Source organism: Diadema antillarum, unplaced genomic scaffold (assembly GCF_040938485.1).
Source record: "Diadema antillarum isolate AM-2024a unplaced genomic scaffold, OU_Dant_1.0 scf00000071, whole genome shotgun sequence".
Taxonomy (NCBI): Eukaryota; Metazoa; Echinodermata; class Echinoidea; order Diadematoida; family Diadematidae; genus Diadema; species Diadema antillarum.
The window spans coordinates 13,959,945-14,097,500 of record NW_027270960.1 but is presented as its reverse complement, the minus strand read 5'-3'; the positions used below and the strand labels follow the sequence as shown (position 1 = coordinate 14,097,500).

The window sequence follows — 137,556 nt, the reverse complement described above, 5'->3', positions numbered from 1 at the left end:
GTGTATATCTATATTATGTATGACCTATGACCCTCCCAAGTGAGCCGACATCTCTAAAGAATGTATAGTGCCATCAAGTTTTTAGAAAATGAATGGAGAAAGGAGCACTCCTCATTGTTCCCATTCCCAGTGCTGGTGTGGGAAGGACAGGAACCTTCATCACGTTGGACGCCATGCTGGGTCAAGCCGAGGAGGAAGGCGTGGTCGACGTCTACAACTTTGTCAAAAACATGAGAGAGCAGAGGATAAAGATGGTCCAAGTAGCCGTGAGTTGCGCACCCTATCCCCCCCCCCCCTAGAAAAAAAAACGCCGTTTATACTGGTAATGTATTTGTTTTATTGTGAAATGATCTACATCCCAGTAACGCGCTTGGTGAGATAAATTACAATTGTCTTACATAATCGAAAATACGTCCGGTTTTGTCTCCATGCTGAAAGCAACGCTTTTCCGAGCCCTGTAAGATTGCTATAATTGCAACAGAAAGAAGTGATTTTCGATTTCCACGTTGTTATTTCCAGGAGCAATACGAGTTCATCTTCGAGACTTTGATGGAGACGTTCACTTGTGGCGACACCAGTATCACACAAGATGACTTTCACCACGACATCGTCTACCCTTCCCTCAGCCTTCGCAGCCCGGACACGGGAGCGTCGGTCTTACAAGAGCAGTTTGCTGTGAGTAGAACAACGTGTCATTATCCCTTGAACTTAAATATTCCGAACAACTCTCATAGATCACGTGACGAGTTCAAAAAAAGTCTTAAAACAAACAACAACCAAGCAAGAAACATACACAAAGAAGCACACACAATCTCTACAATGAAAAACTGAACATTTGTATTTCAGGATGATACATGTTTTTTTGCTCTGAGGATATAACCTTGCAAGAACAGTGACAGCAAAATATCGGTAATGAGTGCATGCTTCTGTAGGATGTCAGACTTCATAAACTACCGTTTTTACTGTTTTTTTAGATCGTCGATAAAAGCAAAAAGAATGACTAAATGTGAACCAAGATAATAACGGAACCCGAAACACCAAGGGAACCTAAAATAGTCGATTTCAACGAGCTTGGAAGGATATTGTGTGTTCAGCCAGTTATTGGATCAGAGTTCAGATAAACACAAATTCCGTCGCTTGCGTATCTATTACACGGAAATTCCGTGTAATATACCTTGCAGTAATTTCTTGCATATTCTTTTTGGGGGGCAGAAATAACTTTCGTTTCGTTTGTGATTGGCTGTTTTGATCTTGACAGCACCTTGACACTCTCACTGTGAAGCCAAAGGACAGCGATCGTCGGGCAGCAAAGGATCCTGCTAATGTCAGCAAGAACAGATACCAAGACAAGATCCCGAGTAAGTCACAAGTGTTGAAGAAAAAAAAAAGAAGTCTAACAACGGGCACAGAGAATATTCGTTGACTACATTCTACAATAACAATGTCACCACACTACTTGCGTATAGGCCTAATGAAGATTGATGACATGCTGTCGTACATGTATGTATTTCACCCTTACGCTCGCGATACTTGTAACTATCAAAAGTTTGATTCAACGTTACCCGGAAGAGTTGCAATCGCCGCTCTCTGCAGTGGCTAGCTGATCCAGGGGAAGAGCACCGGACGCCCTCCCCCTGTTCATTTTTTTTTAAACCAAAGAACTAAAAAGAAAAAAATAGGGACGGGTACCCCCCCCCCCCTTTTTTTTTACCGAATTCCTGGATCCGCCCCTGCTTTGTGGTTAAAGGGATGGTACAGTATTGGTGGAGATGAGAATTTGGCTATTAACTTTTTGCAAGATACCAAGAAAACACTTATGATATAGTACAGAGCATACCATTTTAAGAGGAATTCAAAGTTTATTTAATGAAAATCGGGTTTGGAATGACTGAAACATCCAAAAACAAAGTAAAACAAAGCGATCGTAAGAAAGTGTGGGTCACACACTTTATTAGAATCGCTCTTTTTTGGATATCTCAGCCATTTCAAAACCAATTTTCATCAAATAAATGTTGAATTCCTCATAGAATTACATGCTCTTTCATATTTCATAAGAGGTTTCTCATTATCTCACCAAAAAATGTTAGAAACCTGAAATAAGGTCTGAACCAAAACTGTACGATCCCTTTAACTAGTAATGCAGTATTTCCCTCATCATCGTTCATGACACCTTCTCGCACAGACAAAACTGTCTAAGACATAATTGGTCTGATTCTATAAGTCGTAATTGGTTAAATACTTGCCGCCGCCGGGGGACATTTTAAAGGTGTTGCTATATATCGCAAACGTCCGTCAGGCCAAATAGAAAAAAAAAACAACTATCTTTTGTAATATTTGAAATAAATCTATCAAACCAGCGATGGTGACGTACATTAAATGGAATTACTAGTAGACTCTGTGGAGAAAAAAAAAGAGCAACGATCGCCAATTTTCATCTATAGCTGTACGTTGTGAATAAGGGAGTTCACGGTTGTGATTTGCGCATGTGCATGAGAATATCTGTGTAATTGCCACTGACTTTAAAATGTAAAGAATTCTCGAGCAACTATGAAAATCTGAATTATGTCAGTACAATGTATGTGTTTCAGACTAAATTGGAATGTACAGGTGTAAGTCATTCATCAACACTGTTTAGCACAATCTCTCCATGCACTTTCTCAACATTGATTTAATACAAGATGACATGCTTCAAGAAGGAATTCTTGATCACAACACAAATGTCCATGTTATTTCAAAGTCTGTTGTGTAGGGGTCAAATGAGACATGCATTAACCATGAACTCCCTTATTTTGCTATAAAGGAGCCAGAGCTCCCTCTTTCGGGTAAACCTACATACATATACTTACAATTCCCGAAGTGACATGTGACCTTTTTTTTCTTTCTCAATTCAACCTGATGCTTCAGCGGACAAGTCGAGACCATATCTTAGTACTGAAGTAGAAAATGGAACCAACTACATCAACGCCTCGTTCTTGCCTGTGAGTATGATGATTTTTCAATGACATCTCATCAGAAAGAAATGATTGAAGCTCCGCAACACAACCAGCAGAAATAAGGTCATGGTATTCGTATACATAGTCTGATCTTCTTCAAACCTACCCTCCCTTCCTTTTCCATCTGCTCTTTTCTTCTTTATTTTTCTCCTTTTTATTGCAAAGTACTTATGGTGCATCATAAACATATCATTAACCTAATGATAACGCGTGCTTTAGACCTATAAGGATCTATAAGTACGCCGGATAAAGTTGTTTCTTTGTGTGTCTTATGTCAGTTCCTGCATTGTGAAGTGCGTCTTTGTTTTGTGTACAAACACTTGATGTAAGATTCGATTTCCTGCTCTTAACGTTTTATTGTCCAAAACGTGTCTCCTCTACGCAAAAATGGTTGATAGTGTGCTGAACACGAACATGCAGTTTTCCATGAGAGGCTGTGTTTGAAGATGGAGTTATTGGGCCCTCACTCGCCAGAAAGAGTTTGTTTGTTTGTTTGTTTGTTTTTGAGAAATACAACAAATTTTATGGAGCACGGTCATTAATCACTGTTATTATCATAAATACCACTTTAGTGACAGTTTAAGAAAAAAAAATCTACATCAGACGTTGGATAAGATTACAGTTTGAGTCCTTGCCTTTTCAGAATTCTGTACTACATAAGTGGGTTTTCAGTCGCTCATGATATGCAAGCTTATTTTCTTCCTGAGGAGCAGAAATAAATTGTATTGTGTGATAATCTCTAGTGGATAATTTATTATTATCAAGTTGTTTTTCTTGGTTTCTAGGGATACACGAGAAAAGACGCATTCATCGGGACACAGTCACCACTTCGTCACACAGTAGTGGATTTCTGGAGATTGGTCTACGATTATAACATCACTACCATTGTCATGTTAAATGGACGGCCTTCTGAACACAAGGTATGTTCCTATGGGTTACAGCTCGTTATTCCGAAGGTTTGTTAATCCGAAGCTTCTTTAGTCGGAAGGTTCGTTATTCCGAAGGTTCGTTAATCCGAAAATGTGATGAGGTTTGTTATTCCGAAGGTTCATTAATCCGAGAATGAAATAAGGTTCGTTATTCCGAAGGTTCGGTAATCCGAAAATGAAACAGGCTCGTTATTCCGAAGGTTCGTTATGGACCCTATATCATTTCGGATCAACGAGCCTTCGGAATAACGAACCCTATTTCATTTTCGGATAAACGAGCCTTCGGAATAGCGAACCCTATTTCATTTTCGGATTTAACGAACCTTCGGAATAACGCCACAAAATGTTCGGATTATAGAACCCTTTTTCATTTTCGGATTAACGAACCTCTAGGTTTAGGGATTTTGTGTGTTTCGGATTAACGAACCTTCGGAATAACGAACCTTCGGAATAACGAGCAGCACCCGTTCTTATGATTGTCTGGGCCGCTTATTCAGCATAAACGAACATTATTCTTCCAGCATCGCTGTTCCTTTCCAGGCAATGATGATGAATGTGACGATAAACCTTTTCTATTCTACGTTGTACATACTCCGTCCGCAACTGACACAAATGGACTAACTAAAAGAACAAAGATTTTCATTTCACCAGTCAATTAACAATAAAGGGTTTAATAGAGTACACTTCCTTTTCGAATGTTCGTATGGCAAAAACGAAACGAAAAACAAAAAACCTGCCTATCAAATCAGATTACGCTGGTGTAATATTTACTCAGCACTCTGTTTGATGCGAGGTAGATTTCATTTAATCGTTCGTCCTTAGAAAATTAAGAAACTAAAAGGGCTGTAGGCCTGTAAGTTTTCCAAAAAATGTTGCGCATTCTGTCTTCCCACTTGCCAGGTACAAACAATACAGGTAGAAGAAAATACTCAGTAAAACTGAAAAAAAAAACAGTCATTCTTGGACTGCCATGAAGGAACCGCTTATTGCACCTTACTAGAAATCTTATTGCGGAAAACTTTCAAAGGCATCGCTAAGACTCTAGATGTTCTCGTCTTTTCCAGAGTATGGCCCAGTACTGGCCCGATGGGCACCAACACGAGGCGGCTTACGGTCCGTTTGTCGTATCTCTCACGGATGAAGACCTTGGTAGAAACTTGTCCAGCAGGACGTTTAAACTCAGCAACACTTCTTCCCAGGTAAAGCTATGCCTTAACAGTTAGCGTTGCAATTTCCATGATACTTCCCTCACTTAATACCGTGTAGTACTTATCTATTACTTCCCTTCTGAGATAATTCTTGGTGAGAGGAACTTTTTTCCAGCTTAATCTGTATAGTGTAATGATAAATTTGGTTTTCTATCGGAGCTTTATATGTGACTGTGTACGTTCCTCAATAATTGTTTTGCTAGGGAGAATTTCAACAGAGATAGCCAGCAATCCAAGGCAAATTAAGACTCTTTCAGCACGTTCCGATATTCCTTCAAGTGCACTAGAACATATTTTCCTATCAATTACAGACAAATGAATAATTCACTTCTGTAAACCGTGAAATTGTCTGTCTTTAGCCCTTGATAAATATTACTATAAGCCCCTCTTCTGATTCTCCGGTGTAGTGAGCTCTGTAGCGACATAATTGTTAAATATCTTCGTGTTCGGTAATTGGTATCGATATTGCTTTTCAACTCTGGGTGAATATTGAATGTGGGCCACGACGTTTTGTCAATATTTTCAATTCTTCTCTTTTTAAGGAAACCTCCAGATGATTTTCAGACTTTAACATTGAACAAATGTAAATTATCCAACAGTTATACTGAGTTCAGAGTTTCAGAATTTGCAGTGATTGGCGTGAGGAATAGGAATGTTTTCAAAATTTATAACAAAATGAACAAGGATGATGAAATGGCAGCCTCACTATAAGAAGGCATGAGTCTGGGCTCAGGGAAGCAGAACAAAAGAAGAAAGCATGCCTAAATTCTACACTGGTGAACTTGTTAAGCATGTGATATTGTAATGAAATTACATTGCTACATTTCTGAAATATGTGAGGCTCTATGTCATCATCTTTGTTCAGTGAAATTGTTTTGGGTTTTATCAGAGTATTGATTTCTCTGCTAAAGGACCACAATAAATTCCACAAATCTGTACATGGAGCTGCTAAGTCATGTACTACATGATGTGAAATTATGAAAATCGTCTGGACAAAACGACCACAAATATTCACATCCAAATGTTAATGATGTCAATGACGACGATGATGATAGTTATGATGATGGTCACGATGACGACAGTGCATTGATCTGTGCAATGATCACATTCGGAGTTTATAAAAAAAAAATCACCCTTTATACTTGATTGTACTTTAGCAAGACGGCAAGGCAACTGATTATCTTATTATAATCGTTATTAGTGTTATTGTTGATAACATCCACATTCAGATATAATAGATGCACTGTGGGTACACTGACAAGGTACTAGTATACTGACTTCCCAGACAACGAAATCATTGTCTCCCAGCCTTTTGCCAAGGCCCTCTCGCTGTATGGTGGTGAGCGAATGGAGCGAACGAAGTGAGCTCAGCCGAGTTGGACTGCGCGCTGTCGCGCTCGCCTGTTATAGCCATCATACAGCGAGAGGGCCTTGACAAAAGGCTAGTAATTGTCTCTGGTCTTGAAAAACAATCTTCGTCGACAGAAACGAAGACAGAGCTTCAGATAGAAAGCAAAACCTGAGAGAATTAGTGCTATAGTTGTGCATTTAGGACTCCCTGGTGAGTGATCATTTGCATTACTATTGTGTATGAAATAGTCACGTGATCGGACAGTACACCAACTAGAGCTGACCACGTGGCCGCTTGCTGCTGATGTCGCCTCATCTCCAGAGTCTGTCGTGGAGCTCCATCAGAGAGCCATCGGTTTGAACGGCTCCAGGGGCAAGAGTGCGCCAATCTTAGTACACTGCGGGTGACGATCATTCTTTTTTTTTTCCTTTGTTCAAATGTTGTTGAAGCCTCTCTCTTTCTTCTTCTGAACTTCTTCTCTATTTTTCCATCTTCTTCATATATAATTCTTCATACGTAATCATATACTACAGTACATGATATAAATTCTTTGGAAGGGGGATGACTTATTATTTCGAGAGCAATAATGTTATGAAACCAACATCTCTTGTTAAGAAGTAATGATGTGCTGATAACCACCTCGAACGCAAGGAAGATTTGTTTAACCAGTCGGTGTTGAATGTGATACCCGTAACCTGACATTTGATTGTGAATAATCTATTTATATCATTTCCAAATCCGTCTGCTTTCTAAAGTTACTATTTTAAGATTGGAACAGCGCTGTCCATCATTTTGCGATTAAATTTCTCAGTAGATAGCTTCTTATGATTTCCATATTCCGTGGCTATATAAGACTATTTGAAATGAAATGAGGGTAAACATAAAATCACCATTTCGCTGCAATGTATTCAGTGGTCAAAAAATACTATCAGCTACGAATATTCCATCGACACATTGCATCCAGGGACGGTGAAGGAGCAACAGGTACCTTTGTCGCTGCCTCGTCCGTCTTAGACCGACTCGCAGCCGAGAAGGTGATCGACGTCTTCCAGGCCTGTAAGAGACTGAGGGCCGTGAGACAGGGGGCCGTAGCATCGCTGGTAAGCCCTATCCTTCCTTCACGCAAGTCTCAGTCAAATGATGATTTACATGTCATATGAAAACTCGGTCTGTTGTTTGGACTGTGTTTTTACAAGTACACTATAATTGGATGTATTTAATTTATCCCTTCCTGATGTTTTAAATTTTCAATCTTAAATTTCTTCCAACACCTTAAGGAGACACTTAGTAGTTAGTACTGAGGTGAAACGACGGACTTTTTTTGGAAGAGTACTGAGGTTACTTGGATCTTTCACTCCCGCATTCTTGTAGCATTCAATAAAGCATGAATTCTTCGGTTTGTGAACCATAGTAATCTTGGCGAAAATAATCCAACTTTTATAAACGAAGCGACTCAAAAGGCTCCTCACAATCCTTCATGTTTATATATAGATTTCTAGCTATTTTTTTTTTCAATTTCTCTCCTTGTAACTTGGCTTTCCAGGCGCAATACGAGTTCATCTACGCCGTAGTCAAGTCATATCTAGACTCATTCGAAGTGTACGTGAACTGTCGAATTTAGAGCAAGAGAAATACACGTCTGTGGACCTATACCACGTCAGTCAGGTATGATGCCTTCAACCTTGCGACCTCTTTCGCCCGTCATTCGTCGGCTTCCGTAGGCCTAAGTTGCAATTTCGGTTCCAGTGTAGGATCACTGGCTGGTACGCAAGAATTATGGGAAAATAGACTATGTCAGACTGTCGACTATAAGATCTTACCAGTATATCAGTCTATGCGGAAGTTACTGATATATATGCCTGTAGTGAGATGGACTATATTTATGCTTACTGCATGAGAACATGAGTACAACTGTAATAATCTGATCAGATTTTGAATAACAAATTCATTCCGTGATGGCGTTCTTTTATAAGCGGAAGTAGTTGACTGCACAGTATGGAAATAATTTGAGTATAGGCCTACCACTCTTCACGTACAGGAAATGGACCACAGTAATCGTGAGTCTACAGTGAGAATATTATTTCCTATATCAGGCTCAAACTTGAACTTTTGCTCATCTCATTGCGATGCATGCATTATTTGCAAAACTTAACGTTTAAATAGTTTGGGGGAAAAAAGAATCACAGGGATACGTTTCCTTTGATGAGTCCCTGGAAATTTAATTTACATTGCCAGATGTCAAAGGTAATGGCATTTATTTTTTTTCCCCGATTTCCATTGATAATCTTCTCCAATCTGGTTTCCTCCTTGAAATATACAACAAATGTACAAATATACTATCGCAGCGCAGGATGATCCAGTATACATCACTTACGATTACGTAAATTTACGGTCTAGGTGACACGGCTGATTGGTAATGGAGCTTCACAATTGAACGTAGTTTACTTTTGAAAGAAATTGGAAGTAAAACGAGTAAAAATAGAAATTAATCACTTGGAAGGAGTCTCAGTACGGAAAGGGGATAAAAGGTGGATTGTGAGCAAGACATGATAACGGCACACCGAAGTGATTATGACGAAACTGTGAGGATCAAAAGGGAAACCATGCAGGAAAACGAAGTGAGAACGCAGTTTGGTCTTCAATAAAATATTGTTCAAAGTCGCCTTGTAGATTAATCGATAACCTTGCATGATGGATGATATTACTTTAAAAAGCTATTGATGATTCTTAGCAAGTCACTTTCCTATTTGTTGATAACAGTGTTTGAATTACACGTAGTGCTAAAAAATAAATAAATAAAATGCAAAGTGCATATATGGAGGCATTGTCGGACCTCACACCACACTTGCAAAATATGCCAGGACGGAATAACTAGAAACTCATTCCAGCATTGTGAATCAACGTTCTGTTATTCTTGGACGATGGTGCAATTTAATCTGATCGCTTTTCTACGCTACTCCAATAACTTGAAAATTAAATTATGTAATTTTATAACTGCAAACAATGAAAGGCGGGAAAGATATAAAGTTCCCACCATTATGAATCAACTTACTGTCAATCTCTGTCGAAGAAAAACATACTATGATTAATTCAATCTCTTTTCTACGCGATCCCAATCATTTGAAAATTGAATGAGGTAAAATGTATATGGAAAATAGCGCATTCCGTAAAGAGGACGGTCAGAACTCAAATGCTACAAGCTTGAATATCAAAGTTCTACGGCTTTGTTAAAAACCTTACCACGACATTACATCAACTGTACAGGTATACAATTGTACATCATGTATTCAGATAGTTTAGTACATTAAATCTTCCTGAATTTGGTACTAACCTAGTCTGTTGTATCCTAGCGCATAAGGAAATCTCACAAGTTATGTCCTGAACGCAGGTGGATAAGTTGTGCAATTTGATGTGGTCAAAAAATCACCATTCCGCCCATGCGTTGTTTTTCGATCGGGTAAAGTTTGCGGATTTTCTAAAAATATTTATGACCTCTGTGTATTACTTTCTTTGTAACGATACTGCGTAAATGCCATGGAGCGTAGATAAATTGAATCTCGTGACGAAAATACTAATTACTGTATATAGATCAAATGATCATGTAATGTACTGCGCATCGGTGTGATTTAAAGACTCAAATATGAAATTTATGTTCATGCAATGTTATCTATGCATATCTGATGATTATTTTACATAGAGTTCGAGTCAGATATTTTGGTCCTGTATATTATGCATATTTTGATTACTCAGGTATAAACAATTATAGATCATGTAAGTGTATCAGTAATCACGCATGGCATTTGAGTACTTGAATTGTGTCGACGTCAAGCTTCTTAAAAGTATTGAAGTTGTAGAAAGTAGAGGTTCCCCAAGGACAAATCAGTTTAAAAAAGTGACTTACTTACTTAGTTAATATAATCACAATAGTATGGTATGCTTTAATTCAGTAAATAGGACTACATACATGTAGGTACCCGGAGCTCGGCATAAAGATGTGTGCAGTAGAAGAACTACGGATGATTTTCAGAGTGACTTTTATATTTCAACAACTATTTGTATTGGGTACAGAGTTTCAGGATTTATAGTGAATATGACAAGGATCAAGACTGTTTTCAAACTTTATGACAAATCACAATGAACAAGGATGATGACATAGCAGCTTCACCATACCAATGTATGAATGGGGGCCCAAGGAAGCAGAACGAAGAAGAAAGCATGCATAAATTCTACATAGGAGGTGAAGTTGTTGAGCAAGTGGTATTGTAAGTGGAATTACATTGCTACACTTCTGAAATACATTGTATGTAAGCCTCCTTTGTCATCATCCTCGTTCAGCATACGAATTTGTATTGGATTTCCATAAAAGGGCCTATTGGTTTCCCAGATCTAGAACAATAAATTCCACAAATCTCTAAATGGAGCTGTCGATTTATGTAAATGATGTGACATTATGATAATCGTCTGGAATTCATTTTTGATATATTAGAATACCATACTCAAGTCGATTAACAAAAAATAATTTAAAAAAATTACTGGTAACAAGTTGATATTCTACGTTCTTTTAACGAGAGCCTTTACAGCACAGAAGTCTACGTAAACCTTGAGCTTAAACCGTCAAAAGTGCTAGCTTTCTTACATCTTGATTATGTTGTATTATACTCTTGCAATTGTGAGGTGTAACTACTTTGTTCTATATGTTAACATTCGAAATGCGATAAAAAAAAGAAAGAAAGCAGAAATAGAGAGTGCTACACTTTGACATCTTGTGAAGGCTTGGTTCAGTTTTCTTTGTGCTGATACCATGCAGCAGACAACTTCATCACATCTTGGGGGGGGGGGGGAGGGGGGTCCTTGCCAAACATATGCACTAAAACACTCACAAAATACAGGCAACAAGACTTTGACACTTTGGGCATTTTAACCATTTATTGTAAGCTACACATTCAGTACATTCTATACTGAAACACTGCATAGAGTTTGCACCTTCTACAAGGTTCTCTCATATTTCAGAAAATCAAACACACAAGCATTTTCCTCTCTTTGTGTCTTCACTCTTACAACAATACAGCAAAATAAAGTTTATCCATCATTAACATATGAATGAACAATTGTCCATTTCTTTTCTCAGCAGTACCTCATTTCACTGTATTTAATCACTGCTGTTACTTTCACTGTCATCATCGTTGTAACTATTATAACTATCACTGCTGTAACTGCATTAGTTCTCTGTGAGCTATTCTGCAGGTGTGGAAAACAGCACCTAAAAATCAAACTGTTTCTTTATTCTATGTATTTACTTTTTTGACCAAAAATTGACCAAATGTACACTCTCTCTGCTTTCATGAAGATCTACATTCTACATTGAAGAGGTATCATGATTGTTTATGAACATGGGGAAAATATGTACACATTACATCGTAATTGAATAAACCATTCTATTGCATACTATTAGACATAATATTGTAGCAACTCCTTTAGTCTACAGCTATTATTTCATGCACAATAATGTCATAAAGCAGAGCAAAAAAAGGTGTACTTTTTCCACCTGTGTGAAATGTATAAAATCATATCGAATCCCAAAGGTATACAGTTTCACTTAGAATGATTTCGACTGGCTCATAATTTGAGGGGGAAAAATCCTTCACACCTGCGTCAAGTTTGACAAAATGAAATAATAATAATAATAATAATAATACAATACATTTATAAGGCGCTTAATACCGATGTTTCTAAGCGCACAGTTTACCGGAAAATTAATATCTATACCAGAATAATACAAAAATTCCAAAATACAAGTACAAACATACCAAAAAGAAAAAAAAAATAGATACAGAGTATAATTACGATAAATAATGAAAATCAAAACCAGTGTGCACCTCCATTGACCGACCCACAACTGGACTATTCCAAAGAACTATCTACTAAAAAGATAAGTCTTAAGCAAAATCTTAAACTGATTAACGGAAGTGGCTTGATGTATATAGGCGGGTAGAGAATTCCAGAGAGAAGGGGCAATTGTAGAAAAAGCACGATCACCGTATTTTGTGGAAGTACGTGGTCCAGGAGTCAATTGCATTGTAGAGGAGGAACGGAGGGGTCTTGAGGAAGTAATGGAACGTAAAGAAACAAGATCTGTGAGATACCTGGGGGCTTGCCCATTCAGAATTTTGTACGTAAGCAAAAGAACTTTAAAAGATATGCGGTGATGTATGGGAAGCCAGTGGAGAGAACGGAGGATTGGAGTTATGGGCTCGGATTTCCTGGAGAAGGAGACAAGTAATAATATTATGTTGAATTCTTCCCGCCTTTCAGCAACATATTAAAAGTTTAATATTGTACATTAAAAACTGTATCACTGTATAATACTTTACTGAAATGCATAATCTGCAAATTTAAAATCAATATTTTGATCGTGGTAAAGACTGGTTAAATAAGTCAATTGTTCCATCCGACCAATGAAAGCAATAATGTCACTAATGCCATACCAACTTCAAATGGAATTTGGAAATATTTACACATCTTGACTGGCACGCTGGAATGTAAGTGTATGTGTTTGACTTTGCATCATAAAGAAAAAATGGACAATGTATACTGACAAATCTATCTTACACATAGAATTTATGGAGACAAAATTTCCAACACTATATCCCTAGATAAGGGGAATGCATTGAGCATAAGTACTGACATTATAATGCTAGCAAATAGCTATGATCAACTAAAATTCAGTGTACTGTTTAAAAAAAGTAGATACTTGTCTCAATTATTTACATATGCACTACACTGATGTACAGTGTGTTTCAATCTTTCAATCTTTCAATTGACTTCAGAAGTCGAAAGGCCACAACCTAGTACACTTGTGTAAGAATTAAGATCCGAAGAATCATATCAGTTTGTAACTTTAATACACAATAGCAAGAGCTTGCTAATGTTGTAATTCACTCGAATATAGATTTCTTTAATACCTTCTTAAAATGTAAGAACTCAAACATTCGCAGAAAAAAAAAACTGTAAATACTCTTCTATAAAAATATACATTTCTCTTACATTCGCTTATACAATGCTGACACAATAAATATGCACAGCCACTTTGCATACGGCAATAATTTCACATGATACAGTATACAATGTACATAATCGCTGGGGCAACAAGACCTTGTATGTACAAAATGTCAATTGTTTAGGACAGCAAAAAAACATGGCAGCCAAAGTACTATATCAAATGGGATGGCCTTTCCTTTGACATGCCATGGTGGCTTCATTTTTGGGGTAAGACAGTTAGGATTTGGACAGGTCACCTCTTAACCCTAACTAGGCCGGGGTGGGGGGGGGGGGGGGGGCCTCGGAGGCACTCAACTTCACTAGAGCAATTTTCAGCACAACACATTCTAGGACCACTCACAGACTAAGAATCATCAGTTTGGGTCATGCTGCAAAATGCAATTTTATTCACTGCAGCAAACAAATGACCAAAAAAAAAAAAAAAAATGTCACTAGGCTGAAAGACAGATACCATACTCTAAAACTCCAAACTGCATAGATAAGAGTAAAGTAATGACCAGAACATGACTCTGGGCATATTCATAGCTGGCATAGTGTGAAGAGTTGCATCTGTCGGTTAAAAAAGAATAAATCAAATAGTTTGTGTGCCATTCACATGCACTCCATGAGGTAAGTTATTGCAAGGATTTTAAAGATTTAAGATTGGCTGATCTTTGCATCACAGTGCAGACCATGATACCTGTAGTTACATGATTTGGTTTATATATAACTGCACAAAAGAAATATCAATGTTTGTATTGCATTGAAAACACTGATTTTAAAAATGACTATTATTGTGTATGTTAATGGGACATCGGGCCTACGTATTTTGTACATGATTGGGCCAGGCCTATATTGCACAGATGAAAATGTCTAGTTACAATCCACAATAATTAAAGCCGTTTCCATCCACTATCATACAGTGTGCAATGCATAATGAAAGGAATAAGTGTTAGTGTTTGTTATGAAAAAAAATTAAAAAATATATATATATATATATCTGTGACATCTAATCAAAATACAGATTTTCATGAGATGGCAATTTGATGTGACCAGAGTCAAAACCTTGAAACTTACGTAAATCCACAAAATACTGTAAAAGGATAAAAAAGCACACAAGAGCTCAACACTGCACTAAAAATTCTACTAGGTATAGCATGTTGTCACATTAACCCATTGAGGACGAGTGCCGAGTATACTCAGGCAGGTGTTTAGGGAAATGTGTGTTGCAGCAAAAGCAAGCCATCCTCAATGGGTTTATGTTGCAGATTTACCATCCTTGCATAGGTTGCTTTTTCTCCTTTAGCGCCCCTCTCATCATGAGCTGTTTATCTGTAGTTCATATAGATGTCATATGAGTCCAGGTGCAGTCGGACGATGTTGTGTATGAACTCATACTGGTCCTATACACCATCAGGAAAGAGGGTAGAGCAGACAGTTAAAGTACATGTATAAAGTGCACTCCCGTTATAATGAACAAGGTTATAACGAAATTCCGGTTACGACGAAGTAAAAGTTCAAGCCGCAACATTATCCACTCTATGAATTTTTTATTCTTTTTTTGTTCAGTTATAATAAAATTTTGATATAACGAAAGAAAACTGCCTGTCCCGAGGACTTCGTTATAATGGGAGTCCACTGTATTTCACAAAGAGCATGGATGAAAAATCTATTGTGGCACATCAACAGCTGTTTGGTGTAATAAAATAAATCACAGATGAGATTTCAGATGTACAACATGCTGACATACAGTAGACAAGGCAGAACAAAGCAAGAGGATGGAAATTAGACGAAAAAATACAAAAGAAATTAAGCAGACAAGATAACAAAAAAGAAGAAACACAAGTATGACAAGGAGAAAGGGGGGTGGGGGAAGGAGGAAGAATGTAAAGAAAAAAGAGGTGTTAATATTAAACACAATACATTCCTAGATTAACTTACATGTTAACATCTTCAGTCAACAATGTTTTCATGTCATTGTTGTTACCATCTTTTATGCTATCATTAACCAGTAACAAAGCTCATGAATTTGACGTAAATATCAGCAACCATGTTAATGCGTTTTAAATGAATTTAAAGATATGACATTTGTTGCCATGCTGTCTTTAAGATTCTGAAGTGGTGACAGGTGCAAAAACCTTATGGAATCTTCCTACATAGTGTACTGATTTTTTTTTTTTTTTTTGATTTTTTTTTTTTTTTTTTTTTTTTGGGGGGGGGGGGGGGGGTTCAAATGTGTTTTTTTACCAGGTTTTAACACAGAAAATTCACACATCATTTGAATGCACCATTCTAAAGATCACAAAGCTGAGAAAATATATTTGTATCTTCTTATAAAGCCCCGAATTGGGAGACATGGAAAAATTGACAAACTGATCAAATATATTGTTGCTTCAGTTTCCCTATTCATAGCGTTTCTTTGATTTGACATGTTGAGTTCTCTGTAATTGCTTTAATTTGAAGCATTATCATAGCAACATTACTAAGGCACATTATATTTTGAATTTTAACAAGACAAAACAATTGGAGGACAAGACACCCCTTCCACAAAATATTCATAAAATATAGCAGCTCTACATGCTGTATCTGTCTTCTGAAAGAAATAAATTTACTGCATCTCTGATGAAATGCAGGGCATACACTTCTATCTATAACTGGCCACAAAAAAATACATATTCGATAGTAGCAGAGGAGTACTTTTCAGATAATGCAGTACTAAGACCACCAGCATACTGAATCTAACACAGCTCTATCTTTGATGCTCCAAAAAGTGGTGTGAATTTCTGACCACTTTTCGTGGGACAGTTGCTTCATTCATTGCACAAATTTTGCTCCCGCATCAACCAATAGTTGTTGGTAGCATATCTTCATAGACATATATGTTAATCAAATTGCATTTAAAAAAAAAAAAGTACCGTTCCACTCTACAAATAAGAATGCACACCACTTGTGATAAGGCATGTCATCTTCACAACTTGATAGCGCTACCACGAAGACAACCATGTGCTACACATCTAAACGTGAGAACACACCTGTGTAGCCACTGCATGCCTTCGTATCGCCCTCAGTTTCTTGCATGCCTGGAAGACGTCCACCAATTTCTCCTCCTGGAGTCTCTCTAATGCGCCGCAGAGGGCCACAAAAGTACCTGTTGCCCCCTCACCGTCCCTGGAGGTTACGATAACAATAGAGGGCGTTTACTGAGCAAAGTGTCTTTAGAGGTGGTAAGTGCTGCTCCCCAGTGGGGTCCTGCCATCACTGTTTAAAGGGATAGTACAGTTCTGGTTGAGACCTAATTTCAGGTTTCTAACATTTTTTGGTGAGATAATGAGAAACCTCTTTTAAAATATGAAAGAGCATGTAATTCTATGAGGAATTCAAGGTTTATTGATGAAAATTGGTTTTGAAATGGCTGAGATATCCAAAAAAGAGCAATTCTGATAAAGTGTGGGACCCACATTTTATTACGATCGCTTTGTTTCACTTTGTTTTTGGATGTTTCAGCCATTCCAAACCCGATTTTCATCGTATAAAGTTTGAATTCCTATTAAAATGGTGTGCTCTGTACTATATCATAAGTCTTTTCTTGGTATCTCGCAAAAGATTAAAAGCCCAATTTTCATCTCCACCAATACTGTACCATCCCTTTAAGCATTGGTCAGAACTAAACTTTATCTCTCCTGTTTATGAGTCCATAGCCCCGTCCACTATGCCCCAGCACAGAAACACAACGACAGAGTGAAGCTAACACATGGACACTCCCACTTCTGGATTCCTTGTTATGGGAGCAGTTTAATGCCCAGCAACAGCATGCATCATGCAAGTTTCCATATCAGTACAATCCAGTGATGTCCAGTTCGCAAGTATGGACAGCAACTAACCAGCTGTGAATATTTGGACTTTTAGTACAGAAATTGAATCAGTGTAATTTGTAGCCACTGCAACCCTCTCTGCATCATTGGTTCCTGCATGTAAATCACTTTCAATTGCCTAAGCAATATTTGTGCAAACCACTTCTGTGATTGTCATCTAAATCAAACATCTAAAGTGACCTGCAATACTAGCACATGTTCTGTACAAGTAACTAATCAGTAGAAGTCAGAATATACCAGAGCAAATTTACCAGCCGAGAAACACACCAAATATTATAAGACAGTTCATTGTACAATTTGAAGGCTAATGCAGACTCTCTCTTGAAATCTATTTGCAATGGAAGTATTTGAAAAAATATATCGTCGCTGGGGTGACAAGACCTTGTATCTGCAACTTTGATGAAAATGACTTTTTTTGATTAATGGTCAAATAATGGGTTAAGTGATGTCCTGTCGAAATCCCAACTGTCTTACTCCAAAAATGAAGCCACCACCGCACATCAAAGGAGAGGCTCTCCCATTCGCCACAGTGCTTTGGCCGCCATGTTTTTTGGCTCTCCTGAACATTTGACATTTTGTAGATATGAGGTCTTGTCGCCCCAGCAATGATATATATATATCTCGGTCTCCATAACAACCCTGTTGCTATGACATGAATATTCATGTATTCTATGAATTGGGTACATGTCAGAAGGCACAGGCGAGTGTGTATATTTCAACCAATTCAACAAAAGCCATTCATGCAGCATGTACATGTAAATTATCACTTTCTGCTTGGCTGTTTTTAACTGCTCTCTTCTACTTAAAAATGAATCCATGTTCTTGAAAAGTCTGGGGTTCAGCGGTCACGCCAGATCATTGCGAGCTGTGAACTTGGCTTTTATACTGCAAAAGTTTTTTAACTGCAGTATATCTCTTACAGTATCCACTGCTTAACACTATTATTTTCCACTGAACTTCCATTTTAATGAGAACATTTCTGCTCATCTTCCGTGTTCTTGGTTCAACAAAATCGTTGACACCATGCACATCCACCACTCTTTCTTTACAACCAATTTAGTCAGCATGTAGCCAACATATACACTCACATACACAAAACGCAGTCCTGGAAAATCAAAACGTAATCTGCAATCATTTATCTGCAACTGTCATACCATCAATGTGCATATGAATTGCTTTAAATCTAAAATGAAGTCAAAAACACTGCTACATCTCACATAGACATAAAGTATTGACATTGGAACAGACCTAGGGGGGCATTTCATGAAGCGTTTTGGTCAGATATTTTTTCTTACAAAGTGTTACAAGCTACTGAAATCCTTGCATCTGATTGGCTGAGAGCAAATTTGTCTGACAACTTTGTCGGGCAAAATGCTTCAGGAAATGCCCCACCCCACCCCCGTCAGGCAGATTAGCCAAGCCAAATCAATATTGTCACAATTTTACTCAAAAGCACATCAGCTCTGCACAAAGTGTAGGGAGTCAGCAAGGGGCAAGCAGCTTCCAACAACTTACTTGCAGTGGACGAGTACCGGAGAGTCCTTCCCTGTCGAACTGTTGAAGACCACTGCTTGACGCTGGAGCTCTATGATGGACTCTGGGGAGGAGCTGATTTCAGCTGTCATTGGCCAGGTGTTGAGTTGAAGCTGATACACAGTCTGAACACGAGACTAGTCAGGACAAACCATGCATTGGAGAAGAGATGTTTTACGGGATGAATGCCAAAATAAGAGTGGAATTGGACTTGCACACAATCCAACAAACTTTAAGATTTGACTCACTGTCCACTTTATCACTATATCAATCGACTACTACATTCAAGATACAGTACTGAACAAAGATTTAAAGCTTTTTTGAGCTCTGTTTACCACTTGACACAGTCTGCTGGTATGGCTGTGTTGGAATACACATACTAAATATCACATGTCAGTAAGTATGGTACCATGCAGTTGCAAAATTTGGTTTTTCCCTCTCAAGACTATTTTCAAAGCACATCTTAACCCGTTGAGGACGGTTTGATTTTGCTACAACATGTATTTCCCATAGACACCTGCCCGAGTATACTCGGGACTCGTCCTCAACGGGTTAATGTGAAATTCATGAATGGAACAAAACTTTAAAGCAAAAGATTCACTGTGAAACCATTGCTGGTGTGATCCCATATTAAGATTACAATAACTGAAAGGGGATCCCAAATATACGGATCGCATCATTCTGTATCAACAAGAGTAGGTAAAATAAAAATAACAAAATGGCCAACAAAGTCAATAGTCACCTCCGACATTGCTCTAGATCTTCATGAATCAAAATGCATAACTCTGTAACACTACAGTATTTGCACATCCATCATTTTATTCTTGACCAGTACAGGGCTCACAAGTGGTTGTGGCTGGGCATTAGGTGTGACATTCTAAATAGTGGTATGTATCTAGAAGAATTTATTTATTTATTCTTCTTTTCAGAAAACTCTTGGTGGCTGGGTACCTTGGTTGTTGAGCTGGTCAGCTCAAGGGTTCTGCAAGTGATTTCCCCACTGTTCTCTTCATTGGTCAACTTGATGGTGAAAGGTCCGACCGCCAGGTCCCCCTTGATGCCGTCTGGCCAGTACCGCGCCATGCTCTGGAACGGGATAAATGGGTGGGAAGGATTTATTTTTACAGAATAAGTGTTCAAATATAGAGATGGATGTGATTGCTGTTGCTGCCTGTATGGAAGACCATTGATGGACCAGCGACAGTACTGGAAAAGAACAATATCATACAACTGTACGTAATATACTAGAAGAGCACTCAGAGAGCGCAGACCTCTGCCAAGCAGCTCGTTTTGACCCATACAGGAATGCTAAAAATCGCCCAATTTTTCAATATAGAAGCCTTTTGTATAAGTCATCAGCTTTCAGCAACGCAGGGCTTCGTGCGAGCAGAGCACGAACTTTAGAGCATGTACGTATGCAAACCTGAAATACGCACAGCTTGAACTCCCATGTTCATTGACCGTATCTGCCAAAAGATTAAAAATCCTGCAAAAATCCAATAAATTCCTGGATCAATCTCAAATTCAATCACTTCTTCCTTGTGTCACTATCAATTTTTCCTGCAAGTTTTGTTAAAAATCTGTTTTCAACTTTTTGAGTTATGTTGCAAACAGACAAACCAACGCCGATGATCACTTAACCTCTTCCTTCCTTGGCGGAGGTACATTGTACAGTGTAATTAACATCTCAGTGGTATGACCAGCACAAGCGCTTCGAGCAACCCTGACTGGTTGAGGCTGACAGTGGTCCACCTGATTGCACACAGTACCAGCAATGAGGACATGGGTTCAAACCCTAGCACAGCATCAAGCCCTTGAGCTGACATTTTATCTGCAGTGCTCATCTCTACCAAGGTGAACAGAAGAATATCAAGCCAAAAAATAGATGTCAGACATAGGCGGTTTGAGAGGAATACAGCCATCACAAGAAGAGAAAAGAAGAGTGAGTGTGACGTACAAAGTAGGTGCCAGTTTAGTACTAATAGACAGGATACTGCTACACAATGTATGTAAAAAGGTGCTTCCAACACTAAAATATGGTGCTTCATGATCAGTGCCTATTGTAAATGTGATCACTATAATCATCACCATCACCATTTGTATCATGTCATTATGAACACTACTGCTATCATTGTTTTTCATTTACATATAGCTGTTATTCACATACTTGCAATTATTGCAGTAGTCATTGTGCAATATAATTTTTTTATGATAATGCAATTATCAATATTAGTTTAATCAGTAGTGGTAGTAGCACAAGTAGTAGTAGTAGTAGCAGCAGCAGTAGTAGTAGTAGTAGCAGCAGTAGTAGGAGTAGAAGGAGTAGAAGTAGTAGTAGTAGTAGTAGTAGTAGTAGAAGTAGCAGCAGTAGTAATAGTAGGAGAAGTAAAAGTGGTTGTAGCAGTAACAGTGGTGGTAATAGTAGCAGCAAGATATCGACCAGGTACTACTGATACTATTTACATTCATATCATTCATGAAAATGCAGATAAAGTCTGAATGGCTTACAGCATCTTCGGAGGGATGTCCGTTCAGCATGACGATGGTGGAGATCTTGTAGTCAAAGACCAGTCTCCAGAAGTCAATGACAGTGTTGGGAAGTGGTGTCTGGGTGCCAAGGAAGGCATCCTTCTTGGTGTAGCCCTAGTTTGGGGAGAGAGATGACAGAGAGGAGTATTATTAACCCATTGAGGACAGGCTGATTTTGCTGTAACACACATTTCCAATACACACTTGCCTAGGTATACTCGGGAATCATCTTCAATGGGTTAAGAGAAATACAAGTGTAAGGAATGGGTGAGGGGAGGGGGAGCATAAGAAGGACAGGGAGGGGAGAGGGAGGGGAGAGGGTGGGGAGAAAGGGGAAGGGAAGGTGGTAGGGGAGGGGAGAGGGGAGAGGAAGGGAAGGGAAGGCAGGGTAGGTGAAATGTAATGAGTGGATGCAAGAAAGTTTAATATACCAATGATGCACAGGACAGAGTGGATTGGTGAAAATTGGATGCGTGAGTTTAACTTTGGAATAGTTTTTAAACCCACAAGCGCAGCGGTTGGGTTTAAGACTGTTTCAAAGTTAAACGAAAGCATCTAATTCTCACTGATCCACGAAATAGGCCTGTGCATCATTTGTGTAATAAAATGGGCCCGTAAATTCATGAAATACATGTACACTTATTTCCCCATCATGCATCCGCTACACCTACAACACTATACAAGACTCTGATTTTACTAGAAGCATGGCCATGCATTCAGACTTTACCAGACGCATGGCTCATGTGGATCAGTAAAAATCAATGCATAACAATTGACCAATGAGATTGCAGAGATTCTCAAGTCCATTTTATAATTGCTGCTTGATTGTCGTCACATAATTCCTTTGCATTACTTACTGGTAGAAACGATGCATTGATGTAGTTTGTTGTATTCTCCACCTCCGTTATCAGGTAAGGCCTCGATTTGTCAGCTGGTAAAAGATGGAAAGAGAATTTCGATTATTCTTTGCTTATTCCATGCAGATATACAAAACATGTTCTGGTAAATATGATTCATAAATCAATACCAAAGTAAAGACATGATTTAACCCGTTGAGGACGAGTCCCGAGTACACTCAGGCAGGTGTCTATGGGAAATAGGCGTTGCAAGAAAATCAGCCTGTCCTCGACGGGTTAAGGAATATTAATTCTAACACCAAGTCTGTCAAGGCTCATAAGTGCAGTTTTTATTGCAGAGTGCTGAGTATTCTACACACTGTACACTCCAGTGCAGATATAATGATGGCACACTGTAATGTCTGATATACAAAATTGTAAGTATGTGTAGTGAATGGTCACTAATGCCATTATATAAGATTTTGCACAAGACGAAAGATGAGCTCTTTTGTTATATTTAGCTTTGTCATGTTTATATGATAGATTGTCTCATCTTTCACCGTCATCTTTCCCAAAACAAATATTTGCCCTAAGTGTAATGCCCAATGCCAGCACACTGGCATAGCACACTAACGCATCAAATGATGACCAGTAAACCTTGCAGAGCCCATGGCTATGGGCATTTTAATCATAGTCCCTGGCAGAGTCGAGCTAGAACAGTACCAATACTTTTTCAAGCTACAATTCTGTAGCTCTTTTTTCAAGGACATAACAGTTTGTTTCAGAAGCCGCGCCTTCTTCTGAATGTTCAACATATTAGTCTCTTGGGTGCAATTACCATGATACTGAGAAGACAACAAAGGGGAACATTAAGAGCTCGCAAAAATGTCTGATAAACTGCCATTCACAAAAAATAGTGTACTTAAGAATATCAGCATGCACAATTTATTCTATGCACAACAGCTTGCACTCGGTACATACTAAAATCACTCGTCCATCTCTGGCCCATTTCATTAACCCATTAAGGACTGGCTGATTTTGCTACAACACGCATTTCCCATAGACATCTGCCCGAGTATACTCGAGACTCGTCCTAAACGGGTCAAAGAAGTATCCCATCATTAGAAAGATGTAATGATTGCAATTAAAATGAATGAAATGATTGCAACCGGCTGCAGTCAAAAAGTAACCAATCACACATTGGTCCTCAAGATGTCACTGCACAAACTGTAATATTCACAGCTCACACTATGTGTACAAGTCCACCAGCTACTAAACACGCAGAACTATAAAGTAATTACTATGACGATCCTCACTCACTTGGCACCTTGCTGGCATATCTGTTCTTGTTGATGTTTTCTGAATCCCTGGCTGCACTCTGTTCCTGCTTGCTTGGCTTGATGGTGAAAATATCCAGACGCTGAATGAAACATGAAAAGGAAATCAATCAAGAAGGGTCAAAATTCTGAGATACAGTCTCTAAGTCAAGTACTGTTAAGTCATACTTCCACGGTTCTTTGTAGTGTCTACATGACAGTCTCTTACTAACACCAACTGAGTAAGGCAATTATCCTTACAGGGTCTAACTTGCACTACTTCTTTGGGCCAGAGAAGATCTTGTAGTGATGACAAGAAAGCGGAAACTCTACATCCCCTACAACTCCTGTGGCAACTCCTGAACTGGATTCTTACAACCTGATGTCGTAGTTTGATGTCATACCCAAGAAAAATATCAGAAGAAATGTCCCCCATCATAAAAGCCACGGGGGGGGGGGGGGGGGGGGGGGGGGAGACACTACACTGCTATTTGTGCCTTTGAAACTAATGTTAGAATCTTAGCATTCACTGTTGACAGATGTTCAATCTTTTCCGATCATTAGTGTATCAATTACATGTACGTATCAATCTGAGGCACTTTCTGCCATTGATATCTACATTAGATGTAGAAGTCTTCATTAATTGAGCTCACAAACTATAATGTCATCACTTTCCATCCAGTATCTCTGAAGTGTTCATATTGGAGAACAGCTATCACTCAGTCCACTTAAGAATACCACTCAGTGATGTGAGTGATTCAATAGGACATTACAAAGTCCTCTGTTTTCCAGAGAAGGTAATATCTTTAACCCATTCCCCGATTCCTTTATTTCTACAGGCTTTGTGAATTACAGGACATATCAGGCCAGAGTAGGCAATGATTTTTTTATTCGATATCTATTGAGTGCGTCTTGCACTTAAATGAACACACTGCACACTCCTGAAATCGTATGTCCAGGTAGAAACAAGCAAAATCCAGTTTCCATCTACAGTAGATATGAACGTATTCTACCAGCACAAGTCTGCCTACAACAGCTCCCTGCTTCAACGCAGTTTACTCCTAAACCAATCTTACCAACTACCTTAATTTAAAATGCTGTTGGTTAACATAATCGTGACAGTCATCTTCCTACCTAACCCTAGCTAGGGTAATAATAATAATAATAATAATAATAATAATAATAATAATAATGATAATAATACTAATAATAATGATAATGATGATAATGATAATAATAATAATAATAATAATAATAATAGGAAGAAGAAGAAGAAGAATGACAATAATAACAATAATAATAATAATAATAATAATTATTATTATTATAACTATAATGATAATGATAATAATGATAATAATACCTCATCCTAACCCTAGCCCTCTGGTAGAACAGCGGGAATATTAAAGAGGCTACCCCGGACAGAAGAGAAAACATATCATTGTTATGAAATGGGGTGGGGAAAGGGACAGAGGGTCTTCAGAGCTCCTACCTGGAACTGCTCCTGGAGAATGGTGGAGCCGGTGTCCGGACTAGGGGCGAGGAGGGAGGCATACCGCTGGGGGAACACGTCCTGTGAGATGCTGGTGTCTCCACAGGTGAAGGTCTCCAGGAGAGCCTCAAAGATGAACTGGTACTGCTCCTGAAGTAGCATCAGACATGGTGAGATGGAATAATGGGAGTCAGATAAAACTAAAGAGGAGGTAGTGGAAAGCATGACAGGGCTAAAACATAAATTCATCCCCAAATCACCACATCTACAATTTTTTTTTAAAAGAAGACTGAGAGACAGAAGCAATTAATTCAGACTTTGTTTATTTGGCAATCAAATTTATTCACTGCAATCGGGAGAGTACAGCAAAGGCCCAAGTCTGCTATGGCTGGGGCCAGGCATAAAGACATAACATAGTCATTAAGTCAGCAATGTTCTTTATTAAGCGCATTGACAGAAGACCTACACAAAGAACATGTAAGTTTATAACAGAGTAGCATGAATTGCGTAACAGCCATCAATCAACCTGTTGAGGACGGGCTGATTTTGCTGTACCACGTATTTCCCAAAGACGCCTGCCTATTAAGTATACTCGGGACTCGTCCTCAACGGGTTAAGGATATTGCTTTATCATGACAGAACAACCTTGGGTCATTTCCTTGTTGTTTCCAACAAATATACTCCCTCCCCATCTCCCTTTGATGCTGCAAGGACTGGGGGCGTTTCATCAACGAGTTTGTCGGAGGTTTTCACCGACAAATTTGCTATCAGCCAATCAGACGCAAGGATTTCAGTAGCTTTTAACAGTTGTCTAGAGAAGCTGCCCTCACCGACACTTGGACCATCTTAATCCGCTGGTGTCGCATCCGGCAGACAAAATTGTAGACATCGATGGTATTCTCAGCTTCTGCCTGGCTCAGCATGCTGTCCAGTGTGATGAATGTCCCCGTCCTGCCAACGCCAGCACTGGAACAAAAACAGCAGTGGTCATTGTCCCTTCACATTCCTTTCATTCACATTGACCCCAGTGTCCACTGCGCAGAGTGTGGAAAGGCTGGGTGAACATAATTTCATAGCCAGTACACTCACAGACACACACACACACACATTTCCTAAAATATACATTATGTATGTACTGATAATCTACATTCATATCCCACTCTGAATGATATTTCCTCTCAAAACACACATGCTCTGCTGATTATCTTTCAGAGTATGGGGGATTTGTCAATCTAATCTCATGAATTTGCATTTCTTTTCTGAAGAAAAAGAATATACGCTGTAATAATTTTTTTTTTTCACTGTAACTACCGTACAACTTCCCGATGATAGCTTAGTAGTAACATACTATTGAAGAAACATGCCCAGTATGTCCTACTGTGTAAGTGGCGTCAAGGAATACTATCAATAGAGTGAAGTTGACCCCCTCCCCTTCTGTCCAACAGGAGCTCATCTAAGTTGTCTGTTCATCTTTTCCCATCGTACTCTACAACTAACACAGCAACAGTATACACACTGTACGTGCAATAGTGCATTAGTGAAGCTTTTTTACTTTGCCAAGATATTTCTCAACATTCCATTATCCATGCAAACTTTACCTACCTACAAGTGTAGCTGACAAGTTTGTAAGCCCAATCAACAGCAACAATATGCCTTATTCCAACAGGAAGACACATGGCAACACTAGAAGGATTAGGGAGATTAGGTAATCTATAATCATTGATGATTTATAGTTTTCAGACAAGCACTCCAGTGTTTTGACAACAGAAACTGATAGAGATTTTAGTGATATTAAAATTGAAGTTGAACGTTTAAGTTGCCCTTACCTGCAGTGAACAACCACCGGCCCTCTCTGCTCAGTCTCGTAGAGTTTGGTAGTCTGGATGAAGTTCATCAGGGGCGTGGTGAAGTTGGGCACGCCCATATCAGGCCATGAGGTGTAGTGGAACTGAATCACCTCTCGTGTTTCATGCTCTTTCTGTTCAGATAATTCAGACAACACCATAGATGATCAATTAGGGAAAAGGGCCCAGAGATATGCTATGAACGCGATATAATCACAGGAGACGCAGCGTAATTACACCGGTGCCATGATATTTGCTCCTGCAACAATTGCTACGACGAAGTATCTGCACGCTAAGCCGAACATTGATTCTACCTACAAACATAACCCTACTCTAAGTCCTTGGAGAAAATACAGTAAGACCACAGCAATTGTCGCAGGAGCAAATGTTGTGTCACCAAGTACACCATCTGTTCATATTTCATGACTGCGTGTTAATAATCTATATTGTTTTGCCTGACGTTAACTTAATTGTGTCTTCTTACATGTACATTATGCTATTAAAACTGTTACACATTGTTCAAGTTTTTCAATATTTTGGATTGCCTGTTACATGTACAAAGTGTATATCCTAAATAAGAATGAATTTGTTGAATCTTTGATGCACCTTTTAAACATTTATTCAAGGCCATTCTGCTGAATATTACTCACTAAGCAAATGGCTTGCAATTATTTAAGCATGGACTGAAAATAGTCATAATTACCCTAAGAGTAAAATTCCGGACGGTGTAGTGGACATTTGTCTCCTCTTTCCATTGGTCGACGGTGATATTTCCATACAACATCTTCCTCTGAGGCCAGTATTTCTCACACTTTTTCTGCAACAAAACCATCAGACAAGACTACACCTTTATTCAAATTCATGTAATTCTTCCGTCGAGGTGTTTTTATTGCAACTGATATGACAAATTGCCCTACATCGACGTAGGTTCAAATCCTGCTCGAGTACGTTCTCCCATGATTTTTTATCATGGCTACCAAAAACACTGATCAAATCAGTGCTTATATAAATCGATGTAGGGCGATTTGTCAATCAGTGGCAAGACTACACTTACACAGGACAGAGCCGAAAATTATACTGTTAAAGTTGATATGTTTATGCAAGTACTTTTTTTGCACTTGGCAGCATATAAGATGAATAGAACATATTCTTGATTCTGCAGAATCAAGACCTCACACAGTGGTACATACATGTACGAATAACAAGTAAAAATATTGGCATACCTTTATGTTTGCACAAGATTCTGGTGCCACCGAAATGTCCACTCTTACAGCAGGGAAAGGTAGAGTATGTTGACCCAATTTTTTGCTTTGGGCTTGTGACACCAGAAATGACTGATTATCTTGCAGAAATTAATACCTTGTCATCTTATCTAATGCTTTGAAAACATTTTGTAGCTCTTGGGTCACAGCTGTATCCACCCATTTTCTACACTAGAGTGAATTGCATGCAACTTATCGGGAAAAGTGATTGCTGGGGCATGATCGATCATCATGTAACGTTCAAACAACCCACCACTAGCCAGGGAGAGCTCTTCAAGAATAAAAGTTGTGCACCTATGGTCAAATCATTTTTTCTCTTTTAATCTCAAAATTATCACAAACAACTCATCATCCTGACAAATCATGTCAACAAAACAAGCTTCTTGCCAGAGCCTTTCAATTCATTACAAGCAAATTACAAATGGCTGCCCATTCGCCAAAGAATTGATTTCAAGATATTGATGCTGGTTTATAAAGCTCTGAATGGTCAGGCCCGTAGTTATATCAGTGAATTATTGAACTTTAAATCTCAGACTCATGGTCATAATGTCCGCAGTACAAATGATAAAATGATATTGTAGATACCCCAAATCAAAACAAAAGTTATCTTAGGTGACCAATCATTTTCTTGTGCAGCCCCTAGATTGTGGAATAGATTACCATTAGACATTCGGAAATGTCAGACTTTAGACAGTTTTAAATCAAAAGTGAAAACTTGTTTGTTTTAGCATGGACCTACTGTAAAAGTGGAAATTTTTGCGGTGTTGAAATTTTTGCGCATTTCGCGCAACCAGAAGCTAGCTAGCGCGAAAATAAAAGTTCCAGTTCCAGTAGCTGATGTCTTGATTCTGCGGAATTAAAAACACGCGAAACTCTTTCTACCTGGCCAAGCGCGAAAAATTAGTAGCGCAAAAATATCCACTTTTACAGTATTTCTTTTTTTTACTTCCCATGTAGCATTGTGCAACATAGGAATTTAAGAGCTCTTGAAGCGCAGTAGAATATATAGACATAGTTTCTGCACTTAATAAATGATTATTGAAAATGAAATTTGCATCCTGCTGATACATGCAACTATGCATTGCAGTAGTTGTAACCTGTCAGCCACAATAGCTCCCTCATGACAGAGTGTACATACAGTCTGCATACAGTAACCATAACACAACCATCACCGTTGGCCTACCTTGCCCCCTTCCACGAGGTTGGTCAGCATGACAATCTTGCGGCAGTCGTACTGCCATATCATCCTCCAGAAATCCTTCACTGTTTCTACATTGGGTCCTGGAGTAGGGGGTGCAACCATCACAAAGCACATAAGCCGTGTAGTATTAACTCTAAATCTTATCTTAAAATATTGAACATTTCAGCAAAATATGACAGTAGACCTCTCTCTACTAACAAGGATGTCTAAGAATTTCTTTGATATCATATTTGCCTGTATTCCATGGGGGTCTACATTTTACAAGCACTGCTTCTCAGTAGTTCCCTCCACATTTGTAACTACATGTACATGCAAAAATGTCACAACATTTTGTATAATTATATAATAAATACTCTGTATATATATCATTATGTAATGTCCACGACAAGCAGTTCATGTGGAATATGAATAAAATTCCATTTCATTCCATTTCATTTCGTTTCAAACATGCATATTCTCTAAATTGTCCTTAGTCTGAAGACTGTACGTGTACAAGTAAGTGATATCAAAGTAGAAACAGTTCAGCTTTGATAGATAAAGTGGTAAAAATAAGTTAAAGGGATAGGGGTATTAATGAGCAAAGGGCTCCTTACACTTTCCAATCAAAGACACTGATTATTGTAGATTGCAGCGAATTATATCAAAATGTCAACCTCTGCTGACTTATAGCTGTCAAATAACTCAAAACTGCAATATGTATAAAGTTGTGACTTGCACTTGTGGCGAGAGTTTCTGCACTTGTAATGCAGCAAGAGCATGCACATTGGCACAACAAACAAGACAAATATGCAGTGTCTTATTGCATGGCCATTTACCACTGTATCACAGTAGTCATTCATATACCACACTAGTCTACGGGGAATTGATACACTAGCTCATATGTTTCATTGAATATGCTCCGATATTGCAAATGAAAATCAAAATACTGAACAGCTGTACATGCTTTTAAAATTACCTAAAATGCCTTATATGGATGATCATATATCTTTTGCCAGAAACAAATCAAGAATTCCTCAGCCCTGCTTCTAGTCACAGATTTGAGTTACTATTATTTCTCAGAATAGTTGTCCAGTGTGATTCAGTCACACATACATACCTTGTGTTGCGATGTACATCTTTGGGCATTGGTAGCCCTAGATCACAGAGAAGATAACATTTTGTTACTGACGTATGCATTAGAAAACATATCAAATACAATTAAATTGCAGGGAATTTTAAACTCAACTTCAGATCATCTTCTTTTTAGATATGTAATAATTTTGACTTGTCATATGCAGTGTAACATGATAGTTATGTCTGATTTACAAAGTAATGCCACTTGTTATCGAAATACAATCAAAAATATATTTGAGTATTCAAATTAAGTTCCACTGATTAAAGATTAGTAGACTCTTCAAAAGATCATCTCTTTTGTAAACATCGTAATCTATGTCATACCATACACTGCATTCAGCCGAATACAATAAGATCAAGAATAATTCTTCTTACAACTGTCAAGAAAAAGAGCTGTGCTTATGACAATTGCTACAAGCACAAAGGAGATTATAGCAATTATTGACAAGAATCACAGAAAACTAAATTACACTACTACCAGGTTCAAGACCCATTGGTGCCGCAAAATACACCATATGGGGGACATGGTGTATATGTTACTTCCTGACACATATGTGTAGAAAAGGGATAAGACTGTGCGTGCGAAAAAACATTTTCTCTCAATGTACTCTCTTCCAGCATTAAACGTATCCAGGAAGAAAGTTAGTACTTACGTCAATGTAGCTGGCATTGATGTAGTCAGAATGTGGGTCAGTCTCAAACGGAGTCAATTTGACTCTAGAGTGGTCATCTAATGTGATAGAGGAAGTGAAGTGTGATCAGAAAGTCAAAACCAGTGCAGGAAGAGAAGGCATTCACAATTTACTCCATACAATGTCATTTGTGTGTTTGGTGTGTGTGTGTGTGTGTGTGTGTGTGTGTGTGTGTGTTCATTTCAGAATATCTCTAAATAGATGAATTCTACAATGGAATGCTCCACGCTAAGTGGTGGCTGTTGTATTTCTTTAAAATGTGTGTGGCTTAGTCTGTTACAGCCCACAAGGGCAGGAAACATTCGATGAGAGTGTACTGTACGTGCCATATATTTCAAAAGCATAATACAATATTTTGAGAATCAGGACTTGCAAAACATTTTAGAAGATGGCTAAAGTAGCAACTGAGATACACAGCAACAGAAAACAAGGAAAAGTAGAAATTACGCGGTGCGTAATATATGTCCCCGCCGGAAGTAGCATTTAGTAGCAAAATGTACAATATAGGTAAAAAGATGAAGGTCAAAGGTCAAAGAAGTCAAAGGTCAAAATTCTATGTAGAAGTTTTGAAGCCCTCACCTAGTGCCATCACATAAAGCAAACGGAATCGAAATCGGGTTAGAAATGGCGAAGGAGTAGCATTTTGTAGCCAATGTACAATATAGGTTAAAAAATCAAGGTCAAAGGTCAAAGAAGTCAAAGGTCAAAATTCTGTGTAGAAGTTTTGAAGCCCTCACCTAGTGCCATCACATAAAGCAAACGGAATCAAAATCGGGTTAGAAATGGCGAAGGAGTAGCATTTTGTAGGCAATGTACAATATAGGTCAAAAATCAAGGTCAAAGGTCAAAATTCTGTGTAGAAGTTTTGAAGCCCTCACCTAGTGCCATCACTTAAAGCAAACGGAATTGAAATCGGGTTACAAATGGCGAAGGAGTAGCATTTTGTAGCAAAATGTACAATATAGGTCAAAAATCAAGGTCAAAGGTCAAAGAAGTCAAAGGTCAAAATTCTGTGTAGAAATTTTGAAGCCCTCACCTAGTGCCATCATATAAAGCAAACGGAATCAAAATCGGGTTAGAAATGGCGGAGTAGCATTTTGAAGCAAAATGTACAATATAGGTCAAAGGTCAAGGTCAAAGGTCACAATTGAAATTCTGTATAGAAGTTTCAAAGCTCCCATGTAGTGCTATCATATAAAGCAAACAGAATCAAAATCAGGTTAGAAATGGCGAAGGAGTAGCATTTTGAACATTTTGATCACACACGGACGCACACACGGACGGACACACAGGACACACGGACGGACACACACACGTACGGAGCCCGTTTCATAGTCCCCTGCTCGAACTCGTTCGGCGGGGACAAAAAGACAAGTATCTTCCTCTTCATTAAGCAAAGACAGCTTTTCATTAACATGGCAGCAAAGTTATACTTCTTGTTAGAGGATGAAACATTTTGGGTTGTTCATGATTTCCTTTCACTCTACATGTGCCACGTTCGCACGTCCGACTCAGTCGATGGCATGCCAACTTCGCATATTCTGCTCAAATGCACAATCCTGCCCAAACCTATCGATTAATCGCCAAATGCCGCAGTACAATGAAAGCGTTTCTGGTGCTTTCGTTCCTTTCACATAAGCGTGCATTTTATGAAGTGATTGACTAACAAGCGGTGTTCCCTAGTGGATTTAGCTGTAAATTTTAAGTTTCTGTCACTGTTTTGTGTGCAATAGTCATGACTTCACATTAATTTAGCTACTTGTGTGCTAGTCAGTTGAAAGAAAGACATTCCTACATTCGTCATACACGATACATCATAGTAAAACTGGGCATTTTCTCTACAATTTTACTCACTACATGTCCAGCTGAGCTAAAATCTATAAAATTAACAGTAGCAGCTGTAGAAGAGACATTATGACATTACCAAACCTGACAACCAGCTTTTCTTTTGACATAAATACATCAACACATAAAAGATAAAGAAATGTTGCAATCATGGACTGCTGTCTACACACACACACAACTTCCCACATGCGACCAATAGAACAGAATAACACAAAACATGATATACTGCCAATGGGTTGTGCAAACTATTGAAAACTCACAAGCAATAATGTTCTTGTATCGGTTCTTCCTCTTGTTCTCCGGTTTTTCTGCAACATCCCATGGATGCAGCTGAGATGAAGGAATAGTCTAGAGAGAAAAGAAATTTGTATGATATTTTGATTTCTACAATTTAGACTCACCAAACTCTTTGCCTAGCAGGTCATCTGCTAGTATAGTTTGTTTTACTGATCAGCACTGATGCCTAAGCACTGATTGTCAACCTGTCAACCTTTGCCTCATCACATACAGTGACAGTCTCTACAAAAGGATAGGCAAGAGTCATCCAATAGTTACATCGTGGCTTAACTGATACTCCCTCTGGTACTAAATCACACTTCTCCCAACCCCTCCCCCCCCCCCCCCCCCCCCCCCCCCGTATCAGGTTGATGAGAGCAGACTTTGCCCAATAAAACAGAGCACCCATGCCAGTTGCAAAATGGACAAAGTATGATCATATTCACAGCAAATGTCTATGCGTAAACCTTGCCACAAATACGGTGTACCATGAGTACCCCAGTAACAGATATCCTTTTTGCACGAGTATGCCTCAAATACTGCCCTTCTACTATTACTACTTCTACTACCACCACTACTACTACTATTAGCATTACCACTTCTACCAGAACCACTTCTGCCACTACAGCTGCTACTACACACAACATCCCACAACTACAACTATGCTAATACCACTATAATCCCATTTGCAAATACTACAACTACCAGTACCACCCATACCACTTTTACAACTACAACAGCCGTACAACTCACTACCATATTACTAATGCTGTTGCCCCCTCAATTACTGTCACCAAAGCATCTATCACTGCTACTGCCACCACCACTACCACTACAGTACCACGCCTACTATTTTGGCTACCACAAATGCTACACGTTTTTGTTTTGTTTTTTCCCCCTTCACAAACCATAAGACAAAGGTACAGCCATGAGTGGTAAGAAAGCAGACAATGGCAGCTTACATCATACTCTTGTCTGAATCCTGACATGGGACTGGCTTTCTTCCTGGCCACAAAGTCGATGAGGTCATTGAGAGGGATGGGTTGGTGCGCACTACTGCTCTCCTCAAAGTTCGCATAGATCGCGGGGTCCTCCTGGTGAACGCTGGCATCAGACAGGCCATCCACTGAGCGTGTATCTGAAAATAACATCACCTCTTATGAGTCACGTTTTCAGACTTATTTCTCCCAAAATTGGTTAACTGAGACAAACGCATGTACAATGTACGTGCTCTGCAATGTGCATATGCATATCTATTACATGTATCGCATATAAGAGAGAGAAAAAAAAAGACATGAAGTGTACCTATAGTAAACTGTTAATGGGAAATACAATCATCCTCAGAGATTTATACTACACACCACACAAGGTTAACAACATTGGGCAACAGATTACTTTAAAAGTGGACATTTTCAAGGGGTGGAAATTTTTGCGTATTTCGCACAACCAGACACAAGTGCCAAAATAAAAGCACGCACATATTTTTGCATGCCATATGTTCCAGTAGTCAATGCCCTGATCCCGCGGATATAAGAACACGCAAAATTCATCTTACCCAACCAAGCATGAAAAATTACTCATGCAAAAAAAAAAAAATTCCACTTCTACAGTAATCATGGTTCTCCCTCATGCAACAAGACTGCACTCACCTCTGCCTAGTGTCGAAACATGCCGCAGGGGGACTTCATTGTTGTAGCTTTCAGAAAGAGAAAAAGACAAAAGGCCAGTAGTCTGTGTTGTTTTAAGAATACGTTTATTAGACTTCTGTACCATTCAGCAATTTCTTTGCTCTCAACCATGCTTTCTAGGCCAATCAGCATAATATATCTGCTGGCTTGCCCAACAGCACATATGTTTTGAAACTTTATCATTTCATCGTTTGACTGGTGGTGATATGCTAAGACTAATAATGAAACTAATGGTGCCTACAGCGCTGTATGTGTGACACATAAGGTGCATGAAGTGGTGACTATAGGAGTGTGATGGATTACATAACTAATTCAGTGTCTACAATATGTGACTAAAGTGCCAATCGGTTGTGCATGAATATTAATGATGTGACTAGTTGGTGACTGAACTTGTTGAAGTACATAAAGTAGCTAAGTAGTTCTGTCTTGGGTTTTCTATGTGTGAGAGGAACAAAAACTCAAAAACAAATCTGCATCAACATCATGTGCGAATATCACATGCGATTTCTATTTCTACAGGCATATACAATCTGTAGCTTCCTGGATCACATTAACCTTTGCCACCACCATCTAAATAGCGAATGAGGGCATTTTGAGATACAGAAACTGAGTCAAAATCAATTGAGAGAGGAGCTGCTACTCACCTAGATCTGGAAGCAGACGGCTTGCCTGCATAGAACACTGACCTGGTAGGATCGCTCTTTTCCATTCGACGTCTCCTGGACAAAACCAGCACCAGACTTTAACAATCACATCTCAGTGCAATGTACAACACTAAAATGTCACAGGTTAACTTTTCCATAACCAACCACCCAATAATTCTACTGCTACATGATGATTAGGCCTCTGGATTCAGAAAGATGGAATTCAGAGTTACTGTACAAAAAGAAACACTTCTGGAAGAAACAGCCCTTGAAGCAAATGTTGAATAATATGTTGACTTTTACAATGCTGAAATTATGCGACGCAGATAAATTGATTATTAAAGAACTTGTCACTTTTCTCTTGTGATGACAGGCCACATATTGACCAAAATACCACAGCCAATATTTGATAACTATATGACATTTCTTTCACATTGTTTTAGTGTTTACTTTATTTGATTTATTTTTTTATTACTCTTCTGTTAAATGAGGATACAGTGAGAACATTTTTCCTCTCTTCTCGTATCAGTGTGTGAATTTCCAATTACTGTTAAAATCTGAGTTTCATAATACAATTTGAATACAATTATATGAAACAAATTTTGATAAGAAAAAAATTTTGCCTATAGTAGCGCAGTCATCAACAAGTTTTAAATACAATGAAGTGGGTCAGTACGTTAACAGCACAATGAAAATGTGCCACCTATAAGTATGGTTTCTCTTGATTCAATGTTTTTTTTTTTCTTTAGCTGTATGAATTCAAGGTACAAATCAAACTATCTCTAATTTGCAGAAAATACAATTTACAATCCTCAAAAATAAACTGCCTAGCATTATGTTGATCATAGTATCCTCAATGCTTTACGATTACAGTCAAACCTGCCTTAGTGGCCACCTACTGTATACAGCCACTGAAAAATTCCCCACAAGAGAAAACCATGTCAAATATTCTGTGGATCTATAGTGGTCACCTGTCCATAGCCACTACTTGTTTTTTTGTTTTGTTGTTGTTGTGTTTTTTTGTCTCCCTTGGCTGCCCACTACAGACAGGTCTGACTGTATGTTGTGTCTCAAATGCTCATTATTACCATCACTATTACAACAGGGCAATGATCATTCTTATTGTCACCCATCATATTAAGAATAATACTGGTTAACTCTTTATGTGCCACGTTCGCATGTCCGACTCAGTCGACGGTGTGCCAACTTCGCATATTCTGCTCAACAAACAAAGCCGCCAAAACCGATCGATAAATCGGCTAATCACTGCTAATCCCGCTGCACAATGAAAGCGTATCTCGTGCTTTTGTTTCTCTCATATACGGCTTGCATTCTATGTGGTGATTGACTATCAAGCCGTGTTCCCAACTAGATTTGCTCGTACGAAGTTACTGTCACGGTTTTACATGCAAAAGTCATGCCTTTACAGTAATGTAGCAAGTGGTCATTTAAAAGAAAATTGAAAATAGATTCGTCATACAATTTATATCAAAACAAAGCTTGGCATTCCTCTTAAACTTTACCTGCTATTATGCCCATCTTAACAGAAATCTGTAGAAGTTATACACATTGGAAAAACGGAAATCATTCTCAAAGCATGACTACCTTCCAGTCTCAGAATAACGTGGCACACAGGGGGTTTCCACCGTGGCACATAAGGAGTTAATGCTGGAGGACTCGAACCATTTTTACTTGTTTTACCATCATCATCATTACCAGACTCACCTGATATACAAACCTACAACCACTGCCACGACTATCAGCACTAAAGCAACCATGATTCCTGCCACTACAGCGCCGACCCCGGACTTTGGTTTTACAGGCTTGCTGATTATTGGAGCTGTGTAAGGTACAATCAAAGGAAAGACATTAAGAATTTAAAATGGTGGCAATGATAATGATATTACATGTATATCAGCTTTGTTTTCTTGTTTAGTTGATTGTTTTCTTACATACAAAGATAATGTTCTTCTATCATGTTGTGATACTCTACAACGTATATCATTACCTCAGTAACTGGAATCAAACCCACAAACCCACAATCCACGCACCCCACTCCCCTGAGGAGCAGAGCAGTCAGGCGGCCATTTTTATAGCTTCCAATCAGTTACTCATTACAAGTTTGTACACATCAGTGGAGAACAGCATTGTGGACATTAAGAGTGTCTTGCTTAATCAATGATGTAAACACTGAGGCAAGGTCGGCCGAATATATCCTATACACTTGTTACCAAAAGCACTGTGCACTTGACCACTCCACCTTCATCTTTCTGCTATAGGTCTGCATTTTTAGAAACTTAAACAACATATGGAACACAATGAAGTAGTGGTGCATTTGCTGGCACAGAATGGTGGATAAACACAGCCAACAGAAATAGATAGTAAATCACTTCGAAGAGAAAGCTAAATCAGGAGTTGCTTGTTTAGTTGACTCAAGAGGCATGACTATGGAACTATATATTTCATACAATAATTGTACTTTGCACGGCAGGACTGCAGCTTGTGTATAGTTGTAGTTATTTTTTTTTCTCTTCCTGCCAATTAAAGGGATGGTACATTATTGGTGGAGATGAGAATTGGGCTTCTAACTCTTTACGAGATACGTACCAAGAAAACACTTATGATATAGTCCAGATCATACCATTTTACGAGGAATTCAAAGTTTATTTGACAAAAATTGGGTTTGGAATGACTCAAACATCTAAAAACAAAGCAAAACAAAGGGATCGTCATATAAAGTGTGAGTTCCACACTTTATTAGAATCGCCTTTTTTTTAAATCTCAGCCATTTCAAAACCAATTTTCATCAAATGAACGTTGAATTCCTAATAGAATTACATGCTCTTTCATATTTCATAAGAGGTTTCTCATTATCTCACCAAAAAAAGTTAGAAACCTGAAATTAAGTCTCAACCAAAACTGTTTGATCCCTTCAAGCATCATCACATCAACTCAAAATAAACTCAGATTTGCTCTGCTCTCCAATCTAGTCCAGGAAAACTCATTTCGATGACTTGAATTTTTAAAAGCTGTCTACCATGCAGTATAGAAAGTTGTAGAAAGATGCGATTTGCAAAACGAAGCAAACATCCTGGCAAGATATGGAATGAAGTCTTACCATTAAATTTAGTTGGATCACCAAACACAACAGATTTCTGCAAAAAAACAAATGAGGTAAAAAATCATGACGATCAGATATGCCATCAGGCATGGCTGCAGTACATGTATATACAACAGATCTTTTACTTCTGTCTCTAACAATGTACAATTCTTCCTACATGAATTAAAACCCTATAAAAAAATCATGTTTCTTTCACAGATTTTAGCCAAAGTAATTCAAGTTACAGTAAATGAGAATACTGGCTTGACATTAGAAGAGTTCTAAAATTATGTCTGTTTGACACACATAATATCTGTGTGCTGGAATCACACATTTCATAACCTCTCAAGTTTAGGAGGCGAATTTGCAACCTGTCATAAAATTGTCAAGCACATTTTACATTAAAACAAAACAAAACAAAACAAAACATGTACACTAAAACCAGCTTTGTTGAAACAAACATTCACTATTTTAAGGCATACCCACAAATCATACAGTCCTTTGTGACATTGCGTAGATTTTTCTTCTTGAATACTAACATACAAGAAAATCAGTATTTTGCCATTAGATATACAATGTAAAAGCTGGTTTTGGTCTGTCAGTAATGCTTCCTTGCCAAATTTGTATTTGCCTCAAGTATTATGACCAAGCTTCTTTTTTAACAGTACACATTACTAAATTTCCACTTTCTGTAATACATGAAGTACAACTTTACACATTACAGTCATGTTAAAGATTTTCTTTTTTACTACTTTATTTTTGTTTTCCATTCTATCTTTTTTTTTTCATCAAGGGTAAAAGATTTTTGGTTAGTTTTGATGAACTTACGCTGTATTCAGTATCGCTGACCACACCGGTGCGTATTTCATAGGATGCACCCTCTACCAGTGGAGCGTTGTAATATCCACCATAGGTCTGATTGTCTCCAAGGGTGAAATTCACTGGAAATTCGTCCCTACTGAATTTGGCCCCGATGTAGGAGTTTGGGTTGGCGTGGTACGCGTTGAGTTGGTTTTCCCTCCTCCGGCGACTTGGGGTGGGGTTTATCCTAGTGACGCTCACCAGGACATGTCTGAAAAGTATATATGTGCAGAATTCTTTTCATGAGATTGTGGCGATCTACCAAGCGTTGCAGTCTTGATGGCATGCTTTGCAGAGGCTTGCAGAAGTTGCACAATATAGAGTTTTTAAAAGTCATTATTTCCATATACACGTTGTACCTGCAGGTATTACTAACTAAGTAAAGGGACACAAAGCCCCAAGAACACAGATTAGGACTTGGAATATCAGAGCAGGCAGGGGAAACTCATATACTCAACCTATCCTTGCAAACAAAGGGTGTGTTTATGCTCAATTTGTAAAGGCAGAATCAGTGCCTTGAAATGCTGATTCAAAACGCTGATTCAAAACATCGTTCACGGGAGCACTGTTTATGCTCACTTTCTTTAATTGAGCTTGGAAAGAGTGTTTACGATTGCTTCACTGACCTCAGTACAGGCAGGTCAAATTGGGGTGAATGCTTTTTCGGAAGTTCTTGCTTGAGTGTGTGCATTGCTCACATTTCATAGCATGTCTAATATCATTTAGATTATTCTACTAGAATCCCCAGTCATATTCATGACAAGCAATTTAATAATATTCACTCACGTGATGTACTTGGACTCCACAGCGTTGATCATGATGATTGGTTTGCTGCTACCTGGTGAAATCTGAATCATTGGTGGGCTGGGCATTGGTAAGTCTGTAACATGAGAATGAAAGAAAAGTGACTGCATGTGGCTGTAAAGAGAAGCGGGCTTCAATTATCGACCAGTTGAGGACGAGTCCCGAGTATACTCGGGCAGGTGTCTATGGGGAATGAATGGAATAGCAAAATCAGTCCTGAATGGGTTAAAGCCATCCCATTTTTATCTTCCCAACTGGCACATCATCTGGCATATCAATCTCTTTCCTACTATACAAAGCTTGACTAGCAGGGAAGGGGCATGGAAACTGTTCCATAGAAAGAGTTTGAAAAGTCATTGATGGAGGTTATACAAGTTCCAAAGACCAAGTGTTCTCTCTATTTAATGTAGCATTGCACACCCTGAGTTTAGATCACGAAGTGTAATGTTTTCCACAACAAGAGTCACCAAATGAAATTTGCAGCCTATCGACATTTTTACCAAACATGTCAGAAAAGCAGGAACCAGCGGGAATCAAACCTGTCATCTACTGCTTTCCGGGCAGCGACACAACCACCAGGCTATCCCTGGTTGCCTGCAGTCACACGTTGAACTGGGAACAAATTTACTTAAGCTCCAGGAGTCAGACAATGTTGTGTTACAAGTAGTCCACAACGGACAAAGCATATTACTGTAAAGATATACGCAAGCGATTATCAAGTAGAGAGGTGAAGATACATGTATGAGTTTTCTTCAAAATGTATCCCTCTGTACTCATACCTCATTCAAAACATTGTGTCGGCAAAACTTTTGCTTGCATTACACTGTCGCAAATCTTGGCTTCTCCAAAAATTCACCAAAGTTTCACGCATGTGTAAATTTCTTGTTTTACAGGACTTACTATGTAGTTGTCACTATAAACACACTACAATGATATGGCATGACGTATTACCTGACGGAGGTTTTGTACAAGCTTCCACAAACAGACTACGGTCCCCATCACCGCCTTTACTTGTTGCTGCCACTACACCGACCTCGTAGCAGACTGCCGCTTCCAGGTCTCGCAAAATATGTTCCCACACGTCGCCCTCTAGAGGTATAACCTGAACGTCACTTGTACTTGGGATGAATGATGGCTCGAGTGGCTTGCGCTTGACTTTAATCAGTATCTGCAGTGGTTGTGTCAGAGTATAAAATGCATTCTTGATCAAGTGCCCTTTTAATGCAAAGTTACATGTACAATGGATATGATTGAAATATGACCACAAGAGCAGAATAAACTTGTACATGTGCAGTTTTGACATGTACATATTGCATGGACACAGTCATGCAACAAGTATAATAAAGTCTAAGCAATCATTTCATATCAACTATCAAATGACATACAACACAAACTCAGTGTACAGATTTTGCCTACATGTGTGTAAAGACTGATAGATACAGTACAACTGAAATTGAAATTGAATTCACCCTTTTACACAATTTGATTGATGAAATTGTTGGAAATAAAAACCATAAAAGCACAACACGAGAGCACCCACTTTTAAAACACTGTAAATATATCAGTGTTATTAGATCAGCTGTTCAAATCAGTCAAACATAGTAGTTGTAATTACAGTACATAACAGCCTACAGTGTTATTATACAGTCTTAAAATCTACAGCATTATCAAATAATGCAAGCTACTATCAAGCTTCTTCTTACTTACATTTGTACATGAGTTTTTGCTGATTTTGTATGACAGTACAAAAAAATATATAAATAATAAGAACATAGAAATTGAATTTTTTAATAATAAAAGGCAAACTTAAACATTCCGATGGTCTCTTCAGATGACAAATTGAGTGATGGAAGATGTATCTGGTAGCAGTACCTTATACTGACTGATTCTTCCATTCGGGTATTCAGGCACAGTCCAGCTAACAGTCACTGAAGATTCACCAATATTTGAGATGCTCACATTTCTTGGGGCACTCGGCTCTGTCACAGACACAGAGAGAAAAACACACTACTAGACAGACAGAAACACATACAAACAGACTGACAAACACACAAACAAACAAACAAACAAACAAATTAATTGACGGACAGATGAATACCTTACACTATGAAGATACAGATGTAACCACATCTTTTAACTCTTGTGCGCATTGATGCCCCCTATCTGTAGGTCTACATGTGTATGTGTGCCACATCATTTTTAGACCACAGCATGAGCACTTAATTGGAAAACACTCCATTTTCACAGCCATGTGAGTGTTTGTGAAAGTGTTTGTGCGACAAAATGCATTTCACAGCAAAGTTGCAGACATACTGCAAGCTCTAATGTGATATGAATCCTACACAATATGAAAAAGCTATGGCTGTAACACTTCCAATGCACTAGGGCATATGAGGATTTAGTGGTCCGTTGGTGAGCGATTGTGCATTTGAAGAAAATATGCAAAGCTAGCAAACCGTCAACTGAGTCAGGCATGCAAATATGGCAAACACAGAGTTAACATAGTAAATACAATGGATATACAGTTGTATGAAGACAGCTATGCTATAGTCATATAATATACAGGCAAAGAAGTCATTGTACAGAACCTAAAGTGCATTTCTCACTCAGGTTTGCTCACTACTGGAAAAATGTTTCATTCCACGAGTGTCTACCATGTAAACTGTAACATTTGTGACCTTGCACCACAAAACCATCACAAAGTCGCTAGATATGAATTTTTAGTTATGGGCGTATCAAATGTACATGTATGGGCACATTAAATCTGGTCACCTTCTGGAAAGTATTAACTGACAAATGAGGCTTTGAAATTTAGGGTAAAGTCAGATGCTCAATCAAGTGGTGCTCTGTGCAATGAATGGAATGAAAAACAGGATATCAAACTCTATTAAGTAACAGCACTGCAGGGATTATCCTTCTAAGCTTTATGATTTGCCATACTCATTAGGTACATTCTATTCATAACTACACACTGTACCAGCACCAATCTTTAAATGCAGGAGCATCATCATTTCAAAAGTTACTAGAGTTGAAAGTGAACAGTGTGCAAGAGGTTTTTAAAAAATGAAAAGGGGCTTGTAGGGTATATGTCATTGCACTATTCAAGAAAAAAAAAAGGATCACGAAAACCTGGAATAAAACAACCCACAATTTCCCATTTCATCTTATGATCAAGTTTGAAGCAACAGTGGAAAATTTACTTCACACAAAAAGCATTTTAAAGTTAGATTGCAGTATGTGACCTGCATGAAATTTGAACTTAAAAGCACATGACCTTGGACAGTTGCAGAATACGAAGATCTCCCAAGAGTATATGCACATCAGTACATATACATGTATGCATGTATTCATAGGAAATGGGGAAATTCTCGAATTTCCTACACGTTACTTCATTCAGGTTTTGAAAAACAAAGAGACAAAATGAAAAAAATATATATATGAAGAGATGGCACTTTAAAGTGCAAAAATAGGGGATGTCCTTTATGAAAAGTTAAATACACGATTGTACGGACAGTGGGTAAGTATGCATGTACAATAGCTCTGTCCTTACTTTGTCTGAATGCCACTAATGGATGGAAATTACAATTTAAGTCCAAAAGAACAAAATAACCTGTTAAATGTTAATTCTGACTTCAGACAAATAACAGAGACACACAGACAAAAGAGAAGGATAACTAAATGTCACTTTCCCAGATCCCCTCGTCCCAACTCCCAGTCTGCAGTTTGAGACAAAAAGGTAACATAGTCTCTTACTTCCTTCTGCTGTAAGCTGTACGATAGGAGTCCGTGGGGCAGGTGGTCCTATGTCGATGATGGATTCAGCACGTACCTGTGTGAGTGTGTGTGCAAGTTAGGCAAAAATGGCGTAAATCTACAATCCAACCAAAACCATGATGGTAACAGGAAAAATGGTATATCACTCACTGTTTTGAAACCATCTTTTCTCTTGCACTGTGTCTAGCACAAACAGATCAACACAACTGGCTGAAATTCACAAGACTAGTGTAGTAGGTTGTAAATCTCCTCTGTCTTTTATACATAATGTTGATTTTTTAGCATGTAAATGTGCATGACACATCACATGTGCAAACAGACTTTAACAATGAAAGCAGGCACTAATACACTCATGTGCTCATATGAAAAGTGAGCCTACATCATGCTTGCTTAAGTCCACGGACTAAATCTAAACGACAGATTAGATTTACACTTTATACCTATGTGAATTAACTCTTTATGTGCCAAGTTCGCATATTTTGCTCAATTTCTTTTTTATTTTCGCAATTTTATTCCTGTCACATAAAGCTTGCATTTTATATGGTTATTAACCATGACAGGATGTACTGGATTTGCACATAAATTTTAACTTTCTGTAACTGTGTTGTGTTCAAATGCTTCTACAATAATGTACACCTTATCTACTGCTAATTTCAAAGAAAAACAATCATAGATTTGTCATACAATTCACATGTACATCAAAGCAAAGCTTGGCATTTTCTCTACATCTTTGCTCATTACATGTCCAGGGTAACAAAAATCTATGAAAGTTACATAGATTTGAACAACAAAGTTTTGACCAAAGCATGACTACATTGCTGTCTCAGAATAATGTGGCACACAATGTACACTGCGTAAAGAGTTAAGGCCAATGTACCGCAATGTGTCTGTCTCAACCTTTACTGCAAGAACAGTGGAGAATAAGAATTACAAGTGATGATACTCAACATCAAACACTTTTACCGGTAAAAAAAAAACCATATTATTAATACGGTTATTCAGACTGCATATTCTTTTTTTCATGTAAATATAAGAGAGATGGCCAGAAAAAGAGAAGGAACAACTCTCCTTTTCTTCAAATAAGCCAGTACCAAGTCTTGTTGAGGGTAAAGGCGAACGCAGAGGAGCAGAATAACCGACAAGTTGTCGCACCTGAATGGAATAATTTGTGTCAGGCTTGAGACCCATGACGCTGTGTGTGTGCATGACGTCTGGGTTCTGGCAATCAAGCAGCTGGCAGGGCGATGCATTCTGGATCAGGCAGCCCTCCTGAAAGCAAGGGATGCTAACATTATGGACGGTGCTGTTTTCTCTCATGGTCTCCCAGTACAAGATGTAAAAGTTGATGATGCGTCCCTCTGGGGGGTACGGAGATCGCCATTGGATGACGAGGTAGTTAGGGGAAGAGTGGGGAACACTCACATTGTGCGGACGAGCAGGTTCTGTGGAAGTAGATGCATAATCATGTGTGTTTTACAATTGATATTAGCAATGCTGTGCACAAACACAATGCTATTGGAATCAAACAAGAATGTAGGCACTGTAACAATAAGTTGTTATGACATTTGTAGAGAACTTTGTTGTCATCTTTTCATTCAGCCTTTCCTAATATGTTCAGAACTAGATGTCTTGATACAGTACAAAAGACACACAATGTCTTCCATATCAACATAACTTTCACAAAGATGATATAGAACAGAAAGAAATAAAATGTTACTCAATGCAGCTAGAGAAATGTAATCTGAAGAATATTGTGATTGGGAATAAAAACAATATAACCAAAAAATGGACGAGTAAGCAAAAATTTCACTAAAACCAAAGAGATCAAATTTAAGAAAATCGTATACATTATCTCCTTGAATGTCATTAAAGTATTACAATGGTTTTGTATGGCTACTGAAACAAAAAAAAAAAGGGTAGTGTGAAATTTGTTGTATAATATTCCACATTCTGTATGAAATTGTCATATAATTATGAACTATTGCATTTTTTAGATAATGTATACTGTTTTTGGACTCATTAGGGTTGCTTTCTTTGAGATCATAGTCACATTTTTCCTTTCAATGAATGTAAAACTAGAAATGTCGCTATGGCGACTGATACCTCCGCCATAATGCATGATTCTCCCAATAGGTGTATGGTACAATGTCTTCACAATGTGTTATGACAGTTTCACAAAACTGACAAAATACTGAAATGACAGGTTTGTCAGAAATATCTTGAATGTTCACTTTAACTAGGTTCACTATAATTGTCTATTAAAGAGTGCAGGTACCTGTATTTGGGGAATTGAGAATTTTTACTTGACTTCTGACCGACCTTTTTATAAGTTTATGCACTGAGTAATTTTCAAGGTATGAAGAAAGAGTGTAATTATAGTATAAAACATTTTTTTTTTTTGCATTCAAACCTGGCCTTTGACCCTTAACCTTTGACCTTTGACCTTCTGGCTGGAAATTTCCCAGAGAATCTCCATTAGGGAATACATGTATACACTTGTATATCAAGTTTTAGTTTTAAAAATAATAATGCAAGCATTGCATATAATAATATATGAGGGAAATAGTAACATTTTGAGGAGTTGACCTTGACCTTTGACCCCTGGCTATTGACCCATGACCCCTACATTCCCTAGAAAATCCCTGCTAGTCAGTACATGCATATGTACCAAGTTCCATGAAGATACATCGAACCATTTGCGAGAAAAGTGAAAAAGTGATATATTCACCTAACCTTTGACCTTTGACCTTATGACATGAAACTCTCTCTGGAGAATCTTTATGCAGTAGTACATGTCAACACTAAGTTTCAAGAAAATACCTTCTGGCATTGCACGGATATGGGGAAATAGCAATGTTTTTAGCATTTGACCTTGACCTTTTGACCTTTGACCTCTTGCCAATGTCACTAAAATCTACTCAACTAATTGCCCCATCATACATCATACTTGCACCAAGTTTGGTGAAAGCTGCTTCATCCAGTTTTAAGTTATCATGTAAACAGATAAATTTTAGGATTTGACCTTGATCTTTGACCTTTGACCTCTGTCCAATTTCACTCAAAAACTAATCAAGTAATTGTCCCATCATATATCATCCTCAGACAAAGTTTGGTGAAATTCACTGAATCCAGTCTTCGAGTTATCGCGTAAACAGATACAATTTAATGATTTGACCTTGACCTTTGACCTTTGACCTTTGGCCGATTTCACCCAAAATCTAATCAAGTGATTGCCCTATCATACTTTATACTTGGATCAAGTTTGGTAAAATTCCAGTCAATACTACTCAAGTTATCGCGTAAACGAATGCGGACGGATGTGCGGACGGACGTATGGACGTACGGACGTACGGACGGACGGACAACCTGAAAACATAATGCCTCCGGCACCACTTCCTGGCGGAGGCATAAAAAGGAATGTATAACTCAATTCAAATGGACTCTCCTATTGTATCCTAATATTGAAAAGGCAGCACACACTCCAAAAAAGACTGTACTGAGAAAAGAGGCTCTGAGGTTTGGGGTCCATTCAAGTGCTTTATCTCACAAACCTATGTTCTGCGCAATGAATGTAAAAAAAAACAAAAAAAAACAGGCTACACAATACCCTTGCAACAATCAAAGGGATCATCAGGTTTTCAAAGTTCAAATTGAGCACGCTCTTTCAACACATCTTATCCATACCACATACCAACTTTCATTTTATGATCCCAAGCATAAGGATAACTTCAGAAAATGTGAAAAAACTGAAGATCGACGAAATAGGTTGACATGTGTTTGTTTTTTCGTTTTTCTTTAGTCCTCATGTAAGATCAGTTTGTGTGACTATTTGTTGTTTTTGTGATGCGCACAGTCACATATTGGCCCGTTGACGAAGGACTGATTTTGCTACAACATGCATTTCCCATAGACGCTTGCTTGAGTATACTCGGGACTCGTCCTCAACGGATTATTCAAAGCAAGTTCACTTACTTGCTTCACTTGTCCTCGCAGTGGAATTTGGCCCGTATTCCCCGGCCAGGTCATCATTGCGGGCTCTTAGCGAAACGCTGTAGTAGGAGTAGGGCGTGAGGTTACTAAATTTCTTCTCTGTGCTTAAAGAGGGTTGGCTTCCACTAGCAACCATGGCACCTTTAATGTATGCAAAGGGTTTATAATAGATATAGGTTATCTCATGTTCAGATTATGAATGAAGAACAATTTACAGCTGTATCACAATTCACAAATCACAATACCAACTAATACGTACATTGTGTATAGTACCATCTACCTATCACAGTGGCAATTCATCCCAAATTGAACCATTCTCAAAATTGTCCTAATTTAATGTACACTGTATTTAAATACATGTACATATGCTCTTTAAATGCAAGATGTACACAGAATGCCTGTAGTAGTCATGTACATTGTATGTGTGTGTGTGTATATTTGTATCATAAATGTTTTGTAGGTATACTGTAGGTACAGTTGTATATCTATAGAAATGTTAAATCATTGATGAGTTTTAGGATTGTTTTCAAATTTATTGTGCTGAACTCTCTCTTGACTTCTGCAATGCATAGAGAAATGAGACACTTCTGTACCAGCATGCAAAAACGAGCACGTGGAAGGTGATATGAACATGTATGAAAACTAATGGGTAAAACAATGTGATGGAGTAATGTCCATTATGAAATAAATATACCTTACATGAACAAAACTTTTAGGATTGAGAGACAGCTAGAAACTATTCAAATTAGGAAATTCTTCTGTCGAGATGTTTTCATTGCAACTGATCAACTAGAAATTACTCTTCATCTTTAAAAGGATTGATTATCACCTGTCCAGTCATAGAGGATGTAGTCATAGTGCGTGATGGGTCCATTCCGCTTTCCACATACTGGCTCTTCCCAGGAAAACATCAGACTTCTCTTCTTGATGGTGATGGCTTCGACTTGTGTGGGAGGTCCGGAGGGGGCTTTTCACGTGGACAGAATCGGTACGGAATTGAGCAAAGATTAAAAGTTTTAATGTAATCACCCAAAGGAGAGATCAAAGATGACTCTACAAAGTGATATCTGATCCATTGCATAAGTAACCACTATCTACAATTGTACGTGACTATGCACATTGCGAAATGAAATACAGTGTCCAAGCAACAAGTTTTATTAACACCTATGGGTATCATTCTTCCTTTATGACTTGCACTGCAATTCATTGTATTGTACTTAAACATCTTTACAGTGCCAAAGGATTTCTTTTCAGTGTGGGCAAAGGGTGCCAAATAAATTTACCTAAAAAAGGTGTATATTGGATGTGCTCTCTAGCTTACGCGCGCACATACAGAACTATGTACACACATGAAAAAAAAACCCATGGTTTAAAGGTCCAGTTTACCTTCGGGAGCAGTGATTTAAAAAATGTTCAAGATATCACATTTGATGCATATGTGTACTGTAGGTCTGTTGTATCACAAAATATCCTACAGTTTACCATACGAAATTTCCGCAATAAAACCTAAAATATAAGGAGATATCAGTGTTTTTTCTCAATGAACCTCAACTGCTGACGGTTTAGTCTCAAAATATTTTTACTATAACTATTGTTCACATTTTGGTATTTAATAACACTTAACATTGATTATATGGATACAAATCTTAAATACAGTGGTTGTTTATGGTCAGTTTTACGGTAAAGGGTGTAACTTTCAATTTTTAGCCTTTTGGCCCACCCTGAACACATAGATTTACAGATCTCAAAGATTTTTTCCCATGTGAGTCACCTTATGAGTAGCCACCTTGGGTAGCATAATCAGGTCCAGGTATTGATGCGTTTTGTTTTGACAGTCACATATGTACCCTAAAAATGACTATTTTGTTGCATTGAAATTCATATAACATTTTTGAAATGTTAATAATTTTCTACAGCAACTGCAGAGATCTAATTTTTTATGTTAAAAGCATAGTTGTATGGTCAATTGAAATGACCAAATTAGTTTGGTTTGTATCTGGCCCTTTATTTTAGAATACTATGACTTCAAATTTGAGGTTTCGGAGGCTTCATTTTCCGTTAACAATTGTTTACAAACTTTGATGGACAGTAATGATCAGTGGATGTGTTTTGGTTACTTTCTTTTATGCTGAAAATAGTAAGGTACAGCTAAACTTTCGACTTACATCAAAGTTTACTTGATTCTAGGGCTATTTGAAATTTTGTGATAATTTTATTCCATCAAGTGAAATTTCCGTTAGCAGTTTTGAAGCCTCCGAAACAAAGTGTTTAGTCAAATAATATGAATATAGATAAGAGAAGCGACATAATCTATATGTCAAAATGTAGGATATGGGGCCCTAACCTAATAGACCAAAAATAGTTAAGATCCGCCAAACTCTCTGAAAATAGGAGACAATACAAATTTTCCGTTAACACGTGAAGCCTCCGAGACGCATTGAAGCCTCCGAAACAGCAAAAACATCTAATTTGACATTTCTGATAAATTCTTTGAGTGTCTGCCCCAAATTATGCCATGAAATCATCAACAGACATAGACAGACAACAAAAATAATAAAAACATTATGATACTGCAATAATTTTTTGAGCTAATACACTTTATAGAGAAAAAGTGGTTTCGGAGGCTTCAAAAGGATGTTAACACTGCATTTTTGTGATTTTCTCTGGACAAAATCAAATTAGATTTATTGTTCACCCACCCAATGATCGCTTATGACATATCTAAAGATATTTAATCACACTCAGTTTTCTGGCAGCTTTGTTTACTCACCAATATAGATTTACTATATGATTTACCTATTTTTCTTAAACAGTGCAGACGTGTCCCACATAACTCACCTTTTCATTCAGCAATAAAATATTAGCAGATGAGGATGTTGCCCCACAAATATGTTTAAACAGTGTATATCAACCAAAAAAGACACAATTTACCCATCACTTTCTACATAACATACATGATTTTCATAAAAACGTAAGGCATACCAAATTAATTTTCCAGATGTTTCGGAGGCTTCATTTTATGTTAACAGCATGTAAATGGAATGTTCTAATTACAATTTTGTAATTCTAAGTCTATCAAATAACTGTTTGGACTGAATGAGACGTAATGATTCCTCAAGCAAAGTGTAGATAGTTGTTTAAATGTATGAAAAGCATTTATTTTGTAGGTTTCCTTTTGAAACAATGAAACAGGCTAGATATTGTGAGTAATGAAAGTGACTTCCAGCTTGCGTGCATGCCCACATCATGCAACAGTAGTGCAACAAAGCAAGTAGTTGTGGATACATCAATGTTCTTAAGTTGGATAACTCATTTTTACTCTTGAGAGAAGTTGAAGTGTTGTGACCATATTTGTATCACTCTTTTGACTGGTTAGACTTTGATAATGAAGACCAAACAATTACTTGATTATTTAGTGTTAAATACACTTTTTTTTTTAAAGAACTGAACACTATTCCTGAAGATTCAAGGACTTTAATAGATGGTTATTCAAGAGGGAAGCATACACTTAACTAAGAAATATATTACTTTTGAATTTAAGGTTGTATCTTTTATTCATGATCCAGAGCAAATGGTGGAAAATGCTTTTTGGATTTTTACACTTTCGACTCACTATCATCTGAGTGTGATAGTTTCGAAACACAATCTTTTACATGTCCATTTATAACCCATTGACAAATCCATTCCATTGTTACTCACATGGCATTTGTTTTTGCCATACTAAAATCTTGACTTTTTCATTTTTCCATTTCTTAACAAGTTCTTTGGCTTTCATTTCCAATACTTATTTGGAGGAAAATAATTAATCAATAAATTTGTGATTGGATTTGAAAATAGCTAACATCTTGCAGATTATCATTTCTGTGGTGTGACTTGGATCACAGGGTACTGTTTTGGAATAATGACATTTGATTACTTCATTCAGACAGGTTTTCATATCAATCTGTATGTCAGATCTGATGCATGTAAGGTGCAACACAATCTTGATACTATACCCTGATTGATTTTCCATACTTTATCATGCTAGCAGTGACCACTTGATTATTTTTGATTAAACAAAATGTAACTTGTGTTACGAAACATCTCTTCGCATACATGTGTGAGACTCTATGACATGTTTGCGGATGTAGTTCTCAGTGCAGTAAATGGACAGTAATGGTTGGGATAGGATTGTTTATAAATGACATATAGACCTCTACTTATAAATAGCCTGTTGCCATGGGATACATGTAGTTTACATGGGTGGGTGACTGGAGAAGTTATGTTCATGAAGAACAATATTGACATGATTGAAATCTTTATAATCTGTTTAGTCCTGGCTTTTCTGGAAAAAGTTACAAGCCCCTAACTATTTTGAAATTCAAAGGGTTAAAACTGTAGTCTGTGGGTTTATATACTATTTAAAACAAACTTGTGGGTTTCTAAAAAACTTAGATATTTTTAAACACATTTGCTGCTTTTTAATTTTTTGCTAAAAAGGTTGTCATTCTTAGAAACAGTAAAAGTTCTGTTAGCAATTTCTCAATGCGTACCTTCAAAAACAGGCCTCCTAGCTGTCACAGGAGTCACACTAACTGGAATTTTATAAAATAACTATAAAAAAAGAAGCCTTTGAAGAATTTTAAAAAAAAAGAAAAATAAAATGATATGAAACAGGGGTGACTTGTATACCACAGAAAAAGAAAGTAAAGTTCTAACTATCATATATTACAGGGAACTATACATTTGGTCAACATTTTTTTTTAAATTCAAATTCGTACACAGTCATGGGTAGGGTATGTACATTTATCTTTTCAACAGGCGATTCAAAAAGATGAATGGGATCTTGACCATTTCAATTTCTATTGAGCTCCATGATAATATCACCAATATATTGATTATTCCAACTCCATTTTGATGATGACAGTTTGATGATGACCCTTACATGGAATGGCTGATCGGTGTTTAAGATTGCTGTTCTATGACCATGATCACTGCATTTGATAGCTATAGTAGGGGGTATCAGGCATGGTCATATGCAAAAGAATGTTTATAAGCCTTTTTTCCCCTTTCTATATTTTACAATGCTATGTTGTAATCTAACCGTCATGCCATCACATAGTCTATTTTCTATCCCTTTCTCATCAACAGTTGAAATTGATTTCACATGTATATAAAATTATGATGGATGGTTTATGTCAATATACATCCCACAAACTGCACTTATAAAGCAAGCAAACATAATCTTTGCATTAAGTCTATAGCTACAGTTCTAACTCATTGAAAGTAATTCTTACTGCATTATGATGAAAAGTTTGACAAATGCATACAGCTGTACATGTGTGTAGCCTAATCATGTTCTGCATTGCCAAAGTCATGGATATGCAAATACAGTGTATGTATACAACTGAGCATAAAGATTTAAAATATTTTTCTTTGTCTCTTAACATATATGTTGGAAAGTCTTTTTTCTGCATACAAATAAATACTATTTTACATGTTACAACATTGTTAGTTATTTGGAAACAATCAGCTGCATTAAAGTACTTCATATCACCTTAAAATGGACCATTTTTGCATGCTAACAGTCATGATGAAGCCTCCAAAACATGCGTTGCTACTAACTTTAAGCCGCAAAAAAAAAAAGATGTTCCAAATCAGTGTACTTTTATTGCTACTGTTGCAATTTCCTTTAGAATCATATTGCCTCATGTAATGTCATAAATTCGAACTGAGCATTGCTCAAAGTGTACACAGTTTGTTATTCACTTTTGTGGAAGCCAATTTCCTTATAATAATGAGTACAATTTGTATGAAGGGTAAACATTATGCACTGCCATAAAATGTACATCTGTATACTGTTATTCACATTTTATTAATGCCTTGTTCTTATTCTAGCATGTAGGGATAGTTGCTTACTGTAGTTTTATTATTTTAAGTGAATACAGGACTAGAACTTTGTGTTACCAGTTTTGAAGCCTCCGAAACACACTAGTTTGTTAACTGAAGCCTCCGAAACTCACAAGTCTGAAAATTTCAAATTTGTCAAAAATAATCAAATTTCTTTGGGATTTGGGTTGATAAATGTTTGTTACCAAGAGATAATTTAGGGCTATGTTTAGAGTGGCTCTTGCTTCTAGAACATTCTTTTAACTTAAAAATAGTTTGTCAGGTACCATTTTTACCTTGGAATTTGAAGTTCACATCCAAATAATTGCAAGAGCGAATATCTGTTGGGGGAAAAGTGTTTTGATATTTCAAATATATGTTCACAGCAAATGAAAAGTTGCATTACCTCCACCATTTATCTTCATTTGGTTGCTGTGGGTGACCAAAACATTCTTGTTGTTTTTACCTAAATTTATCTAAAATTCCATAATAGTCACTTCATTTTTCATATTTAGCCTAAGAATTAAGCTCTGGAATGACAAAATATTGAAAATATAGACATTCCTATATAAAATAAAGGCAAAGATAAACATGGAAACACAACTTTAATTTTTGACCCTTGCCACATCAAAGTTACACCCTTTACTGTAAAACTGACCTTATATCAATAACTCACATATTAGAACTATTTTACGTACAGCACTAATGCTGGATTTTTTTTTCATCTGCAAATGGTAAATTATGCCTTTAATCATTTCCAAATCATCTACATGAAAGTAGGCAGGCAAAAAAAAAATAAAAAAGAGAGTAAAACAAAAAAACAGAAAAAATTGATGATCTCACAAGCAAAGCCAGTACGTGCCAAAGTCTCCGCTGGGGGACCAGGCCCAGCCGACGTATTGCCAGAGACGTAGAGTCTGTAATCGGAGTATGGCAGGAGGCCGGTGAGATTAAACGTAAAGGGGCCGGACCCGCCTTCAGCCCCTTCCACGGCTCCCCCCACAACCCCGCCCTCAGAAATTTCCCCAGCCCCTTCTGTAGAACATTGGTCTCTAAAGAGCAGCTCATAAGAGATATTGTAGGCAGCTGGGAGGCAAGGGGGAGTGGTGGGGGCATTCCATCGGACATTCAGGCCCGCTGTGATCCTGTTCTCATCCTGCAGCTCGCTCAAGACCAGACCTTCTGGCATTCCAGGTTCTGGTAAGAACAGGAAAACCAACATGAGGGCTGAAAGCATAGTTCCATACATGTTTTAATCACACCGGTACACGTACTTAGTAGAGCTGTGTATATAGTGACGTACAATATGCATGTACAGTCTGACATCTATTTGCAGGCCATCTCATATCCAAACTTCTCTATCAGCTGGACATGGTCGTGCAGTGGAAATTTAAAAAAAAAAAACAATTTTAACACAATTTCATCTCCTACAAACCTCACAAGAGGCACCTACAGTGTATAATATTCCCATCAGAAACATGTGAATTTTACAGTGCAATGTTTCAATTTCCATTAAAAAAATCATATTTTTAGTATTGATGTCACCATCTGGCTGTGATACACCAAAGCAAAAACAGGAAATTTCGAGTGACTGGTATGTACCCATTTATGGTGAGGTGTACTACTAGAAAAAGAATGAGAGCAAATAACACATACATGAAAGCTTGATGTCTGGATGAGAAACTATGGAGTTGCCAAAGCTAGAAACTGCTGTTTAGTGACTTTATTAGTTACAGTATGCAATTCCAAAGGTTCGTTTTTCAAAGGTTCATTAATCTGAAAAAGAAGTTGGGTTAATAGTCCAAAAAAGATATCAAAACTGGTATAATGAGGGTTTGTTAATCCAAAAATGAAATAAAGTTAGCTTTTCTGAGGTACTTTCATCAGAAAAGCAAAACATACAATACAGGTATGTTCCAAATGTTCATTTGATGGTACGCATCTTTTCTTATTTTCTGCTTAACAGACCTCATTTCATTTTCAGATGAAAGAATCTTTGGAATTTCTAAACTTTGAAATGACACCATAAATGTTCAAATTCATGAACTCTACTTCAGTTTCAGACTGATAAACGGTGTAAATAATTTTTGTGATTTGGAAAAATGAACCCATGGTATAGTGAAAATTTCCTTTATCGATTATTAGTTGGAAACCTACAGGATGATAAACATCATAGTTCATCACGCTTTCCTGAAAACAAGTGTACCCAGAGGGACAATTACCTGATACACCTGTTGTGGCAGACATTGTTACATAATCACCCTCCTCCGACACTGTATGAATCCGCACTCCAAATTCATATGCTGAACAAGACTGCAAGCCATCAAATCTGCGATAATTCACTGTGCTGCTGACAGACGGACTGTTTCTCCCATCTTGATCCTGCAGGTAAAAGTCGTATCTATAAAATTCTCCGTTTAAATCTTCACACACGGGGTTATCCCACCAGAAGTGTAAGGAGGTTGCAGTGGCGTTATAAGAAATCCCTTGAATTGGAGCCGGTTCTGCAAAAGAAGATCAATGAGAACATCACCGATGAAAAAGCGCAACAAGAGAGAACTGGTCATAACCTGTCAGAAGAAGCATTCATGCATGACAAAGAGATACTACATAGTATACAAATATACTTGGCCTTGAGAGTTTCTTGTTAAAACTATGGGCAGAGGTGACTCCAAACTAGTACTATTCACTGAGGGGTGCAGCCCCGAAGTGAATAGTACTAGTTTGGAGTCACCGAGGCCCATAGTTTTAACAAGAAACTCGAAACTAGGCAAAGTATATTTGTTTTATATTTTGGATCAAAAATTTGAATAAAAAGTGAAAATCATTATATAGGCCCTAGGCTTAGCCGCACTGCGGCGGCAGCGCAGCGCCTGCAATACGCGCAACAGTGCGAGAGATCGGAAATTGAAAAACGTAGTAGCCGTGGCACCGCCAGAGTTGCCCGTCGCATGTATCCAAGCGCTCGTATGGCCGCTGCAAACCTGAACACTAGAATTCGGGACCGGACGCGGACGGGTACACTTGAGTAAAGAAGCAGGGTGATTGTGACATCATTTTGCAAATAGTATACTATTTGCAAAATGTAGTCATAAAAGTGACGTCATTTTGCATATAGTACTTAATATTCATGGAGTGCCAAACACACCAACACTCTAAAACAGTTCAAAATACCTATTATATAATCACGTGAAGCTCTTTTAACCAATCAATGGAAGACAAATTTTTGATCCAAAATATAATACAGTTTAATCATCTACTCTTGCTGTGTTACAATGATATTTCTATCAATGCAGAATGGCCCATTTCAAGAATATATAATCCTCCACCCAAAAACCCACAAATTGTTGCATGGTTTGATTTTTTAGCAGGCATGCAAATAGCATTTGGATCAGCCTGATTATATTTTGATTTTTTTTTCAGTGTTTCTGACAAGGCTACCCTTTTACTATCAAACTTTAACAAAATGAAGAAATATTTAAGAAACTCATTCCTGGATACCCTTTCTCTTCTTTCTGCCACCATAGGCCTACATACACATATACATGCTGCAGATGAATCAAGTCCAGGAGCGACTAATAATTTTACAATGTACTTGTACATTATGTCAAAACTTCCAAGATAAGAAATTACTACCTAGGTAAAATATACTTACTGCCTGGTAAGGTAGTCCCATTTAGAATTTCCGGTACACTTAGTGTCCCATCAATCACTGCCGCTATGGAAATATCGTAGACTGTATAATTCTCCAGACCAGTGAGAATGACTCGTGATGTGGTGGAGTTTACGCCGAGTAGCCGACTGTCATTTACCGCCTCCTGAGGGCAGGCTTTCCGTTGAGCCAACTGATACGTGAGATGGTAGCCTTGCACACGACACTGATATGGTACGTTCCAAGTGACAGTAAGTCTCTGAGGCTCGTTGTTATGGACAGCCATGGTTTGAGAATCTTATCACCCATGCAGGCATGATGACAAATCGAATGTGAGAAACTCATCATTCATCACTAAAAAAGTAACACTTTTTCATCATCAAACCTACACTGCTAATATCAGGAGAAGACCTGGCATGCAATTCTTGGTATTGCTAATGCGAAGAAAACATCTGCATATGCTGTAGAACCCTGTCACAGATGCACTCTTATAGATTCCTCGGTGGCATTGTTGCTTTTGGTTGTCTTGCGCATGTCGCAGTTCCCATACAATTCAATGGGGTTGTTTGTCTGCTTTAACATTACTCCTTTTTTCTTGGCTATAATTCAGCTTTAAAAGAGTTGAAAGTTTTTTAAATCTTATTGATTTGCAGTCACTGGTATCATGGTTCACTACTGCAAGGCTTCATTGCGCTGGTCACATGATGGAAAGCGAAGAAGTCTTCAACAAAAAATACCTCTGGATAAAGACAGAACGTGACCTGAGTGCACGTGCAGCCAAAACCAGGGCAATATTTATTCCCTGAGTTTGTTCCCATAATGCATCTCAAACGCTGCTCTGTGCAAGGCACCTAGGTATTGGCAATACCGAGAATTGCAGCATTACAACATTGCAAACTACTATTATGATAATCAAGTGAAAACTATGAAGTGAGCCTGCACTGGTTTCAACAAACCCCTCTCCCTCATACAACTTAGTGTAGATCTCCTGTTCTTTATGTGCAGTATGCTAGGATTTCACATGGGTGACAGATTTGGGGAAATAAAAGAACACTACAGTGACAGTTAAATATGGTTGTATGTGCAGTTGAAGCACACAGATGTAGAATGTAAAGAATGCATGCCAGCATTGTTGAATGATCAGCATAATCCACAGTAAACAGTGATCTAATTTAGTATGTCTTTTTCATTTACTCAAAAATATTCTATGTGTTATCTAACTGTGTTCACACATATTATACTACATTAAAACTGGGATATGGATACAATTCAGGTAAAATTTAATATAGAGTCTTTTCTTTTGTGTAAACGGCATATGGACATCACATGGAAATTTCACAAACACACACATACACATACATGGCACTCGAAACCTGACTAATGTTGCAATTGTATTTTGCAGAATTTAGTTCAAGCGATATCCATCCATGCAGCTGTTTTTTTTTTTTTTTTTATTCCTTTGGAAAAACTTAAGACACAATGTGTGATTTTTTTCGTCTTTTTTTTGTGTGTATGTACCCAAAATGCTGTGGATGGAAATATAATAGTGTAAACTCCAAAAGTCTTCACTAATTAAACGAGAACTATCACTCATTGTGATTAATATACCCCCACCCACAACTGAGGGAATTAGCTCAACCAGGAGTAATTTCTTTTTTTACTTTTTAATGGAAAAAAATTTACCATGGCAATGCACTGTTCAAAAGTGAATAAATGTATTGCTCACTGTTAGTCACACGTCCCAAATCTCAAGTCAAGTGCTCAAAAACTGAGTGAGCAAGATAAATAAACTGATAATTTGTATGGCCTTTTCATTAAAAATTGTGTTATCATGGCAACATAATGTTGCACATTAAGAAAAAATGAAGTTTGCACAATAGCCGTCACATGTGCCAAATTTCAAGCCAAATGATAAAAGGCTGAGGGCCTTAGTTGAATTCACAATATTAGTGTATCATTTTCATTCGAAATATACTGTTACCATGGCAACACATTTTCAACACTGACAAAAGATTTTTTGCACATCTAGGTAATGTAGAGATAACATGGGCCAAATTTGAAGCCAAAATCCTCTAAAACAGAGAGAGTTAGGAGAATCGAAATGTTTGTATGATTTTCATTCAAAATGCACTGTTACCATGGCAACACATTGTTCAACAATGATGAAATATGGAGTTTGCATATCTCTGTACTATAGTAGTTGCATGTGCCAAATTTCAAGCCAAATGCTTAAAGACTGAGGGAGTTACCTGAATCCACAATATTTTTGCATGATTTTCATTCAAAATATGCTGTTACCATGGAAACGCATTGATCAACAATAACAAATGGTTAAGTTTGCACATCTACGTACCATAGTGGTCAGGTGTGCCAAATTTCAAGCTAAATGCTCAAAGACTGAGTGAGCTAGCTGAATCCACAATACATGTATCTTTATATGCTTTTTGGTGACAAAAATGCTGTTACCATGGCAACGCATTGTTCAACACTAATGACAGATTAAGTTTGAACATCTATATGCTATAGTGGTCACATGTGCCAAATTTCAAGCCAAATGCTCAAAGACTGAGGGAGTTAACTAAATCTACAATATTCTTGCATGATTTTCATTCAAAATATGCTGTTACCATGGCAACACACAGATCAACAATGGTGAAAGATTACGTATGCACATCTACGTACTATAGTGGTCACATGTGCCAAATTTCAAGCCAAATGCTCACAAACTGAGGGAGTTAACTGAATCCACAATATTTTTCTATGATTTTCATTCAAAATATGCCGTTACCATGGCAACACACTGATCACCACTGACGAAAGATTAAGTTTACACATCTTTGCACCACAGTGGTTATGTGTGCCAAATTTCAAGCTAAATGCTCACAGACTTAGGGAGTTAGCCGAATCCACAATATTTCTGTATCCTTTTTGATTCAAAAAAACCTGTTACCATGGCAACGCATTGTTTATCACTGACGAAAGATTAACTTTACACATCCATATACTATAGTGGTCACATGTGCCAAATTTCAAGCCAAATGCTCTAAGACTGAGGGAGTTATCTGAATCCACAATATTTTCGCATGATTTTCATTCAAACTATGCTGTTACCATGGCAACGCATTGATCAACAATGACGAAAGAGTAAGTACGCACATCTACGTACCATAGTGGTCACATATGTGCCAATTTTTTAGCCAAATGCTTAAAAACTGAAGGAGTTAGATTAATCCACACATTTTTGTATGATTGGTAAAAAAAAACAGCTGTTGCCATAGTAACAGATTTTTGAACGCACACACAAGATTTTTGGCACAACTATACATTACATTGATCACATATCCCAACGTCAAACTGAATTGTTTCAAAATTGAGAGAGTAGTTCGATCCACAACATTTTGTAAGATTTTTATGAAAATCTGCCGTTGCCATGGCAACACAGTATGAAATACTCATGAAAAAGGTGTCTTGCATATCGGCCTGTGGTAGCAGTCACACATGCCAAATTTGAAGTTAATTGCTCAAAAAATGCAAAAGTTGTTCGATCCACAAGTTTTTATGAAAATTTGCCGTTGCCATGGCAACGCATTATGCGATATTAACGAAAAAGGTGTCTTACACATTTACCTTTGATAGCGGTCACACATGCTAAATTTGGGGTAAATTGGTCAAAAAATGAGAGAGTAGTTCGATCCACAAGTTTTTATAAAAATATGCCGTTGCCATGGCAACGCATTACAGGTGTCTTGCACATCTACCTTTGATAGTGGTCACACATGCCAAATTTGGGGTCGATTGCTCAAAAAATGAGAGAGGAGTTCGATCCACAAGATTTTGCAACGGACCGACCGCCCGACCGCCTGACCGCCCAACCGACCACCCGACCGACCAACCGACCGGCCACCCGACCTCAGAGTGATTCCTATATACCCCCCCCCTACACACTATGTGTGGGTGGGGGTATAAAGATGACATGCTCATATTTAAAAAATCATTACTTAATTAGTACCAATGGGAAATGGACCGACTATTAAACAGGCTCCAATTATACTTACAGGTAACACGCGTGTTTCCCGGGGCTGATGCAACCTCCCCTGAGCCCCCATAATTGACAGCAGAGATATCCAGCTCATATTTTGTGCAGGGATCCAAATTATCAAAGACTACAGAAGAATCACTGCGGTTATAGAATCGCTTCATCCTGCTGTCCGGCAGAGTGCTAGCTCTCTTCGCTTCTCCCTTCTTGTAGATCCGGGCGTAGTAGTACCAAAACCGACCCCCAACATTTTGGCAGGACAGGCTGTCCCAGGTGAATCCAATACTTGTCGGTGAAGTGATGGATGGGTCAATCTTGATATTGGTCACTGTAGGTGGCTCTGGAAAGCAACAAGAGGATTTTACACTAGATGAGATATTTTATATTATTATCCATACAGAGGATTTTTAGAGCCTAAATACAAGTGTTATTTTGTCGACGAACATCATAACCTCCGACCCACTTAGAAAGTTTGTTGAACTCGACCAATATTTTTTGCCGAGGCGACCAATATTTAAAATATTGGACGGCAAGAGGGGGATTCCCCAAAGTTTTCATAAACTGCACCGTGATTGGCTGAGATATATACGAGATGACCAGAAATATGAAGTAAAAACGTCTGTGATTGGTCAATCACGAATTAACTAAAATATTGTTTTTTCTAAAATCCTGTGTTTATACAAACAAATTTCATATATCAATTAGTTGAAATTGTTTTGCATACAATTTTTCAAAATATCACTTTCATACCAGGAAATTAAATTTAGGTTTAATGAAAACAAGTTGCATTTTATTATTTTTTTTGTTTTTGGTGAAGGCGACGATTGATCAGCTCAGCGCTACTGCTAGATAGCCCGCGTGCAATATACAAATACATGTAGCTGGCCACCGCCGCTTGCATTTGCATGCATGTTACGTTATGTGTATACTAAGTACAGTAGGCCATAGGACTACAGTACGACTAATTCGATCTTTCACGATCTACGGTAGATGTGACGTGACTTGTGTCTCAGATCTCGGATACAAGAACATCTAATTCTGGTGTAAATTAGCTAGATCTTGGCCTAACAGTAACATGACGGCTACCATGGATACATAGATCACTGTTTTATCAGGGAATGAAGTACATGTAGATTAACTTGTACTGAAGAGTGTACCATACCCCATGTCAGGATCAAGTACAGTAGCTAAGTAGGAGACCATACAGCACTCGGAAACAGAAAGGGTAAGTGAAAATATTCTTTGCTAAAATCCTCTGTAGGATAATAATGATAATATTGGATGTCCTATTTTCGATTAATACAAGGAAATATTGGATTCCCTAAGCAAAATATTGGACTCGTCTTCGACTCGTCCAATATTTGTGCATAGCTCGTCCAATATTTCCTTGTATTAATCTCAAGGCCATCCAATATTATATAATTACTACCCATATACGGTAGTTTGGCTGGGCAATTGGCCGGGAAACCACCAGTTTCCAGCGGGCAATATTAGTGGGTATTTTCTTCTTCCGGGTTTCGCCATTAACTTTGCATGTTAACACTCCGGTCAATCACAGAGAGAAAATATGCACAAACCGCTAGCATATGGACACTCGAGCTCCAGATGATGAAAATTTGCTGTTGATGCCAGTTTCTCGCAGGAAGGTTTTGCAATGACGAGCAAATTCCCTTACATTAACATGTAAAATTAGGGGACGATCGCTGCACCATATGTAGGCATGTGTTTGATCGAGTGTGCTGGCTGTTACTCGCTGACCAAAGATCCGTTACCTGAGTTTTGCGACAGAGGGCAAAGTCCCGTACGTTAGCACGTAAAAATAGAGGATGATCGCTGCGACTGTGTGAGCGTGTCGCGTACTTGAATTTTGCATAAGGGTTGTGAGCAAGCATGTGGGTGTAGTTGAGTGCAGTGGTGTAGGGTTTTACCTGGCGCCGTGTGGATTTTGTTACCGTAAATTGGGAAGTTTACACTGTAATGATTTAAGTTATACTGCTCGAAGATACCTTAATTGGGTAATAATAATAAAATTGTAATAATATGGACTGTCTACTTTTGGGGGATACAACATCAATTGCCCTCACTAGAATTGTACTGCCCGTGTCGAAGACGAGTGCAATACAATTCTAGTCTGGGCAATAAACAACGTATCCCCATCAAGGCCAGTCCATATTATATTAGTGTTAAAGGACTCATTCTCCACCATACACTGGCACCATTGACTGTCAGATTTGTTTAGGCTGTGACATCACACGGTGCTTCATAGCAGCACAGCTACATGTAGTATGCAACGTACGGCTGTCTGTTTTTCACTCTGTATTAAAGGTCCTGTTTACCTTTGGGAGCAGTTATTAAAAAAATATATATGTTTAAGATATCACTTCTCTTTGCAATAAAGCCTAAGATATAGGGATATCTCTCTATTTTTCTCATCAAAACATAACTGTAGATGGTTTACTCTGGAAACATTCTTATCATAACTGTTGTTCACATTCTGTGTATTTAACAATACTTAACATTGATTATACTGGTTCAATTTTTTACATTGTTTGTTTCTATCCCAAAATCACATTTTAGAACTATTTTGAAGCACTAATGCTGGGTTTTGTTTCATCTGCAAATGGTAAATCATGCCTTTGACCCGGTCCTTGCAAATGTCAAAAGATGGTTGGAGTCTCTGCATCTTAAGTGATATGAATCTCATGAATATCTGTCAATGCTGTCACCTTTTGCTCAAATGTATTTATGCATTTTAATGAAAACGAAAACATTAATGTCTGCAATTGAGATGACACCCAAACATGTTAACCTCTGTAATAGTTAAATGCACCATTGAGCCAAAACTGCGAGCATCTGCATTTTCTAAAAGTACCTATTAATGCAACACGATTCAGTTGTCCTCATTCTGAATCTGATGGAAAAGAAGCTCTGCAAAACTTATGTACTGATAACATAGGTGCCTTGAGGACTTCTCATGGTAACCATTTTTATCAATAATCATATCAAATTCCTTGCCTCTGAAAGATTCTTGCTAAACTTTGTTGAGAGTTGACCATGGATTTTTGGATTTTAAAGAAGAAATTGAAAATGTAAAGAGTTTACCTACATGTACCACACAAAACGTGTACAAATGACAAACAAATATCACCTGCTAAAATCTGTCTTTAACTAATGTTCTACCTTTATCAAACTCTGACTTTCAACACTTTACTGGAACAAATTTGTTCATACAGGATTTAATTATCCTCTTGCCATATCATCAAAATATCACAATAATGTTTCTCACTTCCTTTACTCGTGTCTGCTGAAGTCGCTACCTCGGGACTCTCCCCGGCACTGTTCACAGCCACCAGAGAGATGTTGTACCAGGAGTAGGCCTCTAGGTCTGACAGAGTGTAGGTTAGCTCTGTTGTATTCCTCTCCTGTTGAATAGGGTTGGTCTCAGGGGTAGAACAGGCCTTCTTACTATGCAGAGTGTAACGTATGATGAAGTAGTCTGCAGCACAGGATGATTCTGCTGTGGTCCAACTAAACTCCAGTTGAGTTATACCTCCAGATGTCTTTTGTAATGCTTCCACTTGTTCAGGTACTAAAAACAGTGAGGCAACAGCATTAGATTTAGACAAGTGTTTTCCATTGTAAGACTCCATTGCAAGTTCTTACTTTACCAGCCCACATATCATGCTCTCTTTTTCTTCTGTTTGCCTTTTAAAGAACAGAAACTGCATTGCTGGTTCCCACCTATTTTAAACTGCATTCTATGGGGAATATCATAGGGCCTACTGATTTATAAACAATTTTGTAGATAAATGCTCAATTGCCACCCCAGAAATAAATACATACATATGCTCAATAGCACAAGCAGGCACTCTAAGACTCGTTTCTGAGGCCAGGGTGGACAAAAACTGTTCTCAAACACAGTCCTGATGGTCTGTCTTTGGAGTAGGCACTGCTGGTGCAGGTCTTGGCAGGTGTAGACAGTCAAAGAGCCTTTATCTTCAGCAAATGCAGACTTCTCACTATGAAAAACTAAAATGCCTGTGACTTCTTCACAGATTTCTGCATATTTTTGTTCAAAAGAAGACTCTTTGTGGTGGTAGTAATACTTTGTGACCCATTCTTCACACTGCCACATTCACATTCCTTTCTTCTGGGCTCACACTACTGAGAGACTACCCCTGATTAGGAAGTGATTACTTCATTTGCTTGCCACAGCTCCTTTGCAATACCCTCATAAGAGTATACTACAATTATAATACTACAATTGTATACTACAATGTACATTGTACGTATAATAAGCCAAAGCACAAAAGACTTCTAGTATATCACTCCATTTTCACTGTAAAGAACATTTATAGAATAAAATAAGAGATTTCAAGGGGTAGAAAATCTCAAACGCGATGTTCAAAATGGCAAGCTGACTGCTGTCTGATTTACACACAGGAACAAAGTTGAAAGCATATGAACGATCAAGTGGCTTCTCAGATGAATGCAAATTATGTATATTACAAAAATGATTGAATCAAAGTGTTTCTATAACAGCTTTGTACTCACCTACAGGTCCACCTACCAAATTCTTCTCACACTAAGTTGCCACTTTCACTTTACTCATAAGATTCACCATGATAGTAAATTGTGTACAAATTGTAATCAACATGGATAGGTGCAAAAAAAAACTGCACATCCTGTTGATCATCATACCAAGCAAAAACAAAGTACAACAAAACAAAAAGCCAAGAAATAAGAACCAGTACATGCAGTAGGAGAAACTACAAGTAGCCACATTAGTATGGGACTGACATGAGTTTTGACATATTAAACAACAAAACCACACTCACTCTGGACTGCTGTGCTGGTCTGGATTATCTCGGAATAGCCACTTGTTCCATCCCTGTTAGCATATGCAGCTGCAATGTCATACTGTGTGCATGCGTGCAAACCAGAGATAACAAATATTTCCTCGGATGGAGACTTCTGTAGGGTCGTCCAATTTCCTCCATCTTGCCTGTACAATACATAGATGATGGTAAGTTGGCTGCAACCCCAAGAGTCTTCACCAGGTAGCTGCACATCAGAGACATCAAAATAATGGCAACATTACACTGTATTTCATATCGTGCAGATTAGTCAAATGCCAATCACTGACTCTTTGAGAGATTCCAATCTTGTTTCCTTCCCCACATGTATTACAATGTATATATTCTTCAAATGGGGCATGTTCTACATCATGCTCAGTCCAGTGCTTAACTGTCAACATCTATACACTGTACAATACTGCATCTGTAAATGTAGTAAAGGCACAGGGCAATTGCCTATAATTTGAGGGGTTTGAACAAACTAAACTTAAGAATGTGATTTGTGCAATTTTGCAAAAATGGATATGACAGAAATAACAAACACACATTCATGTACTTGCGCTGATGGAGCCTCATCTCTACATACATGTATAATTAGCTTGTGTTGCTTCAACTAACCATCACTGTTGAAACATGTATAATATTTTAAAATGTTATATCTGTCTTTATACTTGTGCCTGATTTTTTTGACACTTTTATTTTTCTGTCTGCGTTTGCTCCATATTTCTTGAAAGTAAAATGCCACTCGATGTTGGAAAAGGAGGACACAGTAAAGCAAAATCCCGAACTATGTACCCCATTTTCAAAGAAACATGAATGAGATGAGCTGTGCTGGTTCTAAAGTAAGAACTAGAAATGTCACTATGGCGACTGATGCCTCCGCCATAATGCATGGTTCTCCAAATAGTTGTATAGTACAATGTCTTCACAATGTGTGATGACAGTTTCACATAACTGGCAAAATACTGATATGACAGGTTTGTCAGAAATGTCTTGAATGTTCACTTTCCTCAAACTGGGTTTGCTACAATTGTCTAAGAGTGCAGGTACACGTATGCATATTTGGGGAATTGAGGATTTGACCGTTTACTTGACTTCTGACCGACCCTGTCATAAGTTTATGCATTAAGTAATTTTCAAGGTATGACGAAAGAGTGTAATTACAGCACAAAATAGATTTTTTTTTTAAAACCTAACCTTTGACCCTTAACCTTTGATCTTTGACCTTCTGGCTGGAAATTTCCCAGAGAATCTCCATTCGGTAATACGTATGTATAATAAGTTTTAAAACTAATAATGCAAGCATTGCATATACAAATACATACATATGAGGGAAACAGTACAATTTTGAGGAATTGACCTTGACCTTTGACCCATGACTATTGACCCATGACCCCTAAATTCCCTAGATAATGCCTGCCAGTCGTACATGTACCAAGTTCCATGAAGATACATTGAACCATTTGCGAGAAAAGTGAAATTGCAACATTTTCACCTAACCTTTGACCTTTGACCTTATGACATGAAACTCTCTCTTGAGAATCTTTACACAGGAGTACAATAAATTGTACATGTCTACACTAAGTTTCAATAAGATACCTTCGGGCATTGCATAGATTTGGGGGAAATAGCAACATTTTTAGCATTTGACCTTGACCTTTTGACCTTTGACCTCTTCCCAATGTCACTAAAATCTCCTCAACTAATTGCCCCATCATACATCATCCTTGGACCAAGTTTGGTGAAAGCTGCTTCATCCAGTTTTGAGTTATCACGTAAACAGATAAATTTTAGGATTTGACCTTGATCTTTGACCTTTGACCTCTGTACGATTTCACTAAAAAACTAATCATATAATTGTCCCATCATACATTATCCTCGGACAAAGTTTGGTGAAATTTGCTCGATCCAGTCTTGAGTTATCGCGTAAACGGATACAACTTCATGATTTAACCCTGACCTTTGGACTTTGGCCGATTTCACCCAAAATCTAATCAAGTAATTGCCCCATCACACTTTATACTTGGACCAAGTTTGGTAAAATTCCAGTTGATATTTCTCAAGTTATCGCGTAAACGAATGCGGACGGATGTACGGACGTACGTACGGACGGACGGACAACCCGAAAACATAATGCCTCCGGCACCACTTCGTGGCAGAGGCATAAAAATATACTGTATGCTACTGCATGGGCACTGGACTCAAAGTACATGTTCACATAATGAAATGTAAAAACTGTTGTGCACACAGAATTGAGAGGCACTTAAACAAGATTTATATCACATGGATGCAACATCAGTTACACATGGAATTTCTGTACACAGTAAAATTCCTTACCGTCACTACTACAGTAATGTTATTCAGGCCTCGGTCAGTGACGGTCAAGTTTGGGACAGCAGAAGGAGCTGAAAGACCAAACAGAAAGTTGATGCATTGCACCTGCAAGATTATGTGGTTTTGATTTTACAAAAAATTAGGTTGAATTGTTTTTCAAACCTTTCAATCAAGATCAGTTCATTCATTCATTTCATCATTCATTCATTTGGGAAATGTACACCAATTTAACAACATGCTTTTTTGTCAGACTTCAAGAGTTGACAGTTAACAGAACCTGATATCTAGATGTCATATGATGACCCACCCCCCCCCCCCCCCTCAGCAAAAGAGAAAAAACACACACAAAAAAAAAAACATGAGAAATGCGGGTCTTGCGGGTCAACTCCAGTTGAGTCATACTTCCAGATGTCTTTTGTAACGTTTCCACTTGTTCAGGTTCTATAAATGGTGAGGCAACAGCATTAGATTTAGACAAAATGTTTTCCATTAATTGTAAGACTCCATTGCAAATTCTTACTTTACCAGCCCACAGATGGTGCTCTCTTTTTTTTTCTGTTTGCCTCTTAAAGAACCGAAACTGCATTGCTGGTTCCCAACTATTTTAAACTGCATTGTATGGGGAATATCATAGGGCCTACAGATTTATAAACAATCTTGTAGATATGCTCAATAATTGCCACCCCAGAATTAAATATATGCTCAATAGCACAAGCAGGCACTCTAAGACTTATTTCTGAGGCCAGGGTGAACAAAAGCTGTTCTCAAACACAGTCCTGACGGTCTGTCTTTGGAGTAGGCACTGCTGGTGCAGGTCTTGGCAGGTGTAGACAGTCAAAGAGCCTTTATCTTCAGCAAAGGCAGACTTCTCACTATGCAAAACTAAAATGCCTGTGACTTCTTCACAGATTTCTGCATATTTTTGTTCAAAAGAAGACTCTTTGTGGTGGTAATAATACTTTGTGCCCCATTCTACACATTGCCACATTCACTTTCCTTTCTTCTGGGCTCACACTACTGAGAGACTACCCCTGATTAGGAACTGATCACTTCATTTGCTTGCCACAGCTCCTTTGCAATACCCTCACAAGAGTATACTACAATTATAATATAACTAGCAGCACCCGTGGAAATCCACGGGTCTGAGGGGTTTTATTTTTTTTTCTCATAATACGATTTTGCACATTTTTATTGAAGAAATAAAAAGAAAAGTCTTCTCATTCTTTCGTTAATTGTGCTGTCCTCTAAATGACCACCCTTCCCAGAAATTTTATAATACATTTTTGTTGTATATGCCAGGCGATCCGGTCCATTGGTAGGGATCATTCCCGCCACTACTTGCTTTTATTATAGAACTTGAGTTTCGAGGGGTTATTTGCACCCGTTGAAGTCCAACAGTTGTTTTGTTGCCCCTCACCCCTCCCCCCCCCCCTCACGCACACACACATTTCCACCTCCGCAGGGCAAAAAACAAAAACATTCAGGGAAAAATTACCAAAAACGCAAATGAGATTCCCCGAAAGTTCTGCCCACAGGTTATTCCCGTCGAAACGGGAAGATATTAACACTATGACTTTGATTACCCCCTGCTCTTGCATCCACGCGGGCACCCGCGGGAATCCACGGCTGGTCTCAATGCCTCGGTTTGTTTTGTGTTTTTTTTTTCATGTTTCTTTTCCCCACGTTATGAGAGAAAAATAAGATATTTTCGTCTTCATAATTTTGCTCCCTCCTTTTTGTTTTTAATCACCAAAACTTGGCTTGATATATCATATTAATATAGAACTACATCTGCTTCAGATTGTACATTATCATAATTAATATTAGGCCTACAATTATTGCTCCTATTATTGTTATTATTATATCATTATTATCATTATCCTTATCATTATTATTATTATTATCATCATTGTTATTATTTGGGGAGGGGGAGATCATAGTCATCAGGTTTAATAGGCACCCGTGGGAGTAGGTTCTCTCGACCTCGTATTTTTTTTCTTTAATATTTTTCCCATGTTATGGAAGAAAGAAGAATATATACATCACTGCATTCGTCTTCATTTGCTCCCTCTTTTTTTGTCACCAAAGCTTGGTTTGATAGACCATAGAACCACACATTCTATTTCCACTTGCAATTTTAAAAATAGGCGGTCGGCAAAGCGAGGTTTTCCTCTACGTCCGCTCATCTTATGAATATGTATGATTACAGCAGCTCTGCAGTAAACGAATGGACACAGCTGCGCGTGTAATCTGATATGTAAGGGTACGATCGGCAAATATATTTAGCCGCGTCCTAAACAGTCTGCGTACAATGACACCAGACTTGAGAGCAAACGGCGAGCAAACTAAATGACGTACCTGAGCTGCATATAGTATTCTGCAGTTGTGCAAAATACATACATAGCCAACGTTCGTTGTTTTCATTTGGGGACGCCAATATACTCAGTAAATGGCGAACTGTACGTAAATGCCCTTGTAGTCCATATCACGCACACACAGATTCGTGTAACCATCGTCAATACATTCAGTACACGTAACAGGCGGAGGCAAAGGTACATCACAGAACTATATATACACACAGTGTAGAGTGTGTATAGAGTTCTGCGAGGTACATTGTGTGTGTGCGCGCGCGCGCGTCCGCCGGAAGATGTCAGAGAGTTCGCTGCACCATCATCTTTAGTATCCCCCAGTGTCTCTGCAAGCTAAAAGATAGAAGATCGAGAAAGCAGGAGGCCAGCGCAGGTTCCGTGAATATTGAAACGCTCGGCTCTTTCGTCACGCACAAAAATGCATTATGCATGTTGCTAATTAATTTTTCTTTTTCGTCCTCGACGTCGACACGGAGGCGGAGAGGGGACGAAACCCGCGCCATTCGATGTAGGATACTCTCCTGCGGCCGACGGCACCGGTCGCAACTGCCCGGAGCCGACGGCTCGGGAGGAGATAGAGAAACCAGCAACGCCGAAATAAAACAGGAAATACATAAAGGCCGCGACAACAACAACAACTTCGAGTATTATAGTATAGGATACTACTACAATTGTATACTACAATGTACATTGTACGTATAATAAGCCAAAGCACAAAAGACTTCTAGTATATCACTCCATTTTCACTGTAAAGAACATTTATAGAATAAAATAAGAGATTTCAAGGGGTAGAAAATCTCAAACGCGATGTTCAAAATGGCAAGCTGACTGCTGTCCGATATACACACAGGAACAAAATTGAAAGCATATGAATGAACAAGTGGCTTCTCAGATGCATGCAAATTATGTATATTACAAAAATGATTGAATCAAAGTATTTCTATAACAGCTTTGTACTCACCTACAGGTCCACCTACCAAATTCTTCTCACACTAAAGTTGTCACTTTAACTATACTCATAAGATTCACCATGATAGCAAATTGTGTACAAATTGTAATCAACATGGATAGGTGCAAAATAAACTGCACATCCTGTTGATCATCATACCAAGCAAAAACAAAGCAAAACAAAACAAAAAGCCAAGAAATAAGAACCAGTACATGCAGTAGGAGAAACTACATGTAGCCACATTAATATGGGACTGACATGAGTTTTGACATATTAGACAACAAAACCACACTCACTCTGGACTGCTGTGCTGGTCTGGATTATCTCGGAATAGCCACTTGTTCCATCCCTGTTAGCATATGCAGCTGCAATGTCATACTGTGTGCATGCGTGCAAACCAGAGATAACAAATATTTCCTCGGATGGAGACTTATGTAGGATCCTCCAATTTCCTCCATCTTGCCTGTACAATACATAGATGATGGTAAGTTGGCTGCAACCCCAAGAGTCTTCACCAGGTAGCTGCACATCAGAGACATCAAAATAATGGCAACATTACACTGTATTTCATATCGTGCAGATTAGTCAAATGCCAATCACTGACTCTTTGAGAGATTCCAATCTTGTTTCCTTCCCCACATGTATTACAATGTATATATTCTTCAAATGGGGCATGTTCTACATCATGCTCAGTCCAGTGCTTAACTGTCAACATCTATACACTGTACAATACTGCATCTGTAAATGTAGTAAAGGCACAGGGCAATTGCCTATAATTTGAGGGGTTTGAACAAACTAAACTTAAGAATGTGATTTGTGCAATTTTGCAAAAATGGATATGACAGAAATAACAAACACACATTCATGTACTTGCGCTGATGGAGCCTCATCTCTACATACATGTATAATTAGCTTGTGTTGCTTCAACTAACCATCACTGTTGAAACATGTATAATATTTTAAAATGTTATATCAGTCTTTATACTTGTGCCTGATTTTTTTGACACTTTTATTTTTCTGTCTGCGTTTGCTCCATATTTCTTGAAAGTAAAATGCCACTCGATGTTGGAAAAGGAGGACACAGTAAAGCAAAATCCCGAACTATGTACCCCATTTTCAAAGAAACATGAATGAGATGAGCTGTGCTGGTTCTAAAGTAAGAACTAGAAATGTCACTATGGCGACTGATGCCTCCGCCATAATGCATGGTTCTCCAAATAGTTGTATAGTACAATGTCTTCACAATGTGTGATGACAGTTTCACATAACTGGCAAAATACTGATATGACAGGTTTGTCAGAAATGTCTTGAATGTTCACTTTCCTCAAACTGGGTTTGCTACAATTGTCTAAGAGTGCAGGTACACGTATGCATATTTGGGGAATTGAGGATTTGACCGTTTACTTGACTTCTGACCGACCCTGTCATAAGTTTATGCATTAAGTAATTTTCAAGGTATGACGAAAGAGTGTAATTACAGCACAAAATAGATTTTTTTTTTTAAACCTAACCTTTGACCCTTAACCTTTGATCTTTGACCTTCTGGCTGGAAATTTCCCAGAGAATCTCCATTCGGTAATACGTATGTATAATATTAAGTTTTAAAACTAATAATGCAAGCATTGCATATACAAATACATGTATATGAGGGAAACAGTAAAATTTTGAGGAACTGACCTTGACCTTTGACCCATGACTATTGACCCATGACCCCTAAATTCCCTAGATAATCCCTGCCAGTCGTACATGTACCAAGTTCCATGAAGATACATTGAACCATTTGCGAGAAAAGTGAAATTGCAACATTTTCACCTAACCTTTGACCTTTGACCTTATGACATGAAACTCTCTCTTGAGAATCTTTACACAGTAGTACATGTCTACACTAAGTTTCAATAAGATACCTTCGGGCATTGCATAGATTTGGGGGAAATAGCAACATTTTTAGCATTTGACCTTGACCTTTTGACCTTTGACCTCTTCCCAATGTCACTAAAATCTCCTCAACTAATTGCCCCATCATACATCATCCTTGGACCAAGTTTGGTGAAAGCTGCTTCATCCAGTTTTGAGTTATCACGTAAACAGATAAATTTTAGGATTTGACCTTGATCTTTGACCTTTGACCTCTGTACGATTTCACTAAAAAACTAATCATATAATTGTCCCATCATACATTATCCTCGGACAAAGTTTGGTGAAATTTGCTCGATCCAGTCTTGAGTTATCGCGTAAACGGATACAACTTCATAATTTGACCCTGACCTTTGGACTTTGGCCGATTTCACCCAAAATCTAATCAAGTAATTGCCCCATCACACTTTATACTTGGACCAAGTTTGGTAAAATTCCAGTCGATATTTCTCAAGTTATCGCGTAAACGAATGCGGACGGATGTACGGACGTACGGACGGACGGACGGACAACCCGAAAACATAATGCCTCCGGCACCACTTCGTGGCAGAGGCATAAAAATATACTGTATGCTACTGCATGGGCACTGGACTCAAAGTACATGTTCACATAATGAAATGTAAAAACTGTTGTGCACACAGAATTGAGAGGCACTTAAACAAGATTTATATCACATGGATGCAACATCAGCTCCACATGGAATTTTTGTACACAGTGAAATTCCTTACCGTCACTACTACAGTGATGTTATTCAGGCCTCGGTCACTGACGGTCAAGTTTGGGACAGCAGAAGGAGCTGAAAGACCAAACAGAAAGTTGATGCATTGCACCTGCAAGATTATGTGGTTTTGATTTTACAAAAAAATTAGGTTGAATTGTTTTTCCATGCTTTTTTGTCAGACTTCAAGAGTTGACAGTTAACAGAACCTGATATCTAGATGTCATATGATGACCCACCCCCCCCCCCAGCAAAAGAGAAAAAACACACACAAAAAAAAACATGAGAAATGCGGGTCTTGTGCTCACCCCGGTATCGCCAGTTCACATAATCCAAGCATTCTTGCAGACTATTACCTTGAGAACATACAGTTTGTACAATAAAATATGTACCAACTTGGGGTGGGGGCAGACAGCTTTGAGGGCCTACGGGGGGCTTGGTGTCCATTCATATATGCTATCTTACTGGTGAAAATAATAATAATGATAGTTATAATAATAATAATAATAATAATAATAATGATAACAATAATAATAATAATAATAATAATAATAATAATAATAATAATGATAATAATAATAATAATAATAATAACAATGATGATAATCATCATCATCATCATCATCATAATCATAATAATGCTAATAATATTCATGATGATAATAATGATGATGATAATAATGATAATAAAACCACTCTATAGAGTGCTCAAAGCGCATACATACATGTACATGTACTATTATTACCCCAGTGTCTGGATACCTTATTTCACACCAGCACTGACAGTTCTCACTCTCCACTCCCTGGGGAGCATTCCAGCCAGTCGCCATTTTACAGGCGTGCACATACTGATCAACCAACATTAACATTCTCATCCTCCCGGATACCCATTTATACTCCTGGATGGAGAGCAGCAATGTGGATAACGTGCCTTGCGTGCCTTGCTACAAAGTACAAAATATCTATCAAATTGTGACCCGCTGAAACTAAAAGATCCGAAAGTCAGGGGACAGCAATTTTCAAAAATGACATGACATTATTTCCTTACTCTTCCACTTTAATCGCATATACATAACATGACTCACAAAAGTATTCGGTAGTGGAGATATCAATCATTTTAAGAAAGCATGTCAAGCTTTCTATAAAGAAATTGGCATTCCAAGAAAGCCCATTCAAAGTTTTCCTTCCGCCACACATGTGATCAAGGGGAGGTATTACACAGTTTTCACCTCTTGACAACAGAAGGTATGCCCCTAGCAACCTCCATGATGTTCATTCAAGCTTAGCGCCAGAGGCCTACGCACGACCAATCAGTAAACCAGGATGCCACACACTGACCAATAAGATTAGCTCTTGTTGCTAGGGGTGAAGACTGTCTATAGCTCTAAATCCATATCTTCTGCCACGTTTCTGCTCCGTTTAGACTCAGAAAATCATGGCCCAGAAAAATACTAATTTCGTCCTTTTCCTTCGATCGTTTACCTTCTAAATTTTGACAGATGATAGACGAAACATTAGACTACAAAATTATGTCAAAAAGAGAAAGTCAATGGTTTTGACAGATTTTGATGATCTGACTTCAAACTCTAGACTCTCTGCTCAGTCATCAGCGACTTTCGGATCCTTTTGATGTGGCGGGTCACAATTTGACTATGCAGTTTCAAAGACAAAGTGTAAAGAAGGGCACCCAATTCAGTCCCTAGAGACCCCTCGATTTACTATAAGTAATCTTGAACATACATTCACAAATTATTAATACTCATTATTTGTGATTTTAAACAAGACTTTTTTGAACCTTTAAACATAAATTTTACTCACAAACATTGATACAGGAGCAAATGTTGTGTCACCTTGCAATGTGCAATGTATATAGTATAAAGACAGGGAAGAAAACAATGCGTGGTCACCAAATCCAGCGCATATTGCTTTGATATTCGATTGATGAAATTAAACCTGTAGTTTTGTGAATGAATATACATTGTTGGGTTGATAAAACTAAATAAAGTGTCTAAATTAATAACAGCATCATGAGTACTTCTATTTCTTTTTTTATCCAGCCGCAGGGGCATAAGAGTTCATAATTCTTGAACAGATTGCCAAATTTTACTCAAACTTTCTCAATGTGCTCTACTTATATTTCTGCAGCCCTTCAATCCACAGATGATATATATTTGAGTTTTATTCCCCTTCAGAAATTATACTGGAAGAAAAAAAAAAAGAAAGAAAGAAGTATTCCTCCAAGCTTACCGATACATTTGGTTCTCACTGTGAGGCTGGGGCTAAGAGGTCCTACACCTCCTTCCCCTTGTCTCACAGCGGCCACAGCAAACTCATACTCAGTGTCCAAGGTAAGGTTCCCCACTGTGGTGGTCAGTCCTGCGATGGGAGACGTGCTCACCGACATGAACTCTGACCCATCACCTGCGACCCTGTAGTAAACCTTGTACCCAATGACTGGACCATCTCCCGCATTGGTACCAGACAGCCACGCCAGCCAGTTCAGGGTGATCGAGTCTGAAGTCACATCATTGGATGGTACTCTAGGGGACAAGTACAGGGCTGGAAGCTCTATCAAATCAAGCAAAGAGAAACAAAACAAGTCAGGGCTGGCAAAGGAGCTTTATTTCATTTCACACAGACAACAGCTACACAGTAGCATAATGGAAGTTTTACTACACCCCCCCCCCCCAAAAAAAAAAAAATGGCATGCTAGGCAGCTGAGCAGCATTTTTTGTTTTTGTTTTTGTGGGGTTTTTTCAAGCCAATTTACCCTCAGGCTCCACTGTTTGTTTGTTGTTGTTGTTGCTGTTGTTTTTTAAGCATCCATCAGTTGATAGTTGCCACAAAAATTTCAAAGTAGAATTAGAATCCCAGAGGGACACACCCTCCATATATCTCTGCGCAAAACACACTCAGTGCCTGGATGTCAGCCTAATCAAGCGATCACAATTCAAGGTCAAATCAAAGCCACCATGAGTTACAGGAGGTGATCTGTTTCACAAGCTCCATTAGAGAAAACAGCTACATTTCTTTACAAAGTTTTCAAGATTTTTTTTTTTTTTTTGCTGTTGTTGTTCTTGTTCTTGATGTTCCTGTCATTTTCATGAATGAAAACGACAAAGGCATGAAAGAAAGCTGAGGAAGCAAAGGGTGAAGACCCCAGATGATTGTGTATTACATATCTGTATATGCCCAAGTCACCAGTGAGAGGTAAAGCCAGTGACCGCTGGAACATCAACAGGGCACTGCTTGGGCCTAGCCAGGGGCATTTCAATGCGCTTCGACTTCTCAAAATAAATCATTGGGCAATGCCTAATTCCAGCGGGAGGCTACATTTGTACAAGTCAGTCAGTTACCACTCTTAACTTTTGAATATGGTATTAAATAGCAGTGAACAGCAACTTTGACATCCACAGGTGTACCAAGAAAGAAAAAAGATATATCTATCTTTGATTGTACCCTGGGTTATATCAAAAGTAGATATGAAAATATCCCTGATATACACATACTGTACAATATCAGCATTTTTTTTTTCCAAACTTGAATCATTGAAGCCACACATTCAGAGACAGTGTATTGTATGTGGATGTTTTGATAAATATTATACAACACCTAAAGAAAATGTATCATCCGATTGGTCAAACTGCCTATCACATGACCTTCAGATAAAAATTCAATCACACGCTATGGCTGTCAGCCGTGTAATTTTGTTTGAGCAGAAATGGATAGCGCATGGCTGACGTCACCCATTTCCATTGACTCCCATGCTAAACTCATGATTGACTCAAAGTTTTTGTTCCATCGCAACAGCTCTGATGTCACAATAAACAAACATTTGCCGTGCGAACTCAACAATTACAAGCACGCTTTGAATACAAGCGCATTCTTTTGTCAATCATTTTTGTAAACAACTCCAACCGAACGGTTTCACATATGTACAATGTACACGTACACGTACAAGAGTATAGAAGCTACGCTAAAAGGGCATACTCCCGCGATTTCGCATAGTACGCTCATGGGCAAAATACGGACGCCATTAGCTGACAGACCGATAGAGGGCGTATATTATGTGATCTTACCAGTGCTGATAATTATATGATATTGACTGGCCTCGAGGGAGATACCAGAAAATATTGCCCAAGTCGCAATATTCTTTCAGTGCAGGCAATATTTATCTGGTATCTCCCTCAAGGCCAGTCAATATCATAATTATTACCTATCCCAAAAGGTAAATTAGGAAAATATGTGAATACGGCTATATACTGTGATATAGATCAAGCCACATTTGACTACCTGTAGATCATCACCAACATGTCAAATAATTGAAAATTGTTCATCAATGTATATCATTCAACTCCAACTTCAAAGATACATATATGTAGTTGTAACAGGCGAACTTCAAACATCCGAACGCTTTTACACTTTACTTTGCTTCTGTTTCAATTTGGAGAGTTGTAATAACTGACGGTCACTGTGCAGTTATTGAGCACAAATGGACTAGTCATTGTTTGACGCGTAGTGCTGCTAGAAGTGGTCGACCTTGCATGAATTGATTTATCGGCCTTCTTCTGCGGTGCGTGTAATTGACACGCAGCGACGTCCTCGAATGTTTTCTCTCTGAGGTCGATTGGAATGTTTACATGTAAAGCAGGGAGGTGGGAAGAGAGATTCCACTCCTTCTCTTCCCACCTCCCTGTTTTACAGTGCACTCCCGTTATAATGAAAACGGTTATAACAACATTCTGGTTACAACTATAAGTAAAAATTTGGGCTGCAATGTCATCCACTCTATGTATTTCTATTGTTTATTTGTTTGGTTATAACAAAATTCCGATATGATGAAAGAAAACTGCCAGTCCTGAGGATTTCATTATAACGGGAGTCCACTGTAAACCCGGATGCTCGTGATATGCTCTAATGTCGCCTGCTGAACTCCACGACCCTGCAAAATACCAACTGTAATTGCCTCGCAAAACTACCTCGTATAGGTAATAGTAGTAGTTATTTCTGTCTCCCTTTCATTTTCCCCCTTTTTAGGGGGCATACAGGGGAAGAGATGTAATCAGGACTTCGTATCATTTCTGTGTAATCATGAAATGCAATTGAAGAAATGTCATTTATTTTCTAAAATGCAGTCCCACAAAATTTGAGCTAAAGTATCCAGAGAGAGAAAGAGATAGACTGCATTTGTCAGCTCAAATACAATCTTTGAAGGACTACAGACTGAAATGTAAAGAAATTTCGTCAAATTTTTTTAACGCATCAACAGAAAATATACTTCTGCTGATATTTTGATGTCTGAAACACGATTTTACCACTGTGTGTCTCCTTAAAATGAAGAAAATAAAAGGAAGGTAGGGTTTGCTACATAGGCTCAGGTGTTTAGAAGCTTGCGCTATTGTTACTAATATGGCCGCCGTTGGGCTCCATGTGGGGCTCCATGGCGTACTACACCCATTTGCATGCGAAATCGCGAGAGTACGCCCTCTTAGCATAGCTTCTATACTCTTTGACAGTGACTATGACTGCATGGCTTAATCATTTGTCTTTTACAGAAAATGGTTGCCATTTCTGTGCTAAATTCAAGAATCTGTGTGGACCAAATCTGTTGACACTCGAAGATGTTGTATAAGACTAATAGTGTATGGTCTTTACTCGTGCAATGGAACAAGATTTTGCACTCACTGAAAGATGAGGCGCACTTTTCAACTCAGCTTTGCCTCATTCAATAGAGCGCCTCTATCACTCATATCAAAAATGTACAGAAATAACAACAAAAAGAACTGATCATGACTACGAATTTGACCAATAACTGTTATATCACAATGTCCTTCATGCAGGATTTAGTTACTTCGTACATCAATCAAATAGGGCTTGCTATTAAACCAAACTAACAAACACGTTTGATAGTATTCATTTTTCTTCTTTCAAGAGATGTTAGAAATCATTGGAATCTAGACATTCTTGTCATTCATTTTCTATTCTTCTGTTTTAGGTACTCAATCTGATAAGTACTGAAGCATCTGAACAATGTCACTACTGTGCTTTTGAAACTTAATTCAATTCATCAGCAGCACAACTGAAACCAAGAACAAAATTAACAAAGAACAATTTTCTTATTTTAAAAGTTGCTTGGCATTAAAACCACTTACTCATGCAAGGATAGCTCTTTAACAATCTACATACATACATACAGTATTGTATGTTAATTCTTCAAGGCCACAATTTATGTAAACTCTGTTGTTACTCACAATTTCATCCTTCATTCACTATTTGATTTTAAAAAATGGATATGTTACTTCAGCCAAGCAATTTAATATCCTTTTTTTCGTTTCATCATCAGCTTTGGGACCTCACAGAAGAGCACCTTATTCCGCATGCATGGCGCAAATACCTGATCATCCTTCTTCATTTTCTTTTTTTTTTTACTTCCTTGTTGTATTTTCTGTCTCGCTTTTATGCTTCATCTCTGTCTAATTGTGCATTCATAATTGATTATAAACATGTTTGCATGTTTGAATTCTTAGATGGTATAAATCAATTCAAGTGTTTGAAATATATTCAAAGCAGACTAATAATGACAGAACTAGAGTGGTGTTCTCATAAAGATCAAAATTCTACATACCGGTTAGTTCAATGGTACATTCAAAGTACATGGTAGTTGTTCAATAGAATTGGTCTGAAAGCATGCTACGTGCTGATTGCTTGGATGAATATGACCCAGCCACTACTGCTATTCTTATGTATTTCTTACATTGTCTCCACCAAAAGATATGTCTAGACTGTTACAGTTAGAGTCGCACATTTGTGCCAAGTTTCATACTCTTATTGTATTCTTACCCATCACCTTAACCATGCGATTCCAAGGATAGCGCACGCAAGCTGCACATTAACGCAATAGGTCAACCAGAACAAGATGAAATACTTTTGCATATCACAACCTATTGAAAATTCCAAAGCAAGGGGAGAGAGTTGTGAGAGCTTACCATACACCGAGACCAGAACCTCAGCACTGACAATGTCCCCATAAGGTGTCTCAATTACACACTGGAAGCCCTGCGACCCATTGTCAGACCTCACCATCACCTGGAACGCGTAGGCCACTGAAGTCAGTGTGTCGTTTCCATGACTACCCAGGGGGACCACCTCTCCCATCCAGGATCCAGAAGAGGTTCTCTCAACAGAGATGCTCTCCTCCGGTGGTAGAGGGTCTCCCGACACAGTGCAGAGGAGGAGGGTTGGTTGTCCGTCATTGACCTTGGTGAAATTGAAGCTCTCAATACTGTACGATGACCGCCCAGTGGGCGTGGCTTCATGCGGCTGGAGGGGTGTAGGAGAGTGCGGCAGGTCGCTGAGTGGAATCAGCACCCCATCAGTTGCCGGGGAATGCATGGACACTGGAGCAGAAGGTTGAAAAGTTTGTGATGTCGACTTCATAGTCGAAGCCGAGTGTTCATCAGTAGTTTGGGTCTGGTCTTCAATTGCTGATGACAGCTCTGCAAATTGATTAATGTCAATGTCAAGATTGGCTATTAGTGCTGCATCAGGCATTCACAGTTTCTCTGAGGGTGATTTTATTCTGAGTGCAGACCTGCAATACAGTGTACAATTGTACATCTTTCCATATTTATCACCTATATGACTATGTATATGAATGTCCATGAAGCCCTTCTGAAGTTCAAAAGAGGGGGAAAAAACAACAATTCTTTCTTCAATTTGACAATGTGTGTTAAGGTACTCTCTTTTTTTTCTAGTCCAAAAGTGGACACAAATGGTGCTGGAAAAAAATCATGCATGACCCCCCTCTTAACAGTACTCTGGTGATAAGTTGTGACTTGGCATGACAATTTAACCCTCAGCAGACCACTGACCTTCCTGACAGAAAAATACAGCTGTAGGAATGATTTGGCTCAATATAGGAAAGAAATGGAAAATGTTAACGAAGCTTATGATTATTTTGAGTCTATTCTGTCAGGGTTATATAATAAACACTTTCCCCTAAAGAAAAAAAGTCGGTGTGCAAGAAAGCTTAATCCCTGGATGACTGACAGTATTTTATGTTCTATCAAATATAAAAATTTGTTATATAAGAAATATATGCGTAAACCAAGCAACTTTAATGAATTAAAGTATAAACGTTTTAGAAATACTCTGAATGCTACAATAAGAAATGTGAAGAAACAATATTTTGAAAGGAAATTTGTTGCATATAGAAGTAATATTAAAGCAACTTGGAATCTTATAAATACACTTTTGAATAGAGGTGGTAAATGTGTTACTGATATGCAAATGAAATGTAATGGTGAATTAACTACTGACTCTCACAAAATTGCAAATGCTTTTAATTCATATTTTACTCAGGTTGGTCCAAATCTTGATAAGTTGATACCACAAAATAATTCTAACTTTATGAGTTATCTGGTGAACCCTTGTTTGAATACCATTTATTTTCATGCAACATTTGAAGCAGAAATATGTAGCATTGTCAACTCTTTTCGGAATAATACTGCCTCTGGAATTGATGAGTTCAGTCCTCGTATAATCAAACATACAATAAAAGAAATCAGCAAACCGTTATGTCATATATTCAATTTATCTTTATCATCAGGAGTCTTTCCAGATAAATTGAAAATTGCTTGTGTAACCCCTGTGTTTAAAAATGGTGACAAATGTGAATTGTCAAATTACAGACCAATTTCAGTGCTTCCTCGTTTTTCGAAAATTTTGGAAAGGATTGTCTACAACCGTGCTGTTAAGTTTCTTGATCAAAATAATATTGTGGGTAGTTATCAGTACGGCTTTCGCAGCAACTATTCAACTTCCATGGCCCTAACTGACATTGCGAATAAGATTGTTGATACGTTTGAGGAAAATTCCTTTCTTATTGGTGTTTTTGTTGACTTGTCAAAGGCCTTTGACACAATTAATCATAATATTATGTTAGCTAAACTTAAGCACTATGGTTTTAGAGGTGTAGCATACAATTGGTTTAAAAGCTACCTCTCCAATCGATACCAATGTACAAAATATAACAGTTGTATATCAGACTTAAAGAAAATATTATGTGGAGTTCCACAAGGGTCTTTATTAGGACCACTGTTGTTTATATTATACATAAATGACATTGGAAATGTTTCTAATTCCGATACCTCATCGTACATATTATATGCTGATGACACTAATATATTGTTCAGTGGTAAGGATCTTCCTTCTTTGCAAGATCAAGTAAATAGTAGCCTTTCAAAATTGTGTACATGGTTTCAGGCAAATCGATTATCTGTTAACCCCCGCAAATGTAACTTTATTGTTTTTAGTAATCGTAACAAATCATACGACACTGATTTTGTTAAAGTGGAATTGAATGATGTTCAAATTCCCAGGGTAGAGAAAACTAAATTTCTTGGTGTTATTTTAGATTCCAAATTAACATGGAAGCCTCATATACAAGAGACAGAGAAAAAAATATCAAAGAGCATTGGTATTATATCCAGACTAAGCTACATGTTACCTACTGATGTATTACGGATGTTATACTCCACTCTTGTTCTGCCCTATTTGTCTTATTGCAACATGGTGTGGGGAAGTACTTTTCAGTCCAGTCTAAAGAAATTGACTTCAAAGCAAAATAAAATAGTAAGAGTTATACATGGAGCGAACCCGAAATCTAAAGCAGGCCCGTTATACTCAAAACTAAAATTGCTTACTTTGAAAAATATCACCACCTATCAGCAATGTATTTTTGTATATCAGTGTGTCAACAAACTTATGCCTGACCATTTTGTTCAATTGTTTGATATTAATCAGAATGTGCATAATTACAATACACGCTCCTCGTCATTAATGCATTTGCCCAGACCCAGAACCATGTCTTACCAACATAATATTCGTTTTGTGGGCCCCAAGAAATGGAACAATTTATCTAAAGACATAAGAAATGCACCATCTCAAAATTGTTTTAAGATAAGACTCAAGAGAAAGTTGTATTCATCCATATAAGGTAGTCTATAGTGAGGGCTGCTAAATTTCTCTTGATTATACTAAAATGAAATACATGTACATGTATGTACTGTAAGTGTAGTTGTGGTCGATCGCAAGAATTCCAAGCAGACAAATGTTTTTACGGGAATGTCGCAATGTACTTTATTAGGGATCGCAATCAGAAACACCTTCCTCTCTCTCTCTCTGTTTCTTTCCCTATCCTTCGTTCCATCTGGTAACAATGCATGTATGTAATTCCTTCTATTCTGTCACTCTTTCTGTTGTTTGTACTCCTCGTACACTCTGTTACCTTGGTACTCATTCGGTGTTACATTCCGTGAAAACTGGAATTTCAAAGGCAAACACAACAACTGCAATTATTGCATATGAATTATGCCATGCAAACATTAACACATAACTGAAACACTATAATGCCTTCAACACTGCTTTCTTTACAGATACTGAGATACTGGTATGTGTAGACTTATGCCTACAACTTTCTCACTGTGTGCAATACTGATGCAATGTGATATTCCTTTGATTAGCCAGTACTAAAACATACACTTCTGTGTAACTAATCATTCTCTTAACCTTCAGAAGCAGAAGCCTTGGCAGGAGCTATTCATGCAAGCAACAATTAGATTCTCCGTGCTATTGATCATTAAGAATGCCTCTTCATATTCATACAGGTATAACACATCATACACAGAACCTAGTAGAAATTCTACTAGCTACTTTACCCTTTAGTGTAGCCCTAGGCCTAACGCTACAGTACAAATACTTTGATCCATCAATACAATTACTCTTTGCATGTAACTATTGTAAGTATTCTGAAGATCTCACACAAAAGTCTCCAAACAACATATCAGTAATCACAGTATGCAATCAGTTACAATCAACCAGGCAGCCTTATGCACTGTAAAACAACTTCGGTACCCGGTACTCAGTTCTAGCAATGCATCTGTATGCTACATATACACAATAGTTACTGAGCAACTGTCATTTGACCCTATTCAGAGAGCATGCAATGTGTGGTACACACATTTCTCCAGAAAGTCACTACATTTCTACTGTCTGTGAAAGTTGCACGATTCAAGTTCAGCAATACTGATCTCATTTTCTGCATACACGTAGTACATCATAAAACAACACAGTAAACTCTTAGTAACAAACCTCTTTGCCTCCTTCGCAGGTTCTTCAACTCAAAGGCATTAAAATGCAAGAAACTGACGAAGTTTTCTTCCACAAACTAACTTAGGTGTGAAGACACAGCAGCCATCATCCTCATCTGGCCCTTTGTGTCTGTCCTTGTGTGTGTCCAAGACAATGTGTAACATTAATGTGCAGCATATGTATACACAAATTTTATACACACATATTACAAAGTGCAGCTCATCATTACCTTTGTATGCATTCAAGGTCATCTCAATGTCATTACTAGTCTTTGTTTCCAGACTGAAATTGTGCTTAATGAACTATTCCAATGAACACTCATTACATGGCTCCTTTAAATTGGACACCAATTTACTCAATAAGTATGTGAATTGGAATCTCTAAACAATGAACTGACGCAATTTAGAGACATCTGCACTTATTAACACAATTTTAGAACCCTTGGCACAAATTGGACCAAATGTCCACAATTTCGACACAAATTGCTATTTGCAATCGGTCTCTCCAGTAACAGAATTATTCAATTTATATATCTCGTGTGCATTTCTCAAGTCTTGTAAAGATAACACATCAAGCAATGCTTTGAGTTTTATGCTCGAAGAGTCAATAACTTTCGTTATCTGGAACATGTCGTACATGTTTTATATGACAAAGGCAACATTTGCAATCTCTTCAAATTGTTCATACACTTCAATTAACAATAACAGTGAGATTCCTGTTCACTTTGCATTTAGTTGGGACTACCGCAACACTTCCAATGTGTTTGTATGGTTTCAAACACAATTTCTGGGAATTGAAGTTGACAATGTTCAAATGCGTCATAAAACAGTGTTCTTCACTCCTTAGCCTTTGAATTGTTCATTAGCAAGAATTCAACTTATATGTGCTTGAATGTATAAACAAGTCCAAAACAAACGCTTTCATTCATGCATGAAACAACTTGACTAGATGTCACAGTTCTCAAACTATCTAAGGTTCTTTGACAGGAAACAATCTAGAGCATAACTATGCACTGGCTCCTTGTCCGGGAATCACTCCTGGTCTTCCTGGGGGACGAGCAAGACTAGTTTATGAACTGGACGGTCAAGATATGAACATGGAGTGGTTCGCCTACCAAGTCCATTCAAGTTCTGCTCACCCATCGCGACCTTTACCTTTCGAACATGGTTGTCGCCTGAAGGATAAGTTTCGGCTATTCTACCCATGGGCCAGGCATTGCGAGGAGCGTTGTCATCCTTCACCACCACCACGTCTCCGACTCCTAGGTCTCGCTGCGGAACGGTCCATTTCTGCCTAGTCTGCAGGTTGTGCAGGAACTCCTTCCTCCACCGGCTCCAAAACTCATTCAGCAGGTGCTGCACCCTCCTCCAACGCTTCCTTGAATATACGTCGGCCCGCTGGAAGCACCCTGGTGGTGGAAGGATGACGCTGGTCTTCATCGTGATGAGCTGGTTCGGGGTCAGCGGTGCGGGATGTGCGGGGTCACTTAGATCATCTATTGTCAGCGGCCTGCTGTTGACGATTGCAGCGGCTTCGTGCATCAAGGTGCGTAGGGATTCGTCGTCAAGCTGTGACCCAGCATGGTTCAGCAACCCATCCAGCACGGTGCGGACAGATCTGATCAACCTCTCCCACGCTCCCCCCATGTGACTGGCAGAGGGAACATTGAATTTGAACTCAACAAAGTCACATCCATCTCTCAGTAGGACGTCTTTCACCTTGGTCCGGTCCATCTCACTGCCAGCTCTCTGGAATTCAGACGCAGCCCCAACGAAATTTGTGCCTCTGTCACATCTGAGCTGACGCACTGGACCTCTGATTGACACAAAACGGCGATACGCCTGGATGAAAGCATCTGTGCTCATGTCGTTGAGTGTCTCGATATGCACGGCTCTAGATGCCATGCACGTAAACAAGAGTCCGTATCGTTTGAGCTCCTTCCTGCCTTCCTTGATCATCCAAGGTCCGAAACAATCCATTCCACAATAAGTGAATGGAGGTGCTGGAGTAATTCGATCGGGAGGCAGATCAGACATCTTCTGGGTCAAGGCAGGACCACGGAGTCTTTTACAGGTGACGCATGACCGGATGTACTTGGACACTCTGCCACTGCCTCCAAGGATCCAGTACCCGCTTTGCCTGACCTGATTAAGTGTTGTACCCCTTCCTTGATGTGCAGTCTGCTCATGGCAATGACGAATGACAAGTTCGGTCACGTGGTGTTGACGAGGAAGAATAACCGGGTGTTTCTTCTCGTATGGCTCGTCGCATTTGCGAATGCGTCCTCCAACGCGCAAGATTCCTCTGTCGTCTAAGAAGGGGTCGAGCTGGCGAAGACGACTGGTCATTTTCATTTGACGCGTCTTCTGCCTCATAGTCAGGTCATCTCCTCTGCTTATCACTGACAAGGCCTGGATCTCTTCTGGAAAGGTTTCCCTCTGTACCAGTCTCACAATCTCTATCTCGGCGATCTTTAGGCGTTCTACATTGATGGCCTCTTCCTCTGAACGTTTGTTGTGGTTCTTGTTGCGTTTCTCCTCACACCGCTGCCTCAGTCGAGCGATAAACAGCATACAGTTGGCAACTGCTCTTTTGGCCTTGTGCCAAGTCGAAAATCGGTCCAGTCTACTTGAGTGTAGGAAACTTGGGCTTACATGAGAAGTATGGACGTATGACTTCTTCAGTTCCGGGTCATCAGTGTGTACCATGAATTTCTCTCCTGTAGATTGAGCGGGGAGTGTACTCTTCCACAGGAAGTCAGGTCCACGTAGCCACTTAGAATCCTTCAGCTGGGCTACCGTCAAACCCCTTGAGGCATCATCAGCCGGGTTTTCCCTCGATTCGATGTGTCTCCACTGTGACGTGGATGAATGTCTTCGAATCTGATGAACCCTGTTTGCTACGAAGACATGAAACCGCTTCTCATCATTGTTAATGTAGCCGAGAACCACCTTGCCGTCAGTCCAGAAGGTGTGAGTAGCGCCTTCAAGTTGCAATTCTGTATCCAGGAAGGCCTTGACCTTGACCGCAACAATGGCAGCTGTTAATTCCAAGCGAGGAATAGTCACCATTTTCAATGGTGCCACTCTGGCCTTTCCGATCACAAGAGAACAGTGCACTTGTCCTTCAGGGTTGGCAACTCTCAAGTACGTACACTGGCCGTACCCACTGGTGCTGGCGTCAGCGAAGTGATGATACTCTGAGAACTTCACCTCTCCAAAGTCAGCTGGCTTGTAGCATCTGTTGATCGATACGGTGGGAAGTGTGAGGAGGTCACTTCTCTCTCCCATCGTGTCCTCAGTTCCTCAGAAAGGGGGTCATCCCAGTCGACTGATAGGCTACATAGCTCTTGTAGAATTCGTTTGCCCGGCAAAATGAGTGGAGCTATCAGTCCCAATGGGTCATATATGGACATGACCGTGGACAATACGCCTCTTCGGGTGAGAGGCTTGTCTTGCAGCGTCATTCTGAAGTTGAATGTGTCCGATTCGACACACCACTGTACGCCAAGGGCTCTCTCAATAGGCAGGTCGTCATGTTGGAGGTTGATCTCTCTCACATTCTTGGCCCTGTCCTCCTCAGGCACAGCATTGAGCACTTCTCTGTTGTTGGATACGAACTTGTGCAAGTGCAGACCTCCCTTCTCGCACAACAGCTTGGTTTTGGTGATCAACTGAATCACTTCTTGTGCTGTGGGCATCGACTGGAGTCCATCATCAACGTAGAAGTCATGATGAATGAAATTCTTGACATCTTCTCCAAACTCTTGAGTAAGATCTGTTGCCAATCTTCGTAAACCGAAATTTGCGCAACCAGGTGATGACCCAGCCCCGAAGAGATGTACCTTCATACGGTATGTGCTGGGATCCTCGTCAAGGTTTCCACCTTTCCACCAAAGGAACCTGAGATAGTCTCGGTCTTCTTCATTGACCTTGAATTGGTGGAACATCTCCTTGATGTCGCATATGAATGCAACATTCTCACATCGAAAGCAACAAAGAACTCCCGTCAGCTTGTTCGTGAGATCTGGGCCCGTTAGGAGGTGACTGTTCAGAGAATGTCCCCTGTACTGGGCGCTGCAGTCAAATACAACTCGCAACTTGTTGGGTTGTATTACTCCATGATGTGGAATGTACCACGTAGTACTCTCATCATTGCCTACTGGAACACTCTCAGCGTACCCTTTGCTGATGAGTGTTTCCATAACTTCAGTGTACTTCTTGTGATACTCCATGTTGTGTCTGAACCTCCTCTCCAGTTGAATAAGCCGGGACCTTGCTTGGGCTTTGTTGTTTGGAAGCTGAGGCCTCTCGTCCTTGAAAGGAAGTGGCATCTCATAGTGACCATCGCTACTCTTGTGGATTCCCTTTTCCAAGATATCAAGGAATTTGTAGTCATTCTGTGAGAGCACTGTTCCTTCGTCATTCACATCAGAAAAGTCGGCTTCCATAAGGCTCCTTACTTGATGGGGTGTGATTTGTTCCCTAGTTGTTGTCTTCTCAGAAAGGAAAACTTCCTTTCTGTCTATGACCAAGTTATCTGGGATTTCCCTGGCCATCAATCTGTGACTGGTACCGATGTGATCATCATCTTTACAAATGTAGTTAGGACGCATCGTTCCCACGATGCTCCATCCGAGATCCGTGCGAATTCCATATGGTCCATTGTTACATGGTGCAGGAATCACGTCTCTGGGCATCAACGCTCTTGCGCAATCATAGCCGATCAAGAGGCCTATGTCGCAATCTTGGAGAGGCATAAGCTTGCTGCTAAGGTTGCACAGGTGGGGTATGGACTTCGCAGTCTTGGGAGTCGGCACATGAGAACGGTCTGCAGGCATGATGTCACGTGTGTATGTTGGTGGTAGAGCTATCTTGTTCTTGCCATCGTGAGCTCGTACACACAATCCTTCTACACGTTCACTGGTTATCCTTTGGTTTTTCATTGACAGTGTGGATAGCTGTAAGTTGACCTCAGTACCATGTATCCCCATCTCATCTTTGATGGATTTCAGTAGAAAGGTCGTGTCTGACTGTGTGTCCAGCAAGGCGTATGTCAATCTCTCTCCTGCATCATTCCTGTGGGACAGCCAGACAGGAACAATCATTGAGCTGGAAATGTGGCTGTGATCACTTCTTGAACAGGAGCTTGTGGACCTGTGCTCCGTCCGGTTGCTCGTTGTTTTGTCAGGTCCTACCCGTGTTTCTGTCTTTGTGCTCTCAGTGCTCAACGTTTGTCTGGTGTCACCGTGAAGCAGCGTAGGATGTTGCCCTTTGCAATTCGCACATCTCAGCCTGCGTCGACAACTCCTGCTCATGTGTCCTCTCTGCAAACAGCCGTAGCAGAGTCCATTCTTTAGGATGAATTCCTTCCTTGCCTGAAGATCTAACTTCGCAAAGGACTGACACTTGTCTGTGTGATGAGCAGCCCCGCAGAATGAACAGGTGGGTGATTTACGACCTTCCGTGTTTGCAGATTGAGCTTGAGTCATCGTGTTCATCGATCTTGCTTTGGACTGCTTTCCATGGCTCAGTTTGTCGTCCCTCAAGCTCCCAAATGAAACTACTGGGTCGCAAGCAATAGCAGCTTCATCCTCAACAAACTTGACAAAGACTGCAAATGGAGGGAATGCACCAGTTTCCTTTCTCCATTGGACTACAGTTCGCCCCCATCGAGTTATCAACCAGTCCGGGAGCTTTGAAGTGATCTTCCTGTTTTCCCTCTCGTCGTCGAGATGATTCAGATGATGTACCGTCTTGGATGCTGTGTGGCATTGGCGCAGAAAGTCAGAGAGCCTTCGCAGTCCTGCAGAATCCTTTGGCGCTATCTTGGGCCAACTGTCCAATCGATCCCTGAAGGCATTTGAAATCACAAATGTGTTGCCATATCTTTCATCCAGGGATTTTATCGCATCTCTGTAGGCCATGTCATCTCCTGCTAAGGCATAACCTTCTACCATTTCCCTTGGTTCATCTCGCAGATATTTAAGTAGGTAGAAGAACCTCTCATGGGGTGGAACCTTGCTATGTTCGATGAGAAGGTTATAGCTCATCTTCCAGGCTGGGTAATTTAGCGGCTTTCCATTGAAGACAGGGGGCTCCGGCAATGGAAGCCGATGAAGATGGAGAGTATCCTGTAGATTCCTGGTCAATTCCATTTCTAACAAGGGAGTCTCCTTGGTCTCTGGGGTAAGAGGAGTCGCATCATCACGCACAACTTGCGCTGAAGTTTTCATCTGAACATCTTGGACGGTTTCATATCTAGATCTCTCGTGAGGTGCGTCCGAATGCATACTTGAAGTATCACATCGCAGATTCTTGAGGATGTTGAAGGTTTCTTTCATAACAGATGCATGATCTGCCTCGACCTCATCGAATTGAGCCAGTATGTCATTGTCTTCTGTGCAGATGGCTGAATACTGTTCCTGTGCATCGATCAATTTATCCATACAATCCTGCAGTGTGTTACGATGTTGTTTGATTTCGTCATAATCATCTTCCAGCAACAGCGTTCTCAATTTACTGCAGGAACGTCTCCACTTGGTTAGAGAACTCCTAAAGCCTCTCCTTCTCACATCCAAATTCCACTGTATTCCCCTTTCTGTAGGCTGTCTGTTACGTTCTTCTTGCACTTCTGCCATTCTCTCAAGAGTCTCATCAACTGGTACTGCTGTATCTCTCTCAGTCGCAGCCATGTCTCCGTAATATCAATTGACGCAGGGAGAGTATTCACTATTCAGTTTTCACTGAGATAAGAGTTTTCACTGTAAGTGTAGTTGTGGTCGATCGCAAGAATTCCAAGCAGACAAATGTTTTTACGGGAATGTCGCAATGTACTTTATTAGGGATCGCAATCAGAAACACCTTCCTCTCTCTCTCTCTGTTTCTTTCCCTATCCTTCGTTCCATCTGGTAACAATGCATGTATGTAATTCCTTCTATTCTGTCACTCTTTCTGTTGTTTGTACTCCTCGTACACTCTGTTACCTTGGTACTCATTCGGTGTTACATTCCGTGAAAACTGGAATTTCAAAGGCAAACACAACAACTGCAATTATTGCATATGAATTATGCCATGCAAACATTAACACATAACTGAAACACTATAATGCCTTCAACACTGCTTTCTTTACAGATACTGAGATACTGGTATGTGTAGACTTATGCCTACAACTTTCTCACTGTGTGCAATACTGATGCAATGTGATATTCCTTTGATTAGCCAGTACTAAAACATACACTTCTGTGTAACTAATCATTCTCTTAACCTTCAGAAGCAGAAGCCTTGGCAGGAGCTATTCATGCAAGCAACAATTAGATTCTCCGTGCTATCGATCATTAAGAATGCCTCTTCATATTCATACAGGTATAACACATCATACACAGAACCTAGTAGAAATTCTACTAGCTACTTTACCCTTTAGTGTAGCCCTAGGCCTAACGCTACAGTACAAATACTTTGATCCATCAATACAATTACTCTTTGCATGTAACTATTGTAAGTATTCTGAAGATCTCACACAAAAGTCTCCAAACAACATATCAGTAATCACAGTATGCAATCAGTTACAATCAACCAGGCAGCCTTATGCACTGTAAAACAACTTCGGTACTCAGTTCTAGCAATGCATCTGTATGCTACATATACACAATAGTTACTGAGCAACTGTCATTTGACCCTATTCAGAGAGCATGCAATGTGTGGTACACACATTTCTCCAGAAAGTCACTACATTTCTACTGTCTGTGAAAGTTGCACGATTCAAGTTCAGCAATACTGATCTCATTTTCTGCATACACGTAGTACATCATAAAACAACACAGTAAACTCTTAGTAACAAACCTCTTTGCCTCCTTCGCAGGTTCTTCAACTCAAAGGCATTAAAATGCAAGAAACTGACGAAGTTTTCTTCCACAAACTAACTTAGGTGTGAAGACACAGCAGCCATCATCCTCATCTGGCCCTTTGTGTCTGTCCTTGTGTGTGTCCAAGACAATGTGTAACATTAATGTGCAGCATATGTATACACAAATTTTATACACACATATTACAAAGTGCAGCTCATCATTACCTTTGTATGCATTCAAGGTCATCTCAATGTCATTACTAGTCTTTGTTTCCAGACTGAAATTGTGCTTAATGAACTATTCCAATGAACACTCATTACATGTACAATGTTGCCTTGTTTGTTATAGTATTACAAGTGTGTGTTTTAGGTTCTCTTTACCTCTCCTTAATGTATTTTTTTCTTTCTTCTCTTTTCTTTTCTTTCTTTTTTTTTTCCTTCTTCCTATCTGTTTTCCCTCCTGCATCCCTAGCTTTAGTCTCTTGTGTATCTGTACTTCGTCTTGTAAATATGTGTATTTTAAACAAAAATGTCTTTTTAGCTATGTTTCAATCAGATTCAACTACATTTTCAAATGTTAAAGGTGCACTCACTTCAAGCTGTGCTTACTGAGTTGTCACCTCCAGTTTGTCATTACTGAATTGTTACTGCTGTTTATACACGAATTGATCTGGAAATAAATGTTCTATTGAATTGAATTGAAAGAGCAGTTTCCATGACAGGCAGTGTGTTGCAAAATCATGTAGAGAAATAGCAACTAATATTGACACAAGAGCTTGGAATGGTAAAAATTCAAGTTCATTATTCTTCCAAAGTCAGAATGGTTGGGGTCTACCTCTGCACACTTGTCTTCCAAATACAACAGCAAGGGGAACTTTGAAAAAAAAAAGAGATACAGCCTGTATATACAGCCATAATAGTGTCAGATACAGTGTACAGAATCAGGGGTTAAAGACAATGATAGTCTAAACATGGATTGAGTGAAAGCAGCAATATTAGTGGAACATATCAGTGAAAATATGAGGAAAATCAGGCCATCAATTCAAAAGTTATGAATTTTTAAAGTTTTGTGCCTCCATTGCTGGATAATGAGACTACTACAACTCATGATGTCATTATAAATGACAATATAATATAGAAAATAATGCTTATTCCACAAAATTGTGGTTTCCATGAAAAGTACACATTCTATCAACTTGTTACTGACACACATCCTAAGGGTAATATCATTTTCCCTGCTTTTCGAAAGACATCAAGAGGTAAGCAAAGTGCTCTGACATTATTATAGAAAAGTGAAAATATATTGAATTTTCTTTCTTACTTTCTTCATATTAATCCATAATAACAGCATGAAGTGTAGTAGACTCCTTTATTATCCAGAAGTGACAGCACCAAAAGTTAAAAAATTCATAACTTATGAATCAAGTGTCTGATTTTCCTCAAACTTTCACTAATGAGTTCAACTAATATTGTTGCTTTCATTCATCCACAACACAGTGTATTCAAGCTTTGGTTTTCCTTAAGGATAATGACAAGTCCTTTGATTAGGAAACCAATGCAATGATCATTTTATATGTATGAAGACATTCATATGGAGTTATTAACTACAATACATTGATTGCTACAATAAATTACAAAGTCAACTTAGTATTATCTTACTTCTTTGTTAACGTCTCTATGTTGCATCTAGTCTAGATCCGTAATAAAGTCCACTGCAAGATATGTAATTGTAAACAATCATGGGACCTAACTGACTTTCAATTACTGGAAAATATACAATCAATGGCATATGTATTGAATATACATTTGTGTACATGTATGTGTGTGTACTAATTATTTTTCAGGGCAGCTGCCATTGAGTTGATACAATAACATCCATATATTCACATTGTTGCTTTGGCAGTGGACAAGTGGTTTCATTTCTTTTGTCACTGTTTTTGTTTAACTTCCACTCAACAGACAGAGTGCAGGATCTTTTTTACTTGGAAACCCAAAGTACATGTAGTTATACTCCCCACTTCCCCCCCCCCCCAAAAAAAAAAAAAAAAAATGTGGAGAAGGCTGATTAGAATACCTTGACAATTGACACCGACCCAATGACCTTCGCACTGGTTTCCCTCCAAACATTCTCCCGTGTCCTTCCGGCATTCGTTTTGTGGGTAGCAGCGGCACTCTTGTAGACAGTTGGCACCATACGTACCAGGCTGACACTCTGGATAAGGAAGTAGAGTGCAGTAGTGCCTCATACGCCAAGCTTATATAGAGATCTACTGTATACTATACTACAAACTCTGAAATTCCATATACTTTTATACACAATTTCACAGCCTACCTTGTCTCATTTTAAAGTCCTAAACAGAATGCATAAGCAACATGAAGCCATAAGCTTTAATTACAGCCATTGATTCAATTGGATTTTGGATTTTATTTTTTTCTCCAATGTTGAAAACGCAAAAATTGATCAAATTTCCATTGGTAATGGTACATATATATTGACAATTCTTTTTCTATAGCAGACTGTAAGTGAGAGCAGTCAAGACTTTTTTAATCATGATGGTTAGAGTCTAACAATATACACACATGAGGAAGACATGGATGAAGAGGTGTGGGCATGTCTTAAGCTCTGGAGAGCCTGTCAATCAAACACATGAGGAACTGTGAGTGGCTGCTTTCAGTGTTAGCAACAGCATGTGCTACATGTGCACTGCATAAACAGGCACACAGAGTGTGCCAAAGGCAACACATGACAGGTCATAGTTTTTCTTCCTGATTTCTTCTTCTTCTATGCGTTTCATATCTAAATGTTTGCTGTTCATGTTTGATTTAAAAATACCTATGAACCAAGCTTCACCTATGCAATTTAATTGATTCTCAGTCATGTTTGCACATAAACAAAAATGTGATTGTAGAAACAGGGCCCTGTTTCATAAAGCTGTTCGTAAAGTTACGAACAACTTACGAGCGAGTGGTGATCAGTTCTGATGTGCTATGCTTATCAGAATTTCCATAATTCAGCACAAGAACTGATCACCAGTCGCTCGTAAGTCGTTCGTAACTTTACAAACAGCTTTAAGAAACACCCCCCAAGGTGTATTGCACTTCATTCCATTTTTTTTTTTTTTTTTTTGCTTCCTTGCTTGCTTGTTTTGGTCTGATTTACATTACTACAACAAGTTTTGGGGAGTTTTGACAAGTTGTCAATAATCAGCTTGCATGCCTAGTTTTATACGGGTAGTGACAGCTCGAAGTCTGTCCAGGTTTGAAAACGAGTCCAAAATGCTGTCGATATTGAATCATGCCCATGTCTCAATGTCAAACCCACCTGTCATGCAATCAGGCCCCATGTAGCCAGCAGCGCAGGAGCACCCAAAGGGGTCTGGTAGGCAGAACAGCTTGCCACGGCAACCAGCAGCATGGTCGTCTCCAGAAGAATCGCAAGAGAGGGTGCCATTCTTCCCATAGCGGTTCCTGCCAAGGACTAATTGAAAGGGGCGGGAGAGTAGAATGAACAGAAGTTGTATTTATTCATGTCTCTTTGTGGCTGTTTTAGCAACATACAAGCAGGCACCTGTTTAAATACTCTTTTAGCTTGAAGTCATTTCGGGAAATCCAATGATTATATCAGATGTGGTATCACAGTATCATAAGTTCATACATAATAGTAAATACACATTTTTTTTTTCTTCAACGAATTTCACATGATAGATTTGTTCAATAACATGCCTTATCAACCAAGTTTATTGGCAAAAAATATGATGTTGAGAGCACCTCAGACCCATATTAAACAACTACTGTATATATTGATGAGTACAACTGCATACACTGTATATTCTTGCTTTTGGGGGCAGGGCCCCAAGGAAGAACAGTACCTGCCTACTGATGGGCCTACCATGAAGAAAAAAAGACTGAATGAAATAAGAATTACATAGTGTCTTTGTATCAATTCTCTACATATCATTCAGACATTGGCATCTAGTATAAATTGTAATATATGTTTCCAAATAATAGTCTGGTATCAATTTTTCTTGCACAAACACTTCCATGAAATTAAATTGCACATTCTGTTGAGGTTAAATTTTTATAGAAAAAACAAAGTTTGTGTGTGACGGTGAGTAGACAAATAACTTTTTTACCATTATTTTCATGTCTTAACACTTGAAACTCAAACCAGCAAACAGAGAGCTGTTTGGGTGCAGATATTTCTAGCTGCCACTTAACAAATCTGTTCATCATCTTACCTTGTTCACAGTTGGTCCCCATGAATCCCGGAGGGCACACGCACAGACCCGAATCAGGATCACATGACCCACCATTGAGGCACTGGTCACATGACTGATCACATGACTCCCCCCACATACCTGAAGGGCATTCTGACAATGGCAGACAGAGAATACACACATTAAAGACACAGAGGAAAGACACTGCATGAATCATAACCCAAGATAAATATTGCATGATATTCCTCTTTAGCTCTGTGAGTACCGCGCTGATTGCGGCAAGAATAACATATGTGACCCTGCATCACAAAACCAACAAAAAGTCGCCAGACATGGATTTTCAGTTAAGAGTTGATTCTAAAAGAGCAGACTTTAAGCTTTAAAATAATAGATGTATAATTCAATTCAAATGTACTCTCCTAACCTATCCTAATATTGGAAAAAAAGCACACACTCTGCGAAGTGTGAACTGAGAAAAGAGGCTCTGAAGTACAGGGTTTATTCAAGTGCTTTATAATTTTTACCAAGCCATTGTGCTGGCGATTATTGGAACAAAAAACAGGATGTTAACCACTGGCGGAACAACAATACAGGGATTATCAGACTTAAGCTGAAATTGAGAATGCTTTATGAACACATTCTGTAGATGATTAATCCCAACTTTCAAGGCAGTAGCATCATTCTTTCTAAAGTTTGATATTGGAGTTGAAAGTGAAGAATATGGACAGGGTTTAAAAAAATAAAAAGAGGACTCTCTGAGAAACCTAATCACACTATTCCACCAAAAAGTGTTCAGAAAAACTGCTGAAAACACAAGTTCCTGTTTATTTTATGATCCCAAACTTTAGTATAGTGTAGAAGAAGACTTGTTCTATCATATAATATGATTGACTGGGTTGATCCATTTCACCTATTTTCAGTCCTAAGCTATAAAACACAAAATCAGTGCGTGTGACTTTTTGTTGGTTTTGTGATGCACAGTCACATAATTATGTAGGCATGTGTTGCACATTTAAATACAATGTGTGCAAGAAATCGCAGATTTGATTTCTGGCCGCTGAATGTTCACATTTTCTTCAGAATGACCACCCAGCAGCTCACGGCAGCAAGCGACCTTCTTACTATTGGGCTGCGGTCGATGTCAGCCATTTGCCCACATCATACATACAAGAGTCGCTGAAAGTTGTCTACAAGAACCGTATTAAGTTTATCATAACAACTTGGATTGGGGCTCATCACTTACAAGCACAAGTTGCTTCCAGGTGGTTCTGGCTTTAATTTGTTGTACATGTACACATTGTTTTTTCTCTGTGTACATGATGCATTTATTATGACTAGCATCAAATAAATTTAATACACTTCAAAATTTATTGACTTGGAAACTAACACAAAATTAGGTTCATGTTTGATGTGAGCAACTGCCTCACAGACAGAGCGATTTGTACAAATAAATAATGAAAAGGAAAAAAGGAAGTGAATGAGAAGTACTGGTTTGAGGAAATTGGAACCTTTTACAAAAAGTTCTTCTCTCACAGCTCTCTCTTTCACTTTTTACCCCTTCATAGTTTATATTTCACTGGTCTCATTGAAATCAATTTAACTTCCTCTTTCAAGTTGACTTCCTCGTAACAAAGCTCACTTTTGAATCTCAGCTGATCATTTAATTGAGGGAAAACACTTGTGGGGTTTGTCTTGCACAATGCGGTCCAAACTGGTGCAGCATTATCAGGCAACAGCCGAATACTGGCTCAATTACTTTACAAATGTTTGTGCAGACATTGCCATTTGAGAACAAGGAAGAGAATTGATACATGATGTATATCTACAACTAGTTAGCATTATTAAGAGGTATGTGCAAAGCAAGAACAGGACCTTTAGAATTATCATTCCCAGAACAAAACTGACAAAAATCAATTCATCTCTCTCTATCTACAGAGTAGACAGCTTTCCCCTATGGCTCATGCATGTCAAATACTCAGAGAGAAGGAAATATTTTTTTAGGCATGGAAACTAGAAGTTTAATAGCATCATGACACAATTTGTTCATATCAAAACTGATTTATATAAGATTTCTTATAGGGTTGGACAGGTAGAGTTTCGGTTGAGATGGGACTTCAGGTTTCGAACGTTTTTTAGTAACTTTCTGAGATAATGAGAAATCTCTAATGAAATATGAAAGAGCATGCAATGTATAAGAGGAATTCAAAGTTTATTAGTCAGCTATGAAAATTGGTTTTGAAATGGCTGAGATATCCAAAACAAAGCCATCTTTAAAGAAAAGGTGGGACCCACCTTTTATTAGGATCATTGTTTTACTCTGTTTTTGGATATCTCTAAAACCAGTTTTTATCAAATAAACTTTGAATTCCCCCTCAAAAAAATTCAGTTTTTTATCAAATAAACTTTGAATTCCCCCTTAGAATTTTATGCTCTTTACGTCACCTCAAAATGTATCAAAACGAACCAATACCACACCATCCCTTTAAGGATTTATAATATGCTGTTTTTCTCATATTGTATGTATTTTCTATCATAAGTTTGACAGCCAGTTTATCATTCGAATGAAAGACTGATGTTGCAACAGTAACAAACTCTGCTTGCATCTTTTGAAAACCACCATAACATTAAACTGACTCTATATACTGTACTCTTCACATCAAAAACTAAAATTGTCCTCAAATGTGAATGGGATAAAAACAGACATCTTGCAAGTTACCACTCCCTCTGGTTAAAGAGGGTTTAAATGATCGATTATACTTGTACGATCAAATAAAGAGTTCTGCAAGATCTGTCGTCTTTGGAGGAAAGCTTTGTCATAGTACATCATGGAAATCACTTCAAAACACAAATACAAAATAAAAGTCAATGGTATTAGGTTGGTTGCAATTTAAAGGACAAGTTCACCTTCATAAACATAAGGATTGAGAGAATGTAGCAATATTAGTAGAACATATCATTGAAAGTTTGAGGAAAATCGGACAATCCGTTCAAAAGTTATGAATTTGTAAAGTTTTCAGTCTCAAAAAAAAAAATTCAGGCACTCACTTCTGACATTGAGGTACATGATGGCGTGTGTCCCATTTCCCCTGCTGTTCTTCAGATGGCACTCATACACCCCGCTGTTCTCCTCAGACACATTTGACAGTACTGCACGTGTGAGGTCAAGAAACTGTGGTTGCAACACCTTGTCGAAACGCCACTGGAGATAGCCAGTCTGGAGAATTCCAGCAAAAGCATCTTTCACATTAACTGCAAGTGTTACATTGTCTCCTTTACTGACAGTGACAAAAGTTCTGTCAGGTACAACCGTTGCTAGGGGTCAAAAGACAACAAAAAGAAAATGGAAGAACTTTAATACAGATCAGACGTGAAACAAGGAACTCAGCAGTAGAATCCTCAATGATGTGCTGGCTTTGTAATGTTGTATACTTGAGGAATGCATTTAATAGGCAAAAATTAAACCATATTCCCATGCACTTTTTTCATCAATTGATCTCCCTGGCCTTTCATCTTGATGGTTAGCAATGAAATATAACATTGATCAAACTGATTGCCATATGATTGACAGGAAAATTAAAGAAATACATTTCAATGATAGAATGTCACACCCTGATGACATCAGCAAGCCACCTACATGATGTGGTGGAAGGCATCTTCATTGCTCAAGGAGCATTCTCATTCAAAATGAGAACAAATGTTAGTTTCATGTTTTCATACAGCTTTATACTTCACGAGACATAAAAAGAAAGTTGTATAAACTTATCAATTTTGAGTGCCCAAAGAAAAGGCTAATTGGCATGTACTTCAAAATCATCTGAATATGACAAACCTATTCACAAGGTCTCTACTCCATGAGCCAGGCAAATTTGGTATGTGAACAAAAACAGATAAATTGGAAATATTCTATGTCCTTTTCAAGACTTCTTGCAGATGACAGATGCAGGTATGAGTCTGTATAAATGAGGTTATGTATGTATGTTATACAAAAACAATCTTACATTAGCCTGTACATTTATAATGTAAAATTCTGTAAGGACCTGCATCGTGGACAATAATATGATGTACAGCTGTAATTTTGAAAAGATGAAATATTTTGGGCTATAAAGCAAATAGATTCTCACTATAGGCGTTGTGCTGGTAGAAAAAAGATTATGCTAGGGTACATGCTGACTGTCATGATTCAATACACATTTCAGATATTGTTATCAAAAACAGGCACTAAAATGTGTCATGCAACCAATATGCTGGCAAACATGAGTCACATATTAAGAAATTGACATTGTCTTCGTAACCTGGATTCTGTTAATTGTTGAGAGATATGAGAGAAATTGACCTATGAAGAAATTACATGCATACATATTTTCCTCTTTTTTCTGCTTCCTTGAGCCCCCATTCATGCATTATCATGATGGCCAAAGCTGCCCTGTCATCATCCTTGTTCATTGCAATTTTTTTTATAGATTTTGAAATATTCATGTTCCTCATCCCAATCATTATTTTAAGTTCGGTAAGTCTGCAGACACTGTAACCAATTTATAGTTGTTCAAATGTAAAAGTCTGAAAATTATCTCAAGGTCTCCCTTAAATGGGACACTTGAAGGGGAAATGCAGTCCAAATGTAAGTTTGCTTAATAAAAAAAGAGTAAAATCTAACGAGTTCAACGGTAAGAATTTGACTGAAATCGGATAAAAAATCAGGAAGTTATGACATTTTGAAGTTTTGCTAATTTCTGCCAAACAGTTCTTGTACAGTTGATATGAATACGCAAATGAATGAGCTAACCATGTCATTTTAACCTCACAATTTTCAATTTATCATTTACAAAAAATGACAAAAATTCAATGTTTCTGTCACTGTAATCTAAGACATTATGTTATTCCTGGTTGAATAGTTTCAGAATAGTGATCAGTTACATATATACCACAATTTCAGCTTCTGGCATAATTGCATTTGAATGAAAAAACTGGAAATTTCAAAATTTTATGTAAAAACTATATAGCAAGTTTTGAGGGGATGACATGCTCACTTTGCCATTTGCATATTCATATTGACCGATCAAGAACTGTTTCCTGAAAAATGAGCAAAACTTCAAAATGTCATAACTTCCTTACTAATTTTCACCCGATTTTGATCAAAATTTTACCATTGAACTCATATTTTACTCTTTCTTTAATATCAGACTAACTTATATTTGGATTGGATTTCCTCTTTAAAGCTTAAATTCATTAGTGTTTGCATGGTTGATGTCTCAATGTACCTTCTGAGAGCATCACAATGCTGGTGAAAGATGTTTCAAGTCCATTCCAAGTCACTCTCATGTTGTAAACTCCAACAACCTCCGTTGGAGTGGACTCGTTGAAATGCAGTGTTCCGACTACTTGACCTTCACTGGTCTTGAAGCTGGATTGTGGCAAACTTTTTTTCTGACTGGAAATCTTGAATGGCCTGCTAAACCTAACATCATACTGATCGCCATCCACAAAGTAATCTCCATGGACAACAGAAATGGTCAGATCTGCCGCATTGCTGGCGTCCACTCGAGGATAATTGGTGACCACCGTCAGGTCTGGCAATGCCCCTGAAAGACAAAGAAATGTACACATCATTCATATATCTGTCACCCAACATAACACTCATAATCTGTCATCTAACATCCAATGTTATTAAATGAGTAGATGAGGGTATAAGATTTCATTAAATTCAAAGGTGTATAAGAACGGTGAGAGATTTTGAAGTTAATATTGTGGTCACAACCACACAACTTTGCGCCTTCAATTAATAGATAGATACCACAATGAAATCACCTCACAAGTCTAACATCCACCTAGAGATATATATACTCAACTAAATGTCCACATTTCAAACCAAGTGCAAAAGTATGACTGGTAACATATTGTATCAAATTACAATAGCCACAATGCATTTAAAAGTGGAAATGACAGTACAATAAAAACCATTGGTTGTATGTATCAGCAACAGACAAGTGAAAGAATTGTGATTTGCATGTCTGTACTACCAAGTAAAGACTGTTTTGTGAAACTTGACATAACACTTCTACTTTTCATTTGACTTTACTTTTAAACAAATCGACCATGGAGCAGGAAGTGGATTTCCTGGCATCTCACCACAATTTGCAATGCATTTCTATACAACTGCTTTAAAAAAAATAAAAAAAAAATGTGTAGATCAGTTTTCTTCCAGAGAAGCGTGCAGGATATCATTCTGAAATACACATACTATTCATCAGCTAAAATTGCTATTAATCCAATTCAACTTGGATTTTTTTATTTTTTCTGATTTTCTGGTCTACTTTTCAGATAACAAAAACCATGACTTACAAGTAATCACATGTGTACTGTCATGGCTGGAATTAAAAGCCTGTAACATACATTGCTTCTTCAAAAGAGAGCTGTTAGGATTATGTCAGCAGCAAATACACATGCTGATACACTGTTTTATGGGAATAATGTTTTGAAAATACAAGATATTTATATTGTATTTGGCATCCCTCATGTATCAGATCAATAGTGGTAATGTGCCCCACGCAATAGCGTCCATGTTTGTTAAGAATGATAGAATAAACAATCATTGTACAAGACAGGCTGCTTTATATCATTTCACATCAGTCAGAACCCAACTCAGAAATGATACTGTCGCATTGGCAGGCCCAAAATACTGGAACTCTGTGGAATCCTCTTTTAGACAGGCCATTAGCCTATCTGGATTTAAACGTAAGATGAAATCTTATCTTCTTGACAGATACAATTAATCCTGATGTTTTTTTTTTATTACTATACTTCAGATGAAATAACTTGCATAGTTATAAATATACATTTTTGTGCATAATGTGAGTCTGTTTTATGAATGGCAATTGGGACCTTTTTCAAATTGTTGTTTACTGAGGTCCTACTGTACAAAATATTTGTGTGACATACAATTTGTGTCAAATATTTTGACCTTGCTCCTGTGTATTGAAATTTGAACCTGTATATTTTTTTATCTACAGATGTATTATTATCATTTTTTTTACACTCTGAAATTTGTCAGAGGAAATACATACATGTGTTTCCACTGTTGATAAAGTTCCATAAATTGTAATCTTTAAATAGGGCTGAGTGTTAAATTCACATCTTTATGAATAATTAGATATATGTAGGCTTTTTTGATATAATCTGCTTTATTGGTTTTACTTTTTTTTTTTCATTGATTAATGCTGAGCTACAATAGTTAAGCACTGGATATCTTGTAAGTCATTGCCTTTATTTCACCCTCTTTACTCTTGTCCCTGTAACTGTGTGTCCAAGTCCAAGTTATTTTTTTTTTCTTCCCATTATTCAATCCCTTATTCTGTTTAATTACATTTTTTCTTTTTTTTCTTTTAACATCCGTTAGTGTGTTTTCTCCCCCCCCCCCCCCCCACAGTTATAATTTCATTTTCGCATATTGTATGTATATATTGTACATAGTTTTCAGGCTGAATTTTCCAGTCTTGTGTATCTGGTGGGGTTTTTTTTTGTTTGTTTGGGGGTTTTTTTGTATCTGTAAATAGGAGTTTCTGCAATTTACAAGCTTTGCTTCTCAGCAGGACTCCTATCTTTTCCACCTCATGTTTGTGTTAACTCTTTTTAGCTACCATATCTGTCATGCTTGTGTAATCATTGATTTCTTGTCTTCACCCAATATTACAATTTCTGTAATTTGTTTTCTTGGTGGAATTGAACAAATAAAATTGAATTGAATTGAATTGAAGTGAATTGTATTATTTATTTCTGAGACAAGCATGCACAAACTTGATGCATGACTATCAGCCACTGGACAACCTGCAATCTTTCCATCCCAGTAGGTGCAATGTTGAATGGTTTCTAACTAACCCTCACTCAGACAGTGCTAGCTATATATCTTCAAGGTCAGAAACTTGTTTCCATCAAGGGTTTGTCTTTTACCCCATTGCTCTTATAGCTGCTGGAGCCATAGGAACTGAGCGTTGAGTAGATCATACAAAGTCGTGTGGGGGATTCATTTAGGAGCAACAGGTTAAAGGACAAGTTCGCCTTCATAGACATGTGGGTTGAGTGAATGCAGCAATATTAAGGTAGATCACATCAGTGAGAGTTTGAGGAAAAGCGGACAATCCGTTCCAAAGTTATGAATTTTTGAAGTTTCTGCTCAGTCACGGCTGGATGAAAAGACTAAGTAAGCTTGTGATGTCACATGAGTACAACGATATAAAGAAAGAATAAAAAAAATTCAACATATTTCCATTTTTCTCGCATAACAAAAGAACACTCGACTTCTCTCTTTCAGAAGGCAGGGGGAATAATATTACCCTTAACATACGTCAGTAGCAAGTCGAAGAAATGTGCACTTTATTCAAAAAGTAAAGTTTTGTGAAATTCTCTTTTTATTTTCCTTATATAGTTGTACACATGTGACATCATACACTGAAGTAGTCTTCTCATCCAGCAGTGACTGCGCAGATACTTAAAATATTCATAACTTTTAAACGGATTGTCCAATTTTCCTCAAACTTTCACTGATGTGTTCTGCTAATATTGCTGCATTCTCTCAATCCTAATGTGAATGAAGGTGGACTTGTCCTTTAACACAACTATACATCTCACTTTGCTGTACAGAAACTAGTGCAAGAGAGCAGAATATATTCATTGTACACTGTATGTACAAATTCATTATTATAATAAATGAAGCACACATTGCATTCATAAAGAAATAAATGCTTCAATTAACGAACTTTGCATATAAACGGCATGTTGTCGATTGTCCGTCATTTATTTTCAAAATTTCAAAAAGCATCCACAAAAATACATTGTATGTGGTGTGGTTCATTTGTGGATCGCTTAGTTGAATTTTTGCTCAGATAAGCTAAAAAATATATATACTCGACTACAATGAAATCATTTGCTGAGACTTCATGAAAAGGGAAGATTGAAAACTGGTTAAAAATCTAATCCCCTTCAGTTTGCGGTCTGCCTTGACAAACTCGGCATTGTTAACTGCCCCATTTCCAAGCTACTGTAAAACTAGAAGATGTCACAAGTGGAACCATTTAAAATGCCCTGGGGTGGTATTCTGAGGTCGTAATTAAGTCTGTAATTAACTTCGTGATTAAGTCGTGAAGTTAATAGGCCCTTAATCATGGGCAAAATCGGTATTCTGAGGATGTAATTAAGGTATGATTAAGTCTCCTGTAATTATCTTAGGTCCCTCCCATCTAATTGTTATTCCATCCAATCAGACGCGTTGTTAGAAGCCAAAATGATGATTACACGCGAAAATATGCCCTCAATACGCGCTCCTGCACGCCCCCTGTAATTACAACCAAGAGCTCCGTGCGCACACTCCGGTATTTGATTACAACCCCTCACCTACGCACGCGAAGATCTCAACCTCTTTGCTCACATAAAATGACAAAATTCCTCGAAGATCGGCTATATTTCTTTTTTCTCTGAATTCTACGGATACCATGATAACAAGATTCAACCGCTCCTCGGTTACCGAAGACGGTAAGCATCGTTGTGGCAGAGAAAACACGATGTATTGCGTGATATCGGAGTAGTTAATGACACTCTTTGGTATCATTAAGTTTTCCATTAACTTTCATACTTAATTACACCCTCAGAATACCGATTCGTAATTAACTCTGTGATTAAGTCCTCTCAGAGGTGCACGCGCATTGATACGCGCAAACGCGTAGGTCCTTCCCGCCAAAACGCTTGTTGCTATGGTAGTTAATATACCCCCTACTTAATCATGCTCTCAGAATACCAATTCGGTAATTAAGTGCTAATCAGACACTTAATTAGCTCTCAGAATACGGCCCCTGGGCATTAAAAGGTTTTCTTCATCCTAGCTGTTTTGAGGAAACAAAAAATGTGAATTTCACCACACGCACACTGTCAACACTTTCATACTGTTGCACTTCCTAATGTGGCCTACTGCCAAATGACGTGAAGAGGCAAGTGCATATGTAATGATAAAGAAAACACAACTATAAACTAGAAATGTCGCTATGGCGACTGATGCCTCCGCCATAATGCATAATTCTCCCAATAGGCGTATAGTACAATGTCTTCACAATGTGTGATCCATGACAGTTTCACATAACTGGCAAAATATTGAAATGACAGGTCTGTCAGAAATGTCTTGAACTGGGTTGCTATAATTTTCTAAGAGTGCAGGTACACATATTTGGGGAATTGAGAATTTTTACTTGAATTCTGACGGACCTTTTTATTAGTTTATGCATTGAGTAATTTCCAAGGTATGATGAAAGAGTGTAATGATGGTACAAAATAGATTTTTTTTTTTTTTTTTTTTTTTTGGGGGGGAGCATTGAAACCTGGCCTTTGACCCTTAACCTCTGACCTTTGACCTTCTAGCAGGAAATTTCCCGGAGAATCTCAGGGTAATGCATGTATTAAGTTTTGAAACTAATAATGCAAGCATTGCATATACTAGTACATTGTATATGAGGGAAATAATAAAATTTTGCGGAGCTGACTATTGACCCATGACCCCTAAATTCCGTAGATAATCCCTGCCAGTCAGTACATGCGTATTTACCAAGTTCCACGAAGATACATTGAACCATTAGCGAGAAAAGTGATATTGCAACATTTTCGTCTCACCTTTGACCTTTTGACCTTTGACCTTATGACATGAAACTCTCTCTGGAGAATCTTTACGCAGTAGTACACGTCCACACCAAGTTTCAAGAAAATACCTTTTGGGCATTGCATAGATATGGGGGAATTTGCAACATTTGTGGCATTTGACCTTGACCTTTTGACCTTTGACCTCTTGCCAATGTCACTAAAATCTACTCAACTAATTGTCCCATCATACATCATCCTTGGACCAAGTTTGGTGAAAGCTGCTTCTTGCAGTTTTGAGTTATCACGTAAACAGATAAATTTTAGGATTTGACCTTGATCTTTGACCTTTGACCTCTGTCCGATTTCACTGAAAAACTAATCAAGTAATTGTCCCATCATACATCATCCTCCAACAAAGTTTGGTGAAATTTGCTCCATCCAGTCTTGAGTTATCACGTAAACGGATACAATTTCATGATTTGACCTCGACCTTTGACCTTTGACCTTTAGCCGATTTCACCCAAAATCTAATCAAATAATTGCCCCATCATACTTCATACTTGGACCAAGTTTGGTAAAATTCCAGTAAATATTACTCAAGTTATCGCGTAAACGAAAGCGGACGGACGTACGGACGTACGGACGTACAGACGTACGGACGTACGTACGGACGTACGTACGGACGGACGGACAACCCGAAAACATAATGCCTCCGGCACCACTTCGTGGCGGAGGCATAAAAACAGTGTAGTTTACACAAGCCTACATGTAATTAAGGACTACTGCTGATACTTCAGCTACTTCTGCCTTTATTGTAGTCTTTCAAAGCTCTCATTAGTTGCTGTCACACTATGCAAAATTATGTTTAGTTTACTTCCTGATAAATTCCCAAAGTTTGAGCATGTGTGGTCACACTACAGACAAAACTGCACATCCAGAACTCGTTCAGTGATACCTGTAATTTCGGTCTCTAACAGGAAAAAATGCAAACGCACAACAGCATAGAAAAGAATGCACAATGTGTGTATTAAAATAACATGGATGGATCCAATACACTACAAACTTCCCAAAGTTTCAGCCGCACACCGTCGCGGGGACAGTACACAAAACTGTGTGTGGTTTTGCGAGAAGTGAGAAACTTCCCAATTTTGTGCATGCAGGAAGTTTCATGAGAAATTCTGCTAGTAACTTGTTAATTCTTGAGAAGTTTGTGGTCACACTGCCCAAACTACGCAAAGCAAAATACCTTGTAGTGAGACTTTGCGTAGTTTCCCATACTGTGACCTCGCCTGTGGATTGAGACCTAAAAGTGACAGAACAATAGTTCACTTCACAAGTACTGCAACAGGTACCTACACTCAGCAAAAAAAAAAAAAGAAAGAAAAGAAAGTAAACACTTTTCCTATTCATATTTTTTCATAGAAAATTTTGATAGAAATCATTGTGTTATATTACAACCATATGAAAGGTTTAGAAATGGCTATCAACCTGGCAGGTTTATACATAAATTGAAACTTTATGCATGAGCGAACATATTCACTTTTGCCCTCCGAGGCACCATAGTAAAAATTGCATAAACTGACATTTTGACATTCATTGGAAATGTCATTCAAGATAGCAATAATAACCAAAGAACAATTTAACGCAATGGGAGACATGAATGAAACAGCAGAAATAAGTTTTCACTACATTGTCTCTCTCTATCATGATAAAAACATTGTGGGGAAACTACATGGAGAACATGAGAATTTTGTGTCAGTTCAAACTTTAAATGACAAAGGGAGTAAGCCACAAAGGTGATGAAATGGAAAGGGTTTTTTTTTTATTTCATGTTTAATCATGGAATTTAAGAATTCATGAGACAAATTCAAGACCAAAACATTATTTCAAATTTTCTTAATTTCCAACTGAATTTCAAATTTCTACCATCATGGTTACCATTGCTTCTTCCCTTACACATGTATGTATGTCTTTTGAATACGGATTTGTCAGAAGATTCTTCATTTTCCTCCATTATTTTTTGCCTTTCTTTATCTTTGGAGGTTTGCAGAGACATTATAGACATCACAGGTTGATTTTTGCAAAAATTTTAAATTTTGGTGATGAGACCGCTGGATCACAATACTACCACAGATCATGACGTGCACTACAGATATAGAGAAAACATACAGAAAATTCCACAGAATAATTCAAATTAAAAAACACATTCCCTTGATACTGTTATGGCAAGGGTAATATTTTTTTCCCTGCTTTCTAAAAGAAGTAGTAGGTTTGCTCTCATAACATATGCTAGAAAAGTGAACATAGTTTGAATTTTCTTTTTTACATCACAGTGCATATGGATCTGTAGTAGTCTTCTGATCCACCAGTCTCATCATTCTGTTGAACGGATTGTTCGATTTTCCTCAGTAAGTTTCACTGGTGTATTCTACTAATTCTGCTCAATCAGCATATATTTGGGTTTCATTCCCCGCTAGATGTTTCTACTCTGTGACAAAGAACATCAGCAGTTCAACCTCATCACACCTGTTGAATTACATGAACAGAAAGCAAGAGCTGAATTTCGACATTAAAGGTAAGAAAGTTACAAAAGTTTATTGCACAGTTATGAGTCTTTTTTTCACATCTGCTTCAATAGAAGTTTAAAGTTGCATTCACGTCATAACCCCAAATGCATGATATCTCAAAAGAAGATACAAGAATCCAAACTGTACGGTTTTTTACAGGTCTGATTTTCATAGAACAGAAATCATTCATTTTCCTTGTAAAATACTCTCATAATCAAAGTTCTCTGACCTTCAGACAATTGTATTGGTGCAAGGAAACAGGCTAAAATGTTTCACTTTCTCTTTCTAGAATATCAAGTGCTTGGTTCCTGGGTCTCTCTTCCCTCTTTTCGATAGTACCTCCTTAAACACATGGCTAATTGATCCAGGCATCAAATTGATACACTCTTTTGTGATTATTTCTACTCCTTTTTTTTTTTCAGGGAGCTCATACCATTCTCTACCATGTCCTTTAATTAATATGTGTTGTTAGAAAGTTTGCATGGTGATGTAAATGAGGGAGAAAAAAGTCTGCACGTACTACATGTTCATGTAGTCCTTGAAATTACTTGTCTGGTGAAAGAAGATCCCCGTAGAAGAGATTGGAGGAGGGAAGCAACAAAGGGATATTGTAAGGAAGACAAATACTACTAGTGCAGTTGACGGGCAGTGGTGGGCTGGAAGTTGAAGTTGGGAGATGGGAGATTAGAAGTCAGGGACAGTTGTGAGGAAGAATAGAGTGAGAATCAGGTAAAGGGTTTGAAAGACGGTAGGAGAAAGAAAAAGATGAACCAGAAAGGAAGGAGGGGGAGGAGAAGGTTGGAAAATCAGATAGAGATACATGTAAGAGAGAGAAGTGATGAAGATGGGAAATTCCAAACACTCGATGAAAAGAACGAAGCGAAAGCATTTTTGCTCACCTCGTTTCACGTACAGTGTACTATCATGGTGTTCACCATAAACATCTCTTCCTTAATCTTCTCTATAACCACTTGTGTCCTGTGTACAATGTCCATCTCAAGTCAAAATGGTTGTCTGGGCACTTTATTTTTTTTTTCATTCACATTCTCCAACTTTAGCTGTGAATTACATGATTGGAGATACAGGGAATTACGTGGAGAAGAAAAAATATATATATCCCATGTTTGATGGTTGGTGAGGACTTAACATTATTAGAGCTGCCCTCCATTGTGTCAGTTTGCATCCGCATGCTATAAACGAAAGTTTGTACAGGCTGTATTTCTCCATGTTATTTCCTTCATGATTTTTTTTTTTTTTTATTTGACAGAACACTTTGTTTGTTTCATGAAATTCTTGACCTTTTGCCAACTATTTGTTTTCTTTTGCTTTGATGAAAATTTGAAAGAGCAGATCATACGAGACGGGAATTCCCGACTCGTGTCCCACTAGCTTACTTAGATAGCAGTAGCATCCTGTTCCCTTGATACCATAACCCTCAACAGCAGTGTTGGGTCACCTTAAAAAAATATTGTGCAATAGCCCTTGTCTGGAGTTCCTCCCATACAGTGTACATCATCACTATAAAAGTGTCTAAAAGGCTTCTGAATTAACCTCGCCGGTTTTCTCCTATGTCTCTGACTCTTACGCACAGATAAAAATTCTGAGAGGGCCAGTACATAAAATGTGTGACATGTTTCATCAAAAGAAGAAAACTTCCTTCAATCCCACTATCCACTTTCTGCATATACAATGTAAAACAAAAACAGAATTTTCAGAGTGCAAGAAGATTTATTTCAACACAGACAGAATGATCAAATTATTGGTATGTCACGATCGAGTTTAAACCAGGACACTTCAGATGCGATAATTAGAGAGCAAAGCTAGGCGTGAGATTTGTGGAACTCGAGGATGCGACAAAGCAATCTAGCAGGGGGTTGGGGTGTCCCTCTCCTACAGTAAAGAGCTTTACCATTTTAAGCTGTAAATTGGGAAATCTGGTATACTGCTGATATTTTCACTTATTCTGATGCATAAAGAGATTGTTGTAAAATCTGTTTCATTGTTTTGTTTTGTTTTTTGTTTGATTTTTTTTTTTGTGGGGGTGTGTATGTAGCATAGCCAGGTAATCATGAATTTAGGCCACGAATGCAGACACTCTTGTTCACATTATGGAAACCTGGCATAACTGGTTACTACAAGGAACTGGTTAACATCCAAGCAAGCTTTTCCATCAGCTTTCAGATTATACAATCAAATTTGACCTATAGCTTTAAAGTTAGCAAGCCCACTTTGGTGTAGCAATGTGATTCAGTCCAACAGGAAGGTCATTGATGACAACAGAAGACTCACAATGTCCAGTAATTAATGTGCAATGCCATTTCAGTATAATATCACTTGCTTACTAACAAGTTCAACTGTGTAGCATTTGTGTGTGCTTTCTTCTGTTGTTCTGCTTCCTTAAAGCACACATTAAACATTGTACTGTGTTGTACATTGTTATGTGAAGTTGCTGTATGTCATCATCCTGTTTCATTGTGATTTATTATGAATTTTGAAAACATATTTTTATTCCTCATCCTGATCACTGTAAATTCTGAAACTCTATGTACCCGGTACCCAATACATGTACTTGTAACCAATTTATAGATGCTCAGATGTAATCTGAAAATCGTCTGGAGGTTTCCTTTAATATCTTCTCTGTACACTAAACACTATCCGTTCTTTTCTCATTGATTGACACAGACGTCTGGACAGTGTACATGTAGATTTTGTCAGTGAACAGAGATGATAATTGCCCTAAGCAGGCCAGGCTTTTTTAGCTACAAGTGTATGCTGATTTTGCCCCCCAGCCAGGTCATAATCTACAAGATCGTGTCTTCACATTTTTTGTTCTTATCAACTTCTAATTTCAATCATTGCAAATTAAGCCCAACATCTTATTTTAGCCTGTTAAACAATAATCAAAATCATTGAGAGTAGCTTCTTTTTTTTTTGAGGAGGGGGGGGGGAGCGTACATACAATTGCACAAATGTATATGTGTTTTAACATAAATTCAACAATTGTACAAGATAAAAACTTCTAGAAGTTATTTGAATTCTTATGTATTTTACTGTTTTTGTAATTCTTTTTTTCCCTGTTTTCTGGGGGTTTTTTCAATGTAAATCGTCATGGACAACTTATGTACCATAAATATGTAATTAGCATAAAATCAATCAATAAAAGTGATGAATAGTAAAAGTAGTGAGGTTTTCATGAATTTCCGGACAGAGCACTGTTTTCCATAGGAAATGTAAACAAAATCACAAAATTGTGAACATTTTGGGGTGACATGCCATTATAAAAATGGGCATGGCTTGTCCAGACGTGGCAAATTTGGTCTCAAAAGTTGTGCCAGACTACTTTCCCCAAAGAACCCTCTTCCTCCTCTTTCTTTCATTTTTGGACATTAACTTTATCAAAGAGCAAGGAATAATAAATATCTTCACTCCTCGTACAGGAAACTTTGCAGTTTCTGCAGTACAGAATGATTTCTTTTTTCAATTACGCACTGTATTGCGTTCAATTCAAGTATCAAAAATGAAAAGGAGCCAACACTTTTAGAGATATTGAATTTCGTACACACAAAAAAAAATAAGTTATTCAGAAAAATAGTAATACAATAAAAATACAATTATAGCCAAATGAAATCTATTACACATTGATCAAAGGATAAAATCTAACATGAGTAACAGTAATACGGCATATACAGCAATTAGAATACTCAGTTGAAGCTTGCACAAATGACTGCAATGTCGTTCAGGTTTTTCAGATTAATTCAGTGCTGCTGATGTTAATAATTTCCCTTCTCTTCACAGGGCCATATCCTCTCTGATTATTCCCCATAAAACAACCCTGACACACTTCCACAAACACTGTGATTACATACATGTATATGCATGCTTGATATAAACGACATTTCTCTGCTGTGGCTGTTGAATTAGCAAAGTGAAAGCAGCTTCAACACTGAAATGGCAAAGGACATCTATAGACTATAAAGAACAGTGTACATGTACTTACCGTACTAAATATTATGTGTATCCGAAAAAAAAGACACAGCATCACATCAATAACACAGGGAAACCAGAACATACATGTAATTATGAGGTAATTGCTGCAGAACATCACTCATCAGCTTTGCTCTGAGTAGAAACTTGTAGTTTACAAAGCTCTTTGATTTGTTACATTTTGTTCAGTTCTTTGATAACAAGTTTGTTTGTTCCAGAGTGGTCCTTCACTTTTCATAGTTTCATATCAACCTGGTGAGGAATAACCCTGTGTGAATTGTGGGAGCTTTAAACCTCACCAAAAAAAAAAAACTAGAAATGTCGCTATGGCGACTGGTATGCCTCCGCCATAATGCATGGTTCTCTTAATACATAGTACATGTGGACAATGTGTGATTACATTTTCACAAAATTTGTAAAATATTAAAATGACAAGTTTGTCACAAATGTGTTGAATGTTCACCTTCCTTGACCCAGGTTTAATCGGATGAATAGGAGAGCATGTATTTGGAGATTTAAGAACTTTAACTTGACTTTGATCCTTTCATAAGTTTATGCACTGAGCAATTTTCAAGGTATGGAGAAAAAGTGCAGTTTCTGTATTGAATAGTAAATTGTTGCCATTTTCATCTGGCCTTTGACCCTCGAATTCATATTAAGATAATCACCGTCAGGCAGAACATGCAAAAATATGTGATAAGTTTCAAAATAACTTGAACTATCTCCTAGATAAGGAGGAAACAGTTAGTTCAGCACATTCACTTGATCTTTGACTTTTTGACCTTTGAGGCAAAAAAAAGAAAAAAAACTTAACAGAGAATCTCTATTGGGTTATACATGCTTACACCAAGTGTAAGAAAAAATAATCCTGCTGGCATTGCATAAATATGAGGGAAATAGTAAAATTTTGCAGTGTTGCCCCTGACCTTTGACCCCATGAACCCTAAATTCTCTAGATAATCACTGCCAGTCAGTACATGTATATATATACTATGTTCCATGAAGATACCTTGAACAATTTCCAAGGTACAGAGAAAAAAGTGAAATTTTAATATTTCTACTTGACCTTTTGACCTTTGAACTTTGACCTCATGACCCAAAACTTTCACCAGAGAATTTCAATTGGGTAATACATGTACCCGGTATACAGTCAGTTTCAAGACAATATCTTCAGGCAATGCCTAGATATGGAGGAAATAGTGAAATTTTATATATTTGACCTTGACCTTTGACCATGAACATGTGCACCCAAAAGTTGATAGGCACAACTTCACCCCCTAATACACATACATGCCAAGTTTCATTAGGATACCTCAAAAGGTTTTTTAGTTACGCTTGCCACAAAATTCATTACGGACGGACGGACGGACAACCCGAAAACATAATGCCTCCGGCGCCACTTCGTGGCGGAGGCATAAAAAAAACATGTAAACATGTGAAGATATTGAAATTTGATCTTTTGAGGCAACACCTATGAATAGACAAAAACACAAGGTTATTTTACACATATTTTGAAAATATTTTGTAAATACTCAGTAGTATGGACAGGAAACAGAAATGCAGTTTTATGCACACGTACAAAAACCATCCCAGTTTTTAAAGTACAATTGTGCAAAAATCAAGCAAGAACAAAGAATTTAAAAAAAAAACTAAAACATAAATATATACTTTGCATACATGTCAACAAAATGTTAAGTACTGTATTGCTACTTAGACATACATTGTAACCTGTACATTGTACCGGTATCTTCAAATACCCTGGGCAAAAAGTCTCCTAAAATTGTAAAGTTTGTGTCAATGAGTTGGATTTTCTTGAAATATCACTGCTTTGTGAATATAATGTATTTAGCAATTGTATGCCTCGTGCAAATTAAACACAGAATGAGATATTCAGGGTAATAAAAGTAAGCAAATTTACACACATTTTTTTTTTGAAATAAAATAATGGACAAAGCACAATTTTTACCAATAATTAGGACAAGTGTACCATTAACTTATCAAAGTGGAAGAGATTTGCTACAATCCATACACTACAATGTATAATGTCATTGTTTGGGAATCAATAAAAATAGAGATCACTCTATTTCGACGAATATCTAAAGTGCAATAAATGTTGTTTAAACTCCAAGAAGTTCTGGCAGAATTTTGTTGCTAGAGTAAAGATAACATTGGATTGTTTTGTCATCAGTGAAAGACTTTGTATTTGTACATATTAAAACCCAAAACAATAAAACAAAAATGCATTAAAAAAGTTGCAAATGGGCAGGAATTGCACTCACCTGTTGATGATTTTGTTGACAACAAACCAAAGATAAACAAGAAATACTGAAGAAAAATCCAATCCTTCATGTGATGAGCCATGTTTAGTACAATGGAAAACTTGTGAAAACTGCACGGCCACTGTCAACCCTCCACAGGTTGATGTTACTTGATGCACAAAGTGTATAATTTGGACAGATGAACAAACTGGTATCTTTTCCCAGCTACCAGCAATCCACTTTCACTCATGCGCTAGTAGTATGGATGAGAGTCAAGTCACTCCGGGTCAATTTGTTCTATCTACAACAACAGAACCTCTGTGGAGATGATTGCCTTGCTGTTTGACGTAGAAAGCAAAATCCAAGGATTGTTCACATCAACACAAAATAGTCTTCGAATCGAGTCTGATAATGGCTTTTGATGAAAGCACCATGTATTGCAGACACAATGTTCTTTGCTTGGCGGGAAATGACCATTGCATTTATGTACAAAAACTGTGTCTGTCTGTCTTTCAAAATAATATGACAGCAGGAAACAACACAAATTTCTCTCCTGAGATTAAAATAAAGCATGAAAAAAATAAATGAATAGAAAATGAAAGGCAAAGAATGCCTTTACAATTTCAATCCACTTGACTTAGACAACTCCACATCAAAGAAGAAAATACAAATGGCACATTCGTCTGTGACTTAATAACAATTCAGGTTCTCACGACAAATGTCTTGACGTTGACACAAAGCGGTTACTGGATCCTCACGTTGACATCTGTGGGAATATTAGGCTACATCTGTTCTACTTCGAGCACAAAATGAAACTAACGTTTTAATAGCTGGCACTTTGCTCCATTTTGCACACTTAATTAGTTTCTCTACAAACACATCATAATTTGATAGACCGGGTTCTATGCCATGAATCAAAATGAAAACTCTTGCCACTAGTAATTCATAAGGTATATGGTTTCTTCAGTAAAGATCTCAAGTACCAAATGATGGAGTGTAATCACACAAATTTGTTTCTAAGTGCATCAGAGAAGTAGTATAGTTCCGCCCGCATCACAACTGATCTGCCGAAGACACCAGCCAGAGCATGAAACAGCCAACACTAGTCAGTAGTACTAGTAGTACCAGTACTAGTAGTACATTGAAACTGCAGCTGTTACGGACTAGGTTGTAGGTATACAAACTAGCACTCAAAAGTTCCAAAGATCCAGTTGCAGGCTCCTAGCAACACACTCAACACTGACAAACTGGTGGATTTACAAGTCGCTCCTCGATCCTTATGTTGGGTAAAGTCGAAGAACACATATCAAAACACCCGCGCACACAAGGCAAGTGCCAAATGGCACGCAGCTAAAATCCTCAACCCAAAAGGCGCAATTCTCAAATTCACTTTTCGCACATCGAGTGTTCACTCCAGTTTTTGCATCCTCCAATTTTACTAGTGTATTCCATTGCGTGGTCGCGGTCCTAGACCTATGTGGTTGACAGGAAATGTTCGGGGATTTTATTGACGTATGTTCCACTTTGCCTAGCGAGGAAGTTAAAAGAAGAAAAAACAAACGTACTGTTCTAATCCTACTTCAAAAGCATTTGGTTTCAATAGGAGTGCACGTGTAAACGACTCCAGCACCGACATGCAGGATATCGCGCCGGAGGTGCGGCGGAAGTAGGCCTGATTCACCGCTTGATAGCGTTCGAGGCAACGAATGCCTTGATTTTTGATTTTTTTTTTCCAGGGAGCTCGTGCGGAAGCACTCTTGAAATTTAAGATAACAACGTTAAGCACCCTTTATCGAAACTGTTTCTACACTTTTCATGTCTACCTTCCATGCAACTTACCTTCAGCCTTTACAATGCCATGGACAAAATTGCTTGGTAATTTTCGCAAAACCGTTGTACCGGTACCGCAAACCCGGACCCGTCAGATTGTGTACAGTAGTGCGGGGCCGGGGATCCATAGTATACTGTAGTAGCGAGCATGCAAAGCATGATAGCACCGCACGGGTTATCATTTTGCCAGTGGCACTAGTACCGGTACTGTACCCAAAGAGGTTCATGTCCCCGGCCGGTGAAAAAAATGCAAGCATTCACTTGCAAGCACGTGTTGGGAGAAAATAGTAGCAAAAAACAGTACACATACTAGTACACTGTTCATAGGGTCATTAGGTAAGAATAATCTTGAAGGAAGCGTGGAATCTTACGTAGATATGGAGCTTCGCACAAGATTCGGACACAAAGTTTGTTTATCATGTCAATGATCTAATAAACTTCAACTCAGGCCGTTAGTTTATGTGAAAATATCCTTCAGGGCGGGCCGGCGCAGCCGTGGGAGCCGTGGGGGCTCGGGCCCCCACACTTTTTGTGCACCATACAAAGGAATACATAAGGTGTCATCACTTTGGGCCCCCACACTTTTTTCAACCCGGAAGTGGCACTACAAAAGAAATAGATAGAGATCTTGAAGTATGGCGGCGGTAAGGTTATGTATATTGTCTGAAGACCTTTTTTTTTTTATAACACCCGGAAATGGGAGGGGAGAGAATACAGTGGCTAGTATTTTCGTCAAATTTTCTATGTACTTGTAAATATCTGTCAATAAATTGTATCATAATGTAAATAGCACCAGTCTGCAAGAATCTTCAGTCTATTGAAGGAGGCAGACTTAATCAGAAGAAGAAGAAGAAGAAGAGAATGAGCTGAGGATCTTTTTTTTTTTTTTTTTTTTTTTTTTTTTGCTTGTCAGCTGAAGAAACCCGGAAGTGGACGGGGAGAGATGAGCTGAGGACCTTTTTCTTTTGCTTGTTAGCTCCACAGAACTCTTTGGTTAGCTCATGAAATCCGGAAGCGGGCCCCCACGCTTTTGAAAACACTGCGCCGGCCCTGTCCTTTTTCCCTGTTTGTGTTATTAGGTGATCCGAGTATCCTCTCGGATCACCTTCTGTATCTGTACGGATTCTTTGTTCTTCTTCTTCTTCTTTCTTTCTTTATTTCTGGACAAAAGTTGTGTATCTACGTACTCACAAAGTACTCATAGTATCAACTTCAAACTCATACCATATATGTATCATGTCCCAAAGACGACAAATCTAATGTATCATTGTGATTGGTCGATCGTGACGTCACTATGACGTCATTATATGAAAACACATTCTCAATCATATCTCATTAATGGAACAGAGTTTTTCAATGAAATTTACGTCACATATATTTCAACTGATGCGCATTCTACTCATGTTCTCAAAATTCACATTTTCTCTTGAAACGTGCGCGTACGTGCGCGTTGAAATATTTGTATGCTCAAATCGAGCTCAATTTTTTTTTGCACACGTTTCAGACCATTTGGAGCATTTTTTGAAAAATTGAAAAAATTGGACGGACGCGTACGCGCGCGCGCATATACGCACGTACAGCTCATATGCAATAGAAATTTCCACTTTTTTTTACACAGATCGGATGCCTGAAATTTCAAGGAATATTTCTACCAAGTTTCAAGTCAATCCGACCCAATATGACGTCATACGGGCCCGTCAAAGTTGAAAATCCGCGCGCGCGTCAATGGCGATATACAGTGCAACAATGCCAAAAAACCGCCAATTTTAAATCCGAATTTACTCGCCAGGATGGATGATGACCCCCCATTTTCTTTACATATTTTGAAAGCTGATGAGTTGTACATGTCATTCCATGGGTTGGCAATGCTGGAAAAATGATGAAAAGATATCAAATTTCTTAATAAAGTAAAAAAAGTAAATTTTCAAAATGACGTCATCAAATTTCAAGTTTACTCGAGCGTATCTCACTTATCCTTGGCCAATTTTCACCCAGATTTCAGTATGCTGTAGCTAATTTAATACTCTATCAGTTTTAATCTATCAAAAATTTCGCTGGATGAAGTCTTCACCTCGTAAAAATAGATTGAAGGTAACCTTGTCAAATTTGACCCATTTGCGAGTTATCTCTATAGGAGTGCAGTTTTTCTTGAAATGAAAATTAACATGACTGTCTTTATCGAACACTATCTAACTTATCCTACGGTGAATTTCTCCAAGATTTTAATATGTGTTAGCTGAGACTTTGCGCTATCGGTAATGTGTCCTCCGGGGTTTTTTTTCATACGACGTCGAAATCACGTCGAAAAACTTCGCTTAAATTAAAGCTTACCTTCGATGTATTTTCATATTTCTTTCTTTTTGCAAATTTCTTTGCAATAACACATGAAAGACATTCCCTAGTACCCCCATATTTTGCACATGTTTAGCTCATGTGACGTACATTATTTTATAAGGTAACAACTACTTGATCGAACACCATCTTAGGTAGGTAAACTAGGGTCAAAGGTCATAAATGTATCATCCTGTATCTTGGTGAATACATGTCCTATCTTTCCAATATTTTGCACACACAAAGACCACGTTACCAGGATCATTTCACAAAATAACCATTTCTTTCTCAGGTGCCATCTTGGCTGTGCAAAGTGAGGTCAATGGTCAAATATACTTTATTCTGTATCTTCGTTATAGTGTATACGGAATATGGTACCAAAGATGGCAAACCCGACTCCCTTTTTCCTAAATGAGAATCCATACATCACACGGCCAATGTCCATAACCAGAGATGAAACCTTTACGGTCATGCCTATTGGGATCAGGACTCAAATCATTGATTTTCGAAGAGATCGGATCACCTAATTTGTCAGTGTTGACAAATTCCGGTTCTAGTTGATATTATTGTTATTATTAGTAGTAGTAGTAGTATTATTATTATTATTATTATTATTATTATTATTATCATCATTATTATTATTATTCATTCGACCAGGTAAAGAATATAGGATACATTATCATAAACATTACAAACATGAAACAAAAACCAGAATGAACATTACGAAGGATACACTGTAGGCCTACATGTACACGTTACACAAAATGAAAATGAAATGAATGGAGACTACATGAAGGTCAGGGCACACAAAAGTAATTTTTTACATTAAATATTGCCCGTAGGCATGTGAACCCACACATGTTGCCCCTTAGAAACATTTAACAATCATTCAAAACTAAAAAATTATCACTCAACGCCTTAACACAATATGGCCCATATCAAACTTGAAAACATGAAAAACAATATATATACAATTCCAATAAAATCATCCAACCATTTACTTCATTTATGAATATATTCATATATTAACTGATTTCAGAAACTGAAAAAAAAGATACAACTTCAACATAAATCTTGCAGATTCCTGGATATCCACCCGACCCAAAACCCTAAACCTTTGACCTCTTACATAATCATCTTCGTCAGCGTAACAATGAAGCACATGCGCACAAATCAAAACTAAAACTATCACTCAATGTGATTAATACCCCATTAAACGCTGAGAAAGTAAACTCAACTGACAATCAATGTGTACACTGTTACCATAACAACATCAATAGAAGATGAAATTTGCACAACCACGTATCATAGTGTTAAGTTTCACTTCAATAGCCGCCTGTGATTCAGACCTGTTTGTCCTGTCACCTGATGCAACACCACGGTACTCGCATTAGATTATTCCATTGAAAAGTAGAAAAGCTTTATTTAATAATATGTTTGAACTCGATTTGAGAGGAAGGAAAAAGGCATGTCTGTGAGTCTGTGTACATTCAATAATGAGTGCAATAGCCTATATTACAAACATTTCATGAAGCATTTTTTCAGATATCTTTTTCTGACAAAATGTCAAAGTAAGCTACTGAAATCCTTGCATCTGATTGGCTGAGAGCAAATTAAATTTTGTCCCACCAATTTGGCAGACAAAATTAATGCTTCATGAAGTGTCCCCTGACCCTCCCCACCATAGGCCTACAGCTGCTCCCACCCCACGCACATCACCCACACACACTATTTAGGGGGTCTGTTGAAAAAAAAAGAACAAATAAAATAACAACATCCACATTTTCCGAAGTTTCCGTCCTTAAGTACATATTCTTCCCGTTATTCTTACCATCGACCATCAGCCTCTTACCGTATTTACCACTCCCCTCCCAAAAACCATTAATAATGATAAAAATAATAATAATGATAATAGCAATAATAATATTAATGATAATAATATTAATTATAATGATGATGATGATGATAATAATAATAATAATAATGATAATAATGATAATGATGAAAATACTAATAACAATATTAATGATATTAATAATAATGACAATCATAATAGTGACTACTTGTGTATATAGCGCGCAGGTCCACTTTTCGGCGCTCATCGATGGCGCTTTAAAAATTAAAAGATACACTAGAAAAAAATCCGCGGCCCTCATGTAGGTAGTCCTATATGAATAAAATCGAAAGAGAGTTAAGAGCATAAGATAGCAGTCTGCGAAAGCAACACATTGAGTATCAAAGCTCAATCTGACAATCATCTTTTAGAATCTAAGATAAGTTGAATAGGGCCTATACCTGATGTGCATGCTGGCCATTCAAGCACTGTCACTTCACTGCCCCTACACGTGTACAAGATCAAACTTGCAGCTGATTGACAAATTGCCCTATATACATCGACGTATTGTAAGCACTGAATTGATCAGTGTTTTAGTAGTAGCCATGATAGAAAATATTTTTTTTAAAAATCATGGGCGTACATACTATTCAATTCATAGAGCAGGATCAAACTTGCTATGAGCGGTGGTGACTATCCCATTGTGTGTCCACTTCAGGCCCAGTCTCTCGTTTGCATATTGAATTCTGAAAGTTTTAGTGCAGCTTTTGTTTTTATATTGCTTTGGTGATGAATTGGACAGAATTCTGGATTCTAGTAACAACTGCATGTTTCGACTTTTTGCAACAACAAAAAAATATTCATAAAATTGTCTCTATATACAATAAACGAAAGTTGCAATCGATATCATGTAAGTAAGATACAGTAATCTTGACATGCAAAAGAGAGGGATATTGATATTATTTAGTCATTGTTACACTGAGATTTTGTGATAATTGTATGGAAGAAAAGTCATAACAGGGTTTCTGCTATATCATTATGCATGTATACATCCAAGGCAATGGTTCAATAACATTAGTATAATATAGTCCTACTTGGCAAGTTATTCTGGTTCAAAGAATATAATAGAGAGCACGAACGGTACTGAAATAAAGTCTCATCTGGGTATATAACTAGTGTATCATTTTGTCATTCTATATATATATCGTTTGATCGATAATACCCAGAATCATGGTAGTGTGGTCACAATGGTTAATCTATACTTGACTATTTCGACCACCAACATCTTGCTGGTATACAGTGTAGGGCCTAATGGTAATATGTGAGAGTCGTTGCTCTTTCTGATTTTTCATCTTTCTTCTTGTTGCCTTGAGTTTATCGAATGAATCAGTTGCTCACATTCGCACTTGTCTATAAAACTGGGCTTAACATTTTTTTTTTGTCATTTAGTACCTTCAACTTTAAGATTGAGACGACACTGGATATAATTGACCTTTAATTAGTCTTTCGTAACTATTAGGAAATATACCATTTAACTGATGAAGGTTATTTTTTATTGGTAACAATTTGAACGTTATATCAGTTGGACTTTCTGTAAGTGTTTTCTCCCCGTCTCTTCGTAGAAAACATACCACTAAATTGATCATTATATAATTTTGAAAATTGGTGAAACTCGTTTGAAATTTTATGAATCTGTAAATTTTTTAGGTATTGTACTGAATAGTAAGTTGAGTTGGAATGATCATATTGATTTTGTATGTACAAAAATTTCTCGTTTTATTGGCATCTTAAATCGACTGAAATATGATGTGCCAGGTTATATTTTGTTCACTCTTTATAATGCTTATATTTTATCTGTTCTATCTTACTGTAATTCTATCTGGGGAAATACGTATTCTTGCCAAACACAAAGACTTCTCTTACTTCAAAAGAAAGCAATTCGAATTAGTACAAAATCAGATTATAGAGCTCCAACATCTAAACTTTTTAAACTATTATACACCCTTAAATTGCAAGATGTGAATAAAATGCAAATATGTTCTTTTATGCAACGTTATCATGCAAAAACTCTTTCGCCTTATATACAAAATATGTTTTCTTTGAACTCTGATGTACATAATTATTATACGAGATCCTCAACTCATTTTCATCGATGGCGTTTTTTAACTGACAAATGTAAATACTCGTTACGTCATACTGGTCCTGTTCTTTGGAACACGCTAGATTTGAGCAAACTTAATGTGCAATTTAATAATACTTTTAAAAGACAGTATAAGAAGATGTTGATTAGTAAGTATTGATTTTTGGATATGGATAATTAGTCTTCTTTTTATTTGTATGTTGTATATAGAAAGTATATCCATTGCTGTTATTGATTTTAGGTATACATATCATATTAGCATTCGAGTTAGTTTTTATAACGATTATATTACGGGGTATGTGCAACATAACAAGCCTATTCTGGCTTTCTACGCGCATACCATTTTCTGGTTAACCACATACACAGTGTCAATGAGCTTTTGTTTTTATTGTACCTATATTCTATCTGTTTTCCTTATTTTTTTCATAATACTTTCCGGTTTTGTCAATGTTTTCATTGTTTTTGTTTGTATTTCTGCACCTTTGCACAATGTGTTCATATTTACTTGTATTTTTTATCTATACTGTATATTGAATCGGAAATAAAGATTGAATTGAATTGAACTAAATTGATCAACGTATATTTGTTCAGTAGCTTAACGTTTAATGTCAGTATAAACTACTACAAGTTTCTATTGAGGAGTTTCATTGCGATATGAGCTAAGCGCCGTTTTCAAACATTTCAAAGTATATATTGTAAGTCCATCATCACTGAGATATAGAGCAAAATTAAATCTTTTCATTATAATATCTCACTTGTGACAAAACGAGGAATATTCTAGAAGTTATGATTACAAATATCCTGTATTTTCTTATCATTTTCTTTATTCTTTAGTGGTCAGTTTCAAACATAGATATCTCTACTTATAACAAGAATGGAGTTAGCTCCTTTTGCCAACAAAAAAATCCTCGTATAGAAGTTGTTAATGAACAGGTGTTTTCTTCCCATCTAAAGAAGGAGTAATTACAAGCTAATATAAGGGGAAGGTACCAGGATTTTGCAATTATTTTGAAAGCATTGGCATAGGCCTATATAGTTACTGTTCTCTATCTCTTCTTAAAGCCTTACTCAGCCAACTGATTCTATTTTTATCATAAATAACCGAGTTCTCTCACAGTGATTTAAGTGACCAAACCAAAATCATCTTGTTCTATAGCAGTCAGCGGAGACGAGCCTTAAGTGTTGCTCTCTTGGTTTTGCGATGATTGTCCTATTTTTGTATTCCTTGTCAACACCATATTTCTGGCAAATTTCGATTCCACTTGCTTGCTTGCTTGCTTGTTTGTTTGTTTGTTTGTTTGTCTTTGGTTTTTTCCTGGATTGTTTACAATATCGTTTACTCCTTCCTATATATTGCAAGGAATCTATTTTGTCTAGTATAAGTATATACCTGAGGGCGGCTGAGACGACAATATAAAACAAGGAACTCCTTAACTGTGGCATCGATGCCAACGTATGTGAGATATACTGATAGCCTTTTTCGACTATACCACTGAGACCATTCAGCCCACCCGAGACCAAGTTCCCAGATCGAGCTTTCATCAGTAACACTGCTCATCTTGTGAGACAGAGAAGCAAATCCTTACCGCGGCTGCAACGAGCGCCAGCTTTACTACATGATGTAGCTCTATCCGAGACCCTCCGATGATGGCATTGGAGCGTTGTTGAGCCTCTCCCACTATAGCTTATCACGACTGTCGTATAGGCCTAATATACGACATCAAGAGAAAGAAAAGACTTGAAAAACAAATTAATACCTTGTCAGGGCTAGAATACTCCAAAAATGCAAAGTCAAGGGTCTGTATACAATAACTGGACACTGAAAAGAACATCATTAATTTGTCACGCGCGAGTTTATCATCACCATGATCGTCATATTTCATTATAAATGAGCATGGAAACTTTAATATATAACTCTCTATCTTCTCTTTATACCGAGATGCATCAAACATTTAATTACCTTTTAATTAAGCTTGAAAATGTATTCTTTGTAACACATTTCTCAGTGCAACTCTATAAAGCTATGTCGACTTGACATTATTTTGATCACGTCGAGGAAATTGGATTGATTTTATAATTTGACCAGCTTAAGCTGATGTTGCCGTAATTCGTAGAATCATTACTCGAATTGTTTAGTGTATTATAGTCTCGCCATTGTAACAGTTAGGCATGTGTTATAACATGACAGATTACCCTGCAAACGCATGTGTTGTATGACTATAAAATATCGGTAATGCTATACTGCAAGCAGAAACCACCCTTCTTCTTCTTTTCTTTCTTCAAGAGGTCCAATTTTCGCACCTTGGTACACACTTTTATCATTGTTTTGGTGTGGTTTAACCAAACAAGTGTGTTTAACAAAAATAGAAAGGACAAATACTGGTCCAATAAAACGAGGCGTTTTCCATTACAATAACGGCTGATTAATGTTATTGTTGAATATCATATTCAGAGCGCAAAATCTGATATGTGTCAGTTTTGTTACATGATCATTAATAGTCCAACGAGTTCCGCATTGAGCCTTGAAAACAGAGAAGTGTAGATATCTCAAACGCCTTTCTAAACAGAGACATTCATGACGTTATGTATATGTACATTATATATTTATATATATATATATATATATATATATATATGTATATATATATATATATATACATAATATACTGGTTGTGATCGTGAAGTATTTTGGCCAATAAAAGTATTGCTCTAGATGACTCAAATTTTCGGCGTCCTATGCCTGAAGAAGGGACGCCGAAAATTTGAGTCACACAAACCTATAATTTGCCAAAAACGCATTATCATTATTTTTTCTTTCATCGTGGAGCAAATTCATACGTAAAATCTCTGCGTATCAAATGTATATATTCATATATAGATAGATAGATAGATTCTCCGTCAAACTATTGATAGAAACACTAGTCTGGCTGTAAAGCACAAAGCAAGCCGTGCAAAACAATGTATTCAAAATTCATGCATGTATAGACCCAGAGGTTGTTCGTGGCAACTCGGAAGCTTGTCCGGGGCTTGTCCGATATAGCAACAATTAAGTAATACGTTATGCAAACTGGATTCCAGCAGTTGGATTTCATCTATATAAGAAGGGTATGTAAATGGGATAGCTCATTTCTATGTTCCCGGGAACGAAACATTCATAAATTTGAATAAATCTGAGAAATCTAATAAGTACACATGCGCAGAAGATAATACTTCTCTCACATCAAGAAAAAAGCTAATGCATGCGCAGTTGTATAGTGTATTGGGAAATCATTGCTCAAACATTTATTTGCGAAATGCACGTACTTTACAAGAGAAAGCAATATTTTGGCAGGTTATCGTAATTTGGCATACGATTTTCCCGTTTTTCGAACATTGTCCCCGAGTAACTTGGACAAACCTTATCATTAAGGAACGTCAGATGCGTGTCCATGAGACTAGCGCCCACGTCAGTATAATAATCACTAATTTTGTGACACAAACTATGTGGGTGCACGTCACGAGTTCGACATCCACGAGTCATCACAGCCCATGAGCTCACTCTTCACTCCCTTGAGAGCCTTCTAGCCAGTCGCCATCTTAAAGTCGCACACATTCAGATCAACCAATATTCACGTCCTTATCACGAATATATCGATTTAATGTACGCAGTGTTTTCACTTTAACTATATATAGCTATGCTTACGAACAGTATTGTAGAATGTCGTTGGTGTCATTCAAATAGAACGGTCAGATAATGAGAATGTAAATTGGGGTGCTCCACTGAAACGCCTGACATAATTATCATAATGCTCATTCATTCCTTTGATTCATTCATTCATGTTTCGATCTCCAACGGAAGCAAATATGAATTGTACAGAAAGTATAAGTGCATGTTCATTACAAGGTACAATAAGAGAAAGTTATTTTTATTCATTTGCATCTAAGGAATATTAAGTGACAAATTTTGTTCTAAAATTCTTGTACTGTATTGGATCCATTTGCCTAGTCCCACTCGTAAGACTTACATTTCTTATTGCTGTATATTCACATACTGCCAAACACTGCCGACGGAACCCTGTGTATGGGAAAGTCTCATTCTTCTATCCAAGGAAGTGTTCTATTCATCATGGCCCAGATTCCCTTAATCCTGATTGTAAGTGCCCTACTCACACTCGGCGTTAAATCGGGTCACTGTCGCTCAAAGTTCAACATTCCGAACTTAGATGCTGATGAACTAGAAGCGACTAGACTCCGATTTAAAAGCGCGAATAGCCACTATTCATCAAGAGTTAGCCATCGACGCTATTAGTCCGAAAGAAGCTTGTAAACATTTTGTTGACATTTTGACAGAGATTTTGCCAAACCATCCCGACTGTACTCTTGACGAGACGAAATTTTATTCAAAATTTCCATCAAAAACACTGCAAGATGTTACCAAGCTAAATAATAAACTTAGAAAAAAGGCATATGGAAAAAATGCGACTGAAGAAGATAGGAAACTCTTCAGACAAGCAGTCAAGGCCCATAGCCATCTGAAGAGAATTGAGAGGGACAAAAGAAAAGAGTCTAAAGCCAGACGTCAAGAAAAGTTGAATGTGAGAGATTTTTGAAACTTTGCCAAGAAATGCTCATCAGGATGCCTAGAGAAACCCTCCTCTAAACCGTCTTTCACAAGAGAAACTGCTGACCGTTATTTTGTAAACGCATATTCTACAGGCAATCCCATCGACAGAGCAAAATTATCATGGTTCCCATACATTGATGTGGACACCAGATCTTTTGACCTCAGTCCAATTAAACCCAAAGATATCATGTGTATTCTGAAAAGAAAAAAACCTACGTCTGCCCCAGGTAATGACGGGATAATGTATGGGATGTTGCGAAAGCTACCTAGCTCGCACCACTATCTGGCAACGCTGTTCACGAAACTTCTGCGGACCGCAGATCCTCCTCTTGACTAGTCGAGCTCCATTGTGTCCCTTATTCACAACTCCGGTTCGACTGACGACCCCAAGAACTTTAGGATCATAGCTCTTACGTCGTGCGTTGGCAAGCTACACCACCAAATACTTGCGGAGAGGGTCGAAAACTTTGCCATCCAAAATGGTCTTACCAACCCTACTATATGCAGAAGGCTTTCTTGAGAGGTGTCAGCGGTTGTATTGAGAATAACCAAGTCCTCCATGAACTCCTCAGTCATGCAAAGGCTAAGAACAAAACTCGTCATATAACATTCTTCGATCTCCAGGATGCGTTTGGGTCAATAGAGCATGATCTCATCCATTATGTTCTTGAATACTACTCCTTCCCTATTGAACTCAGAACCTATGTCAAAAACCTGTACTTGAGACTTGACGGGGAGATACGGGGACCCCAGTGGTCGACCTCTAAGTTTGAGTTTCACAGCGGTGTGTTCCAAGGTGATCCCCTGTCCCCCATCATATTCCTGCTGGTATTTAATCCTATCCTCAATTAACTTCAGTCAGTAGAAGATAAGTTTAGTTACAACATGAACGGAACACGATATTATTATCAGTGTGCCATTCGCAGATGATTTCAATCTAATCACAGGTCATAAACGTAAGCATCAACGTGTGATGAATGAAATTGCTTCTTTAACTGGTAGTATGAATTTAACTCTGAAGCAATCCAAATGCTGTTCTTTTTCGATCTGTCGTGGATCGCCATGCGATGTCGAGTTTTTGATTAATGGCACTCCAATTCATAATGTGAAAGAAAAATCTGAAAAGTTCTTGGGCTCATTGTTATCATTTTGGATGAATCTAGCGACGCTTTCATGTTTATTAAAGAGAAACTGCCACATATCTTGAACAATGTTGATGAAAGTCATGTCCGAAATGAATACAAAGTAGCCGTGCTAACCAGGTACTCTTTGCCTTCTTTGCGTTATGCCCTTACTGTACATAATATGACAAACACCCAGTTATGAACTTGATGGAATGGTAACTAAGCAACTAAAATTATGGCTGAAGATACCAACACACGGCGCAACCCCGGCTATTCTCCACAGCTGAGATGGTCTCCAATTCAAAACCATATCTGAGTTGTACAAAGACTGTCATGTACTAGCACATGCATCCTCCCGTTTGGGAGCTGACAGTAAGGTTCAAAATGTTCTGGATAACAAAGTATCACGGGAGTCAGAATGGTCAAAGAAAATGTCATTATGTAATGCTGCAATCTGTGAAAGTTAAATACATCAAACACAAGATGTAACCATCGAAAAGACGAAGACTAAGATCAAGGGAATACTCAAAGAGAAACAGAAAGATTATTGGAGATCTAAAGTCGCTCCTTTGGTCTTTCAAGGTGACTTTCTGAAGTTGGTGGAGTTAGAAAAGGGTGACCTTACATGGAGATCACTCATATTCAACCTCCCTAAGGGCGTGTTGAGCTTTATAACTCGTGCGGCTATCAACGCCCTCCCAACGGCAGACAACCTCAGCAGATGGGGCAAAAGGCTAAACACCCGCTGCACATTATGCGGAAACCACGAAATCCTGTTGCACATTCTCAATAATTGCAAAAGTGCGCTGGAACAGGGTAGGTCCAATTATCGACATGATAGCATCTTGCAGTACTTGGTCTCTTTCATAGGCAGAGTGAAGCCAGACAAAGTTATCTGTCATGCAGACCTCCCGGGGCATGACATCAATGGAGGTACGGTCCCGTCTGATCTCACACCCACCTCAGAAAGACCAGACATAGTCTTAGTCAATCAAAGTAGCAAATCAGTAGTAATTGGCGAGCTCACCGTCCCTTTTGAATCAAATATTTACTCCGCTCACAACAGAAAATCTGAAAAATACGCCTCATTGGTGCTCGACATTGAAAACCAAGGATACTCTCTCATGTGAACTAATCTGTTTCGAGGTAGGATCCAGGGGACTGGTGACCAAGGAAAACAAACGTCAACTCACTAAGCTGTTCAAGTTTGTGTCACCCGAAGAACTCGGGAACATAATAAGAACCATTTCGAAATTTGCTATTCTTACTTCGTTTGCCATTTATAATGCACGTAACGAACCCTCTTGGACAAAGGCGGCATATCTCCAGCCTGCAACTGAAGATTCTTCGTGTTTCTAACTACTTCTATATACACACACATACATAAACACCCATAAAATAATACGCACACCCATACTCACACACAAACACACGCACACACACACACACACACACACACATGCACATACACCATGCACACTCATCTCTCACATTCACACTCATCTCTCACATTCACACATGATTGTAAACACATAAAACGCATACACATACACACACAAGCGGGCCCATATGCGGACCTATGCAGGCCTTATATTCGCATGTTTTAGTTTTTGGGTTTTTTTTGGGGGGGGGGCGAGTATTACATAGATTGATCATTACAGGTCAATGATATTGATTATCATCAATGTTCTATACTCCTCATCCGTATTGCACATTTTGCGTTTCATATCAGTATATTATTCTGTTATAAATGTGTTTTATATCTTATCTGTATAATAAATAATAAATGGATTTTGTATTGTACAGGTAGTGTGAAAAAGAAAACGTATTTTAAATTTTGATGAATTATTTTTGGGATAAATTGTCAGAGATAATAATAGTTAAGTGATGTTTTGTTTTATGTATCGTATTTGGGGGAGTTTTCATAACTGGAATTTTTTCTGATTTTTGGTATTTTGTATTAAGATTTTACAGTACTTTTTTTTTTTCAGGCATCTCTAGAGCACATGACCCAGCTCCTCCAGAAGGCTCAAAGAATTATATGCCTTTACATAATATATTTTAGCAATAAGTAGAAGGAAGGCGTATTTTTGTGTGTGTGTGTGTAAAATTGAACATATTTGTTTTTAATGATATTCCCCTGTTAAATATGCCAAATAGAAACAGCAAAACAGAGGCAAAAGTTCAAGAGGGTTGAAATGAGACAAATCCTAAGATTGCAAAGGTTAAGAATTGATGGTTTGCTGGCATCTCAGATTTATCATCCTCTTCTTTATCGCCACTATCATAATGATCATCAACATCATCACCACCATCATCATCATTAACATCGTCATCATCATCATAATCATCATCATCATCATTATCATCACCATCATCATCGTCATCATTATGAATTATACCAGGGAGATGAGAGGAATGTTTATATTATACAGTAATTATTTACGAGCCGGTTATGTCTATTTTGATTTCCCCCTTTGTATTGTTGTTCATGTATATTTATAGGATTTATATATATCCATATGTATTTATCATTATATTCTTTCGGTTTTTTCGCTAATATTAGATGTAAATAATTATGATTATATTGGGTGGATTTAATGCAATTTATTGGTTGTAAATTTCGGTAGATTCGTATAATTGAACGAATGATTAGAGTTATTTTTGTGTTTCTTAAGTTAAATGTATGCTGATATAAGTTCATTTTTTATGTTTTCTTTTCTTTTCGTCCTGAAACAGTTGTTCATGTATTATGTTTGTGTCTAAATGTACTTGTAAACATGTATATATTTGTGTAACTGCCAATTGTGGTGTGATGGACCGGGTCCACTGTATTTCTTTCCTTGTACTTACCTGCCTGTGAGCAGGTAGTAACCTATAGGATTGTTTATCACATGCTTTCATTTGCAAAGGAAATAACGTATGTTATGATATATAATATCAACGTATACTATCTCCTCCCCGTCTCACCCCCTTTTCCATCCAATTTTTGTTAACACTACACTATCACTATATACACAGTGGCGTATCTAGGGGGGGCAAGGGGGGCACGTGCCCCGGGCGCCACTCCTAGGGGGCGCAGAAAACGAAAAAAAAAAAAAGAAAAAAAGAAGAAAAAAAAAAAAGAAAAGAAGAAGAAGAAAAAAAAAATCGCCCGGAAAGGGGGGGGGGGGGGGCAGAAAACCAAATCAAACAAGATAAAAACAAAACATGATGATGATGCGGACAAAATGACCATGTTTATTGTGTTCACACAAGAATTCCATGTTCTGTAAGCTGAAATACAAAAATTTTCGGCTCGATCGCCAAAATTTATATAAAAAAAGAAGGTAAGAACAAAACGTGATGATGACGCGGACAAAATGACAATGTCTATTGTGTTCACACATGTCATTTTATATTTAGCAGGCAAAATGTTTTACGGAGCAGCGGCTGCAATTTCTTTCGTTCTGAAGCGATCGCCAATTGGATCAAAAGAAGGCGCCAACGGTTTTGAACATGGGGGGGGGGGGGTAGGGGCGCAGAAAAACCCCAACTCAAACAAGATAAGATCTAACGTAATGATGACGCGGAAATATACAAATTTCGGCTTACTCGCTCGTACGGTTTAGAGTATTTTTTCAAGTTCTCAGTTTGTTGGTATAAATCGTTATCTCTACGGCCGTCACTATATCTTGATTAGAATTTTAAGATTTAATAAGCAAAAAATGACAAGAGTTCCATGTTTTGTAAGCTGAAATACAAAAATTTTCGGCTCGCTCGCTCGCTGCGCTCGCTCGCCAAAATTTATCAAAAAACAAAAACAAAAACGTGACGATGACGCGGACAAAATGACCAATGTCTATTGTGTTCACACATGTCATTTTATATTTAGCAGGAAAAATGTTACTCGGAGCAGCGGCTGCAATTTCATTCGTTCTGAAGCGATCGCCGATTGGATCAAGAGGACGCCAACGGTTTCGAACACACGGGGGGGGGGGGGGGGGGCCAAAAAAAAACAAGTCAAAAAAGATAAGAACAAAACGTAATCATAACGCGGAAATATACAAATTTCGGCTCACTCGCTCGTACTATAAAACAGAGTATTTTTTCAAATCCTCAGTTTGTTGGTATAAATCGTTATCTATATGGTCATCACTATATCTTGATTAGAATTGTAAGATTTAATAAGCAAAAAATGACAAGAATTCCATGTTTTGTAAGTTGAAATACAAAAATTTTCGGCTCGCTCGCTGCGCTCGCTCGCCAAAATTTATATACAAAAAAAAGTGATAAGAACAAAACGTGATGATGACGCGGAAATATACAAATTCGGCTCACTCGCGCGTACTAATTTAGAGTTTTTTTTAAAGTCCTCAGTTTGTTGGTATAAATCGTTATCTATCAGGCCGTCACTATATCTTGATTAGAATTGTAAGATTTGATAAGCAAAAAATGACAAGAAGTCCATGTTTTGTAAGCTGAAATGCAAAAATTTTCGGCTCGCTCGCTGCGCTCGCTCGCAAAAATTTATCAAAATTCATTACATTTAAATCACTCTCAAAATACCCCTTTTAAGTGCTTGAAAAAGCATATCATGTGCACTTGATTTTTAAGGTCCCTACCGGGATGGGGTTTGGGTTGAACACTTTTTTAGAAATTAGGGGCGCAATTTTCGCGCTTGCCCCGGGCGCCGTTTTCCCTAGATACGCCACTGTATATACATGCCTATGCCTAGATGGAAAGGTCATCGCCTATTTATTCATATCAATTTGAAATGATGATAGGGATGTCTTCATAACGGTGTTAGTCCGTAGACGTATGTTCTATGTGATGGTCATATAATGGAACGGATGCACAGTTGATGAGTGAGTTAATGGACAATGACTTAATGCCGTAATTATATGAATGATCCTCTTTTTTCATATTGTGTATATAGTTACTGTTCATCTAAAGGCATACTGCTGTACTGTGAATAGCAATGTGTTGATTCTAAAACCTTATATAACTGGAAGAAATTATCAAAGATGATATTTTAGCTGGCTTACTGTGTAAGTTTATACTCAGGTCTGTACTCAGCAGTGCTGTTCTGTAACTTTTTTTTTTTTCCAAATCGATTTTGTCCACATTAAAGGGATGGTACAGTATTAGTGGAGCTGAGGATTTGGCTTTTAACTTTTTGTGAAATACCAAGAAACCACTTATGAAATGGTACAGAGCATGCCATTCTAAGAGGAATTCAAAGTTTATCTGATGAAAATCGGTTTTTGAAATGGCTGAGACATTCAAAAACAAAGGAAGGATCGTAAAAAGTGTGGGTCCCACATTTTATTAGTATTCCTCTGTTTTGGGTATCTTAGCCATTTCATAACCAATTTTCATCAAATAAACGTTGAATTCCTATTGGAATCACATGTTCTTTCATATTTCATAAGAGGTTTCTCATTATTTCACCATTATACGAGCCCTTTAACTACATCTTGGATCTAGAACATTGGGCTTCAGACGCATGACGCATCCCCGATCGCACCACCGTCCGTTGCCATGGCGAGGGGAGTCAGGACCGTCATCGTCATCACTGGCTGCTCCTACCTGGGAATGTGCACTTGGCTTGTCGGCACTCTGGTCATTCCCCCTAGACTGGCATCCTGCCTCTTCGTAGTGTTTGGGTTCATTGAACTCTCGACGAGATGGTGGAATGGCGCCATCTATCTGTTGACTAACAAAGGTTTCAGGACACGTGCCAAAGCACCTTTCGGAAATTTCCCCGGTGTATCAGTGTTTGAAACGATTCCTTTATGATTAATTTATGTAATTATTTATCTATTTGTTTATCTACCTATTTATTTATTTGTTTGTTTACACATTAATTCATTAATTTATTCATTAGATTGCCTATCTATCTATTTATCTATACTTCAGTCTTTTAGTTAGTATGGTTGGACCATCAGTTGGTAAAATGATCTCCCAAGGGGCCCTGCTCACATAATGCACAGATAGAAATGTATAGAACATCAAAACAAAATACAACCCCTCAGGGGCTGTGTTCAAGCCAACTTTTCATTTCCTGAAGACTAGCTTGGTTGCATAGTAGTAATGTGACTCCCATATCCACGTTGTCACGAGGCTTCTCCAAAGTTCTATAGAATAGCCAAAATTGTTTTCGAACAAGGATATGTTGATAGGATACAT

At 38.0% G+C, this 137,556-nt stretch overlaps 2 protein-coding genes across 2 annotated transcripts in view; one reads left to right on the top strand and one right to left on the bottom strand.

Moving 5' to 3' along the window:
• LOC139716866 (receptor-type tyrosine-protein phosphatase T-like) overlaps nt 1-8,102 on the top strand; it is a 15,303-nt gene extending 7,201 nt beyond the window's left edge. Inside the window, exons 7-15 of the mRNA XM_071628394.1 lie at nt 131-266; nt 520-675; nt 1,259-1,358; nt 2,905-2,978; nt 3,779-3,913; nt 4,987-5,121; nt 6,730-6,859; nt 7,394-7,581; nt 8,025-8,102. Of these exons, the coding sequence (XP_071484495.1) occupies nt 131-266; nt 520-675; nt 1,259-1,358; nt 2,905-2,978; nt 3,779-3,913; nt 4,987-5,121; nt 6,730-6,859; nt 7,394-7,581; nt 8,025-8,102 (1,132 nt within the window). The remainder of the gene's footprint in view (nt 1-130; nt 267-519; nt 676-1,258; nt 1,359-2,904; nt 2,979-3,778; nt 3,914-4,986; nt 5,122-6,729; nt 6,860-7,393; nt 7,582-8,024) is intronic.
• A 12,662-nt stretch (nt 8,103-20,764) lies between these two features.
• On the bottom strand, nt 20,765-118,975 carry LOC139716865 (receptor-type tyrosine-protein phosphatase F-like). Its single transcript, XM_071628393.1, has 37 exons — nt 117,545-118,975; nt 103,359-103,679; nt 101,146-101,412; nt 98,122-98,253; nt 97,206-97,361; nt 95,958-96,095; nt 81,874-82,383; nt 77,154-77,455; nt 74,898-74,999; nt 66,586-66,811; nt 65,034-65,336; nt 61,767-62,087; nt 57,715-58,008; nt 54,903-55,256; nt 49,021-49,158; nt 48,174-48,332; nt 45,354-45,643; nt 41,379-41,595; nt 40,410-40,503; nt 39,591-39,834; nt 38,781-38,817; nt 37,388-37,502; nt 35,663-35,737; nt 34,980-35,026; nt 34,293-34,468; nt 33,315-33,402; nt 31,171-31,247; nt 30,501-30,537; nt 29,387-29,484; nt 27,645-27,758; nt 26,924-27,075; nt 25,928-26,063; nt 25,098-25,247; nt 23,610-23,709; nt 22,311-22,384; nt 21,433-21,567; nt 20,765-20,770 (listed from the first exon to the last, which is right to left on the bottom strand). The coding sequence occupies exons 1-37, from the start codon at nt 117,624-117,626 to the stop codon at nt 20,765-20,767; spliced, it is 6,267 nt and encodes a 2,088-aa protein (XP_071484494.1). The 5' UTR covers nt 117,627-118,975.
• Between the last annotated feature and the right edge of the window lie 18,581 nt (nt 118,976-137,556).

Excerpts from the sequence above, each read along its gene's own strand:
- LOC139716865 (XM_071628393.1), bottom strand. The coding sequence starts at position 117,626 with ATGGCTCATCACATGAAGGATTGGATTTTTCTTCAGTATTTCTTGTTT. Across the intron at positions 96,096-97,205 it reads GGGGCCTGATTGCATGACAG|AGTGTCAGCCTGGTACGTAT; the intron begins GTGGGTTTGACA and ends TTCCTTATCCAG. Across the intron at positions 62,088-65,033 it reads AGCAGACACGAGTAAAGGAA|AGCCACCTACAGTGACCAAT; the intron begins GTGAGAAACATT and ends GTTGCTTTCCAG.